General features: G+C 39.0%; 1 protein-coding gene and 1 pseudogene across 1 annotated transcript in view; both read left to right on the top strand.

Annotated features, from left to right (window-relative positions):
• Positions 1 to 30805: 30805 nt before the first annotated feature.
• Positions 30806 to 97824, top strand: LOC134375652 (rho GTPase-activating protein 20-like; annotated as a pseudogene).
• A 42008-nt stretch (positions 97825 to 139832) lies between these two features.
• Positions 139833 to 144179, top strand: part of LOC134375070 (zinc finger protein 704-like) — a 17779-nt gene continuing 13432 nt past the window's right edge. Inside the window, exons 1-2 of the mRNA XM_063093218.1 lie at positions 139833 to 139904; positions 141348 to 141448. Of these exons, the coding sequence (XP_062949288.1) occupies positions 139833 to 139904; positions 141348 to 141448 (173 nt within the window). The remainder of the gene's footprint in view (positions 139905 to 141347; positions 141449 to 144179) is intronic.

A 144179-nucleotide genomic window follows, 5' to 3' on the forward strand; every position in this document is an offset into this window, starting at 1 on the left:
TCAAAGAAGTAATTAAACAAAATCAAAAAAATCTCTTGAAACTAATGATAATAATGACACATCATACCAAAACTTATGGAACACCATAAAAGCAGTACTAAGAGGAAAGTTTATTGCAATAAATGCTTTCATCAAAAGAACAAAAAGATGTCAAATAAACTACCTAATATTACTCCTCAAAGAACTAGAAAAACAAGGATAAACTAATCCCAAAGTTACTAACAGAAAGATAATTAAAATTAGAGCAGAACTAAATGAAATAGAGGCCAAAGATATGATGGAAAAGATCAACAAAAGATGGAGAAGATAAACAAAATAGACAAACCATATGCAAGACTAAAAAAAGAAGAGAGAAAACCAAATAACAAAAATCAGAAATGAAAAAGGAGACACTAAACTGATACCACGGAAATACAAAGAAACATTAGCGACTACTATGAACAACTATATGCCAACAAATTTGAAAACCTGGAGGAAATGTATAAATTTCTGGACACATACAAACTACCAAGACAAACTGAGAAGAAATAGAAAGTCTGAACAGACTAGTAACAGTAATCAGAAGTCTTCTAATAAAGAAAAGCCCAGGACCGAATGTCTTCACCACTGAAATCTACCGAACCTTTAAAGAAGAATTAATACCAATCCTTTTCAAACTATTCCAAAAAATTGAAATAGAGGCCATCCTCCCAAAATCATTCTATGAGGCCAGCGCCACCCTGATACCAAAAACAGACAAAGATACAACAAAAAAAGAAAACTATAGGCCAATATCCTTGATGAACATAGACACAAAAATCCTCAACAAAATATTAGCAAACAGAATACAGCAGCACATCAAAACATTATACATCATAATCAAGTGGGACTCTTCCCAGGGATGCAAGGATGGTTCAACATATGCAAATCAATAAATGTGATACACCACATCAACAAAATCAGGAACAAAAATCATATGATCATCGCAATAGACACAGAAAAAGCATCTGACAAAATTCAACATCCCTTCATCATAAAGACTCTCAACAAATTAGGTATAGAAGGAAAGTATCTCAACATAATAAAAGTCATATTTGAGAAACTCACGCCAATATCATCCTAAGCTGTTACTTTAAGAATAGGAACAAGACAAGAAGACAAGGATGCCTGCTCTTACCACTCCTATCTAAAACAGTATTAGACGTACTTGCCAGAGCAACCAGACAAGAGAAAGAAAGAAAGGGCATCCAAATAGGAAAAGACAAAGTCAAATTGTCCCTGTTTGCAGATGACATGATCCTATATACAGAAAGCCTCAAAGACTCTACCAAAAACTCTTAAGAGCTGATAAATTCACTAATGTTGTGGTATACAAAATCAATACATAAAAATCAGTAGTATTTTTATATTCTAACAACAAACTAGTAGAAAAAAAAATCAAGAAAGCAAGCCCATTTAAAATAGCCACCAAAAAAATAAAATACCTAGGAACAAATTTAATCGAGGAAGTAAAAGATCTCTACGATGAGAATTGCAAAGCACTGCTGAAAGAGGACACAAAAGATGGAAAGACATTCCTTCTTCATAGACTGGAAGAATCAACATAGCAAAAATGTTCATACTACCCAAAGCCATCTACAGATTCAATGCAGTCCCCATCAAAGTACTGATGACATTCTTCACAGAAATAGAATAAATAATCCTAACAGTCACATCTAACAACAAAAGACCCTGAATAGCCAAAGCAATCCTGATCAAAAATAAAAAAAGCCGGAGGCATTACACTCCCTGACTTCAAACTATATTACAAAACTATAAACCAAAATAAAACAGTACTGGCAAGAAACAGACACATGGACCAATGGAACAGAATAGAGAACCCAGAAATAAAGGACACCCTCTTCAATAAACGGTGCTAGGCAGAAAGAGAAATACCACATGTTCTCACTTGTTTGTGGGAGCTAAAAATAAATAAATAAATACAGAAACAAACGGGAGGGGGGGAAGAAGACACAACAATCACAATTCCTTGAACTTCTTAAGACAAGCGAATAGATATATGTTGATGGGCAGGATGGGGGAGAGGGAGAGGGAAGGAAGATTCGGTAAAAGGATGTGAAAATCAACTACATTGTATATTGATAAAATAAAAATTAAATAAGTAAATAAATAAATAAAATGGTGCTGGGAAAATTGGATATCTGTATGTAGAAGAATGAAAATAGACCCATACCTCTCACCATATATCAAAATCAACTCAAAATGGATTAAATACTTAAATATATGACCTGAAACTTTAAAACTCCTGGAAGAAAACATAGAGTAAACACTCCAGGATGTAGGATTGGGCAAAGACTTTATGAATAAGACCCAAAAGCACAGATAACATAAGAAAAAATAAACAAATGGGGGTATATCAAACTAAAAAGTTTCTGCACAGCAAAAGAAACAGAGCAAAAAGACAACCTTCAGAATGGGAGAAAATGTTTACAAACTATGCATCTGACAAGGAATTAATATCCAGAATATACAAGGAACTCAACACAACAGTAAAAAAACAAATAATCCAATTTAAAAAATGGGCAAAGGAGCTGAATAGACATCTCCCAAAGGAGGACATACAAAAGTCCAACAGGTATATGAAAAAATGCTCAATATCACTAATGATCAAGGAAATGCAAATCAAAACCACTCTGAGATATCATCTCACCCCAGTTAGATTGGCTATTATCAAAAAGACAGAGAATAACAAATGCTGACAAGGATGTGGAGAAAGGGGAATGCTTCTGCACTGCTGGTGGGACTGTAAATTAGTATAGCCATTATGGAGAACAGTATGGAGGTTTCTTAACAACTACAGATAGAACTACTATACAATCCAGCAATCCCACTACTAGATATATACCCAAAGGAATGGAAATTATCATGTTGAAAGGATAATCCCGTGTTTATCACAGCTCTATTTGCAACAGCCAGGCTATGGAACCAACCTAAATGTCCATTGATGGATGACTGGATAAGGAAAATGTGGTATGTATACACAATGGAATGTATACTCAGCCATAAAAAAGAATGAAATTCTGCCATTCACAGCAACATGGATGAGCTTGGAGAAAATTACGTTGTGAAACAACCCAGGCACAGCAAGAGAAATACTGTGTGTCCTCACTCATAAGTGGGAGCTGAATAAACAAACAAATAAACAGAAAGAAAGAGAAAAAGAAAAAGAAAGAAAGAAACAACAATCAATAATACATTGAACTTTTAGAAGGAGAGAATAGAACTGTAGTTACTAGAAGTGGAAACGGGGAGGAGGGTGCATAAAGAGAAATTGGTTAATGGACACAAAGAATGATTGTGCATTGTAATGATGAAAAAGCTGACACTCCTGATTTGCACCACATGCTGTACACAACTACTGATAGTCAACTATATACCCCACAAATATGTATAATTATTTATGCTTCAATAAAAGAGAAAAAGACATAAAAAATAGCATCCTCTTGGCAAATTTTTGAGCAGTTCTTTTATTCCCTTCTAGGTTTCCAAAATGACTAAAATATAAGCCACTCTTTATCCCTTTAGAATTATCTCCAATAAAACCATTTGTCATCTCCAGTTCCCCTATTGGGTTAATAAGAAGTAATTTAGAAAATTGACAAGATGTTTCTAACAAAACTTGTTTTCATATGTGACATTTTATTGTCCTACAATTGTAGCACTCTTAACTGTTACTTCAGTTAAATAAAACATTTATTTGTACCCAACAATGCTCAAGTGCTAAGTGTGGGTAGAACAAAGATAAGTTGTCACCCCTGCCTTTGAAGAATATAAACTCTAATGAGATTGGTTAAAAAAAAAAAAAAAGTATATGAAAGTATAATATAAGGCAGAATATGGGAAATGACATTAGAGAAGTTAAGAAAAAGCCCTCCTAGGAGCTAATAGAGACCTTATAGAATTTTCACACTAGATTTATTCCATTTTACAATAGAAATGAAATTATATACTTACTACAGTTACAAGGTGTTTGCCTCACTTTCCTAAAAGTAAATGATGTTCGTATTCCCCTTTTGCTTAAAGTGAAGTCTCCAACATCACTGGTGATAATTCCACTTTTGTGACCCTCAGATGCTTGAACATTATCAAATTTTCTGGGTGTGATTCTAAAAACAATAGTCAAAATAATCTACTTAACATTGTATTAATAAAAATATTTCTTAAGAATATTAAGAGAATAGAACAAATCTAGAAGGATTTATTGCAAATATCTGTTAGATTCTCTGAATTGTTAGACATTGCAGAAAAAGGTAAGAAACAGAAGTATTTAAGGAAGTTATCTTTAGGGTAATAAGATAGAAAAATATATATACCATACAAAACCAAATATTTTGCATATACCAAGCAAAACCACAAGAAAAGTGATACAGCCATATTAATCAGACAAAGTAGACTTTAAGGCAAATAAGTATTTTTGTAAGTGGTATGAGGTAGATCAAGGTTCATTTTGTATCCACATGGATATCCAGTTGTTCCAGTATAATCTGCTGAAAAATTTCCTTTCCACATTTAATTACATAGGTGTCTGTGGCCAAAAGCAACTGACCTCATACGTGTGGATCTATTTCTGGACCCTACTCTGTCCCACTGATCTATATGTCTGTCTGTACTCCAATACTTTACTCTTTTATTACATAGCTGTGTAGTAAGTCTCAAAAACCAGGTAGAAAAAATCCCCTAACATTGCTTTTCTGTTTCAAGATTGTTTTGACTATTCTATATCTTTCATCTTTCCTTATAAATTTTGGTATCGGCTCGTCAATTTCTACAAAAATACCTTTTAGCAGTTTGATTGGAATTACATTGAAACCATAAATCAACTTGGGGACAACTGATACCTTAACATTATTACGTTTTCCATCCATGATCGTGGCATCTGTATCTCTCCATTTATTGTCATCTTTAATTTCGCTCAGCAGTTTTTCCAAAATTTCAGTGTATATGTTCTGTGCATCTTTTTAAAATTTATTCCTCAGGGCCGACCCCGTGGCTCACTCCGGAGAGTGCGGCGCTGGGAGCGCAGCAACGCTCCCACCGCGGGTTCGGATTCTATATAGGGATGGCTGGTTCGCTCACTGGCTGAGCGCCGTCACAAAAAAAAAAAAAAAAAAAAAAAAATTTATTCCTAAGACTCATCCTCTGAGGCCAAGTTTTCCACTTGAGTTACTCTAGCAAGGCTATCTCCCTATGGAAGTGGGTTTATAGTCATAGGGAATGTGTTAAGCCTGAAAGACCTAAGCAAATTATATAAAAGTATAATTTTATACTTAGGTTGTTGATACCTCTTTATTAAGAGCCAGATAAGGTTTTTTTCTAGAGGATCTAGAAAAGAGAAAAGTTGGCAATAGTACTAAGATGAGTTTGACCTGAAAATGAAAAAATACAGTGTATTTCCATTCTCAATTTTCACTTTGTCATTGCTATACTGTTTATCTCTTGGTAGAATCAGAATTCCCAAGCTGATTGCTTTTTAAACCACACCACAATTAACTAATTAATTACTAAAGAGAACTAGAAAGGAAGTATTTTACAGGTCTGGATGTTACTTTAAATATTATTATTTCATTTTCCAATAATTAATTTTTGAATATTAACCACATATGTTACTAAATTCACTTATTAGTTCTAGCACATGTTTTATAGATTCCCTGGGATTTTCTACATCCACAATAATGTCATCTACAAATAAAGAGTAGATTACTATTTCTTTTCAATCAAATCTTTATGGTTTTTCCTTTTTTTTTTTAATTTAACTTATTATACTGGCTAAGATATCCAATATAACAATAACAGAAGTGGTGAGAGCAGATATACCTGCCTTGTTCAATATCTTAGGGAAAAATGTATTCAATATTTCACCACTAAATACGATGTTAGCTGTGCATTTTTCATAGACCCCCTTTATCAGATTGAAGAAGTTCCCTTCTTGTCCTAGTTTGCTGAGTTTTTATCATGAATGGGTGCTGAATTTTGTCAAATACATTTTCTATACCAATTGAGATGATTATGTTTTTTCTCCTTTATTCTTTTAATGAGATTAATTACATTGATTGATTTTGAAATGCTAAACCAACCTTGCAATACTGGGATAAACTCCACTCAGCCACGATATATTTTCTTTTTTATATATTGCAGGACTAGACTTTCTAATATTTTGTGGAAGATTATTTAATCTCTGTTATGAGAGATATTGGTCTATAATTTTCTTTTATTGTAATGTCTTTGACATGTTTTGGTATCAAGAGTAATGCCAGGCTCATAAAACAAGTTAGGAGAATGGCTTTTTTAAAAGAGCTTGTGCTAATGGCGATTTTTCAGACATAAAAGCAAGCGATCATTGCCTGGATTTATATTATTGTTACTCTAATAGCTGACAATGATTAAAACTATGGTGTTGAACAAAGTGAGATATTTTAGAAGAATGACTGTCTTGAAACTCTTGTTAGCAAACTAATTCCTCTCTTAGAAACTAAGTAGTTCTCTATTATGGCTCTTTTAAGTCAATTACTTTATTTGCCTAAAGTTAAACCTCAGGCAAAGGTGAAGCAGATCTTAACTGCTCATGGCACTAATCTCAGATCTTTAGGAACAGGTAACCTATATGTTAAAATAATGATTTCTTTAAACATCTTTTTTCTCCCTGCACTCAAATTATAATTTAATTGGAAAAATATTCAGTGAAAAGATAAAAATATTTTTATAGATTTAAATAATAGTTGGATATAATAGAAGAGACTTTTCAAGGTAGTAAGGGACAATACAGTTTTAGGAGTTAAAATAAGGGATAAATTATTTCAAGCTAATGTAACCAAGAAAAGCTTCATAAATTATAAAAGAAGTAAAAGGTGAGCTGTATTCTAAAAACAGAGTAAAAGGAAACTTACCACATTGAGGTTGGCAAAAGCATGAAGGTTAGAAGGTACAGTATAAGTTCAGAGGAAAGGGAGCAAACAAGTTTAGCTACAACATTATAGTTAAGAGCACGGATCCTGAAGCCAGACTGGCTTCTGATCTTGGCTCTGCCACTTCCTGGCTTTGTGACTTTGTACAAGTTGCTTAACTACTTTATGTTCCAATTACCTTTAAAAATGGGAACAAAATCATGGAACAAACTTCTGACGGTGATTGTGTGATTTAATGAGTTAATATATGTAAAGCTTTTAGAATAATACCTGGCACAAAGAAAATGCAACAGAAATACTTTAAAAGGAGAGTTCACATAGTCTCATGAACTAATGCCTCTCAAGGCCAGTGAGATAACATAAACAAATGAAGTAGGTAGATTTGTTTAGAAATATATCATTTGCCATTAAACACATAGGAATAGTCTTCATTTCAAAAAAGCACAGTGTTCTCTTCCATTTTTCTGGAAACACATATTCTCCCTCAGTCTAGCTTTCAATTTCCTACTTTTAATACAGACATGGGTTTAAAAACATTCAATTTTCATTTAACTTTGTTATAAGATAAAAACAATAGTGCAAGCACAGTGATAAATGACAACTGATAGCCTTAGCTCAGGGAGCAATAGAAAGGGGTAAGAACAGTAGAGAACTGGAGAAGTAGGCCCCATCTGAAGAATGACATTGATATTCAGCCTCCATTACTGCTGGCCCAATGTTGTCAGATCTCAATTTTCAAAGAAAGCTGAAAATTCAGAGTTTTATGTAAAAACTTCTGATTTTTATATATAGGCAATTAAAAAAATAAACTGCTACCATGTGGACCGCCACTGTACCAGCCAAATAAAACATACTTGACTGTTTGCCACCTTTGATTGAGGGCATGATGGCTTAAATTTGAACTCGATCAAATTAAAGTTAGAGTGAGGTGCTTGGAATTAATATTAGAGGGCAGTGTTAACCTTTTTCAATCCATGTTCCTCTACAGTGCTTTCTAGTGCTCTTTTTTTTAGCATAGAAACCATAAAGTTTTTATCAAGTTTTATTTCCTGTAGTTTGTATATTTTTAAGTGTATTAAATATGCTTTTTCAATCTATTCTCCTTTCTACCCAAAGATTCTGATAAACATCTTAGTGGTTGGTTGATCATTTGGTAAATGATAAGAGGTGCCATTGGTTTGGCGCCTCTCTCTCTCTCTCCTGGTCTCTTTGCTTCTCTATCTCTCCCTGTTCTCAGTGTCTCTCTTTTCCTAACACACGCACGCACACACACACATACACACACACACACACACACACACACACACACACACACACACACAATCACATAAAGTCACATTACAGGCAATCTGTCAAGGGCAACCTTCAAAAATAATACTAAGGTTTGGTTATTAAGAATTTTGGTTCCAGAGCAAGGAATAAAAATAAATATTACTTATAATCCAACTTTCCAGAAGTAACTATTATTAACATTTAATAGCACAATATGCTTTCAACAAGAGAATAATGTGATCAAAATGGTGTTTTAGGAGAATTTACCTGTACCATTACCAAGAAGGGGTTAAAATATTTTCATAATATATATATAAAAAATTTCTTATTTTGCATTTGCTGCAATACCATTACTCTTAAGTTTAAACGTTAGTGATAGCAAAAATGATGAAAAAAAGAACCCACCCCCAAAAACGTGATTATTCTCAAAATTCTAAGAATATTTGAAAACAATGGATCACATCATCATTTTCATTTATTTTAAGTGCAAATATTTTAATAGCCGTGAAAAAAAAAAAAAGGTAAATTTAAGCTCCAGTGAACAAAATCTGGCCGTCTTTTCTTATGGCTCACATTTAGAACAGGTTACAAATTCATTTACATATTCATTTCCTTGAATTTTTATAAAAATGTCTCAGCTGAAATCTCCAAGCAAGACAAAGTTAATAAGTACAAAACTCCATAGTATTTCAAGCAACAATGTATTTAAATTTTAGCAGTGTAATCCTCCCTCCTCAAAAGGCTAACAATACATTCCTACCAAAAGCACATAACCCATTTCTTTAGATTTAGAATAAATAAATCAAACTGAGGAACAATCCACAACACAATTGACCTCCTCCAAAGTGTCAATGTGATGAAGGACAAAGAAAAGTTGAGAAAGTATTTCAAATTAAAGAAGACTAAACAGAGTGGACAACTAAACAAAATTCAGCATCATAGATTGAATCCTGGATCAGAGAGAGAGCTTACTATAAAGTACTATAATGTACAGCTAGCAAAATGTGAATATAAATTGCATAAGAGTATGATAAGAGTATTTTATCAATGTGAAATTTTCAGGATTTGAAGATCGCACAGTAGTTTTATAGAACAGGGGTTGGCAAACTTTTTCTGTAACAGGCCAGATGAATATTTTAGGCATTGAGGGCCACATAGTCTCTGCCAAATATTCTTCATTGTTTTGAAGAGGTTTTTTTGTTTTTTTTACAACCCTTTAAATATGTAAAAACCATTCAGCTCAAGAGCTATACAAACAGGCTGAGGGCTGAATTTGACCCATTTGCCATAGTTTGCCATCCCTTACTATAAACAATGTCATTGTTCTTAGGAAATACACAATGAAGCATGTAAGTGTAAAGGTAAAGTGTCATGTTGCCTGTAACTTACTTTCAAATGATTCAGTAAAAATAATAATGATAACATATTTGAAAAAGAAATAAAAGATGTGGTAAAATGTTCACAATTGGTAAATCTAGGTGAAAAGTGAAGGAAGTTCACTGTACTGTGCTTGCAACTTTGCTTTAAATTTGAATTTTTTTTTAAATAAAAAGGTAATGTTAAACAAACAAAAAAAGCTATAGATGCTCCTAGGAGGTTTGAACCCAGAAGCCTCAATGTATTGGCATAGGGCATGGTTCTTCAGACAGAGAAGAATAAGAGGTCTCACAAAGCAAAAGTTATCCTATCACCAAGGTCATTTTAATACATACCCATGGGTCCAAAGGTATCTAGATTCTCCTGTCATCACCAGCAAACTCCGACGAGGCAACATAACTGGCACTGTGACACCATCTGGGTGCTTAAAACCATGACAATCTTGAAGCAAAGACAAAAGCAGAATGATCAATCCAAAATCTCATGTATTCAGATAGGAATGATTCGGGCCGAGCCCGTGGCGCACTTGGTAGAGTGCTGCGCTGGCAGCGCGGCGACGCTCCCGCCGCGGGTTCGGATCCTATATAGGACTGACTGGTGCACTCACTGGCTGAGTGCCGGTCACGAAAAAAAAAAAAAAAAAAAAAAAAAAAAAAAAACAAAAAAACGACCAGATAGGAATGATTCACTGATTCTAGCTGTCTTTCCAAGCTAACAGACATTAAAACATGATAATGCTTACGGAACAGCATAGCATAGTGGTTCTCAAACTTCAGCGTACATAAGAATTAAGTGAATAACAAAAAACACACCTCATCCACAGATATTCGGACTTAGAAGGTCTGGAGTGAAGCTCAGGAACCTACATTTCTAATAATCACCCCAGGAAATTATGAAGCAGGTGGTCAGAGGATCGTATCACAGAAAACACTAAGGGTAATGGTCGAGCACAGGAACTTTGGAATGGAAACATTCATATCCCCACTCTTCCATTTACCAGCCATGTCACCAAGGACAAGCCATTTAACCCTTTTGCGCTTCAGTTTTCCCAACCCTTACAGGGTTATTACAAGAATTATATAAACCACAGTACCTGGCACATAGTAAAAACACAAGAAAATAGCTATATTGTTTCTATTATTCATAGAATGTTAATTAATAATCCAAGGAACAATAACTATTAGATGCGGATTCTCATATAATACATTCTATTTTTAAAAGTCATACAACATACTGGAATTAGAGGCTGATTTATAGGAGATAAAGAAAACAGGATGTTTTCAGCAATTATTCCTAAATTATGCTCAAATATTATTCTGAATAGCAACCCATAAAGATACAACACCCAAGAAAATGTTTTTGTCCTCAGGAACCCTTCAAACACCAAAGACTTCAGCCAAAAATAGCAGCAACTGAAAATGCAAATTTAAAAAGGCATGCCACAAGGCTGAAAAATATTTTTAAGTAGACAACCCATTTGAAAAATAAATATGACAGCAAAGTATAAGTGGGATGAACAGAATTTAGCACAGTACCTTCCTTAAAGTTAAACTGGCACAAAATAACTATCATTAAATGTTAGCTAACTACTCTTATCAATAATAATAATAGATCAAATTAGACAATGCAGATGAAAATTCTCTGTAAACACTAAAGAATTCTACAAATTTAAGCTGTCTTTTCTCTTTCTCACCTATCCTTCCAATATAAATATGGAAAATAAAGATGATAAAATTTAATTTTCCAACAGTAATCAGTTCCAAATGTTCACATATAATTTCATATAATCATACTCTAAAAGCATTTTATTTATAAACACTGCAGATTAATTCTGAAGTTTTTAGGGATGAAGTATACTGATACCTGCAACTTTCTTGAAATGTGTAAATAAAAGAAGATGGACTAATATACCAAGGGGTGGAGAGATGGACAGATATTTGATAAAGCAAGTATATTAAAATATTAATTGTAGAATCTAGGTAGGTAGTGGATATACAGATATTTACTGTACAATTCTTCCAACTCTTCTACAGGAAAATTTTCATAATAAATTGTTGGGGGAAAAGGGGAGGAAACCATTGTGGCCCATTTTTAAACCAATTTATATAGGTTTCAATTTTCTGAATAGAAGCTTAGGTCCACAAACAGAAAAGAATAATGAACATATTATTTTAGTAAAGACAACCATCTGTGGCTTAAAGGAAAACTGTCATGATGGGACAATATTCTGGAAGACTTGACTCCAATTCATTCATCAAATTAAAAGAAAAGACTACAATTCAGTCATCAAATTATTAGTCACTGTGTGAGCTATCAAAGGCTGCAATGGTGAATAAGAGATACAGATTCTCCGCCCACCTAGAGGATACAGTTTCTGGCTAATATTCAACACGTTTTACAAATGCACAATAAACATACATTTGTGAAATTCAAACACATTCCCTCCTATCAACAGAGTAATAATTTTCAAATAGGGAAATTTCAGTTTAAATAAATGATTAGAACTGACAAGAGAAGTAACATGATACTAGTTAATTTGAAACACTTGTCCTGACATATAAAAGCCATGTTTCAAAGGAGAAAAATACACAACTAAATAAGCCAAATGCTATAAAAAAGTATGTTAAAAACTGTACAGAATAGTTTATATTGATGATCTTTATTGATTGTCCTGCTGCATCTGTTCAGCACTGCTGTGGATTGATTGAACTGTGTCCCCCAGATTCATCTATTTGAAGCTTAATCCCCATCATAACTGCTGAGGGTGGGAAATCCTATTACGGTAATTGAAAGGTGGGACCTTGAAGAGGTGATTAGATTGTAGGACCATGATATAGTGAATGAATTAAAAATGGTGATGGGGCATGGTTCTCAGGGCTTTAAAAGAAGAGAGAGGACAGTGTCTCTCTCTCTGCTACGCCATTTTGCAATGTGATAAACCGTGTCACGGCTCCCACCACGAAGATATGTTCCCTGGACTTTGGACTTCCCAGTCTCTGAAACTGTAAGCAGTAAATTTTGTTTTCTTTGTAAATCACCCAGTTCTGTGTATTTTGTCATAAGCAACAGAAACAGACTAATACAAGCACCTACTTTGTAAAACATTATCCTAAGGACCAGTCACAATTAGGTCAGTTAACTGACCTCATATTTTATATGAAAATAACAAAGCTATTCACTTATATGTTCGATAAACATTGATTTTATTTGTGCCAGACATAGTGCCAGGCGTGAGAATAAAAAAAAGAACTAAAGCCTTCAAATAGACATTGTGGATATTATTTTTTTAATAATTGTTCTTGAAAACTAATAAGCAAACAAACAAAAAAAAAAAGAAAAGAAAACAATAAACACAAATCCTTCTACCCTTAAAATAAAAATAAAATTCCCAATATAAAAATAATGTGATCATAATGACATGTACAGTCAGCCCTCCCCATCCATGGGTTCCACATCCACGGACTCAACTAACTGGAAAAAAAGATGGTTGCATCTGTACTCAACAGGTACAGACTTTTTCTGGTCATTATTCCATAAACAATACAGTATAACTACTATGTACATAGCATTTACATTATACTAGGTATTATAAGTATTCTAGAGATGATTTAAAGAGTATAGGAGGATGTGCATAGGTCATATGCAAATACTACCTCATTTTATATCAAAGACTTGAGCATCCAAGGATTTTGGTATCCATGGGAGGTCCTGGAACCTATCTCCCACAAATACCAAGGCATGACTGTACTTTAAAAACACATTTTAAAATGAATGAATGAAATGCAAAAAAGTACAGAGAAAAAATAAGATATCTAACTTTCCGGAGTAACCATTACTGTTAACATTCAGATCTACTTCTTTCCAGTTTTTCTCTAGGCTTTTAAAAAATTTTTTTATGTAATGGAGCACATACTTTTTCTGAAATATGGCATCTTGCTATTTTCACTTAACATTATATAAAGGACACTACTCATGCTAAAATATCATTTTTAATGGCTGCAAAATATTCCATCATAAGCATTTACCATAATTTACTTTAATATTGTATTGTTGGGTATTTAAGATATTTATAGTTTTCATAAGTGTTTTAATGAACTTAATAAATAAAACTTGATCAGAATTTTTATCTTAGAATTAGAGTTACCAGGCCAAAGGGATGAATAATGTAAAAGTTCCTACTATAGAGAGACAAACTGCTTTGCAAAGACTATAATAATTACAATCCCACTAGTAGTATGAACTATTTGATCATATTTTCACCGGTACAGAAATATCGCTTTCTTTTAAAGTCTTAATTTCAAAAAGTTCCCTCCCTACACGTAAGGTCGCCCATTTAGAAGCTACTCTACCCTTATGGAAAAATATACGGGAATCTGACTTGCGGGAATTCGGGTCTGGACCGTCTATGCTAGAGGCCTATGGAGGCAGTGTTGAGGGTAGGGCGTAGAAGACGCCTTGAAAATATCTGTGAAAGGAAGTCCCACGTAAGTCTCCCTTTGGAATCTAGCATCACCCAGTGAACTGAAGAAGTACTATGTAGGACTGGCATACGGCCCCCAGGAGTTGGGTTTTCCAACATCCGTGGGAAATGCCACATGGAACGAACGCCCTTCGAGCAGGGCGAGTAAACATTGTTGGATATCTCTGTGAAAAAGACTCACAGGAGGTTGCCTGTGTAGAAGCTACTTTACCACTGTCGGAACATGCTACAGAATAGGCACCGGATATCTAACTTGCGGGAATTAAGGTTTGGACGTCCTAAGGGAAAGGCCTATGGGGGCAGTATTGAGGATAGGGCGGAGCACATTCCTTGAAACTCTCTGCGACAGAGAGTCCCGGAAACTTCACCCCTTAGAACCCTCCATCACTCAGTTTACTGGAGAAGTGTTGCGTACAACCGGAACACAGATAGATCCCTGGACGTTCCTTTTTCAACCTCTATGAGAAATCCCGTATGGCACGAAGGCCCTTCAAACAGGGTGAGAAAACGTTACGGAATGGGTAGGTGTAAAAGTCTGATGTGAGGTCGCCCTTTAGGAACTAGGTTAAGTTTATGAAAAAACCACCGGAATGTGCATCACACATCTAGCTTGCACTAATTAAGGTTTGGAAGTTCTATTTTTAAAGGTCTCTTTCCCTGAGTGGAATGTTTTCTGGGCTCACTCGTGCTTCCCCCCCCCCCCCATTCTTTTCTTTTTTTGCCCGCATCGGTGCTGTGGACAGTTACAGATGGTGAACGGGGCTGGCTGGTTATTGGATTGGTTACATAGAGCACAGCCTCATAACCCCGACGTCACGGATTCGGATCCCCGTACCGGCCAGCCGGGCCTACCAGACGTGACCTAAAAAGGTACGATCGCAGGCCGAGGGTTGAGTAGATGACGGCGGAAAGCAGGCCGGTGCCTGAGGAGCCACGCCCTGTTGCAGAAGGAATAAAGTTTTCAGAGAGGAAGCATTCGCCCCAGGCGGCGGCCATTGTCTGCCCTCGCTGTCCTCCCCGAGCCCCACAGCGTTCCCTCCCCTCCCCTCCCCTCCCCTTCTCTCCACGCCTCGCTGGGCCTCCCCTCGCCTCTGCTCTCAGTCAGCACACAGTCATACTGGAAATACCCATAAAGGAAGGCACTCCCACAGGTGGTCTCATGTCATCTTGTGTCCGAAACATGCCCCTCTGACCGCACCTTAACTAGGAGACCTCAGTCGGTTTGCTGAGCCTCTACCATCATTTCCTCCACTGTAAAATGCAGACAATGATAATACTTTATTTCAGGGACTCACAAACTTCTTCCTCAACCCCCCACCCCCACCCCCCTAGGTAGGTAGGAAGGAAGGGCCAGATAGTAAATATTTTATACATTTTACACTTTGTCAAGATTAAAAATCTAGTAAAATGCAAAATAAATAGGTTAACAATTAAACAGGTAAAAATTAATGCTGTTCCTGCTGCTGCTGCTGCTACTGCTACTGCTGCTACTACTACTATTACTACTGCTGCTACTTCTACTACTACTGCTGCTGCTGCTGCTACTACTGCTGCTATTACTACTAAAATTGTAAAAATACAGCAACGACAGCAACAACAACCACGACGATAACGACGACATCACAAACTTCCACAAGGTTTTAACATAAAATTCAAAATGGAATAATGCCATGAGTGTCGCTTTTGTGATGTGGGTCTAAGAATGAGAAGAATGGATGTCCTTTGGCTTCACTTCATTGGCTGGCGTTCAAAGTGACTGTTCCCTGCCGTCCACACTGATGGCAGATTTTTACCACCATTGGTTCTCACACACACGGGGAAGGATTTCTTCTTGGGTTCTACGGAGTTACTTGTCTCCACCTTGAAGATATTCTGGCCTGCTGCGGTTGTTGTTCCTTGTGGACTGTGCGTGGAGGCTGGTTCTGTACCCGCAGTCGCCCTCGTTCCCGAAAAACGACTACTGAGCCGGGTGTCGGTGACATCTGTTTTGTTGGATTCATCGAAATGAGAGCTGGGGGGAAGGATTCCGACTCATCCACCCTGCTTTTCATTTTACTTATTTATTTTAATTTTTTAAAAATTTTATCTATCGATATATGGTGTAGTTGTTTTCTGTGTCCCTTTACCGGTTCCGCTCCCCCCTCCCTCCCTCTACCCCTCCCCCATCTATGTCCTATTTGTTGGCTTGTCTTAAAGAGTTCAAGGAATTGTTGTGATTGTTTCGCGTTCTCCCCCCCCCCCCCCCACTGTTTATTACTTTGTTTGGTTGGTTGTTTTTAGCTACCACGGATAAGTGAGTGAAAACGTGTGGTGCTTCTCTTTCTGTGCCTGACTTTTGATATTGTGAATAGTCCTGCAATAAACATGGGAGCACAGTCGGACGTGATGATTTCCATTCCCCCGGCTATATTCACAGCAGTGGAATAGCCAGGTCGTATGGTAGGCCTATCAGAAATCGTTTGAGGAAACTCCGTGACGTTTTCCATAAAGGCTGCACCGCCCTGCGGTCCCGCCGACGGTCTACGAGACTTCCTGTTTCTCTGCCGCCGGCATTGAGGTCTACGAGACTTCCTGTTTCTCTGCCGCCTTGCCGGCATTGATCGTTCTCGGTTTTCTGGATATTAGCTTTGCGAACTGGAGTGAGATGTTATCTCGGAGTGGTTTTGATTTGCACTTCCCGGACGCTGAGGGGTGTGGATGTTGTGCCCTTTCTTGCGTGTGTCTGCTGGCCGTTTGTATCTCTTCCCTTGAGAGATGCCTGTTCTGCTCCTTTGCCCATTTTTTGCTTGGGCCATCTGTTTTTTTGCTGTGAGTTCCTTGTATATTCCGGATAGGAATCCTTTGTCAGATGTGTATGTTGCAAATATTTTCTCCCATTCTGTTGGTTGTGGTTTCACTCTGGTCCCTGTTTCTTTTCCTGTGCAGAAGAAGCTTTTTAGTTTGATAGAATGTTTTTCCTCTGATCGCCTGTACCTTTGGGGTCCTATTCATCCCACTCCCAACATTGGACAGATAGTCATCTAGGTGAAAAAAAATCAATAGACCGACACGAGATCTAGGTGCTACTTTAGACGGATCGGACTTGGCAGATATCTACAGAACGTTCCATCTGACAACCTCAGGATATTTGGTCCTCTCCTCTCATCAGCACATGGAACGTTCTCCAGGATAGACCACGTGTTCGGTCACAAGTCGACTCCCAGCAAATTCAAAGAAATGGGAATTATTCCATGAATTTTCTCAGATCACAGTGGGTTAAAATTAGGAATCAATAGCAAATGAAACTCTGGAAGCTATGCAAACACAAGGAAATTAAACATTCTACCTAACAACATAGGGGTCTGAGAAGAAATTAAACAGGAGATCAAAAAATTTATAGAAACTAATGAGAATACTGACACATCCTACCGAAACCTGTGGGATGGGATGCTGCAAAAGCAGCACCAAGAGGGAAATTGATCGCACGAAATGCTTACTTCAGAAGAATGGAAAGATGGCAAGTAGACCACCTAAGACTTCTCCTTAACGAAATAGAAAAACAAGAACAATCCGTACCCAAAGTTAGCAGATGGAAAGAAATAATTAAGATCAGAGCTGAAGTAAACGAAATAGAATAGAAACCCCCAAAATGATATGAAAGGTCAATGAAACAGAAAGGTTGGTTTTTTGAGGGACAGCCCGTGGCTCACTTGGGAGAGTGCGGTGCTGATAACACCAAGGCCATGGGTTCGGATCCTATATAGGGATGGCCGGTTCGCTCACTGGCTGAGTGTGGTGCACACAACACCAAGCCAAGGGTTAAGATCCCCTTACTGGTCATCTTCAAAAAAAAAAAATTGGTTTTTTGGAAAGATTAATAAAATGGACAACACCCAGCTATTTGGAGTGCAATATTGACATTGCTCTCAACATTCTTACCTCTTACAAACAGCCCATGTCATCCAAAGGCTGAAAGCCTTCCATTTCTTTTCTCTGGACATACTCCTTCACCCGTTGCCTTGGAACATGATTGAATGAAGTCACCGTCAGTAAATGGCTTTCCTTGCTTGGCTGTGACAAATAAATGAGCCACTTGGAGACTTCATTCGGCTGCAGCCTCATTTTCATTGTTTAATTTTTGTGAAGAAATTTTATCGTGTATGAGGAATAGTTCCACACACGGCTGGCTACTTGGTTCAGTTGGTTACAGCGCAGTGTTACAACACCAAGGTCCAAGGGTTTGGATCCTCTCGCTGGCCAGCCTCCAAAACAAACAGACACACAAATGAAAACAAAGCAAAGGAGTAGTTCCAGGGATGATTGCCTACTCACATAATTAGGGACATCCCGTCATCGACACATTACAAACTTTATCCTCCCTGTGCCAGCCAGCTGCTGCCGTGCCCCGACCCCCCCCTTCCAATTTTTCCTCCAGTTTTAACCTCTCAGATGAACTTTGGTTACCCTGTGGGAGACTGCTGGAGAGAGAGAAAGACAGACAGAGAGACAGAGAGAGAGAGAAAGAGAGAAAGAGAGATGCCTTCCTTTTTTGACTTTTCCTATCCAAATTCTTTTTAGTTTAGCTTTGCTTCCCATTCAGCCCTTTCAAAGGGGGACACAAAAAGGAAGGTTTGATCATGGCAGAAAACTAAGATGGTGCCTTCCTTGCCTATTTTGCTCATAAAAGCCTTAGCCGTGATGATATGACCCGACCTTCTCGTGACACATATAGGGAAATAGGTAGGCCCTTTGGAGTGACAGGCCAGGCTTGGGTGGCATGATAGTTTCGGCCCTTAAAGAGAACACTGAAAGAATTCAAACGAGGCATGAGGAAGCTTCTCAGGAGGTGTCCCATATAGGCCTGCTATGAAAGCTCTTGATTCTTTTCTGGCTTAGCATTCTGTCGTGAGCTTGTGTGCATGGAGGATTGTTCTGGCAACGATCTTGGAGTGAGCAGGACAGAAGCCATATTGGGACCTAAAACTGTAAGGGCTCTAAAGGAGTTTTTAAAGACTTTCTATTCTTTCTTGGCATGCATTCCTCTGACTTCCTCTTTCTTGGTTACAGGACGAGATGACATGACTTAGATGAATGTAAAGTTGCATTCCAGGCAGCCAGGAGTTACACACTTGCATGGACAACCCACACCCTGAGATAGGGAATGACAGTAGCATGAACCAGATGGAATCACAGCAAGGCTTTGCACCTGGGACCTTCTTTGCATGAAGCTCTAGCTACTCATGTGACCCCTCTCTCCTGCTGTATTATTTCCTCATCCCCCTCTTTAAAAGCCCCTCGTTATTTTCTTTTAAAAGACTGTGTGTGTGTGTGTGTGTGTGTGTGTGTGTGTCACTTTTTCTTTCTTTGGGAGCCAAACTTGGAAAGTCTAGGATTGGACGTTAAAAACAACCACCTATAGGAGTGAGGCAATTTAGAAATTCTAGGCACAGCACATGCCCATTCATTCATTCATTCATTCATTCATTCATTCATTTCTTGAAAGGTGTGCACAGATTTTATTTATTACCTTATATTTAGAATTCAATTTGAGGTAAAATATACACAACACGTAAAAATACCCGTATGTTTCTCTTACCGTGTAATAGAACACTCCATTGTGAATATTGCAAGAGGGGAAATGCAAACTCTATGCCACCATCACATACTCCAGCTTTTCATACAGCTGGTTATTTTACAACTCTTTTTTTTCTGTTTGTGAAATCTCAACATATGTGAGATTCTCCTAAAATGGTGTGGAACATCAGAGGGTGTATAGTCAGCTTACCGACCCCTCACTCTCCACACTGGGGCCTCAGCGTTACAAGTAGAATTAGGAAAGAACGCAGGCAAGGACAACCCCTCGAGCCTGATCCAAGCCAAAAGAATTACATCACGGGACCGGTTGGTTACGTGATGGGGGTGGGGGGGTTGCTTTAGTGTCTGTCATCTACCGCTCCCAAACACTCATACCCGATCTTCAACTTCTAGTAACCCCGTGCATTGTATTTGGACTAACAATAAAAGCGGTACAGGTTCTCTGTATTTCACCTATAATCCTCACGCTGAGATGCTGACCTCTGACTGACTGTTAGGCGACCCAGAGGATTTCCCTTTTAAATATTACGATTGAATAAACAAACAAAAAAAGAAAACAACAGCAACAAAGAAATCAAACCCAAAATATGAACCATGATAGATAGCTTAGGAAGAGGTTTAGTCAAGTATATAGATACTAATTGTTCACTCAGTCATTAAGGAGAGCCACGAGTAAAGGACCATTTACAGGATTTTTCAAGCAGAAAACCTAAAGAACTGAATCATCCCAGGAATTTGCTCCACTGAAGAAGCTGTGATGTTCCACTAGGAGATATCATCCCTTGACTGGAAAATAAACACCACAGCTGAACGCTCTGCCGAATACATAAAACACCGTATGAGATTCATCCTGTCTTTTCAGAATCTGATTTCCACAGCTGCCGTGTTCTTAGATTCAAATGTCTAATTTTCAACAACATCAAAATCACAAGGCGTATAAAGAAATACCAAATCATGTTTCTCCCGTGCATGACTTCCTATAAAATAGGGGTTTAGCTCGCCCTGTAAAACGAAAACCCTAGCCTGCCTTGGTTCCCAAATCGACTTGCCCAAGTCCAGTCGATCAGTTCAAAGGCACCTCATTCTATCGCTTCATTCAAATGCAAAATGCTCTGCTTCTGTCCGAGCTGCATGTTGTCAAGGCCTGGGGCAGGCGAAGGGGGAGCGGGGAGGGGAAGTTTTGGCCGCCTCAAAGGGAGATGCTAAACAGATTTTCTTGGCGAGTTAGAGTTATTCATAGTTCCAACACAGGATCGAAGCGATAAGGACACCCAGGCCTAGCAGGAAACGGCTTTTTTTTTTTTTTTTTTTTTTTAACACACCCGCCCTGGGCACTCTCTGCTGTTGATGCTCTGCTCTAGGTGCAGGGTTGTTTCCCTTCTGTATCTTAGTTTAAGACATGTATGTACAGTTTTACATCATCCGTCTTCAAGTTTCAGGATGTGTACTCACTCACTCTCCCATCTGGTTCCCATGAGAGATTTTCATCCCCCTTCCATTCCACACTCTCATGGCAGCAGCCTGGTCGAGTGATTGCATGTACCTTCTCCCCCTCCCCCCCAAAATGAGGTAGCTGGGCAGACGTGAAGAAGGCACCTGCGAAAGAAGAGTGGGTTGTTGGCAAAATGAGTGGGTTAAGGGGGGAATGGCTGCCAGAGCAAACGCGTCCATAAAGTGAAATGTGATTCACGTCGCTGAATTGTATGGACAAAAATGCTTCCCGTGGCAAATTTCGGGAGATGTCTCTTTTCACTCCAGTGTAGAACAAACCTAAAAACCGTCTTTGTGACAGAAGGAAGGAAGGAAGTTCCCGGTGTTCAGCAAACTTCTTCCTCTCGTTCCTCTCAAGAAGTCCAAAGGGGAAGTCAACATAATTTGTAAATGACCATAGGATCTGTCGTGACAAATGAAAGGCAGGGAGAATGTTAGCCTTTAAAATCATACCCTGCTCACTTTATTTTTTTATTTTCTTTATTATTATTATTTTTTTTTTTTTTTTTTTAAGATGACCGGCAAGGGGATTTTAAGCCCTGGCTTGGTGTTGTCAGCACCACACTGTTCCGAGTGAGCCACGAGCGGGCCCTCCCGCTCACTTTTCTTTACTTCTCTTTCTTTCTTTTCTCTCTCTCTGTCTCTCTCTCTCTGTCTCTTTCTCTCTCTTTCTTTCTTTCTTGTCTTTCGTTCTGTCTTTCTTTCTTTCCTTTTTTCCCCTTTTCTCTTAATTCTCAAAACCTCCCGCTCACTTTTCAAGGCAGGAATTAGGTGATGGATTAGGTGTTGTTTCTCGAGTCTGCTTACTTAAGTGTCTCCTCCCCCTTCACGGATGGGTGGATGGATGCGCGTACGCATGTACCTTTATCTACTCAGTCTGTTATTTAGTTATTATTATTTTTATTTTGGATTGGACACGTTGCAGAAGTAACCAAAGCTGTTGCCGATCTGTGTTGCAGATGCCTAGGTAGGCTGTGCCTGACCTCAGGGACGGACAAACTCATATTGAGAGGGCGAACAATGTACACGTGTATGTATAAGCTTTATCGTAGGAAACTGTTTTCTCCTTATGAGAAAAAAATAGCTCACCAAACCCCAAACTGGTCTGTGGCAACATATGCGGTGCTACATTTGCTTGCTTGTTTGCTTGCTTGCTTGCTTTTTTGCTTTCTGTACACGTGTATGTCTTAGCGTCTTTCTCGCATTCTCGCTTTCTCTCTCTTTCTTGTGTCCTTGTGTTCTTTCTTTCTTGCTCTCTTGCTCTCTTTCTCGCTTTCTTTCTTTCTTGCTTGCTTGCTTTCTTGTGTTCTTCCTTGCTTGCTTTCTTGCTGTCTTGCTCTCTCTCTCCCTTTCTCGCTTTTTCTTTTTGCTTTCTTTCTTTCTTGCTGTCTTGCTCTCTCGCTTTCTCGCTTTCTTTCTTTCTTTCGTGCTTTTTTCTTGCTCTCTCTCTCGCTTGCTCTATCTCTCGCTTTCTTTCTTGCTTTTTGCTCTCTCTCCCTTTCTCGCTTTTTCTTTTTGCTTTCTTTCTTGCTGTCTTGCTCTCTCGCTTTCTCGCTTTCTTTCTTTCTTTCGTGCTTTTTTCTTGCTCTCTCTCTCGCTTGCTCTATCTCTCGCTTTCTTTCTTGCTTTTTTCTTTCTTGCTCGCTTGCACTCTCTCGCTTTCTTGCTTGCTCTTGCTCTCTCTCTTTCTTGCTTTTTTGCTTTCTTTTTGCTGGCTATCTTGGTTTCTTGTGTTCTTTCTTGCTTGCTTGCTCTCTTTCTCTCAGAGTCTTTCTCTCTTTCTTTCTTGCCTGCCTGCCTTTTCTCTAGACTTTGCCTGTAAGAAGAGAATCTCCCCCCCCCCCCCCCCCGCTTTAAACAATACAGTTGCATTGAGAAGGTTCCTCACACCTTGCTGTGGTAATATGTGGCTTGCCGATATTTTCCTCCTGGTCTGAACTCTGTCGTTTCCATCCACTTGAGGTGTGATGAAAGTGACTTCTCCGTGTTTGCTGCGAGTCCTTAATGGTTTCACTTTTGCAACCCACGTCCACCCGGGCCTTCCCAGCATTTTCTGAGTTAGCGTGCCGGACGCCCTCCGCCCGAAGGGAAGGGGGCCGCGGGCGCGAGGGTGGGTGTCCGTGCCGAGAAACGCGATCCGAGGTGGACCTGGATGGATGGAGTCGAGCCGCCGACTGGGATTTGTCCCGCTGACATCCGTGCCGGTTTGTGGGGCTCCACCTGGCGGCCGTTTTTATGTGGCTCTCTAGAGCTCCAGCGAAGCAGGCGAGGGGACAGGAGGTGGCCTCGTTGCCCGAGGCAGAGTTCCGGGAAGACTGCAGGGCTAGCGTGACCGTCACCGCCCGTGCCCTGGCGCCAGCGCGCTCCCCGTTCCTCGGAGATTGGGCATGGAGATATGCAGAGGGGAGGCAGGCTGTCACCACGCTCCCGGGCTCGAGCGATGTGTGGGTGCGCCCGCCCGGGCAGGTTGAGTTGACCAGCAGGCTCCGGGGCTCCTCCGTCTGCAGGGACCGACCGGGGACAAGGCGGATGAATGGGAGAGGGTGCCCCGCGGCCGGACGCCGTCCCGTCTGTGGCCAGGTCGTCGGCCGCGGCCTTTCCACTCACCGCCGAGTTGGGCTCCGGAGGTGTGGGGACCGGTCCGGGCCACCAAAGCAGGAGGGTACGGAAAGGGTGCCGAGGGAGGGTTCGGCCTTGGGCCTGCGTGTCGTCTGAGACCCCTGCCGGGAATTTTTCAAAGTCCCCCACCAACGCCCCCGAGCGTGTTGTTGTCCAGGGACCGGGCCTGGGACCCGCGTCATCTCGGTCATCTGGGGCACCTGCTGCAATTTCTTCCAAGTCCCCTAGAGAGTCGGGGGCCGGCCCAGGAGGCCCACTGAGGGCCGGGGAGAGTGCTCCGGGCCCGCCCGGTCGTGGCCCCTGCCTCGTGCGGTCCTGTCGCCCGAGGCGCGCCTGCCGGAATTTCCCCCCCACCCCAAGTCCCGCTCTGGAGGTGGGGACCGGCCGGACCCTGAGCGCGCGGGTGGCCGCGGGGGCCATACTTGGCCGGCTCCCGCTCCCGCGTGTCCCCTGTGCCCTTCGCCACTGCGCTCCTGCGGTCGACCAGATGTCCACGCGAGCTCCAGTCGTGTCGCAGATGCCCTGGTTTTGGGGATGTGATGGCCTTTTCTGGGTTTTTGAGAGGTGGCCGTGATCATTGGATTGTTCCCGATCCTGAGCGTGGTATGTTTTTCAACCCCTAGTAGGCATTTTGTGCCAGCAGGTTAGTGGAGACACGGTGTCTCCCTGTGGCTGTCACGAGAAGAGACGATCCTTTTTCTCTCTCTCTCTCCCGGTCCTTTTCCTTTCTCCCTCCCTCCCGGTCCTTTTCCTTTCTCCCTCCCTCCCGGTCCTTTTCCTTTCTCCTCCCTCCCGGTCCCCTCCCCTCTCCCTCCCGGTCCCCTCCCCTCTCCCTCCCGGTCCCCTCCCCCTCCCTCCCTCCCTCCCGGTCCCCTCTCCCTCCCTCCCTCCCTCCCGGTCCCCTCTCCCTCCCTCCCTCCCTCCCGGTCCCCTCTCCCTCCCTCCCTCCCTCCCGGTCCCCTCTCCCTCCCTCCCTCCCTCCCGGTCCCCTCTCCCTCCCTCCCTCCCTCCCGGTCCCCTCTCCCTCCCTCCCTCCCTCCCGGTCCCCTCTCCCTCCCTCCCTCCCTCCCGGTCCCCTCTCCCTCCCTCCCTCCCTCCCGGTCCCCTCTCCCTCCCTCCCTCCCTCCCTCCCTCCCGGTCCCCTCTCCCTCCCTCCCTCCCTCCCTCCCTCCCTCCCGGTCCCCTCTCCCTCCCTCCCTCCCTCCCTCCCTCCCTCCCGGTCCCCTCTCCCTCCCGGTCCCCTCTCCCTCCCGGTCCCCTCTCCCTCCCGGTCCCCTCTCCCGGTCCCCTCTCCCTCCCTCCCTCCCTCCCTCCCTCCCTCCCTCCCTCCCTCCCTCCCTCCCTCCCTCCCTCCCTCCCGGTCCCCTCTCCCTCCCGGTCCCCTCTCCCTCCCTTCCTCCCTCCCTCCCTCCCTCCCGGTCCCCTCTCCCTCCCTCCCTCCCTCCCTCCCGGTCCCCTCTCCCTCCCTCCCTCCCTCCCTCCCGGTCCCCTCTCCCTCCCTCCCTCCCTCCCTCCCTGTCCCCTCTCCCTCCCTGTCCCCTCTCCCTCCCTCCCTGTCCCCTCTTCCTCCCTCCCTCCCTGTCCCCTCTCCCTCCCTCCCTGTCCCCTCTTCCTCCCTCCCTCCCTGTCCCCTCTCCCTCCCTCCCTGTCCCCTCTCCCTCCCTCCCTGTCCCCTCTCCCTCCCTCCCTGTCCCCTCTCCCTCCCTCCCTGTCCCCTCTCCCTCCCTCCCTGTCCCCTCTCCCTCCCTCCCTCCCGGTCCCCTCTTCTCAGAAAAAAGGCGTCCCAGACGCTTTGGGCTTTCAGTGACCCAGGCATCGGCCCGGCCCCGCGCAACCTAGCCCCAGCACGAGCAGCCCGCCCGGGCCCGTGCGCCGGCTCCCCGCGCCTATCTAAATGAGTTTTTCTGGAAAACTCATTTCTTTTTTTTGTGTTTTGTATAGCACTTGGGGGCGGGGGTGTGTTTTGTGCTTGGGCTTTTTGGTTCTCCATTGAGTGTTTCCCCGCTATCAGGCATCCTGGTGTGGTCGTGACATCCTCCACCCTACCTCGGCTTCGTTCGTGCCACTTGTCTGCCGGTGTCGCCCAGATTGAGGCCGGTGGGGTTCAAAGTGGGTTTCCGTCTGGTTGTTTACTCTCTGGGCTTTTCTGTGATCGATGAGGGTAACGTTGAGTGTTCTCCTGGGCTTTGGGCCTCTAAGCCGCACCAGATGAGCAATGGACATTCATGGTGAATGGGAATGCTCCTCTCGTGTTCTGCCTGCGGGCCTCTCGCCTTTCCCCACCCACTGGGGGGGGGAGAGTGTGTGGAAGGCAGGGGTGCGGAATCTGGCCCGACCTCGTTTCTTTGCTTTTTTCGTTTTCATGGTGTGGGCAGGGCTGTGGCCCTCTGAAGGGGGCACAGTCATGCCCGCCTCTCTGCATGTCTCTCTGGTTTATGCTTCGTTGTTGGGACAAGCCCTTCTCGTGAGCGGCTCCGTTCTGCCCAGTCATTTGTGCTTGCGCCCACAGTGCCGTAAGTCATCCGCTTAGGTGCTTGAGGCCGAGCGTTGGTGTCGTTTCCGTACGTAGTGCCCCCACCTCCGGTGGCCGCTTCAGTTCTGTGTTTTGTTGAGTTTTGGGGGGGGTTGAGGAGGTAAAAAGTCTGTACCCACCCTGCAAAGAAGAGTATACGCGCGCCAAGTATGCCCCGCTTTTTGCACGTGTGTGAGGGACTTGGCCGGCATAGCCCAGTGAGGTAGACTCAGTTGGACATGTTGTATGAGTCCCTGAGGCAGCCAGGCTCTCTGAGCTCCACCTGTGAATGCTCCAGAGTTGCCACCAGATGGTCCCCCAAGGCGTCCCCCAGTACCTTTTGCGGGCCCAGATGAAAGGTAGGGGTAGGTTGAAGGGCATGGCCCCACCCTCAGTGAAGAAAAGCTTCTCTAGCAATCCAAGAGTGCCTTTTTGGGGTAACGCATCCTTCAACTGCCCCTCCTCCTCCACGTGTAGACCACCGAGGCGACCTTTGTAGGTCTGTCCATGTACCGTGAGTAAGCAGAAGTCCCCAATCCCCTCGTGAGGGGAAGGGATCTGCTGGCCCTGGCCCCTGTGGTGCGGAAGTCCCCAATCCCCTCGTGAGGGGAAGGGATCTGCTGGCCCCTGTGGTGCGGGCCGTGTGCTGCTCTTTGCCTACCGTGACCTCTACCTCACCCTGAGTCGGGGGAGGATCCCGCCGGGTGGGCTGGCGTTCTGGTTGGTGTGGGGTCGTGGGTGCGTGAGAGTGCGCAGGCGGTACACCCACAGTGCACGTTGAGGCGGGACCTTCCCATCCCGCATTTGGTGTCGCCGGTGGTGCCCTGGCAACGTGTTCCAGTGAGGACGCAGTTAACCTAGAAAGCGAAACATGATGGAGGACGAGTGGGAAGGGCACTTTTGGTGCTGGTTGGGGGTGTTGGGACTACGTGGGGTGTCCGGCGGTGGGGTGTTTGAGGATCGAGGAGAAATTCTTGGGGTGCCCAGGGCGCCTGGCCGCTACTACCCCCAGCAGTAAGGACTGCTCTTGTTTGTACACAGGGGGGGATCCTCAGTGTTTTTCCCGCTGGTTTGGCGGTGTGGTGAGTTTGTCTCTCTGGCTCTCTCCCCGAGCTTTCTGTGCCTCTCCAAACCCCACAGCCCCGTTATCCCTCCTCACTCGGTCAATGGTGATCGCCCCAAGCAGTTCAACCCGACTGTTCACCCGGACTGTCTGGCCTTGCTGTGTGCGGGTTGCCTCCTTTGGCCTTCCGGCGCGTGGGGGCCGCACGTTGACCCGGTTGATCGTGTTTGGAGGGGAAGGTGGAGTAGATCCATCACCCCAGTTGCCGCTGGAGGGAGAGTTGAGAGTCCTGTGGGGTTGGGGATGGCTGCCCCCCAGGTGTGCAGTGGTGGGCGCCCCCCCCCCCGGTGGGGCTCCTCAGGCAGATGGGGTGATGTCGAGGCGTAGGCGGGCGGTCATCCTGGGCGCCATGGGGCTGCCTCGTGCAAGGAGGCCCGCTCGCTGGGGGTGCGTCCAGCGGCCGGCTCCGTAGGAGGCATTCCGGGCGTCCTCGTGGTTCCCCCACCTGCCTCCTCCCCTCCTTGCCCTCTCGTGAGCCTCTTGGCGTCCCCCCATTCTGCTGTGGCGGTGCGCGGGGGGGGCACCCCGTCGTCTAGCGCTTTGTGCGCTCGAGCGCTGGCCCGGTCCGACGTGTGGATCCGCCCGTCGTGACACGGCTTTCTTGGCGGGAACGCCCTGGGCCATCACGACGTGACCACGTCCCGGGGGTGCCTCCTCTGCTCCAGGCCACCGTGCCCCAGTGTCAGTGTCCATCCTGGCTCGTGGCGGGCCTGGCAGAAATGGGGGTGCCTCGCTGCGGGTGTGGTGTGGGCCATCGCGGCTCCCTCACGCAGGCGTGAATTGTTCACCCTTGGTGCCCAGCCCACCTGGGAGGGCGCACGCTCACAGGCTTTCTACCTGTGCCTTCTACCTGGTTGACCAGTAGCAGCATATTTTTCTCAAAGCTTGAGCACGAAACTGAAAATGCGCGTTATTAATTAAGTTAAGCCCCCTCTCTACTTGGGTGGTAATTTAATGTTAGAGCTAAATGCCGACTAGCGCTGACCCCCCTCGCGGGGGGCATGCGTGCATTTTATCAGATCAAAGCCACCTCGGTCAGCTTCCTCATGGCCGGGGGGGGCGGGAGCCAGCAGCTGTTGACTCTAGATAACTTCGGCCAGACCCATTGATGTCTGCCCTATCTATCATCGGTAGTGGTGACCGGGAATCAGGGTTCAATTCCGGAGAGGGAGCCTGAGAAACACCTACTACATACATCCAAGGAAGGCAGCAGGGGCGCAAACGCGACCCGAAAAATACCGGACTTATACGAGGCCCTGTAATCGGAATGAGTACACTTTAAATCCTTTAACGAGGATCCAGTGGAGGGCAAGTCTGGTACCAGCTGCGGTAATTCCAGCTCCAATACCGTATATTAAAAAGTTGCTTCAGTTAGAAAAAGCTCGTAGTGGTTCTTAGGAGCGGGTGGGCGGTCCGCCGCGAGGCGAGCCGCCTGGATACCGCAGCTAGGTAATGGAATTAGGACCACTATTCTATTATGTTGGTTTACGGAAATGAGGCCATGATTAGAAGGGACGGCCGGAGGCATTCGTATCCCGCCGCTAGAGGTGAATTCTTGGACCAGCGAAAGCATTTGCGAAGAAGTCGTAGGTTCGAAGACGAATTAGATACCGATGGCGATGTGGCGGCGTTATTCCCATGACCCACCTGGGGGAATTGGTTGCAAAGCTGAAACTTAAAGGAATTGATGGAAGGGCACGCGACCGATTGGGGCCGGTGCCGCGCCGGGCCCCGCCGGCCGCGATAGGGAGGGAAGGGTGTATGTTGCTCGTGCCCCTCCTTTCCCGCTTAGGGCGGTTCGGGGGCTTCGGGAGCCGTGTGTGGGGCAGCCTCACGCCACCCCACCACGAGCCTCTGTCGCAAGCGCCGGATGCTCCCTTGGTCGCGACTCGTCCCGGGGGGGGCGGTGGTGAGGACACTACCCCTCCACACGGCCCCGGCGGGGGTCGGTGCCGACTTGCCGTGGAGGCTGGCGGGGCGCACCCGTGCCCCCCCGTCCAGCAACCTGCGTCCCCCCACCTAAAGACCCTGGGGGCGCCGCCACTCCGCCCGGGGTTGGGCCCCCTCTCTCCTATACTCCGTCACCACCAGGCCGGGGCTGCGTCGCTGCACCGTCGGGAGCAGGTGCCCGGTGGCCGTTGGGTGTCCGCGTCGGAGCCTGGTCTCGTTTGCCTTCTTACTGGCCGGCCTGAGGCAACTGTGCCAGGGGGAGGGGGTCCTCTCCCTCCGTTAAACTTAAACCTCGTATGGATCACTTGGCTCCTGCGTTGAAAACGCTAGCTGCGAGAATTAATGTGAATTGCAGGACACATTGATCATCGACACTTCGAACGCACTTGCGGCCCCGGTTTCCTCCCGGTGCTACGCCTGTCTGAGGGTCGCTTGATGATCGATCAATCGCCCCCATGGGGTGCCTGTGGCCTCAGCGGGATGCGCGGCTGGGGGTTCACTCGCAGGGACCTCCCTGCCCTAAGTGCCCCCGTCCGCGGCCCCGCTGTCAGGGGGCGTCCCTTCGCGGCCGCCGCCGTCCGTCGCTCGCGAGAGGGCGAGGGGAAGAACCTTTGCCTCCAGGAGCAAGATCAGATTTTGAAGCGACCTCTAGATAGGTTAGATAACCTCATATTTTAAGGATTCTTGTAGACTTAAAATCCATTTTTCTATCTAAAATTTTGCCTGCAGTTTGCATGGACCACTTTAAGTCATGGTTTTGTTATCTTCTTTAGCAGTTCCAGCAAAGTGCAGCTACAGAAAAAAAAAAATCAATGAATATCAACTTTCAAGTTAAAGTGCCACTGGGATTATTCTAAAATCAAGTCACTGCTTAACTAGGACAATTTTCCAATTCTAGCCCAAAAGGAAGATGAAGATAAATGCCAAAGTGTGTGAAGAAAGACATGGCTTCCTCCACCAGCCTCAAGCTATCTCAATTGAGCACCCCCCCAGCACTCCCCTGGGGATGGGGAGGTTCCCTTCCGCAATCTGCTGAAAGCGAGGGAGGAATGACTGCAATGCCACCGCTCCCCCGACGCACGCGTTGCAGCGACGCCTTCGGTCGCTGGGAGGAAGCAGGGTGGAGGGACGGGTGCGTGTCCGGGCACTAGAGGCCCCCATGCTTGACACGGGTCAGTGAGCTCCTTTAAAGCAGGACCCAGTCGGAGTCGCGGACCGAAAAGGTCAGTCGGTCACCTGCGCCCAAATATATATAGGAAGATGCCCGGCTTACCGCAGGCCGGACGGCGGCGGGGGTCGGTCCACGGCGCTGACAGGCGGTCGCCGCTGTAATCGCGTTTAGCTGGAGGTGCCGACCGGAGGCGCGCTGCCTGCACCCGGAGCGGGGCGGCTGCGCCTCGGCCCACACGTCCTGGCCAGCCCGCAGAAGCCTCCTCCTGGAATGGGATTTCCTGAAGATTTTCTTCATGGAAGCGATGTCCCCCCAGCAGGAGACTCTAAGGGGGCAGCCGGGGCGCTCCTCTTTTCTGACAGGAGTGTCTCTCATCGCCTGATGCCCCGGCACCAAGACGGTGAGGTTGTTGAGCGGGAGCTCGCGCCCTTGGCTGCGGCCGCCGCAGCTCCCTCTCCCCCCGCACGCCCTCTGCGCCCGCCACCGTGGCGCGCGACCTGGACGCCGTCACGGGGATTTAACGCTGGAGGCTTGCGGCCTTCCGTGTTCCTTTCACGGCGTTCGTGCGTTCTGTCACCCCTGACGATGACCGCACTGCCGTCTCTTGGTTCACTCCGGTACCGGCTGCCTTATTGATCTCTGAAGTCTTAACCCACGTCTGAAGTCTTAACCCGTCTCTGAGCGACCCACAGCCTCCCTCCCCGTCTCCACCCGCCGCCGGATCGGCAGCCCGGCTCCTCCCTCAGTCTGGGCCTGGGGCCTGGGCTGGGGGGGTCACAGTCCCCCGGCCTCCCTTCCGTGCTCGGCCCCCCCCTTCCGTGCTCGGCCCGTCCAAGTCCCCCGTCCAAGTCCAAGTCCCCCGTCCAAGTCCAAGTCCCCCGAGGTCGTCTGGGCGCGCATCGCCTCTTGGGAGGGTCATCTCCGAAGTCATCAGGACCGCCGACGTCTGCGCGGGCGCAGCAACCAGCCACTTAGAAGGTAGGTGGACAGGCTCAGCCCCCTCTCCTGGCCCCGGAGGCGCGGCTGCTCCGCGGTAATTTGGGGAGGGGAGGTGTTCCCATGCCCTGCTAGACGGTCCTGGATCAACCCCAGGTCTCCGAGGTGGTGGTCAGAGTTAGAGGTGCGACTAGGGGATGCTAACAGTCAACACTCGGGTACATGGAGGTTTGGCTTGGCCTGGAGCCGGGGGCTGTGTCGGAGGGGTGGTGAGGGCCTTCGCTCTGCGCTCGTCTCCTGGCCCTCGGGACTCGGGCGTAGCTGGAGAGAGAGCTCGGTGTCTGTGTGGGCGTGGGGGCGGCGCACGTGTTCCCTGTCAAAGCTTGGAGGAGGGATGCGGGCAACTACTTGTAACGTTGCCATTCCGATCAACACGGCCGCGGCGCGGCGGGAGTATTCCGATCGACCTCGGGTTCCCTGAGCAAGTGCACGTGGGCCGCTCTTAGACATTGATTTGGATGTTTCTAGCCCTGTCTGCCACCATCCCCCCCCTAACTCCCAACACAAAACCTTACAATATTGGATATTTGGCCATTTTTGTTCCTCCTCATGGCAGTGCTCTTCCAGCATCTCTGGAAAGAAGATGCGATTGGAGGGATCATGTAGCTCTTACTGAGGAAATATCGTAAGGCTTTGCACCTATTATATACCTCTAGCTCCCCTGCTTGTACTGATCTCACTGTCTTTCATAAATCTTCCCAACAGGATCGTGGGTCGGCTGGAGGTTAGTTGAAGAGAGGCGAGATCTGTGCCCCGAGTCTAGGAGTGTATGTAAGTTCCCAAGGACCTTAATCGTGTCACAGAGCCATCCAGGGGTGTCCGTGAGCTTGATGATGTATGGGCTGTAGTGACGGTCCTTGTCGCTTTTCCGAGAGGGAGGGAGAGAGAGAGACTTACGGAATGGGAAAAAAATACTTACGGAATGGGGAAAAAATTGGCCTTTTGTTTTCCTCTTTACCTGGGTCCTAATTTACACCTAGGAGAATATCTGTATACCCCTACTCTTGAACTTCAGCTTTGACAGTAGCCATTACCAGGTGGTAGGTAATATGTCAGAATCCTGATAGACCTGGATCTTTTTTTGTTTTCATTTGATAACACTGTTTTTTACCAGCATGGTTTTTGGATTTGATCATGTACTTTTCTACTATAAGGCAAAGCTTCCCAACCATTGCAGATGTGTCTGATGCTTTCAGCTTCCTGGCCTTCAGGGAAGTGGATGGTACTAGGGTAGCCAGAATGCACCTTTGTCTATCATACTGGGTCATGGTTGTATAAATAATATCATTTTGTGTGAGCCATTATGTGAAAAATGTAATGGGTCCCTGCCAATTATTAGGCAGAGATCATTGGTGATTGACGCTGCCTACTTCCGATACTGCTGGAATCATGACCAAATGTTGAAACTGGTGGCTTTGCCAAAGAAGAAAGTCCAGCCATATTGAGGGCCCATTGTGATACTCCAGTCCTGTATGAGTGGGAGAAGTGGGAGAAGAGGGAGAGGAACAAAGAATAATGTATAAGAAAATTCCAGTATCCTCATATTTATTTATGCACAGTACTTATGCACATCTAAAGCTTACTATATATGTTGCATTATCACAGTACTTTTTATTTTGGAGGACTTTATATATAAAAAAGTGTGTGTGTGTATATATATATACACACACTTTTATTTGATTGATTGTGGTAGGCAGAGCAAGTATTATGGTCCATTTTAGAGAGAATCTAAGAAATTAAGTAATAGAACTTGGGTCCAGAATTAAGTTCTAATGTCTTCTAGCCCAGTGCCTGTTCTTCTACATTACATAAATTCTCATGTTTGTTTGTTGTACTTCAAAGTGGTAGTTGTCCCCTAGAAAGAGGAAAGTGAAATAATTCCTTTCTTAACCTCAGGAAGGAATTTATAGTCCTTAACAGTAGTTTGTACTGTGATGACATTTGTTTTAGTTAAATGCTCACACTGATTCTGGATGAGATGATTTATGAGTAAATAAATCATACTTATCGCAGACCAAAATGACAATAGTGGGAAGTTTCAGCTTACCCAGTGGTCAAAACCTTGTTGTGATAATAGGGCTCAGAGATGAGGTGCAAGGTTAAAAGTAATTCTCTTTTTCTCTTACAGAGCCAGGGTCTTTGAAGTATAATTGTTCAATGGCTTGGGTATGTATTACAGTTCCTCGTGACTTGATTTTATTGTCTCCACACATAAATGCTACACGCGTGTAGGGAAGACAAAGAGATAGTTTAATTGTTCACTAATTTGCACAGACTAGCCACAAAAGGATTAATTGTCAAATTTGAATAAGCCAATTTGTAAATTTGATTATTTTATCGTTTTTTGTTTGTTTGTTTGTTTGTTTGTTTTTCCGTGACCTGCACTCAGCCAGTGAGTGCACTGGTCATTCCTATATAGGATCCGAACCCGCGGCGGGAGCGTCGCTGCGCTCCCAGCACAGCACTCTACCGAGTGCGCCACGGGCTTGGCCCGAATTTGTTTATTTTAAATATTTTTTCCTAGCCTTAAAAACCTAGGGCTCTTTAAGAGCTTTCCTCAAAGCCCTTATTTTAATGCTATGCTTATTTGAAATGCTTGAAAGTGACTTCAGCACCATTTCACTTAAATTCAATTAAAATGCATGAATTTTTTTTCTTCATAGTGATTAGAACAAAACTAAGCAAGAAAAATTGCTGTTTGCCTCTGACAAATCTTTCATTCTGTTCCTTTCTTTTGGTCTACTTTAATTTCCTTTAATTGCTGTGAGAAAAAAGAATGACCAGATTCAGACTGATTTAGAAGTTCCAAAAATGATACTGTATCTCTTGGTTGATATGAAGTTAAAATTTCATTGTATACACAGGTTTTTTTGTAAAAATATTTTGAGTTGTTGAAAATAAAACAACTTTTTAAAAATTTAGTTACCTGTTTATAACTTCATTTTTGTACATAGGCACACTTTTTTACCACCTTAAAATCTCATGTATAGACAATGTTAATTCATTCACTTAATACACAACCACTCCCCTTCCCACCCCCATCTCCCCAAACCCTAAGTAGAGCAATAGAGGAGTAGAGGAGGAACGGTAGAAAACCACAATAGGCATATTATGCTTCCCTAATAAATGGCTGTTTGTAAAAAGACAACAATTTTTGAAATTGCACCACTCTTTATTCCCATTTATAACTTCTTCTAAGCTCCTCCTCATTTTTTCCCATTTGGGGGCAGAGAAGTAGATAGATGCTACTTTATTTTGTTTGTTTTCTAACACATAAAGTTCTTGTTTCGTTTTTGGGATTGCTTAACACTAGGTAAATGGTACTATATCAAGAAAACCATTTCCAAAAGATTAATGAAATTGTTTTTGTTTTTTGCCTAATGTATAGTTTATCGATTTAAAAAAATTAAAAATAATTCAGTTCAAAATGGCATCCACTATGTGATTTTTAAACTTACAAAGAAAATATGCACAGTTTGAAGTTTACCTTCTGTTTCCTGTAAGGCAAAGAATAATAGTTATTCCTGTCACAGAACTGTGAAATTTGTTGGTGCTAATATAAGCATAACCTCAACGTGTCCTGATAAGTTTGTACTATTATACATTTGTAAATTAATCAATAGTTTCACTCTATTTCAATGTATTGCATTTCACACAGTTGTTATAAACAAGAAGAAAATTCAAGTCTTTATTGCCTGAGAACAGATTCTTTAATAGATTAGTGAATTTGTTTTGAAGTTACTATTGGCCATTTGTTCTGCTACACTACTGAACAAAAGAAAGAGATATGTGTATTTGAATGAATTAATACCTAAATCTATTTATTAAGCTCTGATTATATTAGCTGCTCTTAAGATTTTTTTATTGCTTACAAGAAAAAATGAATCCTGTGAATCCCAAATGCATGGTGCACGTAATCTTTCTTTTCTTACATATCCAGGGTAAATCTTTGGTGGACACTTAATGTGGGAATGTCCAAAATAGAAGGACCTAAGAAACTAAGTAGTCCAAATATTCTCATTTTGTAGGTAAGGAAATGGAGGCCCAGAAAAGTGACTGAATTGCCTTGGGTTTTATATCTCATTACTGGTAGAATAAGTCTGAATACAAACAGTAGGACCTTAGATAAAAACAACATTCTGCCTGTGGTTTGACTGCATTCTCGTCAATTTGAGTTTATCTGGAGGAGGTGGATACATTCAACGTTTGGCTGCTTACACACTGACAGTTTGGGTAACTCAGAAAACACTGTGTATGTAAAAGATCTACATTAAGTTTATATGCAAAACTTCTATTTTCAAAGCACCTTTGCAGAAGAAAAATTTTCACCCTTCTTTGATTATATGTTCTCATGTTTAACAGCTATCACTTTTAGAAAAATTTCTTTATATCAGAAGGTTTCATAATTTGGAGTCCCTGAATGCCTAAGGAATTTATTTTATGGGAGTTTCTGAACCCCCTGAAGTTGTATGCAAAATTTAGTTCACAGCTTTTGTTAATTTCTTAAAGAACCACATCCAGCATCAACATGGATTCCTGCTCTACAGGTTCGCCCCATTTCTTTTTGCCTCGTCTTCCTTGGAAGATGCTTACTTTCTCCATATTATAGGTCTTTATTAATTTGGAGATTATGACTGTTTCCAGTGAAGACTCTCAGATCATTTTACCTTTTGTCACAGGCTCTTTCTTTTCTCCACATTTTAAATCACTTTATGGCTGTCTTTTGAACTCTTTCCAAATTCTTTATAAATCTGAAAAAGCCATGAGCTCAGAATTAAAAATCATGTACTAACAAAGTTTAGGATCTTGAATCTGATACGAAATCAAAAGGTAGAGGAAGCAGACATAAAGCTGCTGAGATAGATCCTGGAATGACCCCCACTAGGTTAGGCCAGACCCTCAAGGTCAAAGCAGAGGGTAAGGAGCTCAGGTAAAGCTCACAGGATTAGGCACATTTCAAATTTCAAAGGACTAAATAGGTCCTGAAAAATGGGAATCCGTGGTCAGTGCCCCCCAGATGTTCAGAATCTTGCCGAGCATTTGATGTAGATATGCACGTGTACCCAGGTGTTCCTTGGTTATTGTCTAATGTAATTGCTCATGTGCACCCAGGTGTCCTGGGTTATGGACTTAAGTGTAAAAGTCGAGTGGCTCTGATCCACAGAGCCCCTCACCCCCTGGGATGCCCCCAGGGGGTGGGGGCGGCCATGGGGAGGCTGCTACTGCTGCTGGAGGCCATTGCTGCAAGCTGTTGCTTCCAGTGTCCCCAGGATGTCCTGGGAGGCCACCACCACTGCTGCTTCTACTGCTACTGCTGAGGACAGCCAATGGCTCCCGGGATCTTTCCCAATTACCTAGCATGGACCTGTGTGTGAGGGGTCTATGACCCAGTCTGTACAATGGCTTTGAAGTGTCTGAGCCCTAGCCCTGACAATACAAGTGGAAACTTAGTATAACTAAAATAATGAAATGTTTTGGCTTTAGTTATGAATTGCCTAGCCACACAATTGGTGTTGTCACATAGCTTTACCATTGCCTATGTCGGCAGGAGTCCAACAATAACCCCAACCAGACAATTGGTGTAACAATACAGTACAGGTAGTAGGAATCAAGCCAAGGTCTGAAGGTGAAACAGAATCCTGCAAAAAATTTAGACTATACCTTGATGCATATGAACAAACTGCCACTTTTTTTTTTTAGTAAAATCAATTCAGTAATCCATTATTGAGACTCTTCACATCGGGAGGTGCTGCTATATCCTGCAATACAAATACTTGTCTTCCAGATTTCCTTTCTCCCTGCAACCTGTGCAGTTACATTAGCCTCAGGATGTTAGATTCCTGAGGGTTATGTTCCGAAGAGGTGTGACTAATAGAAGTACTGAGATGAGACTAGCAAGCTAGAATATATAAACTAGGTTATTGAAATCACTAGGGTCGGGAGAGATTAGACTCTTCTGGAAATCTGACAGCTGCGGGCTGTTTCTCTAGGAGAAAAGCACCAAATAAATACACATCATGCAAAAAATGTTACACAAGTAACCTGGCCTGAAACTGATTCATGGTTAATAACTCCTGATCAATACATTTGATATTCTCTATTTCTTAACCCATTTGTTTCTTGTCTTTGATCGGTATTTTATATAATTGTTTCAACTGCTGTCTCAGCTGTGGTAAGAAGATTTGGGTGTATAGACTCCCTATGTGAGCCAAAAGATTAATGAGGGGAACAGAAACACTAAGGCCAGAGCAGTGACGACACAATAATTTGGGAGAGATCCCTGGGGCCATGGTGAATTTGTGGGATAAGAATTGTGCCAAAGAATTTCAGTATCCCCTTCCCACTGGATGATTCTTCCTCTATTCCTATGCTAGGATGTAGGTTTTATTTTACTAGCCAAGAAACAGTTCACAGTTCCTTTATGAGTCATGTAATGAGATACTGACACTGAGCCAGCTAGTTAGTTTTATATGGTTCCTGTTAGAGCAACATCCAGTTCCCAAGCATGAGTGCCCTAGGCCCACACGCATTGGTGAGACTTCTGGTTAGGAAAGGTTGAAAGGGTATATCAGGAAGAATGGCTTTAGTGTGACACAGCCTGAATTTCACTCATGGCTATTTGTGGTTATATTCTTAATTTTACTCATCTGTCTCTAGTGGCAGCCTCTCTGGCATATCTAGAGATATTAAGATTGAATTTAGAGAGTAATTATCTGGATAATCCAAACCTCATTCACCACAAATTTTAGGTCATTGGAAACAGAGTACCTGACTTACCCAGTTTATCTTCTATTAATATACCACCTAGAAGAGAAAAAATGATTTTTTTCTTTTATAAAAAAAAAGTTATAGTAAAAAAGCCTATTTGGAGGAAGAGATTCCCAAATGTTCAAATATTTCAATGTAGAACAAAATTTAAAGGTTGATTAAATGTTTATGTAAAAATTTAGTGTCTATGCCTTCACTTTAACAGTTTTTTTCTTCTCTTTTACTGGATCTTTCCAAGTCCTGTCTTTCCTTGAAGCCCAGTTTGGGGCCTGTCCTGCCTATGAGAGAGGAATAGTAGTTCCTACCCTGATGACATTTTGGGGTATAAATGAGATAATCTATGTCCAACCTTTAACATAGGGCCTGCCTGACACATGATAAGCAATAATAATAATGGTTATGATCTTACTTTTCCCAAATACTCAGATCAACATTTAACCTGTTTATTCTCATAAGAAACACTGCCTATACCATGTTTGACACTTACTATCCCATTTTTGATGTTATAGTTTATCTCCATAATGAAATTTAGGTTCCTTACTAGGTAAAGAAAGGCAATACAAAATTTGTTGATTTGAGTTGAAAATCAACATATACTTCCCTTATAGCCATGTGATCTTCATTTCAATATTTTTTTCCTCACAGAAAATGAAAGCGGAAAGGAGGAGGAGTGCTCCATCTCATATCCTGGGTAAAGACTTACAAAAGCGGCCTAGTACCAGGTGAGTGCTAAGTTTTATATGAGGGTGCTTCAGAAAGTTCACGGAAAGATCCATATTGTTTTTTAATTCTATTCTTCCACAAAATTTTTGAAGTACTCTGATATTATTATACATTTGGTATGTGCTTGGAACATTCTATTAGATGAAGAGTGTTCAACATAACATTTTTTTTATGCGTGTGGCTTGTTTGAAAAATAAAGATTATTTCCTGCAAGTAAAACTAGATGAAAAATACTGCCCAAACTGCCACTAATGTCCAGAATTTCATGCCTAATCCATAGTCTACTTGCTTTAGGCATCAGGAAACCATTGTTCCAGGTCTGACTTTGCAATAAGTAGCTTTGTGACCTTTAGCAAATCACCTGATCAATTTATGCTTCAGTTTTCCTCTTTTGTCCAAAACATAACTCTCCGAAAGACTTAGAAGAAATGCTGACTCCTCTGTGAAGCTTTTTCTGATCTCATCTTCCTCCCTGCCCACTCCTCTGCAACTTCACCACCTAGTTGTCAGGGAGGACACTTTCTGACTCCTAAACTCCCTTAATATTGACCTGTTTTCTATGATACTTACCACCTTTAATCTTCTTTTGTATCATTTTTACATCTAATTACACTGTTTTTAATACACATTAATGGCAATGAACATGTGCCTGGTCAATTTAGAGGATTTTTATTTGTTTTGGTGATGGTGAAATGAAATGAAAGATGTTAAGATTGTAGAGGGTAAAAAGTTATCTTAAATGCCAGAACTTTGAAGTACTGTTATATCATATTTCATTTAGGTGTTTTCACCAATGGTGACAGCACCAGGTGGAAAGGATTAATAATTGTAAAATAGACAATTTCTTATACAATAGTAAATATAAAATTGTTTTTCTGTACAATTTGAGCCTTTTAGCACAAAGATTTTTGACAATGTATGTTGCATTTGTTGTATATAATTTTAAGACTTGAGTTTACTTTTGTTTGAAAATGGAAAGTATGTTAGATTTTCAATGCTACAAAGTGTAAATGTCAAGATTAGATCTTCCAATGTAGGCTTGCGTGAAGAATTTGAGATATATTAAGGCAGCCCTATCTAAGACTTTGGCATGTTTTTAGTATTTCATTGCTTTTATTCTACCTAGAGTAAGTAAGTTTCAGTACAGTAAAATAAACAACTGAGTTATCTGGAAACCTCAGTTATCTGAATTTTGGTGTACTTTTATCCAAAAGAGACATTGAATATTTTATTGCAAGTTAACATCAGAGATTTACTGATTTTACAAAGCATTTCATGTTATGATGTGGGACTTATGAGTCTATTCCTTTGTCCGGAATCATAATTCATTGTGTCTCTAACATCTACTTAATCTTCAGTTATCAAGGACTCAGATACACATGGTTCCTGACTTAAGATGGTTCGACTTATGATTTTTCAGCTCTGTGATGGTGTGAAAGTGATACACATTCAAGTAGAAATCATAATCGAGTACCCATACAACTATTCCGTTTTTCACTTTCAATAAATTACATGAGATATTCAACAACTTGTTATAAAAATAAGTGTGTTGTTAGATGATTTTGCCCAATTGTAGGCTAATGTAAGTGTTCTGAGCTATGATATTCCATAAGTTTAGGTATATTAAACCCACGATATTTTCCATTTAGAATGGGTTTTTATCAGAATGTAGCCCCATTGTAAGTTAAAAACATCTGTACATACACATATTCATATATACATATACATATATACACATATATTGTGACATACATATGTTAGATTTGGTAGACAGGAAGGCTGTTCAGTCCTAAATGTTAAAACAAAGAATCCCAGGTTTTTTGGTTGTTATTCAAGGCTTTAATATATAAGATAGTTTTAAAACATTCTTTTGGAAAACTGAAATGGACTAGCTATCAAAGAGAGTATTCTGACTTCTCCTTATCTCAACTGATTCTTAACTTCCAATAACAACTTGTGAAAAGTTGGTAGTGTTTCTTAAATGTTATTGCTGCTGAGCACAAGAAAGCATGCTTAGCATTCTCACAGGGGAGATACTTTCTTTGAATTGTGGGGAAGAATTTTCTGGAATATGTGAAAATATCTACTCTAATTATGATGTAGCTTTTAGGTTCTATTAAGTTTAGTTGTTTTAGCTGTTGTAGAGAGAGAATACTATTACAGCTTTGTAAATAGCTCTACCAAATAATGGACAATATCATTTTATTAGGGCTTCCCTGGATTACAGACATCTTTTGTATGTATCCAGTTTTATTTGTTATCTTCTTAACACATTTTTCCAGAAATCGAACATGGTTTTGAACAAGTTAGATAGTGACTTTGCAGAATCATCAATTTCCAAATATTTGAAGTTAACATAAAACCAAGCTAGAGTCATTTCTTCATGAATGCCCATCAAGTTGTTCTTGTCAGGGTCACTAGAGAACTTCATAATCTTTGGTCATATCATCTTTCTTGACCTTCCTTCAGCATTGGACACCCCAGTCTCTCCCTTCTTCCCTTGGCTTCTTGGTTCTGTTTACTGACAGCCAGCTTGTTCTGCTTTACTAATTTCTCCTTCTTTTCCCAAACTGTAAATGTCGGTATGCCCCAGGGCTCAGTACTTGAACCTGCTCTCCTTCTGTACTAACTTTCTAGATGATCTGATCTCTCCCATAGCTTTGAAATCCCCATTTTGATGTCTAATAGGTGTTTCAAGCCTAATTTGTACAAAACCAAATTTCTTATCTTCACCTCCACCCCAGTTGCTCATGGCAGAAATCACTCTATCATCAAATCCTTTTAAGTTCTACCTTTGAAATATATCCAGAATTTCTTAACATCTCCACAACTACCATCTTTTTCAAACCATCGTTATCTCTTTCCTAAGTTACTATATTGCAAAAAGCCTCCAATAAGTTTTTATTTAAATAATTTTAGTCAACTCTTTACTGTAGTTTTCTTTTAAATTTTCTTTCTTTTTGGGGGAGGCAGGGGTTGTGCAGCCGGCTGGTAAAGGGATCCAAACCCTTGACCTTGTTATAATACCGTCTTTTAAAATTTTGTTGAAGCAAGTATTTAATGCATGCTTCCATTCTTGCCTCCCTCCAGTCTATTTGCCATCTGTTCGCCACATGGATTCTGCTGCTTCTCTGTTCAAATCATCCCCTCTTCTATCTCACTTAGACTAAAATGTGAAATTCTTTGTGTGGCCCCTAGCTACTTCATTGGCTGCTATATTCCCAGTACTTTGAATAGTATTTAATGTACTGTGGGCAATCATTCGTGTGTGAGTGATGAAATAAATTATTTTTAGATGTGGAATATGATTTGGGATTTAAAAATAAAAGTTAAACCTTCATCAAACAGTTTAGCCACCTCAATATAGAAAAACAACACTCTGAATTAAAATATTCCAATACATTCATGTTTTTATTTAGCATCCACTAAAAAAATTATTTGCTTTAATTCTTCAAATGATTTAATTTGAAATAAATTTATCAAAAACAAGAATGTGCTCAAAAATTTATTTCAAAGACTCTAATGATTTTTTTTAAAGAAACTTTAACTCATTGAACCTCTTCTTTTCTTTTAAAAATGTCTTAAAACAAGTATTCATTATATGGTTCTTACTTACCTTAAAACATATTATGTAGGTATTTTGGCAGGATAGTAGTTAAAGTTTCCTGTCCAAACTATCTCTTCTATTAATTATGAATCAACTAATTGAATCAACTCATTTATGTATTAACCTGAATATTGACATTTTGGCATTAATGAGCTGGAAGTGATAGGTAACTTAAGTCAGTGCCTGAAGTATACTGGCTTAAAGACTTTGTAATTCATAGGTATAATATGATAGTTCTTAATGTCCTAGTTAGAAGTTATTAGCTGATATTATTTTAACTTTAACAGACCTAAAAATTGTAGATAAAACTACCTTTAATCAGGTATTATTCTTTTTTCTCTTTTTAGTGTACCATTATTTAATTATTACCTGAACTAAACTAGTCAAACTACTAGAATGCCTAATCTGCATACTAGTGACTTGTTTCATTGTTGAATCAGTAAATAAACATATAACCACATCACATTGTAATTACTACATATATAAATTTCCTTGAGCAGCCTGACTGTTTTCTCCATTCTTCTTTGATTCAAGATGATGACCGAAACCAACTTTACTTAGTTGATAATGAAGATAAGTAGTATTTTTAAGCCAGCAGGCCATACGAAAGTGACTGGTTTGGTGTTTTTTCCAGTCCTTAATTGGTATCTCTCTGTTTCTACTCATTCTTTCATAATCCAGTAGAGCTATTCTTCTCAAAATTTGCCATTTTTACTAGGCTATTCGAAGTTCTCAAACTCAAATTTTTCTCTGATTAATGGATTTGCATCATGGTATGTAATTTGTATATAAATTATCACCTTTTTAAGTCCTCAGAGACAATGCTTATAGGATCTTGTTCTCTCCTTTGTTTTTGTAATGTCAAGTGCTTTGCACTAATTGAATTCCTAATAGCTGTTGTTGAGCAGTTTGTGTCAAGACTGTGAGGAAGTGATATAATTAACTCCCTTCTTTGGAAATGATGTTTCTTTGTGTGTGGATCTTGCTCTATTAGTGTATTTATTAGTGTCCTTCTCTGTCCTTCACTCCCTCTTTCCATTCTTGTTATTCTGTCTTTATGAATTTAATGTTTTCCTTGATCTTTAAATATTAGCATTATTGTTGATGTAAGATTGTTGATCTCATTCTATCATATAAGCTGTCTGTTCCAATCAGCATTTTGATGATAATGTTTAAATGCTGCTTTGAATACTCCTTGCTTTTAAGCCCATGCTCACTCTGTTTATCCAACCATTCATCCATCTATCCTGCTAAGCCCTTATCGTATCTTAGTTCATTTTGATCTTGGGATTATCACTAGGCTTTGTTCTCATAATCCAAGTCAGAATTCAGACTGTATATGAGCTACATGATTCATCATTTTATCACTGAGAGTACTTGGAAGTGGAAGTATAGTACATATTGCAATCACATCATGTTATAATCACTATATGTAGTTTTCTTTGGTGATTTGAATGTGATTTTATCAAGGTAATGACAATCAAAATGTAATAGTACTTTCTTATGCTTTGTCTCATCAATAAGACAAATGGTTGTTTTAGACTCTATTTCCAGATAATATGCTTTCAATGCTGAGATGTTCAAAATAGTCATTAATATTTAATGGACAAATTTTTATTGCTGAGTAAGATACAGTTTTGATGTTGATAATGGTTTTTATAGCTTTATTTCAATAGTTATGTCTTTTTGTTCCAAATTACTTCTGGACTAATTTATTGTCTAAGACTCAACAGGATTGCCCCTTATACAGGCAATATAGGGAGTTCTAACCTGCTATATCATAACCAGGTAAGGTAAAACATGCTAGAACTTGATAGTTTATTAAGTTGGGTTTACTCTTTAGAGTACATGTTATAATGATTGGTACTTGCATCAGGAAGATTAATTTGACAGAAGTGAGAAGTGAGTAATATAGATTAGGAAAAAAGAGCATGAAAGTAGAGAGTTCAGTTAGGAGTTCATTATGAATGAAATGACTGTAGGTTATGTGAGGGCTTGGAGTCAAGAAATTTTATTGTTTAGTTAGAATGTCCTTAAAACATAGGAAATTATTATATGCGGGGAGCAAAAGAGGGAAGAATCAAAAGTCACACTAGGACCTTCATACGTTGCTGGTGGGAACGTCAGCTGATGCAGCCAATGTGGAAAACAGTTTGGCAGTTCTTCAATAGGTTAAACATAGAATTACCATATGATCCAGCAATTTTACTCCTGGATATGTATTCAAAATTATTGAAAACAGATATTCAAATACAAATGTGCACACACAAACTTTTATAACAGCACTATGCAGAATGGCCAAAAGGTGGAAATGACTCAAATGTTCATCAGCTAATGACTGGATAAATAAATTTGGTATATTCATACAATGGAATATATTATTCAGCAATCAAAAGGAATGAAGTAGTGATACATGCTACCACATCTATCAAACTTGAAAACATTATGCTAAGTGAAATAAACTGGACATAAAAGGACATATGTATTATATGATATGAAATATCCAGAATAGGCAAATCCATAGAGACAGAAAGTTGTTAGTAGTTGCCAGCCAGGAGCTAAGGGAAGTGACTGCTTAATAGGTATAGGATTTCCTTTAGGAGTGCTGAAAATATTTGGGAACCAGATGGTGTTAATGGTTGCACAACATTGTTATTGTACTAAATACCACTGAATTATACATTTTTAAATGGTCAAAATGGAAAATTTTATTTTATGTGCATTTTACCATAATTTTTACAAAGAACTCAAAATTAAGCTAGTTAAAAAGAAGCAACACTAGGACAAGAATCACAAACTGAAAGGATTTCAGGGCCCTAGGAAGTGCAGTAGACAGAGTAAAGAAGTAGCAGAGAGGGAACTTGGTGAACTAGACATTGAAAACCAAATGTTTTTGAAAATCCTCTGTGGGCCAAATAAAATAAGACTGTGGAGTGCGGTTTCCAACCTCTACTAGAAATCGAACTGTATAACTAGACTCAAGTTCCAAAACAATACAGAGTAATCTAAACTGTTTGCTTTGTATCTCCACCATTTTAGCACAATGCCTTGCCAACACATATAGATGCTCAGCAGGTATTTGATGCATGAAAAATAAATAAAAAATAAGTAAAGATTGGGCAGTAAGGCTATATTTTTTTTTAGTCAGTTTTATCTTCATCTCACCCCTCACAACTAATCAATTTACATATTTTAACAATCTGTGTTTATTTATTTTATTGTGGTAAGATACATATAACATAAGGATTGTCATTTTAGGCATTTTTAAACATACAATTGCATAGAATGAATTAACAATCTTTTTAAAAAAATCTCTTAAATATGTTTTCTTCTATCTTTCCTATCCTTTTCTCACTGCCAACTCAGGTGTGCAACATTTCTTGCCTAAGATTACTGCAGTAACTCCCTAATGTCTCCTTTCCTCTAAGATTCCCTTCTCTGTTTTCTTCAATATGTTACAAAACACAGTATACTGCTTAAAATCCTTTAATGCTTTCAGATCAAATCTAAGCCCCATAGCATGGTAGGGAAAACATTGATGATCTGGCCCCTTCCTCATTTGCTGCAACTCTTCCTCAGGTGCTTGTAACTCCAGACTTTCTGAACTTTCCACAGTTCCTGAAGCACACGGTGCAGGTACATGTTTGACATGCTCTTCTTAGAGTTCTCTTCAGACTTCATTGGTCTGTCTGTCTTAAAACTTTGGTTCTTCCAAGAAACTTTTCTAACCAATCCAATCTCAGATAGGGATTCCTGTGTTTGCTCTTCTTTGTGCCTTGGCACTTTGCATTTCTTTTATTGCGCTTACCTCACTGGTTTATCATTGTGTTTACTAGTAAGTCTGAATCCCCTATCAGACTGCTAACTCCTTAAGGCCAGGGATCAAACCTATCTTCAGTGCCTGGCACATGGCAGGTAGCCAGCAAAGGCAACTCTTATCACTATTACAAATAACTTATTATATGGTAATTGTGTGTTCAATTAATGTCAAATGAGAATATGAATGTTAGATGTCATATAGAGATGTCAAGCAAGGATTCAGTGGAGAGAAAGTTTTCATGGGATAGATGGCATTTGGAATGGGCTTTGAGATATGAGTAAATTTCTGGAAGGCAAATTCTATTCAGTTATTCAATAATTATTGAGCAGTGACTATGTGCTCATTACTGTAACAGGCTTTGAGGTTGTCCAGGTCCTATATTGCACTGGTCATCATAATCTCTTATTGATTACCACTTATAAACATAGACATTTCCAAGAAGTATTCTGAATTTTAGTTTATTTTGTGATTTACAACAAAGCACCACCTCTAAAACTGTACCAAAAAGTGGATTGACTTTTAGAATGAGCCTTAGCAATAAATTAAGAGATATTACTGTGGCCATCTTTCATGAAAGTTATTATCTAGTTTTAGCAAAAAAATGATTAAGTTCCTAAAACTCCTTCTTGCCTTCAGAAAAAGCTTCACAATCCCATTTGAAAATGAAATGTTAATATATAAGAAGCAAGCAACAGGTTAATTCTTAGACTCTGCTTGTATTTTAGATCATTTTAGAGCTCTGTTAATTATAACTTGTAAATCCTAATCAGGTTATACTAAGAGGCTAAATAGAAGGTTATAATCTTACCCCCTCCCCATTTCCATAGTCTAAGAGACTAAAATAAACACATCTACTTTGCACTCAGATTAAAAATAAACACTTCAGAATTACATAATTGAGAAATACATTTTTAAGTAGGAAACACTGTTTAAGATTTGTAGTTTTAAAAAACACAAAGGTTGTATTTTTGTTTCCTTCTATGAAAGATTTTTTTCTTTTTAAGTTTTGTGGGTGCTGAGATGATTATTTTTCTCTGAAGTACTGCATGAATGTTTTTAAACCAATGCTGAGCTTGCTAAAGTATTGAAACATCTCTTGCCATACTTATATGTCGATCTTTAACATGACAGATTATAGACATGTATGTTGATAAACCCACACAGAAAAATAAAAGTAATTTCATTGTGGATTCTCCTCAATGCCACCACCAAATGTACTTATTTGACAGTATTACCATGAAGTAGAAATGAGTTGCTATATGTATGAACATCCTTTGGAATTGCTTTAAAATAAAAACCATTTTTAAAAATAGCCTAATTAATCTTTGGCCTAGGCTAACCCCAAGCAAAAACTAACAATTTCCTAATTGCTTCAGATTAGCCTTAATTTATAAACATTTAAACATTTAGAAGTATTGTTTAAACCAGAGGTCAGCAAACCGTGGCCCAGACAGACCTCCTGTTTTCGTGCATGAAGCTTTATTGGAACACAGCCATACCTGTTCACTTATGTATTGTCTATGAGTGATGTAGCCATACAAAAGCAGAGTTGAATAGTTTCAACACAGACTGTATGGCCCACAAAGCTTAAACTATTTATTATCTGACCCTTTAAGTAATAGTTTCAGGATCCCTAGTTTAAACCATACTGCTCTCTGCTGGTTTATTACTATTACCAAAAAGCAGTTGTTTATTGGATACCTAAACCAAAATGCAAAATATGATTTTCTCTCTCTCAATGTTTTCTTGTCATTCCATGCAGAGATTAAAGCTATGTAAAATGCTATTTTAGCCATTCTTTCATCCATTTATTGCTTGCTACCCTTGTCCTTGCTCAGTTTCGGCAAGAGTAAATGAAGCTTTATTACTGTCTTGTATAAATTTGAAGATCACTACATAGTAAAAGATGTCATTATACCTTTTTTTGATCCCTCACCCTAAGAGAATTTGAGAGAGAAAAAATCTCTATGATGGAGAATGTGGGCATTTTCTTTTGTCCCTGCTTAATTCCAATCTATAATAGCAAGCATAAAAAAAAAACCTTTTCCCTTTTCTTCCAAAGGACTCTAATTGATTTACTTGCCTTGTTCTTCACCTATACATCTTTTTAACTTATACATAGTCCCCCATTATCCACAGTTTCAGTTACCAGCAGTCAACCACTGTGGTTCTCAAATGTCAATGTGTAGTAGTTACTTGAATGGCTTGTTAAAATACAGAATGTTGAACCAACCCTTCAGCGTTTCTGATTCAGTAAGTCTGAGGTGGGCCTTAAAATTTGCATGTTTAAGAAGTTCCCAGTTTTTGCTGATACTACTGGTTAGGGAACAACACACAGAGAATGACTATAATAGAGGAAGGGATGGCTGATCACTCAGGCATTATCTCAAAGTTGTCAGGATAGTGTATGGTCCTTAGACTTTTAGTATTCCTGGGAGAGATCAGACATTATAACCCATACTATTCAAACCCAAGGAACATAGATAAGCTAGAATCCCCATTTATTATAGCTGCCAGGTGAATCGGATAGTTGGGATGATAAGTCATGGCCTATTATGACCTGTACTTTAATGGAGACTCTGCCAAGTTCTTGTTCTTTGAGCTCCTTTTTAATTAGACTACTAGAGAACTATCTCTTAGTTTTTGTTATTATTATTGTTATTACTGTTGCTTGGGGTTTATTTTATTTTATTTTATTTTTTAATTGCAAAAAAAACTCTTAAAAATGTGTTAGAAAAACCTAAGCAGAAATCTGGTCAAGTAAATGAGCAGATAAGTCACACACCCCAAAGAAACACACATGTCTAATAAATACATTTTAGGATCTGGTTGCAGTTGGGGGTGTGGCTGGCCCTTGGCTCCCATCTCAGGACCTCTGAACATCTTGGCTGGCTGTGTTGCTTGCCTGGATGTGGGCAAGGGCATGGCCTAGGCCCTTGGCCCCTGCCTGCAGACCCCCAGGCATCTCGGCTGGCTTTGTTGCTTGCATGGATGTGTCACTGTTGCTTGGGTTTTATTAATCTTAATTCTACTTTTTGGGTACTTATTATTATACTTAGTACCATATACAAATTATAAGGGAAATTTAAAGATCTTATAATCCGAGTCTAACTTCCTTACTTTACAGCTGCAGAAACAGGCAACCAAATAACTTGCATGCTACTTCACAAAAAAGTTAGAATCAGCCCCCACCTCCCAAGCCATTAAGTCCTAACCGACTCAGCTAAACTACTGAGCTCAGTCACCATGGGTGGAGGATGGAGTTGAATCAATGTGAAATGCTTGTCTATTTGAGAGGCTACATAGAATTTTTAAATGCACATGTTTTGAAACCATGCTTACTGGTAAATCACCTTCACTTAATTATGGTATATTTTGACTACTGTAAATAGCTTCAAATCTGTAAAATGAGGGATAGCATGTACCTTTAGTGCTGATTGTTTCTTTCTTCTTCAAAACATCACTAAGAAAGTATACAGGCAAGCAGTAGGTAGGGAGAAAATATTTTCCAAAACACATACCTGACAAATGACTGCTATGTACGAAACATAAAGAAATTGCTACAACTCAGTAATAAAAAGATACATACATGGTTTTTGGATAAATAGGCTAAAGATTTAAGGACAGTTCCCAGTGAAGATATACAAATGGCCAGTAAGAACATGAAATAAATTAATTAGTTATCAGAGAAATGAAAATCAAAATCTTAATGAGATGCTACTATACATCCACTAGAGTAGCTAAAATTCAAAAGACGGACACCACCAAATGTTGGTAAGGTTATGGAGAAACTGGAACTCTTCTACAGTGTTGCTGAGAATGTAAAATGGTACAACCACTCTGGAAAACTAGTGTTTTTTCTAAAATTAAACATGCACTTGCTCTGTGACCCAAAAGTTCCACTCTGAGGTAGTTGCCCAAGAGAAATGAAAACATAGGTCACAAAAAAGATCAATAGAATATTTAATAGCAGTTTTATTCATAATAGCTAAAACTGGAAATGGCCCAGATGTCCATCCATAGGAGAAGAGATAAACTTTGGTATGTTTATACATTGAATACTATTCAGTAATATAAAGGAATGGATTACTCACAAATGTAACAATATGAATGAATTCCAAAAACATGCTGAGTAAAAGATATCTTACACAAAAGGGAATATACTGTGGTGCCATTTATATAAAATTCTAGAACAGGCAAAACTAATCTTCATTGAGAAATAGTGGTTGCTTTTGGGGAGATGGAATAGAGACTGACTGGTATAAGGAGTTTGAGGGATTTGGGGGTTGATCATGGAAAAAGATATGACCATTGGACAGGATTGCCTGAGAAGATAAGTCACTCATAACATGAAACTGTCCAGAGGCTTATGGCAAGGGGCCACCATCCAGAAGGGGAGGAGGACAAGGGAACCTCCTAAGGGAGAGGAAGATCAGAGAGGATATCTCTGGCGGTTACATGTCCAGGTCATGTTGCTCAGTAGCATGGTGGTGCCGTGGGGGGCTAAAAATCTGCTCATTTGGGCTGTTTTTCAAATAATTGGGTGTGTGAACTTGAATTTGGTACCAGTGAGCTTTTGAGCTAATAGGTCTCAGCATACAATGAAAAAATTAACAACCTAGGGGCCAATGCATAGAGATAATATATATAATTACTGAGAAGGGACAAGAGGGAATATTCTGGAATGATAATAATTTTCTGTATCTTGATAGGGGCTTAAATTACCCAGATGAATACATTTGTCAAAACTCAGTGAATATACACCTAAGATTTGTGCATTTGTGCATTTCATTTTTAAATTAATTTTATATCAAAATAAAAATTCTAAATAAATATTGAACTCTAATGATATGCATACCGAAATATTTTGGGGGATATGCACTGCTGTATGCAGTTTGCACTGAATGCCAGAAATAAAATGAATAAAGAGATAGAAGGATAGATAGTTGAGTAGGTATATGATAAAGCAAGTACATAAAATATTAATGTTAGAATCTACATTGGAGTATATATGTGTTTACTGTAAAACTATTTCAGCTTTGCTTTATGTTTCAAAATTTTTATAATGAAACTTTAAAGACTGTTGTGTGAAGAATAGACTGGAGACCAATAAGGACACTATGCCATTGCATTAAAAAAATTATAGAATTATATATTTCTTGACCAACTATTAGCTATACTTTTATAAAAACTTGGTTCTATACTTGATCATTTGACTAACTGATCTGTGGCATTTGATCTGTTACAGGAAAAGTCCTTCTGCTAGTGTTGACACATCTGCATTTCTGTCATCATTTATGTGCTCCAGTAGGACTCTGCTGATTGATGCCCCGGCAGAACTAAAAAGAGGCCTGCAGAGGAAGGAGCGACACCTTTTCCTATTCAACGATCTGTTTGTTGTGACTAAAATCAAGTAAGTATACTGCATACTCTCTCCCAGTAATCATTATAAGATTGCATTTCCACTAACAAAGATACCTTTTCTATACAATGTTTACCGTAAGAATGTCTGGCCTCTATTACTAAAGCTAATATCTGTAGTGAGCTTTTTGTTTTGTTTTTGCCAAAAAGAAGTCAATTGTTATTCATGCAACAAATGTCTATTTAATCTCTGTTCTGTGCTATGCCCTGAATAAATTTATTCTAAGATGCAATGAAGAATGTGATGGGTATGGTCCCTACACTTTGGGAGCTTCCATTCTTATGTGTGGGGGAGGGAATTATAGATTGTGATTAGTGCTATGAAGAAAATAGGCTGCTGGGTGAAGTAAAATGGGGGTGGGATATATGTTAGGTAGGTGAATTAGGAGCAAAAAATAACTGAAGTTCTATGAAAAGCAACCAGCTATTCAGGTATTGTGAGGATAAGCATTCTAGGTAGAAGGAATAGCAGGTCTAAAGCTGGTGGGAAAGGTTGGCCCTTGGAGGAGTTAAAAGGCCTGTGTTCCTGGAACATAACGAACAAAAGAAGAGTGACAGAAGTTAAGGTTAAAGTAGACAAGGGTTAGGTTATCAGGATCTTTGTAGGTTATATTAGTTATCTATTGCTAAATTAACCCAAAACATAACAGTTTAAACTATAAACACTTCATAGTTTCTCTGAAGACAGGAAGCTGAAAGTGTTTATCTGGGTGGTTCTGGCTCAAGGGGCCTCATGAAGTTGCAGTCATTTGTTGGCCAGGATTGCAGTCATCTCAAGGCTTGACTGAAGTTGGAGAATCCACTTCCAGGTTCACTCATGTGGATGCTGGCAGCCTCGGTTCCTCACAGGCTGTTGACCAGAGGCCTTAGTTCCTCTGCATGTGGATCTCTCTACAGGGCTACTCAACATGGTAGAGTGCTTCCTTCAGAGTGAAAAATCTGATAGAGTGTGTGTGTGTGTGTGTGTGTGTGTGTGTGTGTGTGTGTGTGTGTGTGTGTGTGTGTGTGTGTGTGAGAGAGAGAGAGAGAGAGAGAGAAGGCAATGGAGAGAGCACCCAAAATAGAAGCCATATTCTTTTATTTTGGAAGTGGTGTGCCATTATTTCTGACATACTCTATTGGCCACACAGATCAGTCTTGGCACAGTATGGAAGAGAACTTCGCAAGGGTGTGAATATCAGGAAGCAGGGTTCATTGGGTGCCATCTTGGAGGCTTGGTTCCACAAAGGTTGTGACCAGGAGTTTGGATATTATTCCAAAGGGTTTTAACTGGGGGAGTGGCATAATGTGATTCATGTTTTTAAAACATCATTCTGGCTCATGTTAGATAATGAATTGAATAATGGTAGGCAAGAGTGCAAGCAAGGAGACTAGACAGGAGGTTATTGTAGCATCCTGATGAGAGATAAGGAGGCTTCATCTGAGGAAATGACAATTAAAAGAAGGATACAGACATATTTGGAATATACTTTAGAAGTACCTAAGAGAATTCACTTTCCGTTCAACACTAAATGTTCATGTTCAATGTTAATGCATTAATACCCAGACTAGAACATGGTAGCTACTACTTGCTCCATCCCTTATTCTCATTATTTATGAAACATCATGAATGATAAGGGTATTTTAACAAATTCAGTCTCATCAAAGGGATTTTTAGTCACTAGAGAATAGTAAACACTTTTTCTAATACCTACACTCTCACACCTAAGTTGTTCAGTGTCATAAATGAGACATGGGCAGGGCTAAGTACTAATTTTGCAACATACTATATTTAATCTGAGTGGTATTAATAGCAATAAATACCAAACATTTATTGGGATCTTATTGTATGTTAGATATTATTCTACGTACGTTAACCCTTATAACTGTTCTACAGGGTGGGTATTATTTGCCTCATTTTACAAGAGAAATTGATACTGAGAGAAGTTAAGTGACTTCCCTAAGATCACAAAGTAATTAGTTGAGCCTACATGTGAACCTAGGTCCATCTTATTTCAAATTTCATTCTTTTAACCCATATGTGGTCTGCTGCCTCTATTACTCTTTGCTTTCTTTTGGATTTCATAGATTTCTCAACAATGTAGTTTTTATTACCATTAAATCAGTGTTTCCCTTTGTGATGAGTAAAAGTGTCCAACTACTCCTTTAGTAAGAAATGGAATGGAATGTTTAGTGAACTGTTCATATATTATTTTAAATGCAAAGATAAAGAAAACAGTTTCAGAATGTGTTTTGAATAGAAATAATACAATGTAATTATATGTGGATATGATGTTATGAGGAATACAGAGAAAGAAAAGTCTCTCCTTCTGTGCTTTTGCACTAGGTCCACTTGAAGCTCTAAGTAGGGAGGCTATTAACACAGGAACAAATCATTTTTTTAAAAAAATGTAATTTAGTTATGATTTTTTTGTTTAAAAATTATTAGATGGTTTCTATATGCTAGGTATTATAGTAGGAGAATCACAAATGTCTTGTTTAATTTTCCTAACAAATTAGAGGTGGGAAAGGGAGATGGGGAAGGGGAGTTAGCAAGAAATTAGTTAAGGGGCACAAAGATTGATTACATTTTGCAAACATGAGTATACTAATTATCCTGATTTGATCACCACATATTGGTGATGAATTTTAAAAAAACTGTCAAAATAAAATAAAATAGTAGGAAAAAATAATAATGATAAGTCCCCAAAACAAGAGTTGTTTTACATATTGAACACAGAGGCTCCGTGAAGTTTGTTGGGTACTAGAAAATGGCAGACCTGGGGTTTGAATGAAGGCCTTAATTCCAATGGCTGGCTCTTTCCACTTTACCGCATTGTGCTCATTATGTACATAGCTTTGTGCTCAGCCTGGAAGTAGATACACAGACAACAAAAATTTATTTTAATAACCAACTTCCTAAACTTTAGAACCTTAGTAACATGCATCTAGTTCATAGGGAGAAATGAATTTCCTTTTATCTTTAGATTTTTTTCCTTTAGCAGTTGTAGTAATATTTATCATAGAGCTCCTTTGTTTTCTTACCTGAAGTTATTTATGTTCTGTTTACTGGTAGCATCTAAGTAGTTTTTATGTAACCTATGTTTTGGTAAAAACTTTTTATATAAAGACAATTTCTTTTCCACCAGAAAATTGCTCTTTTAGATATATTGGAAAAATGTGTGCCAATCTTCTACTTCTATAGCTGACTTTTTATTTTGATTGTACCTAAAGTTACACAATTTGTTTCCACAGACTGCTTTTGAGAGAACTCTTTGTGTCCACTTCAATGATTTTATGAAGTGACAAAATTTATATGAATTGATTTAAATGTTGTTTTTTGAGAGATTCAATTCATTTTACTACTTTCTATATCCGCTGGGGATATTTAAAAGTGTGAGTGATCTAAGTTGTTTTTACTTATTTTTTTGCCATAAACCCAAGACCCTTGGGATAAAACATGGATATTTGAGGAGATAATTATATTATTATTGAATCCTGCCACATTGCAAAAATTTTGACCACCATTTTTCAGGAAATTGCTTACATGATCATTCTCGTAGCAAATATTTAAATATATTCACAGATCCTTCTTAATATGAAAGAACTTATTTTTTTTCTGAAATAAACAGCAACCGAGAAGAAATAGCCCACTGCAATACCAAACCTGTTTATTTCCTATTACTTCTCACTTTTAGATGAAGGATTGGGTAGTACTGTGAATCAATATATTTGCTGAAATTATCCAAGAGTGGCAGTTAGTCTTATACTTAGCCATGAGGAAGTAGGGGATAACTTAATTTCCATATTATATCACCTCATCTTCATGCTTCATTTGGAAACTCTTTCAATCTTTAGTTGAGCCTACAGAAATAAACTCAAGTGGGATAAATCATTGACTAGCTACTTACATATTTATTTAGTCAAACTAAATAAATTGTAGTAAGTGCAATCATATAGAGGATGTTAAATGCTTCCTTTTATTGGCTAAAGTATTACATTTGCTCCATTTTGTGCTGAATGTTGACAACGTTTGCTGAAAATTGTTTTCAGTTTATTGTCATTGTTTTCCTTACTAAGTTAGAAAAGTGTTAAAGCTAGATGGGTTATTAGAGAACACTTTTGATATTCATTAGAAAAATAAATATGAATTGTTTTTCCAAAATATGGTTTTTCATTTTTTAAGACAGGATCTGTTGTATAGACATTAAAATATTTAGAAACGTTAATATTTTTTAGTAGTCATAGAGCACCTGTATTAGTCTGTGTCTGTTGCTTATAACAGAAATATCTGAAACTGGATAATTTGTAAAGAAATAATATTTATCGCTTATAACCGGTTTTGGTAACTGGTAAGTCCAAAGTCCAGAGAACACATCTGGTGAGAGCTTCATTCTTAGTGATGACTCTAAGTGCCACAGGGTATACCATATGGTGAGAATGGCAGAAGCACGAGAGAAAGAGCTTCTCATGAGCTCTCCTTTTGAAGCCATCAGAACCACACTCATAACCACCATTACACCATCAATGGATTAATCCATTCACTAGGGCATGGTCCTCACTATCTAATCACCTCTTAAAGGCCCTACCTTTCAATTTCTGTAAAAGGATTTCTCACCCTCTTAACACTGTCACAGTGGGAGTTAAGTTTCCAACGTGAGCTTTCAGGGAACAAGCATATCTAAACTACAGCAGTACTCATATGGAATTTACAGAGAGAAAATGACTGTACTTACCTCACACCCTCTTAAGCCATCACTATTGTAATATTTTACTTCCTAAGCAGATAGTAAACAATAATGAGTTCTGTTTAAGCGAAAAAGATGAAGTTAAGCAAAGTCTGATTATTAATTCATTATCAATAGAATTGCCATCATATACTTGTGGAATACATCTTGATCTATGCTCTAGAATATATTTGATAAGATATCTTCATCTTAGAATGTGGAGAAAGCTCCCTAGAATCTTGTGTATTTCAACATTACACTTTAATTCCTTACAGTTTAAAGATTGGAGGATAGGAAAGCAAAGTATATCTGTTATCTTAATAAATTTGCAGTAAGGAACTACATTGTGGAAATATAGATTTGATTTTAGGTGTTGTTTTGTTTTGTTTTCAGCCAGTTCACATTAGATTTATATTTTTTAAAATTTTTGTAGCATAACGCTATTGGAAATTGGGAGTGACAAATCTGAAAATGTACACTGTGACCTCAGGACTGTTCATTTTAATATAAAGCTTTATTGGAATACTTCTTTTAAATATTTTCAAGCTCGCCCATCTAGCTTTATGTACGTATTAGTCCATTTTGTCTTGCTATAACAGAACACCTGAGACTGGGTAATTTATAAAGAACAGAGGTTTATTTGGCTTACAATTCTGGGACAGCAGCATCTTGCATGGGCTTCAGGCTGCTTCTGCTCGTGGCGGAAAGCGGAAGGCAGCTGGTGGGTAGTAGCAGATCACATGGTGAGAGGAAGAGATCACATGGAGAGAGACAGAGAGAGAGAAGTACTAAAGTCTTTTAAACAACCAGCTCTCGAAGGAACTAATAGAGCAAGATCTCACTCAGAACCCCCATCCCCCAGGGAGAGAATCAATCCATTCATGAGGGATCCACCCCCATGACACATCTTCCAACACTGCCACATTGGGGATCAGATTTCCACATTTGTTTTGGCAGGGATAACACATCCAAACTCTATCAGTGTTCATGAGATTTCTCCCCCAAACTCTGAAGTAAACTAACAGCCTCATCAGAAAAACCTTATAGCTCTGGAGAAACAAAAAATTAGGCCAAAGATAGAAATGCAAAAGGGAACTTTATGGAAAGATACTTCATCCAGGTGCTTTATAGGAATGGCAATATCCAGAGCTTTTTATAGATACATAGTAGTTAAGGGCATGAATAAGATCATGAATCAACACTGCCCAATTTCATATTCTAGCTTTACTACTTAAGCTGTTTGACTTTATAGATTTTGTTTGACATTACCTAAATAGTTGCCACCAAGAAGTAAGATTTTGTCTGTAATTGAGTCTATTTCATAAACAAACTCTAAAGATTTATAACAGTAGGGTGAGATATAGAAAGAAGCTATCATGCCACACAGGCACTTTTCAATTACACTTAAAATCAGTGTACCCTATGGAAAGTATAGATGAGACTTTGAATCTAGATCATCCTTCATTTATATTTCCTGAAAAACCCTTTTTCATTTTATAATAGTTTTAGCTTTAAATATTCTATAAATCAGTGGAGTTTTAGGGAAACTTCCAAATGTATCTTTTTTAAAAAATTTAACATGTCAATATACATTGTAGTTGATTTTCATGACCCTTTACCCATTCCTCTTCCCTGGTTTTTATCTCCCCTCTCCCCCCACATCATATCTATTCACTTGTCTTAAAAAGTTCAAGGAGTTGTTGTGATTGATGTGTATTTAAGTCTCAGGTCTATCGTGAGCATTAAATCTGTCAATTAGGTGAAGATGGATGGTGGTTTCCATTACAGGGGACTAAACGGTATTAGATAGAAATTGTCAAAAAGCAATTACACTGCTATCTTAAAGTAAATGACCTTCAGAGTCCCCAGAGATGAATGCTAATTTTGTCAACTCTGCTTTTTTGTTTAAGTTTAGGTTCTGTTTTTAGGCTACAGTTTCTCAGTTCTAGCTGGAATATAAGGGAAAATAGTTGAACAAAATCTTAAGAAAGGAAATTTAAAATAATCTGTGCTTCTAAAGGCTAGAAAATTTTGTAACCATTTACTTAAAAATGTACTATAAATTCCTCTAATTTCAGGTTTTTTTTAGTGCATCTCTTTTAAGATAAAAATTTTATAAACATCTTAATAAATCATGTGTAGTTTTTGTGTTCAGCCACTCCAATCTTTTTGGAAGTAAGCAAATTATAAATAATAAATTAATTTTTGTAACAGCAGTAAATTTAAAATTAGATTTTTGATCCAAATGCAGTGCTTAACATATAGAAAATTAAAACAATCCAGTATGGCTATTTGCTGCCGTAAATGCAAGGGTGACGACTAAATAAATGTTTCACTAAAGTTTCAGAGGCTTTCTTGGACCAAGGTAGCCAATCATGTTACAATTTACTGTGCTGGATCCTGAAGATTAATACAATGAATAAGACATTCTTTAGTCATGATTAGTGAAAACTGCCCTCTTATCACAAGTACAGAAGCTCCTGTAAAATTTAAGAAACAAAACAAGAGATCCTGTTTGGTTTTTATCTTTCTAGATATAACAACAACTTTAAGATAAAAAATAAAATTAAATTAACTGATATGTGGACAGCAACCTGTGTGGACGAAGTGGGAGAAGGCAACACCAATGCCATGAAATCCTTTGTCTTGGGCTGGCCCACAGTGAACTTTGTGGCAACTTTCAGGTAAGAACCTCAGCTTGTCCTGTATTTACCTGGGTTAGCTACTGTGATAATTTCTTGTCTGGAGAGAAAAATTTAATAAAATCTTGTTCCTTTAATTTTTTAAAAGAAAATGTTTTATTCTGCTTGAGTACTCACTCGATCACTCATGTTTTGACACCCCCCCCCAATGAAAATACTTGTGTGCTTTATGTTTCTCCCAAAGAGCTTTTAATTAAAATATGTGAAAATTAATGGTAAATATTGGGAACTCCTGGGATCATTTTCCATCATTATAAAATGATTATTAAATGTCCATTTAAGTTTGACTAACTAGTTTATACTGACAAAAACTTTCCAAAGAAAGTTTTTCATTATATAAATTAAATTAATGTCATGAAATACTGGGTTGCCTGAATTGTGTATGAAGTCTGATTTAGTATCTATAGAAATATAATAATCAGAAAATTTATGAGTTTAAGGAGTAAAAGTTAGTTTCCCAAGACTCCCTTGTCGGCTGAGATGGGGTTGGAGAATGTATGAATACAAAGTATTTGTCCTCTTATCCTGAACATACTTAATTGTACTTTTCAGTTAGAGTGAACAACCAAAATTCACACCTGTGAATTTTAAACAATGTGCCCCAACTCCAGTATTTATTTTACACTTAAGAGTTAGTATTTATCACATGCAAATGATGTTCTTCATTCTGCTTCTCTTCACACTACCACCAAACTCCTTAGGCACCATTCTAAAGCCACATAACTAAAATTTTCCAAGCTGTTAATTTTCCAATAAAGGACAGGCATGCCATTATATTCTGTTTTGCAATATTGGCCTACCCCAAGATTTTAACAGCTTATTTGGAAGAAACATGTATTTGTATCATTCTCTGCATGATGTATTTCTGTAGTTAAAAGGACACTTCAAAAAGTTTGTGGAAAAGTAGAATCGAAAGATAATATGAATCTTTCCATGAACCTTTTGAAGTATTCTCATATTATCATTACCTATTGCTTAATCTTCTTGGAATTGGAAGTGAAAGGAAGCAATTTCAAGTGAGGGATATGACTATACGATATTTTTAATCAAGGATTTTCCATGAAGCTTCTTTCTAAGAAGAGGGGAAAATGTGGAAACAAGTTTTACATACATTGTATTGCTCAAACTATGGTTCTTTAACCAAGTGATCAAAGTTAACATTACCAGTGATGTCATGTAGATATCATATACCCCTTGATATCATGTGAAGAGAAAAGCAATTCATCTCTGTGATATTCCTACCCCCAAAATCATAATCTCAGTCTAATCATGAGAAAAACGTACAGCAAACACAAACTAAGAACATTCAATAGGTTACCTGACCAGTACTCTTTAAAACTGTGAAGGTTAAAAAAAAAAAACGCAGACAAACAAACAAAACAGGGAAAGATGGAGAAACTGTCACAGACCAATCACTAAGGAGACAAATGTAATGTGCTATCCTCAATTGGCTCCTAGAACAGAAAATGATCATTAATTAAATAAAAAACAAAACTGGTGAAATCTGAATAAGATCAAGAGTTTAGTTAATAGTAATGTACCAATATTGGTTTCTTAGTTTTGACAAATAGGCCATGATAATGTAAGAGGATAACATTAGAGGAAACTGGCACTGGATGAGAAGTATACAGGGAATCTCTGGGTTACCTTTGTAACTTTTCTGGAAATCTAAAATTATTTCAAAATTAAGTTTATTTTTTTAAGAAAGTAAAGTGTTGATTTCTGCCTCTGGAATGCAGAGTGAGGTCTTAACAGACTGACCACCCTACAGATAACAACTGTAAACTCTGCATAATATACAAACAGCAACTACTGAGGGTTTGGGAGAGTGAACAAAAGTTGGAAGATTTGGGAGAGGCGTTGAAACTTGGAAGAAGGCACCACACTGGGTGCGTATCCTATTTTTAAGGCTTTAGCTTGAGGTCAGGCTGCAGTCACATCATGGTATGGTGCTACCAAAACTGACAAAAACCCACAGTCTTTCTGGGCTGAAGAACTAGAACACAAAGTCCAGATCAACCACAGTTATTGGAAAGCAAAAGTAGAAATCTCAAAAAGTAGTGCATAGAGAAGGGAATCTCCAAATTCTGTGTATAGATACTGCCCAAGTCTGTGGCTGATTGCTGAACCTCACATGCATGGGATAGACTCAAAGCACCTTAAACCTAAGACTAAAAGAATTGAACTGAGCTGCTGCCCACCACAGGTAAGATAGAATCTGTAGCTTCATCTAATCAGGTTAGTTGTCTGTTAAAACAAAAACATCAACACCATTTTGCAATTACAATAGAATATGGTCTCCAAAACAAAACATTCGTAATGTCCAGAATACAATCTAAAATTTCTTGACATATGAATAACAAGGAAAGAGAAAAGATAATAAAAGCCAATCCTGAGATGACCTATGTGTTGAATTACCAGAAAAGAACTTTAAAGCAGCTTTTTTAGGTATGCATGATAGATAAAAGGAAAATTGAATTGAAATTAATGAAAAGATAGGAAATCTCAGCAGAGAAAAAGAAAATATAAAAAGGACCAAATAAAAACTCTAAAACTAAAAACTGCAGTATCTCAAATAAAAAATCTCCCACATGGCCTTCCTTGCAGAATGGAAATAAAAGAGGAGTCAGTGAATTTGAAGATATATCAGTTCAAATTGTCCAATCTGAAGAACAGAGAAAACAAAGATTTTTTAAATGAGAAAATGTATCAGAGACTTGTGAAAAAATATTAAAAGATATAATATACGTTTTAATGAAATCTGAAAAAGAGGAGAGAGAGGGTTTGGAGCAGTAAAGAAATAATGGTTAAAAACCTCCCAAATTTGGTGGAAGACAAAAATGTACATATTCAGTAAGCACAGTAACTCCAAAAGGAAGAGTATGAAGAAAACTACACCTGGCCATGTTATAGACAAATTTCTGTAAATCAAGAGAAAATTCTTGAAAGCAGCCAGAGAGAAAACAACACAATACATATAGCAGAACTGCAATTTAAAATTTTGTGAGATTTTTCATTAGAAACTATGAAGGTCAGAAGACAGTGGAACAACATCTTTAAAGTGTTCAGACAGCCCAGCAACCACCACCGAGCACTGCAGGAAGCGCCATGGGCTCTGGGCCATGGGTTTCTGGGCCAACATATTTCCATCCATATGCCAAATTTCTCTTCAAACTCTTTAATCTCAATATTAAGCATACTTTCTTAAGTATGGCCCTTTTCAACTGTATAAACTTTCTAAGATAATTTATTTGTATGGCCCTTTAAGCTGCAAAAATACTCTGGGAGATAATTAACCCAGTTTTTCTGGTGTGGAAACTGAGGCTTAGAGAGGTTAAGTGACTTAGGATCACCTAGCCTGCATATAATTTGGAAACCAGGTGTTTGAAATCCAAATCAAGTTGTTCTTTCCACTGTAAGAGATACCTCCCACTGGTATAATATCATTTGTAAAAGAGCAGTAAAGGAGGACATTGGTTCTGTCTTGTATCTATCCAACAGGATTTAATAAAACCACATTTGACTACGTAGTTTTTCCTAATGGGCATTTTCACAGCAGGGTTCTCCAAAACACAGTTGTGCCGCGGTTGCAGCTTACATGTGTAACTACATCAATAACAACAGGCTGTTGATATTTTCACCTGGATTGACAATCTTAAATATGCTAGCATAGTATTTTACATAGTTTAATTTTTTTTCTCTCATTTTCTTTGATTGCAGTTCTCCGGAACAAAAGGAAAAATGGTTCTCTCTCCTTCAGAGGTACTTTTTCAGTATATGTGTTTTTAGTCTTTAACCTGTAATAAATGAATTAAAACCTTTTCTGCAGAGATGTTCCCCAAACTATTTTCCTTCTCTTTGGTAGAAATTGTTCATTTGTCCTCAGAATAAGCTGTTGTTTAGACTGTACATTAGCTACTACTTACTGTAAATAATGTTCTCTCATTACATGTATTTCATACTTTCTAGGAAGGGGAGAACATTGAGGTCTAGTTAGATGATTTTAGACAGAATTTAGGTAATAATCTCTCCCATCTCTTTCTGTTGTCTCCAACCTACCAATTGGAACTAACAGTTTCCTCAAAGTATATACTGTTTCCACAAATTCAGAGCTTTCTGCTGAGCACCTCAAAAATGAATTATTATACCTGTTATTGAAAATACAGACTAAAATGGTCAACTTAGGCACTTCTGTTAGACCCACAATTTTTTTCCCCTTTCTCCCCTCTCCTGCTTCCTAAGCAATGGGATAACCAAGATTTACCCTCTGCTGGAGAGCTAAATGAGAAGTCCAAAGCCATTGCTTTGGTTTGTCCTAGTTAAAAGTATCATATATGTTCCTGTACTTATTAGTAAGGAGCCAGACCTGTCCAGAGAAGACAGGGAAGCTTTGAAGATTAAATATCTCCCAGAGGTGCCTTGAGCTGATTGTGCTTCTCAAACCTCATCTGACATGAATGTCCCATTCTTTTTTGTGCCCATGCCTAATGTCCTGATTTTTTTAAATTTCCTTCCAAACCATAATGTAATCTGAGTTTGCTGAGTCTTTCCTTCTGCCTTTTTAAAAACGGCATATAAGTAGTATATTGAGAATATTAGCAAAATAGATTGATTTTTAAAATAAGCCATTAGCGAATTCCATCTGACTCAGTGTTGTTTTGGGTTGTTGTTGCATTTGATTAGATACATCAATCTAGAGAAAGAGAAGGACTACCCGAAGAGCATTCCACTCAAAATCTTCACCAAGGACATTGGGAATTGTGCCTGTGTAAGTGTTTCTAAGTCAGAAAATTAAATTCCAAGTCCCTGCATAAGGCAGAACACCATGAATAAAAAGAGAGACAGGCAGGCAAACAGACTGTGTGTGTGCTATAGGAGGAAGACGTTTTGAAATACGATAGGGGGAAAATGCATTTTCCTGGATATATTTATGTCTTTGTATATATGAAAAGTAAACCTAGCAAAAATAAAGCAAGAAAGATTTATATTAACTACAGTATTTAACATTTACACTTGGAAAGAATATTGCTTGTCAGATGTCTTTTTCCTCCCTCTGGCATGAATGTTTCTCTGGATCTTTTCAATAGCAGCTGCAGAGGCTTTTAGTAAATCTACTTCCACGAGGTATTTCCTATTAGTATTATGCAATTTTTTTTCCAACTTATCACTTCTTAAGTAGAGAGTGGTTTTGAAAAGTTTTTCATTCTTTAAGTTTTTAGGGATTGAATCCCTCAGGTTAATAAGTGGAAGATCTGAGAAAGATGATATTTATAAGGGAATCAGCATTTTTCTACATCACGATATTTATCATTTTGGTCAAATTAATATTAATTCTTTAACCATAGTTGTTATTTTTAATTTGATGACTGAAATTGTAGTACAAGGGCCCAGATGTTATCAGTGATGAACAAGATGGAAACTTACAAATGTTTTTATGATCTTATGGACTGTCATACTTCACAGCAGCTCTAGATTACATTAGATAGCTTTATTTGTGTGTAGAAAATGCATGCAAAACAGTTATGTCTGGGAGAAAAGCAAAAGCTATGCAAATGTTCTGACCAACTCCTGAGTGTGAGATATCGCTGCTTGAGGAAAGTACTCAGATTTTTGTGGTATGAGACTACAGAGATCTCCTGCAGCAAAGTCGGAAAACAACAACAACAACACTGTTGTTTCGGCCTGCTTTCATTCAACTGTTGTGGCAGTTGGTTACATTCAGGATTTTCATGGAAAATCCTTTAACACTTTTTTTTTCAGTATATAGAAAGTGTGTGCTTGAGAAAGGACTGATGTCCCCCATTTTGAAAGAGAAGACAGGAGGTGTGGTCAGGTTGGGTGTTCTGTTTTTATCACTAGTACCCTGGATAAGTCAAGGGTGCTGTGACACACTATGTCCTTTGCTCTCTGAAGTAGCTTTCATGGCAAGATTCTCTTTCAGGGAGCCCTGCTTCCAGAAAGAGTGATTTCCCCAAATAGGAGTGTATCTATGGGAAGTATTCTTTATCCTTGGTCTTCAGTTAGGCACAACCTGTCAGTGAGTTCTGCTAATATGGAAAGGAATTGTCACATTTTCAGTTTTGTCTGTTTGTTTTGTTGTTTGTTTACTAGCCAAAGAGCTGTATGTGCCGAAATTCATTTTTTTTTTTGTCTACCAGAAAGGCAAGCAGGAAAAAATACATTTCCTATAGCTCTACTTGGAACATATGTGCCTAGTGTTAAGAAAAACCATTACCTTAGAGACCAGGTAATTGGGAGGATAGATTCTTCACTACAAAAGACTTCATGAGATCTTTGCTTTAAATTGAATCAAATGGTTTTCAGACTTGGAAAAAAAAAAAGAAAAAGAAAAAAGCAGAAGCCTTTTTTGAAATTATATGTCAAGTTACAAAGCTCAGTATGTAATATAACTATGCCACTCTGGTAGAAAACAGGCACCGGATTGGGCGTTCCAAGCCCTTTTTGTTGTGCTCTGAGACACTTTTGCATAATCTTTGGGATAGAAGGAGGACAATTTGAAATCAGTGCACTTAAAAAATTTTTTTTACATAAAATTCTATTAACCAACAACTTTGAAAGGCAATTTGTCATGTGAAGTAATTGACTTATTGGAAAGACATAATATAAGGGAACAGCAATTGATGAATTATCAGTGGATTTCACTTAGCTTTATTTTTATATCATTTTTGCTTTTATATTATTTTTTTTCCTTTTATGCTCCTTATTTGTACCATTTAAGCCCTTCTATCAGCAGCCCTGATCACTTACTTATCTGATAATTATCATATATAAAAACTATGTGCATAGCAAAAATATTTCCTTTTTGATAACACAACACTGTCTTATATTTACATAATATATTCTGGAATGCAGTGAGCTCTATAGATAGCTCAGAATCTTCTTAATCCCTTTTCTGTTTGTAGCATGCAAATTGTCTATTTTTAAATAGCAATTCTCAATGTGGTTTAGCACGGAGCTATTACAGATACCCTATTGAATGGCAGAGTTGTTAATAGAATTGAGCTTTCTAAAATTTTCATTTTTTTCCTAGACTCATCAGTTTTAAATTCTCTGAAGATTTTCACAATAAGAATCTTAGTAGCCACAATGCCTAACACATAGAAAGTGCTCAATAAATAGCTGTGTTTTAAAATTCTAAGCTTTAAATGTCTTTCATAACCAATTCTTATTCTGATTTGACCTAAACTGACTTTGTACCATGCAAAGAAATAAAATCCTACATTGTGAAAACAGTACTAAGGAAGAGATAGAAAGAGATTCAGCTCTCTCCCTTTTTTATTACCCATTGCGCTATGGAAATACAACTATGGAAATGAGGCAGAACACCAGCCTCACTGAATTTTTTTTTATTATACTCTCTATGAAATATATTTAGTCTTCTCCTTACTTCCTTAAACTCTTATATTTTGTGAGCCACACATCCTTTATTTTGAGAGAAATAAATGTTTTATTAAAGGGCATCATATATAAGGAAATGAAAGTAAATTATAGTCAAAGGTTTATATTCTACTTAAGTCATGTGCTTTACTCTGTCCACACTTGAAATCGGGTTTGAAATTTTATTTACAACCACCTAAAGGAAATCAGGATTTGCCTTTGGATAATCATTTGACAATTGTTATTTGTTCACCTGTTTTAAAATTCTTTATTTATAGCTGTATTTCTTATTTCTTTTTTTTCTACAGTCTAAAACTATAACAGTAATGAATTCAGATACAGCGAATGAAGTTATCAACATGTCATTAACAATGCTAAGGATAGCTGTAAGTTACTCTGCTAGATATTCTTAGTTGAAAACAAACCTTGATACTTTAGATTCATGTAAATATTATCCCTTCCATCATAAGACAGCTGGTTATTAGATATACCCAAATCATATTTTATCCCCAAAGCATAGAAAATAAGGACAGTAAATATTTAATGTTAGTTTAAAATACGGGTGCTATCTTCCACTCTTATTTTAAAACTTGTATGAACCAAAAAGCATAAGATTGGACTATAATTTTAGGATATGTATTTTTATTGTATGTGCTATATACATCTACAAAAATTTTTTTTAGTGTATTTGACAGTTCTCCCTACCTAATCATCCTGTTATTATCCCAAGACACAATTAGTCTTAGGATGATGAATTCTGAAGGATTTGCTCTGTAGTAGAATTTTTACATAAAGAACACATGGCTAGAAGCCATATTGCCTGGCTGCAGGTCCTGAGGATCAGATGCCTGATACTTCTACTGAACTAGTAAATAAAAAGACAAGCTTTTAATTAGATCATGGATTTGAAGGGCTTTAGTGTATACTCCACATTTTTCATTTTGCTTTTAGCTTCTGCTCCTGTTTTCTGGGACAGAGGTTACCATTTGAAATTGTTTTAGAGGAAAATATTGAAATGTTTGAGAATGAGTTGGGGAAAGAGAATTGGAAGGCTCTCCTCATTGCCTCCCTATCAGTTATATAAACACCACCTAATGAGTACTTTTATTAAAGAGAGTGATTTTCATAAGGGTGGAAACTAAGGAAAGCACTTGAACAACACTATTCCTTGCGTGAGATTCCCCATAAATTTTAAAACACACTGATGTGACATGACACATGTTTAAGACATGCCATGTATTTCAACTTGCTAGTACACGGTGCTATAGTAAGCCTTTAAAGAGCCCTGAGCTCTTTAAAAATTTGGGATTAAAAAATCTGACTTATTAAATTTAGTAATGTATTTTAAATGTAATTAAATTTATCTGCAGTGAGTAAAGCAGGCATCTCTGCATTGATTTCTAACCTGTGTGAATATGTTTTGGAAGAAAGTGAATAGATTTAGGTGTACGAAGGGAGATTAATTAATGACAGGATTCATTTCCTTATCTGTATTTTTCTTTTGGATAAAGTGATCAATCTCCTCAGACCCAAAAATAATTCTATTAATTTAATTAGGAATTGAGGCTATTTGAGTATACCTGGTCTAAGAGATGATCACAGTGTTTTTAGACACTATATAAAAAGAAAGGATTTTTATTAGGTTGCTCATTCCATTTGAAATATAATTTTTTGGGCTGGCCCGTGGCTAACTTGGTAGAGTGCGGTGCTGATAACACCAAGGCCACGGGTTCGGATCCTATATAGGGATGGCCGGTTTGCTCACTGGCTGAGCGTGGTGCTGACAACACCAAGCCAAGGGTTGAGATCCCCTTACCGGTCATCTTTTAAAAATATATATATATATATAATTTTTTGACTAGTGATGAAGTAACAAACTATGTGTGTATGGTAGTGGGGGCAGTCTGTATGGTATTCTCCATAGCCAAGACCCTCCATTATAAGGGCAGGACTGTGATCGCTAATCAGAAGTTAAAGTCAAGAATATGAAATACTGCCAACAGACTTGACTATATCTGTTCTGGCTTCTTTTAAAATATATTTACCTTATTCCTCCTAGAGGAATATAACCCTTCCTGGGTTATAATTCTACTAGTGAACAATTTTATTGTTTTATTGTTTTCCATGACTGGGCCTATTCTCTAGATTGAATTCTCATTCTTTCTGTGCCCAGGACTGGACTTGCCCAAACTAAAGCCAATGTAGACTATGCCAACTGCCTATCTGCTCAAAGCCTCTTGGTCATTCTTCTCCTGCTCAGAAGCAGCTGAACTAAAATCAGCCTTTGATATTTTACTTCTTATACATACAGAAATGTTTGTGGCTTTCTGGATAACAAGGTTGTCTTTGCCAGGGACATGTTGAAGGTTAAGTCTGATATTCTCTGAGAAGTCCAGAGACATAGCAGAAGTCAGGACTCTAAAGAAGAGATTAGCCTTTTAGAACCAGGAAGTTTGTTCTTCCTTTGTAAAAAGATTTAGTCAAGATTTCACATTCTGTTGGCTCACTTTATATCGAGGGTCTGATTCCATTGAAGTTTGTGGATCCCTAGCCATCACTGGGGATTGGAGGGAGAGAGATGGGGTTTTCTTAAAAAATCATAATCACTCCTGTGAACCTATATAGCATTTACATTGTCCCCAGGTTTTTCCTTTGACGAAACATAAAAATGCAAAAAAAAAAAAAAGTCCTCATTGAAGTACCAAATGTTGAAGATTTGTTATGACTTTTAGCTCTTTTATCTCCAAGGGCTCTGAGAGAGATTACCAGTTGTGGGTCAATTCTGGCAAAGAAGCGGCACCATACCCACTCATTGGTAAGTTTCTGTGAAAATCTAAGAGAACTATAATTAAAATTCAGTGAATATTAAGTGGCTGAGAGAATTAGTCATATGGTCCTAACTTTAAATACTATTAAATGTTAAATCTCATATGAAGAATAAATATCTACCAAACATTTCTGTGTGTTAGACAAAATCTCTTTGCTCAAGCAGCTAATTTTATAGTTGGGAAGAAAAATGTGAATTTTCTTTTTTTTCACTTTATAAACAGAGCTAGCTTCCCAAACCTTTACTTTTTTTCTGTAACACAGCAATATGTATTGGTATTTCTTTTTCTTCATACACTTATTTTTATGTTCAGTTCTTGGGATTTTCTGTTCCCTTTCCTATCTACTATTTTGCCTCTCTGGAAGACCAGTCTATAATCCAGTCATGCATCTTAAACCATCAGTGAATGTGAAATACCTGCCCTGTGCCAGGAACTTTTCTAGGCATCAAAGAAAATGGATTAATCCATTTAAACATATAAATCTTCACTGGCTAACCTACTACCACTTCACTAACTTACTTTGCTATTTCTGTAGCTCAATTACCCAGCATTTGATTTGAGGAGTATTGGTATATAGGTTACACCTCACCTTATTTAAATCATTTTACTTAAAAATGTTTTTTGATCAGTAACTATATTCAGAGTGGTGAACAGAAACAGAGCAATTAAAATGAGGGACAATATCTGTAGCAGATTTTGAGATGATGAACACAATGATGTTGATGACGTTGATTTCTGTTAACAATTGAAAAATGCTTACTACCTGCTACACATTGTGAAAAGCATTTCACATGCATCATCTCGTGCAGTACTTTCATTTATCTGTGAGGTCACTACTGTGTAATCAGTGCTTCAAGTGATCTGAGTAATCTAAAACCAGACTTTTCTACAAAATGTGTATGCTTAGAATGTAGAAAGTGATCATGCATAAACTGAGGACAAAATTGACTTATTTCAGGGTTTTTTTCCCCCTCTATCTTAAAATTTTATTTTTATTGAAATAGTTGATTATACATATTTGTGGTGTACAGAGTGGACGATCAGTATTTGTGGACAATATATGGTGATCTAATCAGGATAATTAGTGTATTTATCATTTCAAAATGTAATAATTCTTTGTGTCCATTAACCAATTTCTCCCTAATACCCCTACCCCTTCCTACCTCTAGTAATCACAGTTCTGTTTTCTACTTCTCGAAGTTCAATGTATTGTTGTGATTGTAGTTCCTTTCTTTCTCTTTTTTAGCTCTCACTTAATGTTGCCATTTTTGTAAAGTCAATGGACAATTAAAGTTGTCAAATTTAAAAAAAATACTTAAAATATGTTTTAATAAAATACATTAATTTAATTAAAACTAGGTGGATGGTAACTTTCAAGCTGAAAACATCTCCAAGCTTCATTACTAGCTCTTACTAAAAAACCATGGAACATGACATATGATTGTCCCACGATTGAATAGCAGTTCTTATTTGTATATTTGGGGCTGGCTGGTTAGCTCAGTGGGTTAGAGTGCAGTGTTATAACACCAAGGCCAAGGGCTCAAATCCCTGTATTGGCGATATACCAAAAAATAAAAATAAAAATAATTGTATATTTTAATGTGCTTTGCAAACCTCAATTGTAGATGAGCTGCTGGCTATTTGGATAAATTGATTGTTTTATTGCTGTTATAGAAGGCTTTTTTTTTTTTTTGCTTAATTCCTTGAAGTTGCTGTATCGCTTGATATTAATCGAATATTGACATTATGTGCCTGTGCCAGGTAGAAAGGAACAGTAAGCATTTACTGAGTTACATTTAGTGATAAGTCAGCAATAGAAGGGAACTTACTCCTGTGCTTAAAAAATCTGCAACCCAGTAGTGTTTGAGCTTTACACTAAGAGGCTGCAATTACTTAGAGTATTAAATAGCAAAAGTTATGTTGTGATCAGATGTGCAGGGTTTAGCTTTTCTAGTTTGTAAATTCCGTTTTGCATCTGTTTCTGTGTTTCTAATCCCCTGCAGTCTTCCTTCTGATTATTGCCTATGAACACCAGCCTCAGAGGGCAGCAGTGGGAGGGAAGCATAAGTCAAACCAGTCTCAATACTCTTGAGAAGCTCTATTTATATAACTAATAAAAACTAATTAAAGGTTTTCAGTCAGACATCTTGTGTTAAATAATAGTAACAATAGTAATTCTTGACATATATAGTTCATTGTCCCTATTATTTAAATAATATTAACCACCAATGTTTACTTATTTGATCTTTACAATACTTGTGTGATAGGGGTAGGGTAAGTATTTTAAATCATGCATTTGAGGCTGAGAGAGGACGGGGATTTGCCGAAGGTTTATAGATCTAGTTAGTGTCAAAGGAGAAACTAGAATACCTCTAACTATTCTTATATGCAAATAGGAGAAACCAACATTATGCAACTCACAAACTGACCTGTATATTCACTCCACACTAGATATTTTTAAAAGACTTTTTTTCTTCCTTCCTTTCTTCTCATCCTTAAAACTATTTTGGTAGGACCACCTCCATTATGCAGTGGTCTCCAACTATGAGAGTGCACATGGTGATCATTCAGTCAACAAAAGGTTTCTTTATACCAAAAGTACCAGGGGTAAACTGCAGTACATTCCAGCTTGTAGCACACATGCTCACAGTATCAGCCTGTCTGAAGTCTACATTTAGATTTTTCTCTGTGTAGGGCATGAATATCCTTATGGAATTAAAATGAGCCATCTTCGAGACACTGCACTCCTGATACAGGGATCAAAGGACTCCACCACACCTCTCAACTTCCAGGAGCCCTTCCTTATGGAACAGCTGCCCAAAGAGATGCGGTGCCAGTTCATCCTGAAGCGCAGCCATCTGGCTATGGCCCAGCAACTGAGTGGTGAGTCGCTTCTCATCCTTCATAGAGCCTTCTTTCAGCAAAAGTTTTCATTCCTGGACACACATTTTGTACAAATGAAAAGACCCAAACTTCCAGCCAGATGGGGTGATTTTTCTTTTGAACTAGCTAGGAGTTTTGAAAGGAAAGATGGAGTTTTAGAAGAAGATCATTTTATAAATCAGCAATAGGCATGATTGATGTAACCAGCAACTAAGAGCAATACAGTCTATCCCTTCTTTCTTTGCCATTCTTTCCCCTTTAACCTTATGGCCACTGCAGAGTCAAAGGCACTAGGCAATGCTGCAGGTGCTTCAATACCTTCTTTGTACTGTAATACACTCCACTGTGTGTTCCCCCTAACTGGTCACAGTATAAAAAGGAGGCTGTCAGTGATGGATGTCAGAAGACTCTGATGCCCTGCCTGGATCCTGGGACTGATAACTATGTGAAGACCAGGATGATTTCTACAAAAGTCTCTCCTTAGCCTACCAATTGAGTATTAATTTCCTGTGAACAGAGCTGTCTCTTACCTCCCCATTATAAAGACTCTAGAATGATAAAAATGGTGTCCAACATAATTTACCCTAAGCCAAGTTTGAGTTTTAAGCTCTCAGTCTGAAATTAAGAGTGTATGAGAAATAGAAAATGGATACCAGAAACTATGAGTGGGATAGTAGAAAATGGATGCTAAATTTCTACAGTTGCCCTTATCAATTTGAACCAACTAGGGGGTCCAGTGAACAGTGGAATTGCCTTTGCAGATGAGCAAACTCGGGCCCAAGGAGTAATAAATTTAAAGGCATAGCATGGACCTTGAGAGATCACTGAAGCCACCTACCTGCCACATGACAGATTTTAGGCATCGTCTGAATGCCAGATGAAATTTTGAAGTACTTCATCTGTGTGTGATCCAATTGATGTAGCATTAATGAAAAAGTAGCTCATACTGTTTTTAACCTCATTGTAGAATGAACCTACTTTAAGAAAAATGTGTATGTAGCAATCTAAACTTAGAGAAAACAGACAAATAAGCACTCATTGTGAAGAATTTTACACACCAAGATCCCTTTTAAAAACATTTCAATTCATTTAAAACTGTTTAATTTATAATTTTCATATTAAAACATCTATAGATTTTTTTTAATAATTGCAATACTAGCATAAAACTTATCTTCCTATTCACTCCATTGATTCCAAATTTTGACATCTTATTGGGCAAAAAGAGTTGTAACTGCCCTCTCTTCCTCTTCAGCCAGGCTTTGTTCATTTTTTCTTCTCTGCTTTCTTGCTATTGTTAAAGAGTTGAATAACTAGGACAGAAGCTGTGGCACACAAAAGCTACAATATTTACTATCTCAACCTTCCCAAATGATTTGTCAGTTCCTCATTTACAATAACACATCTAGTCTTTGTGCATGGAAACATGGAAAAACAAAACAGTTTTTCCTCTCTGGAAGCCCAGATTCCTTCTGTCTACTTATAACCTACAACACTGTATCACTTTCTCCATCTTTTAGTCAACTCCTATTTTTACTTCTTTCCTTACCCAACTTGAATTCCATGATTATCATGATTATCTCTCTTGCAGATAACCTCAGCTTCTTTGACCCTCTTTCCTACTTTCCTATGTACCTAGTAAAAGTCCTTCTTTAGATGAACTCTAAAGAAACACTGCTAGAGGAAATAATACAGCAGCAGGGCAGTTTTATGTCACTAATGACCCCCCTCAAATGGGCAGTCTATACTGGCTAGAAAGACTTAACTTTTTCTCTAAGGCATTTTCCAACTCCTTGAGTCAACTGTTCTGTCTGAATCGCCTCCACACACATATACACACCCAATCCCGTCACTTTCTGTGGATGGTGGCCTGGCTTCCAACTCTATACTTTACTGAAGTCAACAGTAAATTAATTGATCGGTCATCAGGGGCTCCCTCATCTTGCCAACACCGGTGTACAAACTTACCGTGAATTCATACCTGTCATTTTCTCCTCTCCTATAACGGTAAATTGAACTTTTGGACTATAAAGCTGTTTGCTCACTTCCTTGGGCTGTTCTGAGGGGGTGCTATAGAGAGAGGTATCATGGTTTTCCATCCAGTAAAATGTGAGCTTCATGAAAGCAGGGATTTTGGTCTGTTTTGTTCACTTCTGTATTGCCAGAACCTGCAACAGTGCCTGGCATATGTAAATGAACATTTACTCAATGAATATTTGTTTAATGGATAATCAAATTAATTTTTAGATTTGTTATCTCATTAAAGATACAAAGAGAATCTTTATAGCTATGCTAAGGAGAATAATATTCTCCCAGTCTACCTTTTTTACCCATGTTTTCAGAACTATTTCTCTGGGTCTGTTGTCAATTTTAATTAATTTGACTGATAATCAGAGAGTAGGAATCCTAAGGGTCTTACTCAGTTTTGCCAGTGACTTTCTTTCAAAGATAAATTGTAGGCATCCTCCGCTTAGTTTCTTTCTATTGAAAGTTAGGATAATGGTAGTTCCAGTGGTAGATGATTCGTGGCAAATGGGATCAGGGATGGAGTAACTATTGCCCAATGGTGCCAAAGCCAAGCTGGATATCAGAATCACCTGTGCAACTAAAAATTGCAGGTGAACCACTTATGTGGGTTGTTTTTGTTTTTTTTTTTTTAATACAGAAGATTTTGATGAACAACTGTTTCAGAAACCACTGATTTAGATCAGGGGTCAGCAAAGTTTTTCTGTAAGGGGCTGGATAGTGAAATTTACAGGTAGGTACTTATGTAACAAAAGAAGGAAAGTTTCCATGTTTTTTTTACTGATGGAATTCAAAATATAATAATTGAGTATAATTATATATAATACAGGTCTACTAATAAGAGTTGAATTATTTGGAGGGGGATAAAATTTGACTTAATTGGGATTTAAAGTTCGTGACTTAATCATCAAAATTGATTGCAAATGTTCTGATCTGTAATGAGATTTTTATATTTCATCTTTGAAAACGTTTTCTTCACACAGATAGGTACTGCCACATATTGATATCATTCTACGAGCATACAATCCTAATTGAGCACATTTCTCTCTTAGATGGCATTTGTAGACTTGTGTTAGATTCTTCTTCATTTCATGGAAGATAATCACTTCCAATTGAAGGTTAAGTGGAAGCTCCTCAATTGAATAAATAGATTTTGAGTTATGATATTTTCTTTTGTTCTTGCGTGGAGATTGGTAAAACACTACTAGAGTTATCGTTTGAACTCGGAAAATATATGTGCTGCAGACTTGTGTGGGACTAGAGATGTGGCTTCTTGTTTTGACAGCACCAGAAGTGTATAAAGCAGCTTGACATTACTTGTGATTAAATATTGTTGAATGACTTTACTGCATTAAAAGTTTTATGTATAAGCATTGTTTTGCCTTGTAATTTTAGGTGGGATTCATTAAGAAACATCAAATCTACAGGAAAAATTAATTTATAAATCCATTCAATGTCCAGGAATAGTGATTGAAAGCAGTTCTTCTCATTCATAAAAAGTTTAATCTCAGCCCAGCATTCAAAACATCATTATAAAACTTTACCACTGCTGAGACATTGAACTGCTCTGTGATAGTACAAGAAAGGCTAATATTTGGCTTCTATTTCTGATGATTCACAAAACTGACAATGCTTAAGTCCATGAGAGTAAATGAAGGTCACTGTTGACACTACTAATCCAGTAACACTTTATAGATTGAAATATTTTCCCTGAGTACCACTGATCAATACACTGAATAAACCATACGTATTAAACATTTTAAAATTTTACAACCTTTGTAAATTTGTCGAATCACACCGTTTTTTCACTCCACACATTTGCTACATCATCAGACATAACACATTTTAGCAGATTCCACTTCAGGTGGTGCTGAATTATTTTCTCAAATTCTTTCAAAATATTCTCACCCATAGTTGTTCTATGCAGTCTGTTTAAGGCTAATTCTTCAGTCACTTCAAACGCGGCATCAACTTCTTGAATAAGCAACTGAGCAGTATTGGTAACATCTGTCAACTCATTAAGAACCAAAGTGAGTCACCTGCCTTGTTTTAGTTGACTATTGATATTATTCCTGATGTCCTCAACTATTTGATCAGCTATTCTGACTAAAAGGCTAATAATCTTAAATCTAGTTTCTCTGGGCTCATTTCTTCATCTACTACAAGCACACAGGATTTCATCAACTCACCATTAGTAAATGGCTGTCCTTTCTTGACTAACAAATGAGCCACTCAAATTTACTTTTGTTGCAGTCTGTTTTCATTTTTTGTCTTTGTGAAGAAACTCTGTGGGGATGAGATATTTTATTTTAAATATTCTAATTTTCTGATCGTTGCTTTCTTTACGTTGGGGATACTGTGATTGTTAGTGTTTAGTCTGGTAATGTCAACATATATTGACAAGTGCTTAGTCTAGTAAAGTTGACATATAGTTTTTCACCATGGCTGTTATGTCGTTGCACAGTAACCACATACTTTGCCCATTGATTCAATAACAATGTCATACACACTTCACGGTGCCCTAAAAACTCAGCACTGGAAGTCTACTTTTCTTGTTTTGACATGATGAATAAGAAAAAATAAAGTTAGATTTGCAGTATCATGGCACACCTGGAACTTGAAACATTGTCAAGATATAGTGGAGTCACCAAAATTTGTAGTGCCCTGAGCAACAGTGCAAAGCAATGAGAGCACAACATATTTTCTTGGTCACAGCTACTCAACTCTGTCATAGAGTGTGAAGTGAAAACAGTCATAGACAATACATAAATGAATGAGTGTGGTAGTGTCCCAGCAAAACTGTGACAAGACTAAAATTTGAATTTCATAAAATTTTTTATGTGTCACCAAATATTGTTCTTCTTTTGAATTTTTCAACCTTTTAAAAATGTAAAAACTATTCTTAGCTCACAGGCTATCCAAAGAGAGGTGGCAGGCCAGATTTGGCCCAGGGATCATAGTTTGCTGCCCTCTAATTTAGATTATTAGAATGCACATTCAATCAAAAACATTTCAGCTAAAGTCTCAGTATTCTACCAGACTTTATAACAGAGCTTCCCCTAAGTAACAGAACCATCTCTTTTGACTGTTCTCCGTTTCTTTGCCTGTTACATCTTTGCAGTGTTTTAATGAGAAGTAGAAAAGCCAAAAGGCATTTAGAAAGACTAAAGAACTGTACAGAACCTAGAAATTCTACAAATGGAATTTTTGGTCCCTGGATTATGACACTCTTCATAATGTTCTCAAGTAATTTCTACATAAAACTTCACAGTTTATAAAATACTTTATTTTAAGCCTCAAAACAACCATGTAAGTTTCCATTATTACCCATTTTACAAATGAGCAGACTCAGACTGTGTCCAGTATCACAAAGCATATAGCAGTAGAACTGAAATCTCAACATAGATCTTCTGTCCTTAGATCTCCACTCATCACTAGACCCAACTGCCCTATTATGTGGACATGTTAGTACTCACTCACTTCATGAAATAGAGACAGTTTTACATAGTTATTGTTTGTCTTACTGTTAACATCCTCACAGCTTTTACTAATACTCTTGTTTTTTTTTAATTTGAAGGCAACATGCCACTCTGGAAATTATTTTCAGTACTTCCATAGCCTCATTGTGATGTAGAATATATGACCCTATGATTATCAAAATTTTATGTACTTTAAAGTCCATATTTCTGTTTCCTTCTTTCTCACCTTCTGTGTCCCCAATTCATCCCTAACATAAATCAGAATTAACAAGGAGACCTCATAGGAGGAAATGAGTTTAAGGACAGGACCCTCTTCACTCTCTTTCCCTGCCTTTCTTCACATACATACCAACAATTAACCTGACTTCTAATAGGGAAAAATGAGCTAATACTTCTTTTTCAGCACATATTATATACATAAGAATTTGGCCTTATTTACCAAGTGCTACTTGTTATACTCAGAGTTCATCACACTCTGTTTGTGGCCTGTATATTTAAAATCCACAGAACTCTTAAATTCTTAAATTGCTTAGCCCCAGGAAGTAGATATTTTGCATGATCTTATGTGGAAATTTATGTTGTTTCTAAGGTTAGCAGGGAGATAAAAGAGGAAGATAATTTCTATTAAAATATTGGTGAGAACAATTAATGTTTTTAAGCCACCTGAATAAAATAAGCCACAATTAGACAAAGCTTCATATATCCATTTCTGAGAGAGGTTTTCTCTAGTTAGCTCAAAGAAAATATCCCTGTTAACCAGCATAGCTTTAGGTGAGCACAGTCATCTTCAATCTGTTTTTCAAATTTCTGCTTCATTGTGGAGAAGACCTCCTACTAAATAGTCTTACACTGGAAACAGAATAGCAATAGATCTCTCAGAACTCCACCTCTGAGACTTGAGTCACTACAACTCATCCTTGGGGTGGTTGGTCCACAGTGAGATAGCTCTAGTGTTAATTGGGGATGCAGAATATAGACATTTAAAGATCAGACCTCAAGACCCAACTCAAATGTCACTTCTAGGAAATCTTTGTTTCTTTGAATCTTTAGCTACCCCTTTCTCTGTGTCTCCAGAGCACTGTATACATATCTCTAGTGTAACATAAAAAATTACGTTGTGATTATTTGTTTACATATCTACATGTCTCTTTAGACTATGAGCTTGTCTAAAGCCTGGGAACTCATCACAGGACTTAGTTCAGTGTATAGCACAGAGCAGAAGTTAAATGAAAAATTTAATGGCTTAATCACACCTACTGGAAAAACTTGAATGAAGTGGAAGAGTTAATTAGCGGGATCTTTCTGAGTGTGGTCTGAAGCAACACTTGGGGTTCTATTGTGAATGGAACTCCCATTTCTGTGATCCCACAGCAGGCTTATTACCTTCCATATCTGCTTCAGACCCAGGACTAAACTGGAATTAATCTGAACTTTTATAGTGGATAGTAAAATATGGGACATGTTTCTTCTTTTACCTGTTTGCCCTGTCATTCCAGTGTTCTTTCATATATATTTCCCACTCTGAGAAAAAACAAAAATAAAGGTATTCTTAATTTCTGTAGCTATGTGGCCAGAATAGAATTTCTAATTAAAGCTTTTACTGTTGTGGTTATGTTCTATACGCACAAAGTTTTAAGGAGCGTAATTTTTAATATTCAGTTTTCTAATTTAAGCATGCAAAAACACTAGCCTGGATATTGCCAGGGTTATTTAGGAAAGCTAGATTTACAGGAAATTAGTTTGCTTTACATTTACATAATCTTTTATTGTAGTAGCATGTTTGTTCATCAGCTTTTGACATTTAGAAAATAAGGTCTATACATTAAAGGCTCTGCACCAAAGTAAATTTTTTTTTTTTTTTTGTCGATATACATTGTAGCTGATTAATGCTCCCCATCACCAAAACCTCCCTCCCTTCTCCCTCCCCCCCCTCCCCCCCAACAATGTCCTTTCTGTTTGCTTGTTGTATCAACTTCAAGTAATTGTGGTTGTTATATCTTCTTCCCTCCCCCCCCGATTTGTGTGTGTGTGTGTGTATGTGTGTGTGTGAATTTATATATTAATGTTTAGCTCCCTCCAATAAGTGAGAACATGTGGTATTTCTCTTTCTGTGCCTGACTTGTTTCACTTAATATAATTCTCTCAAGGTCCATCCATGTTGTTGCAAATGGCAGTATTTCATTCGTTTTTATAGCTGAGTAGTATTCCATTGTGTAGATGTACCACATTTTCCGTATCCACTCATCTGATGATGGGCATTTGGGCTGGTTCCAACTCTTGGCTATTGTAAAGAGTGCTGCAATGAACATTGGGGAACAGGTATACCTTCGACTTGATGATTTCCATTCCTCTGGGTATATTCCCAACAGTGGGATGGCTGGGTCGTATGGTAGATCTATTTGCAATTGTTTAAGGAACCTCCATACCATTTTCCATAGAGGCTGCACCATTTTGCAGTCCCACCAACAATGTATGAGAGTTCCTTTTTCTCCGCAGCCTCGCCAGCATTTATCGTTCATAGTCTTTTGGATTTTAGCCATCCTAACTGGGGTTAGATGGTATCTCAATGTGGTTTTGATTTGCATTTCCCGGATGCTGAGTGATGTTGAGCATTTTTTCATATGTCTGTTGGCCATTTGGATATCTTCCTTAGAGAAATGCCTACTTAGCTCTTTTGCCCATTTTTTAATTGGGTTGCTTGTTTTCTTCTTGTAAAGTTGTTTGAGTTCCTTATATATTCTGGATATTAATCCTTTGTCAGATGTATATTTTGCAAATATTTTCTCCCACTCTGTTGGTTGTCTTTTAACTCTTTTCATTGTTTCTTTTGCTGTGCAGAAGCTTTTTAGTTTGATATAATCCCATTTGTTTATTTTTCCTTTGGTTGCCCGTGCTTTTGGGGTCGTATTCATGAAGTCTGTGCCCAGTCCTATTTCCTGAAGTGTTTCCCCTATGTTTTCTTTAAGAAGTTTTATTGTCTCAGGGTGTATATTTAAATCCTTAATCCATTTTGAGTTGATTTTAGTATACGGTGAGAGGTATGGATCTAGTTTCATTCTCCTGCATATCGATATCCAGTTATCCCAACACCACTTGCTGAAGAGGCAGTCCCTTCCCCAGTGAATAGGCTTGGTGCCTTTGTCAAAGATCAGATGGCAGTAAGTGTGTGGGTTGATTTCTGGATTCTCTATTCTATTCCATTGGTCAGTGTGTCTGTTTTTATGCCAGTACCATACTGTTTTGGTTATTATAGCTTTGTAGTATAGCTTAAAGTCAGGTAGTGTTATGCCTCCAGCTTTATTTTTTTTGCTGAGCATTGCTTTGGCTATTCGTGGTCTTTTATTGTTCCATATAAATGTCTGAATAGTTTTTTCCATTTCTGAGAAAAATGTCTTTGGAATTTTGATGGGGATTGCATTGAATTTGTATATCACTTTGGGTAGTATGGACATTTTCACTATGTTGATTCTTCCAATCCAAGAGCATGGAATATCTTTCCATCTTCTTGTATCCTCTCTAATTTCTCTCAGCAGTGGTTTGTAGTTCTCATTATAGAGATTTTTCACCTCCTTGGTTAACTCAATTCCTAAGTATTTTATTTTTTTGGTGGCTATTGTAAATGGGCAGGCTTTCTTGATTTCTCCTTCTGCATGTTCACTATTGGAGAAAAGAAATGCTACTGATTTTTGTGTGTTGATTTTGTATCCTGCTACTGTGCTGAAATCATTTATCAATTCCAACAGTTTTTTTGTAGAGGTTTTAGGCTGTTCGATATATAGGATCATGTCATCTGCAAACAGGGACAGTTTGACTTCATCTTTTCCAATCTGGATGCCCTTTATTTCCTTCTCTTCTCTGATTGCTCTGGCTAGTACTTCCAACACTATGTTGAATAGGAGTGGTGAGAGTGGGCATCCTTGTCTAGTTCCTGTTCTTAAAGGAAAAGCTTTCAGCTTTTCCCCATTCAGGATGATATTGGCAGTGGGTTTGTCATATATGGCTTTAATTATGTTGAGATACTTTCCCTCTATACCTAACTTATAGACGGTCTTTGTCATGAATGAGTGCTGAACCAAAGTAAATTTTAATGAATTTTTTTCTCTCAGTCCCAGAGGGAACCTGGACTCTCAGATTCAATGCTGAACATTAAAAGCATGGCTACAGCTGAAAGTATTTATGATAAAGTAAAGAACTCAATTTGCACTTAAACCTCTGTCTACATTCATAGAATAACTGAGTTTATAACTTGTGATAGAGCATTCTTCTTAAGAAATGTGAAAGCTAAAAAATCAAGTAAATCTCATAGTTATAGAAATAAAAAAAACCAGGTTAAATGTGAGCAAACCAGACTGAGTACAGCTACTCAGCATATATATTATGGCACATACTAAACAAACATTTGCCCAGATTGACATTGCTAGACATACAGGAACCCCTTTCTGGATTTCAGAAAGGGTTTCATGTCTTTTTCTGCTTTCTAAAATTGTGTAGGTTGGGAATGTCAAAGCAGGAAGAAAATTCTTAATAGAGTAGTGGTATTCTTTCACGTCTACATACCTCCAGAAGGCTGTTAAACCAAATGGAGAGTAAGTACAGAGAGGAGGTCTTGTTTTTGAGGAGTAGATTGGTCTCTTGGCAGCTTTAATCAAGATTCCTTTGACCCATGCCCTGGGCAAAGTAATACTTTCCGTACATTATCTTGCATGATCCTTTCAGTAAGCCTTTGAGGGATAGGTTATCCTTTGCATTTTAAAGTTAAGGAAAGAAGTTAAGTAACTCGCCTAAATAAGTGTCTGAACCAAGAGTCTAACTCGGCTCCTGACTCCAAAGCCAAAGAGCTTTGCACACCTGACCGTGTGTGTACATTGACGACGTGCTTACTGTATCCGAAGGGAGTGAAGTGTGGATGATGGTCGTAAGGCCATCTGGTAAAATGTTGCTTATTTGCTTTCCTCTCACAACTTGGCTTTTTTAATATTTGGTTTAAGTAGGTTATTCTGAGAAAATAAAATGCTAAGGTACATTATATCCAAACTAGATAAAAGACTTCTTTAAAGTTAGTATTTGATGATGCTTAGAGAGAATGGAGTCAAACCGTGAGTGAGTGCTATCTGGTTATTGTGGCCTCTCATATTTTGGTTCTGTTAGCCTTAATTGCAAGATGTTTTGAATCTGCCCCAGGAATGCATGCTTTAGGGGTTAGCCATCAATCTGGGCAGAACTGAATGTACAATATTTGGGGCTTCCACTGTCAGGTTTTGTCCTTTCTATGATTCCCTCTCACTTTCCAGATGCTGTGGGTACCTTTATCTTTGTTCTGTTTCTCCAAGCCAGTAAGAGTTCCAGTTTCTCTCCAAATTTTAGTTACCCCGCCACCCTGGGGCCTGTCTTAATGATAAAAGCTATAAGAATGGGAAACATTCAGTGCCATGACTTTCCCTTCTTTGAAGGGTCAAACCTTTACTTTCAGTATCTACCTTCTTTTGATCACTCTTTAGTGACTACAGGTAGGTTTATTTTCATTCACTTGTGTAGACTTTATAGTTGTTGTTGTTGTTGTTGTTGTGTGTGTGTGTGTGTGTGTGTTGGGGGAAAGGAGACGGGGAGAAGGAGCCAGCCGCTTTTAGAAGTGGAACTTTTAAAAATGGAACCTTTTTATGTATCAGATCATTTGCAAACTAAGTTTAATGTTAAAATTAGACACAGATGACAAAAATTTCAGCACTGTGGTATCAAAATCATAACTCACTATTGACCCTTTTTACTTCTGCCTACTTTGTATATGTTGTTTTTTTCCACTTAAATTTCTTCTCCGTTTCCATCATTGTTCAATAACAATTGAGTACTTATTAGGTACAAGGCATTACGCTGGATGCTGTCTGTTGAAGTCTTATTCATTCAAAATCCAAATCAGGCTGGCCAGTTGGCTCAGTTCATTAGAACACGGTGTTATAAACACCAAGGTCAAGGGTTCGGATCCCAATACCTGCGAACTGCCAAAAAGACATCCAAATCAAATGCAAATGCCTCCAGGATCACTCCTCTCCCTCTTACTGGATCAATGTGCTTTACTTTCTTCTGAATACCTTTGGTCCATTGTTCCACCCTTATGATGTTTTATTTATCAATATACTTGCTTTTCCTCTCTCCCACCCCACCACCAGTCTTGTTCCCTGTTAGATGATAAATGTCACCATGGCAAGGGCAAGTCTCAGTCATGTTTGCACCCATCCATCCTGCCTTATGCATATGTCTTAAAGTCAGGAACTGAAAAGATACACGAAAGTCTTTTCAGTTGCAAAGAAAGGGAAAAAACGAAGGACATTGGCTTCCTGTATCTGTTGTCAGTAGTAGAGTGGGACATCAGGCAATAAAGCGTTCTTTTTTTCCATAGAACATCTTAATAGAGACAACAACTCTTCTCTTCTTCCTACTCTTCTTCCTCTTTCTCCTCCATCTTCCCCTTTCCCTCCTCCTTGCTTGCTTTTTCTCATGATTTAATTGTAGTATAATTCAGTCTTCAAATTTCTGGATGCCCCGTCTCATCTTTAAAATGGGAAAATGTATATGTTAGTATGAAAAACACTTTTTGATTTAAGTTGTAATAGTTCAATAGGAAGCCATTCTTTCACCTTTGAAATTTAGTGCCAAAACTCGAGTAAACATACCAGTGGTGTCTCAAAAATGGATAGACAAAGAACCAAACATTTGATTCTTCCTTAGTTGATTTTTCCTTAATTTACAGAATATTATAGTGAAATTTCATAGGTTGAATTGTCAATAACAAAGGACATCTGTAAGCATTTTTTTTCTGAGCCATAGTAACGAACATATAGTGAAATGGAAATTATAGAAATAAAGTTAAGTAAACAAAACTAGTTTTTCTAATACTCTCAATTCTGCCTTAGATTCAAATCAGAAGACATTTAAAAGGAGAAGATCTATCTTAAACTGGGCTTTTTGGCGAGGTTCTAGCACTCACCAGCACAACTTGCCCATATATCCAACATCTCCTGTGCCAGGACAGCTGTTTGGAGTTTCTCTGCCAAATATTTGTGAGAATGATAATCTGCCCAAACCTGTCTTAGTAAGTCTCATTTTGGCCTGTAAACTAATGGGAAAGGAATTTTAGGAATGGGGAAATCTGGAAAGTAAACCTGTCCCCAGATGGAAAGATTATAGACATCCCTGGCTTTAGCTAAGAACCTCTATTATCATTACTTAAAAGAATTAAAATCTGACTTAGCTATTGCAGAATCATAAGGAAGACATAAGAGATAATCTAGACTACTGGTTTCAAGAAAGAGCCATACAAGCCTGCTCAGGTAAATTAGAATTTGCTCTGTAGATAGACAATCCATATTCTATCTCTCACAAATCCTTCTTAAACTCCATATTGTTCTGAAAGTCTTTTTTTTTTTTTAACCACTTCAGCAACAGAGTACTTAATCTTATATTTTTTAAAGTTTTTAAAACTGCTTTATTTGTATTTCAAGTGTTTAAGTATAAAGATACATTCTCTGGCATTTAGTCATCTTGTGTATAGAATGGGTCAGTTGAAAGCCACAGAGTTTGTGTTGATATATTAAATAATCACTGTTAACCAACATTTTTATTGAGTATCCAGTATCCTGCAAGCACTATACTAGATGTATGGCATTTTATGCCATATTGTGCATCTATAAATGCCAGACACTAGTCTAGCCCCTTCACAGCTTATCTGTCACAGCAAATATAGGGGGTAGTTATTATTCTCATCATTCCTTCTTTACTAATTAAAAAAAAAGCCTCTGAACTTTACCCAGGGTTACACAGTAAATAAGTGGCATAACTAGATTTTAAATGCCATGGATTGCTTGTCTCCCAAACCCATTCTCTTCCTACACTGCAAGCAGAAGACATACAAACAGAAAGAAAGCAAAGTGAGTAAACACTTAAAATCTACTCTCCTAGCAATTTTCAAGAATTCAGTACATTGTTATTAACTGTCATCACCATGTTATACCATAGGTCACCTAAATTTGTTTCTTTTCTCACTGAAATTTTGTATCCTTTGACCAACATCTCCCTAACTCCCCCGCCATCATCCCCAGCCCCTGGTAACCACCATTCTGCTCTCTAAAAGATTGACTTTAATCCTTCTAGCTGTCCATCCAGCTCCGATCCTTCAGTGCTTTTAATCTGGTCTCTAGCAGCCGAAGTACATGTTCCCTTGCATGTATGTGTGAAGTGCTTTTTTGTTTTGTTTCCTTTGCTTCCTTATAGGATATGCTTTATTTTCTTAATAAAAAAGGACCCCTAACAAAAGGAATCTTCAGGCTATCAGCCAATCTGAAATCCTGCAGAGAGCTAAAAGAGAAACTGAATTCTGGAGTCGAAGTACACCTAGACTGTGAATGTATTTTTGTGATAGCATCTGTTTTAAAGGTAGGAAAAGCTCTCCCTTTATCCACCCCATGGTGTAGCTCTGGAGCAAGTTAAACATTTTATGTTTTGTTTTGTTTCATTATGAACATTATTTCTATCTGGAAAGAACCAAAGTAGATTTAGAATCTAAAAAAGTTTAAAAACATTTCAAAATGTCAATATTGGACTTTAAAAGCCACTGCTGATGATATGACATGTCAGATATACTTAAAAAAAAATTTTTTTTACCTCACACCAATCTCTTCTTCAGTTCTGCCACCCCATGCAAAAAGAAAAAATTGTAATTAAAAATTAAAATAATCAAAACATACATAGCATGTTTACCAAAATAAACATCCTGCTTATGATGATTTTCTCACTATCTCACTACCTTCCTAATGAAGGCAAAGTTTTCAAAAACAGTTACAGCTTACCATGCAATAAACAAGCATTTGCCTTGCAACTGAAGCAAAAAACTATTGAGACCACTAAAAATTGCATTCATTTACGTAATCATCATGCCCACAAATATTCCTTCCTTTGTCCCCTAATGCCTTTTACTTTGGAAGTGGAGTAAGAACGGCTACAACATCTGGGCCTTCTTTCACTTTTACTACATTTGACAGTCTCTATTGTTCTTACCCTTTACCCATTGTTACTAAGTCACATCTACCCATGGCTGACAGAGTTCTAAAATGTTTTCTTCCCTCACATTCTTGGAAATGTCATACATTTTTGGAAAACCTAGAGTCAAAACCAGCTTTAAGCAGAGCTTTTGACCCCAGTAGTAGCTTCTGCAGACCTGCAGAAGGAGGCCCCATCTCCCAAAGGGTTGGGGTATACTGGAGCCACAGGTAGAGACAAGGCCCCCAGCCTGCATCCCAAGGCCTGAAACATAAAAACCAAATGACAGAAAATATGGTGAAGAAGACTTTTGCATACCCCTACTCCAGCTGAGTGGCCAGCTGCTTACAGAATTTTACTGCATAACTTCAGGAACACTAGGTGTTTGGGGGTAAATGGGCCATGTCTGCTCTTAAACAAACCCTGCTGTGGACTTTTGCAATAAATTATCACTCAAGAGAACTGGAGAGTTTTAGCTAGGGTCATCTAATCTGTTTTGTACAGGGTTTGTGATGACTCTTCAGTCCTGAAATACAATAAGGATATCTGTGGCATGCTTGGCTAGATATATATGCCAAGGATATACGAGTATATGCATATGAGTTTTTCTTGTTCATATAATTAGGTTCTCTCCCAGCTCTCAATTTAGGAAGGTAAAACCAATGTTTTAGAAGAATTTCCTTACTGTGCTGTTCTTCACAACACCATACTTCTTAAAATTTTGTGCTACATTCTTGAGGCTATTACAAAGAAGGATGGTTCTAGAAGAGTTCATTTGTGTTTTAGATTGCAGAAATATTATTTTTCCAAAAATAAGCAATAGACAAAAAATTATCCAAATGACTGAAGAGTCTGGTTAAATAGGTTCCAAATAATTGAAGGTTTATCATTATGTAACTGTGTTTTAGTCACATTTCTTCCAAGTGCTTTCATGAAAGGAGATCAATTTTGCCAAAAGTTTTTGAACTTTTGTTTCTCATTTTTAAGACTGTTTTAAAGTGGTATAGTATACATTTAACTTCTCAAACTATAATTGGACAAAAAATGCTTGAGACACTATAGCTTTGATCTATCAGACCTTTAAGGAAAATTTCATATTTAATCTGGCAGAATTTCATCTCAAATGAATTGGAGAGTTCTGCTGATGGTCTGGCCTGTGGTTTCTGTGAGTTGGTGATTGTAATTCAGAACCAGCTCGCACATCCTTCTCAGTTGTGATGGTGGCTCTATTTTGTAACTTGTTATTCCTGCTGTGGGAGAGCTCATTGAGATATTATGAGTTATTATCTTTTAAGTGTAAGTTTATGATTTAATGATGTTTTTCTTCAAGGCAGATCATAAGTATGCTTTCCATTGAGATTTAAAAAGAGAGCTATTGTCAGCACCCCATTCAAAATAACAAATTTTGCTTCTTCTAACTGACTTTTAAAGTGGGTGCAGCAGCTAAAATTAGTTTGGAATTATGAAAATTCAATAGCTTTACCCAAAAAAGTAAGTTTTGTGACAATATATCTGAACCACAAGTATCCAGGTATATTTCTACTGCAAGATACAATAGAACAGTTGAAAACTTTGAATTAATCCATCCTTCTTCTTGTTAACCACTCTAAAAAGAATATGTTAACAGAGTGACTACAAGGATGTTCTTAAAATTATCTTAGAATCTCAGTTTCAGTTGATTAGCTTTCCCATGTCCCCCATTAGTATTTTCCCATGTGATACATAGCAGCAGTTCAGTCATGACTTCCACTATGGCTGGGGCTGTGCTTGGCATTGACAAAGAACTGAGTTTTCTCTGACTAAAGTTTGCTGACGGGTAATGAGACTGCAAGCTTGGCCAAAAGCAACAGAGAAAATTGGCCTAGAATGAACTCTTGGACCAAGAGCAAATGTATTTTATTTTTAAGCTTTTGATAAACAAAAATCCAAACAGCAAATGCCCTTGGTCCTATCCTGTTTGTGTCATCGTCTAGTTTCACCACACTTAGCCCTGCCAGTGGTCTCAGCAGAATGGGATCTCTAAGAAAGGATATTGTACCATGGACATACTATTTAGCATGGACTTGGTTTTATTCACTTCTCTGTCCCTAGCACCTCAAACAGTGCCTGATATATATGTATAAATACATATAGAGTGTTGAATAAATATATATAGAATGAGCAAATGAATGATTACCAGATTATGAATCTCACAGATATCTTAGTGTATTTCCTTGGACTAGCTATTTAAGGGGAAAGGAGGGAAAAAAGGATTTAAGATTGTTTACTGCCAGACCCTATAAAGTACCAATTTGTTTAAAATGCATAAAACAGGAGGCTTTGGCCCAAATAGGTTGTCCTTTATCTTTCTCACCATCATCCAGACTTTGGTTATCCAAATGGTTTTCATTAGAAAAAAATAAAAGCACACGTTTCCATGTGCAGAAGTCAGTGGAGAGCGGGCACAGAGCTCTGTGTAGTACGAAGGGAGGACTTCACAGAACTTTCAACAAGATGTTTTCTTTCCTATTTCTCCAATACATATTTGGCATCAGAATAATGATTTAAAATGTTTGTTTTTCCATCTATGTAAGGAATTTCTGCGAAATATTCCTGGAAGCATTTTTTCATCAGATCTGTATGATCACTGGGTCTGTGTAATGGATCAAGGAAACAATGAAGAGAAAATAAATACAATTCAAAGGTAATTATTCTAATTTGGTCATGTCTCAAAAATACTTCTAAAAAGCTTTTATAAGCTTGTCTATTAAAATAAGGACAATTATCAAAGTCATGGTCCCAGGGACCAGTTTGAAAATAGATTTATGCTGACTTCTGTCATTGTTATTGTTTCTTTCCCTCGTCTTATTAACATGGAATACTTGAACATTGTATACCTTCTGTATATCTGAATCTGGTAGCAAATGAAACACATTCGTTTACTAGTGAATATGTAGGCCCAATCTATAGTTTATGGTCTTAATTTTGGTAAATATCTAACTAACCAGATGACTCCTTATTGTCTTCAGCAACTGAAGTGATACAGAGAAAATGACCTATTTTCTCCCTTCAAGGAACTCACAGTCTGCAGTCTGATAGAGTAAAGTAGATAAATTGTGAATTACAATGCAGTATAATCTGTGCTGTAAAAGATACTAGGAGAAAACCCGAGAATCCCAATATAATTTCTTTGTGTGTGCTTGTTTAGTACAGTTTTTTCTTGAGCAACTTTCAAACATGAGTGCAGATCAATCAGTTGTCTCTCCGTCAGACAGAATTTTCAAGTCTGTAGCAAGTATTAGGTACACTGCTATCAGTTATAACGTGTGGAGTTGTAAAATAGCTCAAAGGCTCAGAGCCCCCATAGAAACAGATAACCCAGAAGCATGTGCTAGATGACTTATTTGCCATTGAATACACCCAGTAATCTTTTGGTCTGTTTCAAAGTTCTTCATAAGTTATCTAACAAAATATACTCATTGTCAGTCCATTGTACTGACGAAAGACCTCTCTGCTGTTTGTGCAACAGGAGTCAGATTACCTTATTCCCCCCAGGTTGCAGATTCTTATTGAAAAAAGCAGTAGTCATGAATATCAGCTTATCTGTTTTCCGAATGGTAGTAAAAAACATTTTTGGTGAATGATCATTTAAAAATCCCGTATCAAGTTCTGGTCAAGAGGGCAGAATAGACGATCCCCAGTATCCCTCTCTCCCACAAATCCACAAATTGACAACTGTAAAAATGTAACATCAGCCAAGCCGGGGCTGCTGGAGCTCAGGGGAAGAGAAGGAGAGACCTACAGAGTTCATGAAGGTGGAAGAAACCATGATGACAGAAAGAAAAAACTGCTCTGAACATTTCGTGCTGCGGCCACTTTAAGGCTGGAACTGCTGAGTGCTTGGAGCAGGAGCTGGCAGAAGCCGCAGCTGTGCCCTTCAGATGAAGTTACTTGTAGGCAGCAGGGAGGAAGAAGAGGGCCTTGGTGGCCCCCAGGAGAGCAAGACCACTAATAGGGTTCCCATGGAGCCACGCAGGAGGAGCCAGAACAGCTGAAAAAGGGGAGCCATTCAGAGGCTGATGAGTCATTGCAAGGGACCATCGCAGTCCTCATCCCATGGGAACTGTTTGGAGCGTGGGCAGTGGGGGAGACAGGCCCACCGAGAGAACACTGGGACACAGCAAGGACAGCAGATCTGACCCCCAGTCAGCACAGGACCACTCAGAGGAGACTGGCCTGGAATGCAGAATTGTATGGGGTGCAGTTTGATGGGAAAACTCAGGCCTAGATCAGAGTTTCTGCACCATCCAGGTGCACCAGGTCTCTGGAGAGCCGGAAGTACCTATAAGGCCAACCATTAAACCCTGAGCTGCAAAAAATGCCTTCCCTGGAGAAACAGCAACAAAGCAGCAATTTAGCTCAACCACACAGTTCAAGTACTGATTCCCACAGGAAGTGGGAAGCAAAGGACAAAAAATTAGTTCCAGCCTGGGCATACAACCAGTGCCTTGGTGTCCACCAGGGGACATGAGGCATGGAGTGGGGACTAGACCCCCCTCCCACAACCAGGCACACTGTGCCAGCACCTTGGAGCCTGCCTGGGGAACCAAGGCATGGAGAAGGGGACCAGAACCCTCACCCACAACCAGGCATACCGTCAGTGCCTTGGGGCCCACCCAGTGACCTGAAGCATGGAGCCAGGGACCAGAGCCCCCTCCCACAACCAGGTACCGCTCCAGTTCCTTGGGGCCCACCTGGGGACCCAAGGTATGGAGCCAGGGACCAGACACTCCTCACAACCAGGCACACCACCAGCGCCAAGAAGCATGCCAAAAACATCACCTCCGTGTGGGTGGTCCATCACAGCCATCACAATAACCATGTCTGCCACAAAAGCAGCTAGATGCCACAACCACCATGCAAATGGTCCACCAGCCACTAGAATGCACTGACACAGGGAGAGTCACCAGCAGAGATAAAGAAAAGAGGAGGATGTCTCTCTCCACAAAGCCCATTTCAGAGTGACAGAAGAAGCATCTGCTCTATGATAATATTGGGGGACCTGATCACACCTGTTAGCATTGGACAGATCATCTAGGCAACAAATCAACAGAGTAACCATTATTCTTGAAGAAGGAGAGAGGAAATCCAGGGTAATTAGAGGGGGATGGGGAGAGATTGGACAAAGGGTGTAAAGAATAATTGATTTGTAACAATACTTATGCTAGTAATATTGATTTGATCAACATATCTCTATGTTGAACCCCCAAAATATGTATAATCAATTTTGATTCAATAAAAATGAAAAAAAATAAATATAAAATCCCTTATCAATTACAAAATGAAAACAGTAGAAAATATACTATTGTAAGCTTGACATGTATGTGAAAGTGACACCAATGAAACAGAGATTTGGGACAAAATTGACCTTGGAAGCTGGTGTAGCAGAGCATAAGCTTTCAGAATAGACCTGAAAGTCTTAATAGCTAAGGTTTGGGTTCTCACCAAGAGACAGCATTTCTGTGTTGCTATTTGGAAATAAAGAAGCACTTTAAATTTAATCACTGTTAAACTTTATCAGAAAACTTTTTGTGGGTTTTGGTTGAGAATATTCTGAAATGTTATAGGATTTGCCTAAGCTAAAACACATTGTACTAATTTCAGGGAAATATTTCAGGCAGCACTGTTTTATGGGACATTTTTCTGCATTCTTTTACATTTTCATTGGGTTGTGAAGGCAGCGAAAAAAAAATCCCCTGTGCTTTTTAAAATTTTCTCTTTCTGTGTAGGTGGTCCTCACTCTGTATGGTACCACGTTAACTGAAATTCTTGCATATCTGAACTCTGTTCCTGATTCACCCCCTTGACTTGCACAGTTCCTTATGCAAAGTTAGGGTTGCCCATCTTTACAAGTTTTTTAATGAAATGTTTAAACAGCACATTTTTCTGTCTTTAGGCTATTAGACCAGCTTCCGAGAGCAAATGTTGTTCTCCTAAGGTATCTTTTTGGGGTACTACACAACATCGAACAACAGTCCTCATCTAACCAGATGACTGCATATAATTTAGCTGTGTGTATTGCTCCAAGCATCCTTTGGCCTCCTCTTTCCTCCAGCCTGGAAGTACAAAATGAATTTACAAAAAAGGTAAAGAAGTTTCTCATTTTTATGCCCTGGGGGACTTAGTCCCCATTTTGAAACCAAAATTCAGAGCATTAATTCTGAAAGATAGTTTCTTAATTAACTTAAGTACACCTCCTTATAAACTGAGTTCACTGATTATGAAGTGGTTTATCCTAACCTAATAGGCTATAGTTAGGTGATTGTTAAGCAGAAAAGAGATTGCACTTGGATTTCTTCTCTTTTCCCTTTAAGGAGGCTAAACTCTATGACTGACTTAAACCATAAAGTGATAATAAAGCAGTTGATATGATTATTAAAAAAACAAAAAAAAACCCAAGGACTTTGGAGTTAGACAAGCCAAGGTTTAATTCTCAGCCCCCACATTTGCCAGATGTACAGTCTTAGGCAAAGTCAGTTATACTGAGCCACTATATCTTCATCTGAAAAATGGAGGTGGTGATAATACTGTAGTTACTTGAAATCACACCCCTGTAGAGCCTGGCACTTAATAAAGGGTTTGGGGATATTAGTTTCCTTTGCTCCCAACATTCCTCCTGCCCCTTGGCCTCAGCTACTGGGGTAAGAAACTACAGAAAGGTTCCAGTACATCTCAATGGATGCACAAAACCCCCTAGTAAACTCTTACCCCCACAAGCACTTTCAGTTAGGAAGCTTATGGAAGGCAGCAGTGGATAAGCTAGTCAGACAAGTGCATGGGTAGACACTAGTCAGGAAAAACACAAATGTTCTTTCTAGCTGTCTCTGTCCTTGACAATATACCCACAGAGGAGCCCTCTTCCCAAGCTTAGGACAAGCTGTCCTTTACACAAGTACTTTTCATAAGTCTTTATCTTGTAATGATACTTTACAAATTTTAGTAACAAAATATATTTCTTCATCCCAAACACCCTATAGAGAATACTTGAAATTATCCTAACGTTACAAACAGAGCTATTGGTATAAAATGTTAGCTCTAAGCCAAGGACGCAAATAATTTTAGGCCACTGATTAAAATCAAGTTCTATGCCCAAACTTCTCTTGAAAGTATTTTTTAGGGGAAACTGTTTTGTATACTTTTAAAGCATATAAATTTCTCAGGATACTTTAGTATTTTTTGTTAAAATCAAGATTCACATAAAATGTGATTTATAAACATGTTATATGAAAAGTAGCAGTTCATTCTCCCTTTTTTACAGGTTCCCCTGCTTGTACAGTTTCTGATTGAAAATTGCTGCACGATATTTGGTGAAGAAATTACTTCCCTCTTAGGAGAGACTTCAGTGAGATGTGGCACTAGAGAGAATGCCTCAGGTATTGTGAATAATTGGGTTTGTTTTTGTGAGAAAGAGATTTTGTCTGTGAAGATGCTAGGACAGTGGATGTCCAAAAGCCCACAGCAGCTGAGGTGAAAGAGGCCTCTGACCTGGGTCAGTGGGGCCCAGGGCCTCTGTTCCTTCCTTAGAAGTCCTGCTACGTAGGTCAGGGTATATTAGCAGTGTGGTGGGGTTAAGAAATGTGTAAGATGAGGTCCCAGCCTTCAAGAAATGTTTAATGGCAGCGTGCTGTGGCATGATCGTTTGAAGCTTTTTTTTTTTTTAGTAAAACTTTATGAAGAATCCTAATATATATAATAGAATTGCTGTTGTTAAAACTAGGGTAGAAGGCCCAGAGGCAGTAGAGGCAGACCTGTTTTTTGTTCTTGTTTTCCTTTTTCTCCTTCCTCTTACTGGTCCCTGAGACACCTCAGGATTCTAGTGTGCTATGAAACAGTTTGAAAACTAGCATTATTTGGGGGGGGGGGAGTGCTGAATTCAAAGACATACAACCTTCCAGAATTCCTCTACCGCCAATTATGTCATCCTTGGCCAATTATTCTATGCCACTGAACATCAGTATCTTCATCTATAAAATGTGGATAACAATAAAATCTAACTTTATGATTATTGTAAAGATTAAATAAGGTAATGGATATTAAAGAACTTTGTAAAAGAGGAACTAAATAGGGTTAGTAAATGGTTTCCCCAAGACTAGAGTTAATTATGTATAAACACCAACAATCCATGTTAGAAGGCAGTCTTATTTGGAATCTGGATATACCTAGTATTAATTCCCTTATACTGTTGTTTTGGTTTGGGGTTCTTTTTTAACCCTTTCATGGTCTTATGACATTTTCACTGTTTTGAGAAAAACTTCAGGAACATTTTGTCAGGAACTGAGACAAATTTAGTACAGTATACCCCAACAGTTTATTTTTATTCTGCACTAACAAATGAGAAGATTGTGACAGAATCTTTCTTTCCTGAGAGTAGAGATTTGAACACTCTACATGAAAAGAGAATTAAACTAAGCACCATAGTTTGTGCTTAAGGCAGGTTGAGCTATATTTATGGTAAGTAAATATGTTAAACATGGTTTGGTTTTTTTTGACAGATATCTCTTGCTTCCAATCAAGTGACTCTTCCCATGACAGCTTGGAAAATGAAATAGGGGATGTGAACACTCCCTGTAGTGACTTGGCAAAGGAACTTGACCAGAGTAGCAGAAGCATGGACTCTATCTTAACCCTCAGTGACCATGGCCTTGACCAGCCTGTGGCCAAAGGCCCTGACCAGCCTGAGGCCGAAGGCCCTGACCAGCCTGAGGCCGAAGGCCCTGACCACCGTGATGCGGAAGGCCCTGACCAGCCTGAGGCGGAAGGCCCTGACCAGCCTGAGGCGGAAGGCCCTGACCACCCTGAGGCGGAAGGCCCTGACCAGCCTGAGGCCGAAGGCCCTGACCAGCCTGAGGCGGAAGGCCCTGACCAGCCTGAGGTGGAAGGCCTTGACCAGCCTGAGGCTGAGGGCCTTGACCAGCCTGAGTCTGAGGGCCCTGACCAGCCTGAGGCTGAAGGCCCTGACCAGCCTGAGGCGGAAGGCCTTGACCAGCCTGAGGCTGAAGGTGTAGACCAGCCTGAGGTGGAAGACCTTGAGCAGCCTGAGATGGAAGACCTTGAGCAGCCTGAGGTGGAAGGCCTTTTAACGCTGAGTGACTTTGACTTAGACCAGTCTAAAGATGAAGACATTCAAATGAAACAGCCTCTTGAATCCAAGCCGATGACGATTACAGTGATGTACAGAGAGGCCCTCCCACTGCAGGAGCATGCCATGGCCCCATCTGACATGTGCACACCCAGCTACCTGTCCTCAGATGCAACAGATGCTCCAAAAACCCTGAGGCGACACTGGCGCTGCTCGGAGCCCAGTACCGACTGTCTAGATTCTAAGCTTTCCTCTCTCAAGGAGGTTTATCAGAAAAAGCTGCGCAAGTCCAGCTATGAAGCAATTCTCTCTCAAAAAGATGAGGATTATCTGAAGCAGAATCAACCTCTCCAGGAAGGGGATAAGACATGTTTTAAACAGAGTTCAGTCACAAGCACTGATGTCAGCGAGAAAAATGCCACCAATCAAAACATTAAAAAGAAAAGCTTGTCTGGTACTGAAGGAAATCATGGGAAACTTTTCTGTAATTCCACGCGAGTGTCCATTTCTGTGGCATCATATAGTCATATGTCCTCACAATATCATTCCAGGAACCAGCCCTTTGATGAAGATACATCGGGATACTCCCTGCCACACACAACAGGTACACTCAAGAGTTCAAGGACACACCGGCGCTGCTCAGAGCCCAACATAGATAACCAGCACTGCAAACTGACCTATCTCAGGGGCATTGATTCAAAGAAACATAAAACCAGCTGTGGAGCTGGTCTCTTGCAGGGAGAGGAGGATTATCTCAAACAGCATAAGTCTTTGCAAATGGAGGGGCAAAAGCTTATTAATCAGAGTTTGGTCATGGGGATTGAGGTGGGCAAGAGTAGTGCCACAAACCAAAACACTGAGGTTTTACCCCCAAGATTAAGCCTTTGCCCAAAGACTAGCTGTTGCAGCTTCTCCTCCCCAGGCACCTCCCCATCTGGCTCATCAGTGAGCTGTCAGGACAGTCCTTTTTCTCAGACTTCTGAACATTCCGTGTTTCCACCCACTGAAACTCCCTCTCCAATAGATTGCAATTTTCAGGCTCAAAGAAAACAGGGAGAGCTCTCTTCTGACTTTAGCAGTTCCAACTTCATTTCTGGAATGCCTGGTCCATCATCAGGGCAGGGCAGCAGCCACCTCGTCAATACAGAAAAGGATAGTGTAGGGCGGCATTCACAAATGCGTTCCGTAACTCTTCACCCCAACACATGGTTGAGAAATGGTATAGCCCATTTGAGAAACTGGTCCCTCAAAAAGAAAGCAAAGGCAGCCAGGCCAGAGGAAAATAAAATAGGTTCTCTAAAAGGACTTTCAGAGCCACCTCCTCATGCTTCTGGTGTTCCAGAAGCCAACTCACTGGAAGAGAGACAGAAAGACATGCCCATGAAGGCCGTGGAAGGACTTGGTACTGTGCAGACAACCCATTCATATAATTCTTCTCCCTCCCAGGAATCAGAGAGACACAGCAGCTCTCCATTCAGCCTAGTAGACAGCGCACTCAAACTGCGTATGAAGTCCCACAAGGAAGTCAAGCCTGTAGGTCAGGGCTATTCTACACTTCTGTGTTGGGGAAGAGCCTCAGCCAGCTATCAGAGACTGGAGGATATGGCCAGCCCACACATTTAACCAAAGACATTTAACCACAATGAGGATCCAACATCTACGAGAACAAGAACTAGGCTAATAATATAAAGATGATAGTTATTATGACCCCTTTGTACAAGATATCTGGGATAGGTAGCATAAGGATAATTATTGCTAATACTTAGGGCAACAAAATAATTCTTTTTATTGAGACTACTTGACAAAAATTTTATGCTAAAAACTTTTACCACCTAAGTGTTTGGGAGATTTTTTCCTTATTAAAGCATGGGATTGGCCATGTTATATGGTTATAGAGATACTAGCAGAGGACTAGAGAAAGCATCTTCTATAAAGGAAACATGCCTTATGAACAGTCTGTGAGATTAGTGTCCTGAGAAAACCAGGATATAAATGAAATATAGGGGACTGGAGAGAGAGGGGAAGGGTACAGAGAAAACATCCACATTCGATGGAATGTTTTTAATAAGCAAGAAAAATGCCGCTACTCAAAGCAAAAGAAGAAAAGCATGTCTGATAATGATGGAAGTCATGGAAACCCTTTCCTCAAATCTAAGCCAGTGGCCATTCTGTGGTATCTTATAGTCACATGTCCTCACAGGATCATTCCAGAAACAGCCCATTGATTCAGCTAGTGTGAAGAAAACTGGAGTGATTCAAGAGCCCCGGGTACCATGATATAACTTTTGTTTGTTGTGTTAGTTGATTTGTTTTTCCATTAGTGTTGAATTGCTTTGCAAAGGCTCCAAGAAAAAGATGTGAGGAGAAAGAAGGGAATGGTTGCTCATTTCAATGCCCTTTCCTTAGGTACCTGTGCTAGAAACATTCTCCAAAAATGTAAATTTTCCTGTTTAGAAGGTGACCTCCTGACAGCATTCGCTGTCTCAGCATGGAGGAAAAGAGTGCAGCAACAGTCCCTTCTCAGTTACACAAGTGCTGTTACCAACATGTAATCAAAGCATTATAGTAAGAAGTTACGATAAAGGAAGACACACGTCCATTTTTATACTAGTTGGCAAGGCCTAATGACCTATTCCTAGGTGAGGAAATGAATTGGTGTAAGCTTTTATGGCAAAAAAGAGGAGAAAGGTCGGTGGAGGTATAAATCATGGAGGCTTAAACCAAGGAGGTATAAACCATCAAATCATGTGAAAGCTTGGCACCTCTTTGCTGAGGTGTTTCTCTGCAGCCCTTACCCTCAGATTACAGTCAGCCCCCCCCAAAAGTTACTTATAAATCATTTTTCTGATGAGATCGGGCATGTTCAGGGTGGGAGGGCCATAGACATAAATCATTTTTCTGATTTTTGTAGTTTTGTAATTGAGAGAGCAATCTAGAAGTTGGTAAATTATAAGAAGTCCCTGGATAGAATACTGAACAAAGTGGCTGCCAGGCCTTATCAGATGTTCATTGGCTTTGGGTTTTCTTACTTCCTGAAGTTTTTCCATATTTTTGTCCCAAATGATTCATGGTTTATACCTCATTTCATATCCATGGTTTATTTCATATCCATGGACCAGTTCATTTCCTCACCCAGGAATAGACCATAAGACTTGCAGACCAGAATGAAGGGATAGCACTAAAAATGGATGTGCGTCTTCCTTCATTTAAACTATTTACTATAAGAAGTTGCTTACAGTCCATGTGAACTCTTTAGTCCACCATCAAATGGTCCTTTCTCCCACAACCTAACTTATTCCAAATTGTTTTTTCTTATCAGTCACCAGAAAACTGTCATATCAATGTTTTTTCCTTGTTGTCCTAAAGGTTACATTTCCAATTATATGGAAAAAATGTTTTCTCTAAGATGGAAGTTACTTTGGTATTAGCTATAGGCGCTACCTTCCTCTTGAGGACATGGCATTCTTTGCCCTAATCATTATAATTAACTTTTAGAACTCTGTGTCCACCTCAGTCCCTGGCCACCTCAGTCACAGGTGTGAAGTAGATTTCACCTTATAACCAACCCCTCCCATGTGAAGACTCCTAAGTGTCCACACCTTTTGTGGTGTAATATATAAAGTTAGCAGGGATTTACCTCACCCTTACGGCGTACTACTGTCAGAACTGCAAGATGTGAATGAAGCTCTTCTGGCTTGGAGTGTTTTTCTGGAAAACACTGTTTCCCTTCCTATGAAAATAATAGTTCTAGCCTTTTTTCTTTCATGTTGGCAGGTAGAAAATCATCCACTCGATTAGAAGGATCAGAAGGAAATAGTTACTGAGGTTCTTTAATAACCTTTCCTATTCTTTGTGTTCACTTAGATACTCCTGTAATAATATGTTAATATTGCTATAAAATATATTGTGGGATTTGAAGACAGACTATACACCATTTTATTTTATATCAATCTGTAATATGAGACTGATGCTTTATCTAAAATGCTTTGAGTATGTGTAATATATCTTGATAAATTTTACTACCATATGTTATGTAATAAATGTGTATTTTTGTACATGCAGAAACTGCTGCTAACTTTTAAAGTTGTTTGGTTTTAAAAGCACTGATAATGAATATGTATGAAGTCCATGCTGTCTGCTAAATAAAATGTCATTCTTCAGAGTTAACAATCCCACTGCCCTTTGTAGAATTGTTTTCGATAATGCGCTCAATCTCTGCTTAACGTTGGGAATTTTATAGAGTGTTAGTAATGTGGAAATGGAATTTTGAGCTTTTAGTCCAAAGCCACGGTCAGTCTTTCTAGAAAAAGAGTTTTCTTTTATGTTTTTTAGTCTTATTTACCAAACAAGTCATGTGTTAGACACAAAGCCTTCATTTTCTTAGGCACTGTTTTCATTATACTCCTGGAATGAGATATAGTCTATATTCTTGTAAGTTTCATTGATTGTATGAGATTTTCTTATTTAAGTTTGAACCATTCAAATGAGTACCCACTTGTCCTCAGATACGTGCCAAGACATCAGTGCTTTTCAAGTCATATAAATTTATTAAATCTGAGTGGTTTCTCATGCCCTCTGCATCATTGCCTTCTCACAGTTCATTTAGGTATCCTGTGTGTAAATTTAACCACCATTTCAAAGGGGTTCAGAAAAATACTACCTTACTCTAGAAGAATTTTGTTCTAACTGAGTAGTAAAGACCACTGCTCTAGTGTCAGAAATGTCGCTATGTATGTATGTATACACTGATATTAATTTCTATCCAAGTTTTACAGAAACTCAAATATAATTTTACTTTTAAAAAACGGCCGTAGTCTACAGAAAACACAAGATTTAAGAAATTATCTCCTTTGTGTTTTTCTACTTTTTATAGCATGACATTGAATTGAATGGATCTAATGTATCCTTGAACCAATGGCATATTTTTTCTGTTGAAAAAAAGAATATTATGTGTCTTGATCAAAATTTTGATGGTAAATGTTTAACTTATATTTTCCTACCAGGTCAAGTTTTAATGACTTTGAGAGGACATCCTGGCAAACTATTTCAATACAAAGAAAAAGTTATTACCAAGATACTTGCAGTAAATAAATTTTGTTCCCTGAATAATAATGTTGGGTAAAATGTTAAGGTTCTTTAAAACCTATCTGGTATGAGGAGTTTCCTGCTGAAAGGAACAGTATTCGTGTTCTGTGCTGCCTCCCCTGAGTGTGAGTCCTACTCTGTGTCTGAGCCATCTTCATCTTGCCCTCAGTTGTGTTTAAATGCAGTGAACTTGAGTTTCACTCTGCATAAGGTCAGATGTTATGGCAGAAATGGCAGAAGGCCTTGGGGTGTCATTTGGAAAGTTTTTGTTTTGAAATCCCAAAGAAATAGTCATGGAAGATGGTATTAGATGAATATTGTTTTGTGTTCTCACTGTGCAGCAACAGAGCACATATGCATTTTTAAATAGTTCAAAGTGTTTTTTCTAACCTATTTTATTTGTTAAGGACAAATAAACTGTTTTCTGAAGTTTAATTTCACACAGCAATATAAGATGCACGTTTTAGAGACATTAATATTTAAATGTTAATCCTTTTCATCTACGTTTGAGTTCAGATTACAATAACTTGGGATTCAATTTAGAATTTCTCCTGTCATCCCTCTTGATCTGCTATGAGGAGTGAATATAGTGGCTAAAAACTTGTGAGGTAGTCCCATTAGTCTGAGGAAATAAAGTTGGTGCTATAAAGAAATATCCCCTTCAAGGGTTCAGATCCCCTTACCAGCCAACTGCCAAAAAACAAATAAAAAATGTTTTAAAATAAATATCCCTTTTCTTCCAGATCACAGGGGCTGTGATAGCTACTGCCTAAAATTTTCAGGAGGAAAAGAAATGTTTTATATCTTTGCCCAAGAATAGATGATTGAGTACCAAAGGATAATCAAGATACATAAACACAGAGAAGCTTACTGCTTGCTGGCCCAGCAAATGATTAGAGGGGAGGAAAGCTTTAGATGAGCTAATTCAAGCAAGAAACTGAATCGCAAGGAGATCAAAAGAGGGAAAGAGCACATCTAGGGGGAAATAGAAGTGTTAAAAGTGATAAGATGCTATTAAGGCCATTCAATTTTTTGCCAGATACTCTACCAGACCCTAGTGATACAAGGTGGAGAAGACAAATTGTTTGTCCTCAGGGACTTTACACAACTAAGGGAAAAGCTGGGATGTGTAGCAGAAGAGGAACAGTAACATTTATTAGATACTTATTTGCCTACATGTGCTGGCAATAAATGCATTAATTACATGTATTATTTCATTAAATGCTCACAGTAGCTCTTGTAAGTAAATGGTAAGTAAATTCATCTAGAACTTTACTCTGACCCAGGCTCTTTTTCTCCTACCCTTTTACCTTAAAATATAGATGACAACTCTTCTCCCATAGTAAACAGTCACAAATGATATATGTGAGGACCAATCCAAACTTTACCAAATGATTGTGTCTGGGCCAGGTATCTCCTGTTTAAGAAAATCATCCCATATCAGAAATAATTTAGAAAGATATGAAGAATATGGTCTAGACAAAACGACAGACTCGTGCCTCCCTTCTCCTCTCCACTAAGTACAACTGTAAATCCTGGAAATAATGCAAGAGACAACCAAAGGAGAGCCTTGAAAAGTGCTAGAAGGAAGATCAATTCTTTTGGAGCTCTAGTACTGGAGGAAGAGCTCAGCAGCAGAGGATCTTATATTTCCTCACCTGATAAAAGAAAGTGACCCAGGTCTGACCTATCCAAGCCTGTCAACAGAAGGCAGCCCAGATATGCTCATTTCTCCAGGAGATCAATCAGTGTCTCACACCCATTGGGTGAGGCAGGCACCACCAGCAAGAGGAATTGATGGGACCCTGGTTAACAATAAATGGCTAATGGAAGAGTCCTTTCCTGCTAGGCCTAAGACCCCCCTCCCTCAATGGAAGATGCTAGGTTGGCCAAGCAACAGCAAGAGGGACTCAACCACTGGCAGCTCAGCCTGGGAAGCTGCTTTGCCCCAGCAGGTCTAAGACACCTTCTCTGTCCAAAGAAACTGGGATGGCCAGATGGCATAGACAGGAGTCACCAAAAGTACCCAGCCAGGGTAGTCTCAGGCCAGAGGGACAAAGAGACTTCGCTAGCTGGAAACAGATCAAAGTAACACATCACAAAACCTCTGAAAATTAAACATCACTGGGCCCACAGCCCTCAAACATAGTCCAGGTCCTGGGTGCCAAATCTAACCAAAGTTATGGCTTTCCCTTCCCTCCATGGGGCATCAAATGCAGCTGCGCACAATGTCCAAGTAGCTGGGTGCAGCCAAAAGAGCTTGGTGCCATGTGACACCCAGGCAAATAAATGGTCTGGTGTCATGTCAATGGAACTGTTTGATGGACTCGGTTTTCACTTGTCACCCAGCTCAGGCTGGCATGAGTCTGGGTGGCACCTACAAAGCCTGTGGGCAGGCTGGGGCCCTGCACATGCTGCTGCTTGCAGGGCTGGGGCAGCTCCACCCCACCCCACCCCCGTGCTTTCGTGGCTGGAGGAACTCGGTTTGCAGCGCAGGGGCAACCGACGGTGGGTTAAGTTTGGGATGCTGAAAACTAGGCTGGTGTCTAAAGGTCAGTTCCTTAACTTGGAAAAGTCTTCCATGTTCCCCAAGTTCACCATGTTGTCTAGAGTGGGGTTTGCTGGGCTTTGATGTTCACTCCAGCCCATGCCTGTGTGTGACCCGGCCAGCATACAACAAAGTCTTTCTCGGAACCCAAGGTTAAGAAAGATGAAGGGCCAGTGCCGCCTGTCTGTCTGCAGCCGGCATATTGCATAATCAGAGCTTTTTCTGATCTTTCTCGTGTGTGTTCTTGGTTTCCCCACTTCCTTCTTTCAGCTTTCTAATATAACACCAGCCACTGGCTTCTTATCTCTGCTGCCTCCCGCCACTCCCACCTCTCCTTCTCTCTCAGATACACACAGACAACAGAGACCACTCCTGTTCTGAAGCCTTGAGGATCATGTCATCTCCCTTAATGCTCTTTGCCTGCTGGGCTCATTGCTAGCAATACTGTAGCCAGCCAGGACCTTCAGCTGCTCATTCTGCCTCCCACCACTCATCCTGCCTTCATTTCCTCCCTTCCCAATCAGAAGGTGTCATACTTGGCTGGCCGAGGCCCTCCTAGGCCCCATCTCTGGGTGGGGACAGGGCTTGGATTTGAATATTTGAGGACTAATGCACCTCAAAGACGTTCTTCTGGAAATGCAGACAGTGGCAAGAGACGGACTTGAGTTTTACAATCTTTCCTTCCCACCCGTCCCAAGAAAAATGCTTTAGAGCATCAGATGCTCAGGAGTGAGGGTTGGGGGAAGAGGAGGAATTAGGCAACATGAGGAGGATAACGGAGCACTGCAGGGCTGATGACAGTAAGAGTGGTAGTTAATACTATAATACTCATGACCACTTGTTGAGTGCCTTATAGCTTTCAGAGTTTATCCAAATGCTATATGCAAAGCCTCTTAGGATGTTGGTTGAATAAGCATAATTACCCCCATCTGATGATAAATACATTGGTCACTCAACTAATAAGTGGCTGAGGCAGGATTTGAGCCTAGGTCTCCTGATTACTCATTAACCTTGTGCTTTTCCAAAGCCCCAAACTGTTGCATATTTAAAAGGTGAAGGTTCTACAACCCCTTTCTACTCCCGATTATTCCCCATTCCTTCTGAGCTTCACAGCCTCTTATATGAAAATTAGGCCACCTAAGACTAACCACAAATGAGAAAAAGCGACAAGTTGGTATCAAAATTAAACATGTCTCCTCATCAAATGAGCAGATAGGCCACAGACTGGGAAGAAATATATATATACAGCACATATCTGAATGATCTAAACTATATAAAGAAATCCCGCAAAGTGGGAATAAAAAAAACAACCCAATTTATCAAATGGGCAAAAGACCCGAAAAAAATACTTCACCAAGGAGATATACAAATGGCCAATAAGCACCTGAGAAATGCTTAACATCACTGGTTATAAGAAAATGCCAATGAAAACCACAAGGAGATACAACTACATACCCTTAGAATATCCAACCTTTAAAAGATTGACATCACTAAAGGATGTGGACCAAATGGAACTCTCATACCTTGCCGGGGTTGGGTATAAAATGGGACATCACTTTGGAAAACCGTTTGGCAATTTCTTATAAGATTAAACATACATTCTCTCCAGTTACCGAACAGGAATGGAAAACCTATGTCCATACAAAGACTATGCCCAAAGATTGATTGCTGCTTTTATTCATAATAGCAGGAAACTTAAAACAACCCAAATATTCATTGATAAGAGAATAGATAAATAAATTATGGTATGTCCATGAAATGGATATCAATGCTTATTTAGCATTAAAAAGGAATAAACTACTGACAAGCACAACCATGTGGGAGGATCTAAAACACACGTTGAGCAAAAGGCGGCAGACAGAAAAGAATGCGTACTGTATGATTCCATTTACGTGAAGTCCAAGAACAGAAAATACTACCTGTAGTAATGGAAGTCAGAAAGTGGTCAGGAGAGTGGGGGCATAGATTGCAAAAGGGCACAAGAAAACTTTTGCAGGTGATGGAAATGTTCTGTACCTTACTTTGGGTATTGGTTTACACAGGTGTCTACAACTGTCATAACTCTAATTGAACCCTTAAGAGCTATACATTTTATTGTATGTTAATTATACCTCAATAAATTTAAAAGTGGACCCTGCTAGGTTAGCTATGTCATGGCTTTGCTCACTTGGAGGCCGGTTTCTTTTCTCTCTAACTAAAACCTGAGATCTGAGCTAATGAACTCCCCAAGTAGCCTGGCCCTTAGGGGTAATGGCAATGAAGTTTCAGCAAAACAACTTCAACCAAAAGCCCTTTCTGCACCGTGGTGCTAAAAGGCTGCTTCTTTCTGTCTCCTACTTCAGGGATAGAGTGACCTTTTATTTATTATCTTCATCTGTGAAAACTCGCAGGGAGAACACCAGAGGCACTTGCCAGTCATCTCCCAAAAAAGGAATGAGAGACAACTCGCTGCAGAGTGCAGCTGGCTTAACAGGCTCAGGGCCATCAGTCATGCCGGGCAGGGAGGGACTCATTGTTGGCACAGAAGGCAGCTCCAAGACAAATTGGCTCCTAATTTTAGAATTCACTGGGCCTCATAAAGAGGTTGACTTTACAGCTTTGGAAAGAGATGATAAAAACAGGGCCTCAGGCCATACCTCTATGTTGCTAGACCAGGATATCTGGGTTTCCTGCAGTGGCATAGTCTGATGGGATCTAAATGACCTCAGGGGGCTAGGGAGTCCCTATCCCAGACAGACCAAGACCTCAGGGGGCTTGGCAACCAGTCATAGGAGGGACAGTCACAAGAATCACATGCCTTTACTTAGGAGACACTGTGGGGAGACACTACAACCATTTAATACTCAAAAGGCTGTCTAAGGGTAGAAGAAACAGGCTTTTATTTATTCCAAACTGCAAGACTTCAACTAATGTATAGAAGTCACTAGAAGCTGGGTTTCAATGCAACATATAGAGCACAGCATTATAATACCAAGGTCACGGGTTCAGATCCCCTTACCACCCAGTGGTTAAAAGAAAGAGCTTTGTGACAACAGAAGCTGCTAACCATGCTCATAGCCCTTCATTCAGCCAATAATTTCTGAATACCTACTATGATGTGCACACACCAGGATGGATCAGCTGCAGACGTGACCCTGAACGGTGTCCAGTGCCGGACTGGAGACAAGGCGTGACTATAAATAACTCAAATACAAGGTGGCAAGAGACAAGCGCAGATGAGAGGCCAGGTCGGGAGAGGGAGAGATTATTTCATGATGCTCACAGGCATTCTGCTCCTCCTCAGTCATTCTCTCATCCACTCAATAAATATTCATTGAACCCTACTATTTGTCAGGCACTGTCCTAAATGCTGGGGGTGTGGAGTGAATGAGACAGACAACTTTTTTGCCCAGAGTTTATATCCTACTGAGAAAAAAACAGCCAAGAGGGGTACAGATACCACAGTATGTCAGGTGATGAATGTACTGGAGAGAAATAGGGTGATCCTGGATCTTTATTGCTCTCTTCAAGCAATCAAATCACTCCTCCTTTCTTGCTTCCAACTGCAATGACCTCCAACCTCACTGACAAAATAGAAGCCTCAGTCCCCCTCTCCTGGGCATCCCAACAACCATCATCTCTCCCTATCCCCACCCAGTGACTTTGCGGTTCAGAGGAAAGAAAGATTCTTCCTCCATGAAGGGCCTCTGCACTTACACTCTCCCCGCTTCAGGAGCCTTGCTCCAGCAGCTGTAGCAGCCCTCCTCCTCACCTTTTCTCTCTTCATTCTCTAGCTTGTTGTATTAGCCCATTTCTGTTGCTTATAACAAAATACATGGTACTGGGTGATTTATAAGAAAACGAAATTCATTGCTTACAGTTTCTGGGGCTGGGAAGTCCAAGATCCATCTGGTGGTGGTGACGGTGACCCAGGACATCACATTACAAGACGGTGGAAGTAGAGAGAGCAGAGAGAGAGATTTTTCATGCACCCCCTTTAAAGTCCTCCAAACCAAGCCCATGACCAACATTTTTAATCCATTCACTACGGTTTGGTCCTATAAGCTAATCACCTCTTCAAGGCTCCACCTTTCAATTACTGTCATTAGATTTTCCACCCTCTTAGCAGTCATGGTGGGGGCTAAGTTTCTAATACATAAAACATGGGGGACACAATCCAGGCCTCAGAGAGGTCTGGGGGGACATAAGTCAATCCACTACACTTGTCCTCAGTTCACAGACATTCATTTCTCACAGTCCTAATGCAACACTCCTTAGCTATCCCAAAGATGGCAAGTAGGTGTTAGTCAAGAGCTAATGTGGACTAATCCCAGGTTATGTGTGGACTCAGAAAAGATATACCTGATAGAATAGTATATGTGCGCATGGCCACAGGACGCACCAGGGCTTGGGCTCTTGATGAGCACTTCTTGATGAGTACTTGCAGATCCTGCTCTACCCCATGTCTCTCCCTCTTTGTTGCTGAACTGCTTAAGAGCTCAGCTGTACTTCTCGCTTCCACTGCTTCACCTGTCCTTCACTACTTCACCTGTCCTTCACTACTTCACCTGTCCTTCACTACTTCACCTGTCCTTCACTACTTCACCTGACCCCCTATTTCTCTATTTACTGAAACTGGTTATGCTAAGATCACCCAATGATCACCTAATTGCCAGTACAACAGCTTTCCCCGTCCTTGCGTTTGATGTCTTGGTAGTATTAAATGTTGGTGTTCCCAAGATTATGTCCTGTAGGGAAAATATAGGAAAATGGTCAGGGCCCCTCAGATGTTCAGAATCTTACCGAGCATTTGATGTAAATATCCATGTATGCCCAGGTGTTCCTTGGTTATTACCTAATGTAATTGCATATGGGCACCCAGGTGTCCTGGGTTATGACTTAAGCATAAAGGATTAATGGCTCTGATACACGATGCCACAGCCCCTTGGAATTCTCTGGGAGGTCACTAACATGGCTGCTCCTAGCTCTGAATAAAGCCTATTAATTTTTTATCCACAGCTCCCAGAATTTTTCCCTGTTACCGAGCTCGTGGACCGGCGTGTGAGGGGTTTGTGACCCAGTCTGTACAATGGGCTTGAATGGTTTGTGAACTCTAAGCCTTAGCTTGACATGTCCTTAGCCCTCTGTCCAATGTTCTGCCACTCCTTGGACAAGCTCATCCATCTCATGGATCTAAATATAACTTGTATTCTGGAAGCTTCTCTTTTCTCCTGTCCAGAATTCTCTCCTGAACCACTGGACACTTCCACTAAGCATCTCAAACTCTGGGTGTCCAAAATTGGACCCCTCCCCAAATGCCCCTTCCTCCCGAATACTCTCATGTTTATAGTATTGCTAGATTTGCTGTTACCCAAGCTGGACCAGCTGAAGGGGTTGTTGACTACTCACTCACCTTCCACGTCAAATCCATCGCCAGCTGCTTTCTGCCAGTTCCACCTCAGGAAGCTCTTGTGAATCCATTACCACTTCATCCTCGTGGCCGCTTCCTCACTTCCAGCTCTCATCCCTCTCAGGCTATTGACATGACCCTCTATTTGTCTTTTTCTCTTCTTTATGCCAACTTTCATCTGAGCCCAATTCCTCTTCTTCCTACCACTAGAATTCTCTTCTTAAGAGGTGAAATTCTGCATTCTATTCCCTTAGTTAAAAATCTTCTGGAAACTACCCTAATGTCCTTTAAATGGTGAATTATTAAACAAACTGTGGAACACTTGTACCATGGAATACTATTCCACAATAAAAAGGAATGGACCCTTGACATAGGCCACAGCTTGGATGACCCTCAAGGAAATTATGATGACTGAAAAAAAAAGCCAATCTCAAAAATATACATACTACATGATTCCATCTATGTGACAATTGTGAAATAATCTAATTAGGTGAAGTATAGATTACTGGTTCCCAAACATTAGGGATGCAGGATAGGGGTGATTATTAAAAAAGTGACATAAGGAATCTTGTGCAGTACATTTGGGTATCTTGATGATGATTACTCACAACTACACGTGCAATAAAATTGCATGGAGCTACACCCCAGATTAGTGCAGAAAAATTGGTGAAGTCTAAATAAACTCTATGGATTATACTAATGTCAGTGTCTTGGTTTTGATATTATGCTGTGATTGTACCGCATACAATGTTAACACTGGAAGAGTCTCTGTGAAGGGTGAGTGGGGCTTCACTATATCTTTATAACCTCCTGGGAACCTATCATTATTTCAAAATTAAAAGTTAAAAGTAAATATATAATTTTGAAAACTAAAAAACCCAATAAGAAAAGACATTAATGGCTCTCCATTTTTTACAGGACAAAATACACACTCCTTTGCTCAACGTTTGAGGCCCTTAACAATGAGGCTTCACACCATCTTTCCAGCCTTGTATCTCACTGCTCTTCCTTTAGGCCTTTCATTTATTCATTAATAAAGTGAGAACTCATGATGGGCTGAGACATTGAAAATACAGTGGAGAGCAAGAAAGGTTAGACCCCTGCCCCCAGAAACTTAGTCTTTGGGGGAAATCCACCATTTAGGCAATTCCAATGAAGTGCCCCAAGTGTCACGATTGGGAAATACAGGCGGCTGTCTAACCAATCTTCTTATTCCTTCACTTGTGTTGTTCTGTTTGCCCAAAATGCCCTTCCCTGCACTAATAAACTTCCACTCTCAACTCTTCTATGAAATCTTCCCATCCTTCATTCATCAACACTCACTCACTGAGCGGCTGCTCTGTGTCAAACCCCTTGTCCCGTTGAAGCATTGGGGCTGCAGGTGTGAATGTCACAGCGAGGCCTCTGCCCTCACAGATCTCTTATTAGTGGGAGAGACAGAGGACCAACAGCCAAACAGAAAAACTGCCACAAGCTGCAAGAGGGGGTTGGAGGCTGGAGGTCAGGGAAGGGCTCACCAACCAGGTGATGTTAAACTGATTATTACCTAACAGGAAAGTGCAGGGAAGAACATGATAGACAAAAAGGAGAGCTGGTTCAATGTCTTAGGAAGGGAAAGTTTGGTCTGCGTAAGCAGCAGAAAGTTTCATGTGGTGTAGCAGAGTGGCGGAGGCAGATAACAGAGTCAGGAAGGCCAGAAAGGTGGGCCGGGGCCAGCTTTGAAGGGCTTTCTAAGTCAGGATGGTGAGTTTAGATCTTCCACATGCAATGGCAGGCTATGGAGGGGCTTAGCTGGGGGAGAGACATGCCACTCAGAATCAACATTCCGACTGCCATGTGGAGAATGAATTGCAAGGTGTGGGCTGGGCAAGAGAAGACTCAGTCAAGTTAGGAGGCGAGGGATGCTGCAGGGACCTCCTCGTCCCAATGCTGAATCTCACTGTCTCCTTGATTTAGGGTTTGGTCTTCACGTGTCTGCGTTCATGACTAGGTGGTAGCTGATGGAGGACAGGGACCATGTGTCCCTTATGCCTACCAAGTTCAGTCATTTCTTAAATAAAATTGAATAGTTCTGTCCAACTGGGGGAGGAAGGAACATGGATCCAGGAAGGCTCTAGAAAGCCAGTGGCATTTGAAGTAGACTGAAGGATGAGAAAAATTTGGACATGGAGAATGGGAGGATGATAAAAGAAAAAAAGATGTGAAAACAATAAATGTGGGGAGGGAGACGCAGGGCAGGTAGTGATGCAGACGTCAGCCCTGAGGAATGGCTGGTGAGTGGAAGCAGGAGAAAATACACTGGAGAGATTAGAAAGATAGGTTGGGGTGGAATTATTGCAGGCCCTTGAAGGTCTTTAGTTTTGAGGACAAAACGGAGCTATTGAATGTTTTTAAGCAGAGGAATGGTGAAATTTGAACTCCATCTCAGAAAAATAAAAGTGGAAGCCACGGGAGTGAGTAGGAATAAGAGACAGGGAAAGGGGGAATGGAGTGCCGTTTTCAAGGTAACAGGTAATGAGAATGACCTTGACCAGCCCTGTCCTTCACCTGAAGCAGTGAGTTATCTCTGGAAGCCCTCACTCACACTATCATTTCATGGTTTTTATCAAAACAAAACATTATAAAGTCACCACAATTTAGGCATTCCTTAAGTCCATTTGTGCTGCTGTTACAGAATGCCCGAGACTGGGTAACTTACAAAGAACAGAAACTGACTTTCTCACAATTCTGGAGTCTGGGAAGTCCAAGATCAAGTCACCAACATCCTCCCATGGCAGAAGGGCAAGAGAAAATGAGCAAATCCACTCCCTCCACCCTTTTATCAGGGCCCTAATCCCATTCACCAGGGAGCAGCCCTAATTGCCTCTTACAGGCCCAACCTGTTAATACTATCACATCAGCCATTAAGCTTTAACCCCTGAATTTTGGAGGGCACACCGTCATTCAAACCATAGCATTCCTGAGATCGTGGGATAAGGTGGGTGAAGATTGTCTCAAGAGAAGTGCGAGCCATCCCATTCCATCTGGTTTCCAGACAGAACCTCAGTAAAGTTGAAGAGGTTAGTTAAGAAAGAAGGAACCTGCAAAAGGCAGACCCAGGGGCTGGAAAGCCCCCAGGGGAGAGGCAGGAGGCAGGGCAAGCCTTCTCACTCCCAGCGTGGACTTTGTTTTCTATTCTCATTTTCTTCCAGGAGCATAAATTGCTATCTTCTCTTGGTCTCCAGTTTGCACGATTGGGTCCCAGCTCATTGCATGGATGGGTTATCTGCTGCTTCAGGTTGTTTTCCCTGAATGCTTCCAGCTCTTTCCACTGTGCCTTCTGCTTATGTGCACTTTCTCAGTCATGTGGTTCTTCTTTCCCAGGACACTATTCCCAGCATCCATTATGGACACAACTCTGATTTACCATTTCATAATCCTATCCTCTCATTTATGTTTCACTAGACTCAGCAAGAAGAGGCTAATGAATATATTTATTAAGCACTTATTACAGCCCAGGCACTGTGCTAGACAATTTACCTACTTAATCTAATTTGATCCTTACAGCAAGTCTCTAAAATAGGTATAATTATTGTTCCCATTTAACAGTTGAGAAAACTGATGTCCAGGGAGATTACACAATTTACCTGTTGTACAGTTTCAAAGCCAAGATTTGATCCAGGTCTGTATGACCCCCAAAATCATGCCAGCACCAAGTGCCTTAATAGCTGTAAAGATCTATAAAAAATGTTAGTTTAAAAACATTTCCAAATATCATTACAGAATCAGCTGAGGTCCCTCACACACCATCTCTTATTTGTCCTTTCCTCCCTAAGAGATAACCACGAGTTTAAAATTGATATGTATCCTTTCCATGTGTTTTTAAACTTTTACGACACATAGAGATACCTAAAACTACCTATATTATTATTTTATTCTTTTTTTATTCACATGAATGGTTTCATGTCAGATATATTCATTTGCAACTTTTTCCATTTGATATTATATATTTAAGATTTATTTGTGGTGATAAATTTGATCTAATTAACTTATTTTAATAACAATATTTCATTTCACGAATATACTACATTGATGGATGTTTAAGTCATTTCGAATGTTTTGTTATTACAATGTACATCTTAGTACTTGGCTCTATGTACCCCGTGAAAGACTTCATTTAGGTTATATACCTAGAAATGAGATTTTTCCGTTGTAAGCTATGGGCATCTCCATCTTTAGTTTTATTTAAATTTCCTACACTCTCTCTTTGATACTCTTGACAAGATAACATATAAATGCAGCATCAGCTGTAATTTTTCTTGTCTTCTCTTAATATCCCCCTACAGAGCAACAGTGCATCGATAGCAACACAATCTGTGATACACTGAATATATCTTCACTTGATGTTTTCTTTCTACAAAGAATTATTTTCTTACCTTGTCTTTGGATTCAATGTAGATGATACCTAATATTTCTTCCTAATTGAAAGATTTAAATGAACATGTATTGCTGCTTTAATTCAGCCATCGTATGTTCCTCAGAAAATGAATGTGTATTTCTCTTCCTCCCCTGACACACACAATGTGCAAACAAAAGACTCTGTCTGATCGCCTGACCTGATGGGTCTATCCTTAAGCAATGCCACATGCTTAAGCACATTTCTGCAAAATTCAGTTTGCTAAAAACCCCATTAAGCATTCATGTATACTTTACTTTTTTCCATTCCTTGCTGATTACTAAAGCATTTCTGTGTGTCAACATCAGCGATTTCTTTTCTCAGTCAGTCTCCTCTTCCTGCTCTGTTCTTTGAGGTATGGCGCCATTCAGTAATTTAACATTGCGGTATTTTACCACTGGAGCTGTGGAGACAGCCTTCAGTGCCTCAAAGGTAGGAAAGAAAGCTCACATAGGAAAGAACAGTCTTCTCACGTTTAATTCACAGGGGAGTGAATTCATATTGTTTCCCTCATATTGACATACTCCCTGGTTTTGTAAAGCTTCTTTGTATGATGTGGGAAATGAAAGGAAGGATCCCTGCTCCCCTTCCTTTCCCTCCTCTCCTCCTTCCTTTCCCTTCCGCCTCCTCCTGTAAGGGACACAGCCAGTTCCTGTCACGAGGTTTAAAGAGTCAGGGAACTAACTTGAGAATTAACTTGAGGTTTACAACCTAGAGCTGAGTAAGGTTCAGGGACACTCATGTCTACATTAAACAGAAGATGATAATAAATACCATTTGTGTAGTGATTTACGTCATGCAACATCCTTTTACCTGCATTCATCTCATATATACCAAGCCAACAAACCCTTGAGGTGTATTTAAATACGTCTGAACTGCAGTTCAGAACAGTTAAGTAATTTGCCCACGTTTACACAGTTAAGAAGTGGAGTAAGGAAGCAAGCTTAGATCTCTGACTCCAATGGAGTTTCTTTGCTTTGTGCTAATGGTTCATAGAAGGAAAGTACAGCAGCAAATTCATAAATTTGGGTGTATTTTTAATTTCTATTTTTAAGGCTAAATAAGTTTCTAGCTTAAATAAAATCCTAGGTAGTCAAGAGTTATTGCATGTCAATTTTGTAAATGAAAATGCCAGGGATGTACAATGATTGAAAAAAAGTAATATAAATGTGCTTAAAATAAATAAATAAAAAATAAGAATATTTTTATGGACTAGCTACTTGCTCTTCCCCAGCATAAACATTACAGGTCTTCTTCTTGATCATTTTGGAATAAAACAGTTTTTATGATCTGTATTTTAAATCAACTATAAAATGTGCCTTCGAATGGCCATTTCATAAAATGCTTTTGTTAACTTAACCCAACCTACTTCTAGGTATGAAAGTAATGAAGTGAACAAATTCAAGGTTAATTGCTACCCAAAGAAGGATCTATGTGCAAAGCTATAATCCTAGACTAGTAGCCTCCATGAATCAGCCAGTCAGCATTCACTGTTCTAGGAAATCAGATCAATTTTAACATTAACCTAAATAAACTGCAATTAGCAAAGAAACTCTACTGGTATTATCAAACATAATTAACACATTCCTATTGTTTTGAGATCATGTGCAGTTTGGGAGTAATTACATGCTGGATCCATTGCCGTCCATCTAAATTTTGCTATTTTGTTTCAAAAAGAACTTTAAAAAAATAAGTCTTGTGGTTTCAAAATTTCAGGGCAGTATCTCTGATTTTTTTACGTGTATGATTCTATGATTCTTGGAAGGCATACCATTCTCTCCAAGAAACTAAAGACTAAATTCATACCATGGTGGAAGGTTTTCCCCACAGCTCATTACCTCAGAATGTGCATTTGTAATGCAGTAGGATAAAATCAGAGCATAAATTACTGCTATATTTGTCTCTTCCACAAAAATAGAACCTGCATTAATTTATTTGCTCATCCCTGAAGCAATTTGCCTGTATGTAGTATACAATTCTGTGCACATGTCAAACACTTTTATTTTCACAGAACCCATCCCAAAGCAACTGCCTCTCTGAGGTCACTTTCTATTTTCTAATTCACAAGTACAAGCTCTTGGCTATTGCTTTATAGAATCATCATTTTACAGAACACATCTCCATATTTGTCCATCATATAGTAATTTAAAACCTTTCATTCTAAAGCTTAAGGTTTGTGTGTGCAAAAAAAAAAAAAAAAAAAGGAAGTAACTGAACATGTAGAAAAACTAGAATTTATTATATTTCTTTTCTTTTCCTCAGGAAAATTTTTTTCTAGGCTGAAGAAGATGTAGAGAAATAGCGTTAAGTTATGTTTTAAGAACCTTACACTCTCTTCTCTTTTCCAATTTCTTTTCTTTCTGGAGCACAACTAGCAGCATAAGCTCTGTAGCTACAAAGTTCAGTTCTGAATGTGAATGAAAATTGCCTTAGGCATATTTACTACTTCATAAAATTGAGTTGTTAAGGAAAGTTAAAAATCAAACCAAATTAATTATTAAATCTCCATAAAAATGTATTTCTGTTTCTGCAATAGTATATATGTGATTGCACACACATACACCACATACGTGCACGCACACACATGCTATGTTAAAGGCTGGCACACCGGAAAGTCCATGGTGGTAAAATCATATAGGCCTGTATTGAATCCCAGATCTGTCATGTGTCTTGGGAAAATTATTTTACCTTTTAATACTTCAATTTTCTGGTCTATGGGGGTGGGGGTGGGGGGTGGAATCCTCTACAGTTTATGAGGATTAAATGAGAGAATGAATAAAAAGGGCTTTGAAGTCATACAGCCTGGGCTGGAATCCTGGCTAACACAACCACAACCCTGGCAAGTGATTTAATGTTGTAAAACTCCAGACTCCTCATTTTTAGAATCAAGAATAATAATAGTGCCTATTTCATAAGTTTACTGTTAAAACTAAATGAGATAATGAATAAAAGACTTAGTCCAGTGCCAAGCACATAGTAGGCTTTAATGAAATGGTCATTGCCTTTTCCCCTTTCCCTTCAGTTCCCGAATGCATCTATCTGGCAATTATTCTTATTAAACATTCTATTAATTGAATTTCTGTCAAACTTTCCACTAGTAAAATTTAGGAATCTAGGGCAAAATCCATCTTGAAATCCATCTTCATTCTCAAGAGTGGAACTTACATAATGTGCCTATTGCAAATGCTTTTGTTATTAAACAAGTTTGTGAAGATGTTTTCTTTTAACATTTCTTTACTAACACTTTTTAAAACAAACAAAAAAATATGTTAAGTACAAGAAGAAAATAAAAATAAAAGATTTCCATACCCAGAATTAATTACTGTTGGCATCTTAGCAGATTAACTTCTATTTTATCTTTCTTTATTTTAAAGAAAAATAATTCTTCTTTTTGTAAAGATGGTACATGCCAATTATAAGGGATCCAGCAATTCAGAAAACTAAAAGCTTTTAAATCACTTTAAACCTCACTACCCACAAATTACTATTATTAACACTAGAGGAAGATAATTCCAGATATTGTCTATACAACTACAGACAGATGGATGAACACATGTATACATTTATGAATGGATGAATGCATGGGGAAATTGTAAACAATTAAATTTTATGTCCCTTGAATTTTATAAAAGAAAGCAAATTAGCAAACTGAAGGAATTGTCATATTCAAATAAAATATTTTTCCACAAGAGATATTACTTACTAAAAGGGCTCTTTAAGGTTTTACATGGGGGTGAAGGAGGCAAAGAGAGACTATGAAATATTAATAAAATCTGTCATATTAAAAACTCTACATTTATCCATTTTAATCAATATCCACTGATGCTGTTTTAAACAATTCATTAACAATCTTCTTTCCCTCCCTACTTCTCTGATCTCTTGAAAAGTTTGGAATTCTTTATCATCTTTGCATTGTCAAGATTTAACCACATTTGCATCTTGTCCTGTTACCATAAAACCTTAATTACTTCATATTGGTTTTATCCTTAAATTAACTTAAAGCTCACCTGCCAATCCTTTTACTATGGTTTCTATACTTCCGGATTTTCAATTTTGATTTATCTCTTAACTGACTAGATTTATTTGTTAAAGTATTTTTTCAATAATGCTATGTTACCCAAATTACATTATGTTGGAGAAATATCTGTTTGCTGCCTTTATAGAATGCCACTTTGGCTGGGTATAATTCTGAAGTCATTTTTGCTCCCCTCACTGTGTAGACATTACCTGTTTTCTTCTGGCTGTGAAGAGGTCTGAAGTCAGCTTCAACCTTTTTCTCCTTGAAGGTAAATTGCTTTTCATGCTCAAATAAATGAAGAAATCCATCTTAATCTTTTTATTCATGCAACAAATATTTACTGGGCACCTACAATGTTCCAGACACAGTTCTACATACTGGCAACACAGCAGTGAAAAAAACAAATTCCCTGACATCATGGAGCTTGAATTATAATGGAAACTTGAATTTTAATTGTTTAATAAAGACATGTCATGATGTTAAGTATTAAATTTACCAAGAATGCAAGATGCTCTTTTTATCCTCAGATTAAATGTTTGTTTCTTATTTATTTATTTGTTCTGTAATGTCATTGCTTTGGGTCCTCATTCTATTTTCTTAGGTATGAAACCTCTATGTGTCATCTCATCTTTGAACATTTGTTTCAATGAATAATGGTTCTCATTAAGTTGTTCTATAGAAGACAACATTTACAAAAAATTACTTTTTGTTCCATTAGGTTATATTTGCATTTAGGTTGGACTCTGTCTTTTGCGTGCAATGCATGATTTTGGGTTGAGCTATAGTGTTTTTGCATAGTTGCCAAGCCATTTTGTTTCATCTTACTAATTCTCTGTTATTTCTTCTCAGATTTTCTTACACATTCTATACAAGTATTTGATACTTCTCGTTGAGTTGGAGGGTGGTACACCGTTCCAGTCAGGGAAGATCTTCAAGTTTTGGATTTTTTCTTGAATTCATGTGTAGCTCTGGAGTCCTCCTTCCCATACAAGAGAGGCAGCTTTACTGTTCATTTTTCATTTTCATCCTTTTCTCTCCAGCAGCAGTTCCTGCTAATCACTGATGATAAGGAAGAAAAAATAAGGCCATTTATTCATTTTGTTTCTTCCTAGATTTAGTGACATTAGGGAGAATTATATTTAGCCAATTTAGAAGTTCATCCTCTAGGATTTTCGGTGAGATAAAGAATACAGCCCTATTACTTTTCATTACCACTCTACAGGATATTCCCCCACTAAGAAACACTTGTAAAGTTCACAGTCCAGAGGCATAGCTCACTAAAAGACTGAGATTTAATCATAGGACTACAGAATTCTTCCCTTCCCCCAATACCTTACCACTTTACTAAAGGCCTATTTAAAGCAGTTCCTTTTATCCAGTACATCATGTGTGGCTCTCAAGAAAAAATTACAAGGTATACTAAAAGGCAAAGAACACAATTTGAAGAAACAGAGGAAGCATCAGAACCAGATGTGGCAGGGGTATTGGAATTATCAGACCAGACCAGAAATTTAAAACAACTATGATTAATATGCTAAGGGCTCTAGTGGATAAAGTAGACAGCATGCAAGAACAGATGGGCAATGCAAGCAGAGAGAGATGGAAATCCTAAGAAAGAACAAAAAAGAAATGCTAGAGATTAAAAACACTGTTAAAAGTAATAAAAAAGTCCTTTGATGGTCTTATTAGTAAACTGGACTCAGCGGAGAAAAAAATCTCTGAGCTTAAGAATATATCAGCAGAAACCTCCAAAAGTGAAAAGCAAAGAGAGCAAAGACTGAAAACAAACAAACAAACAAACAAACCAGAATATGCAAGGACTGTGGGACAACGACAAAATGTGTAACATACATGTAATAGGAACACCTGAAGAAGAAAAAAGAGAGAAAGGAACAGGGGAAACATTTGAAACAATAGCAACTAAGAATTCCCCTGAATTAATGCCAGATCTAGGAAGCTTAGAGAACACCAAGCAGGATAAATGCCAAGAACAAGTACCCCTAGGCATATTATTTCCATACTACAGAAAATCAAAGATAAATTCCTGAAAAAAGCCAGAGGAAAAAAACCAACTTACCTATAGAGAAACAAAGATAAGAATTGCGCTCAATTTCTCCTCAGAAACAATGCAAACAAGGAGAGGCCGGAGTGAAATATTTAAAGTGTTGAGAGAAAAAAAATCAACCTAGAATTCTGTACATTGTGAAATTATCCTTCAGAAATGAAGGAGAAATAAAGACTTTCTCAGACAAACAAAAAATGAGGGAATTTGTTGCCAGTAGACTTGCCTTGCAAGAAATATTAAAAGAAGTTCTTTAGAGTGAAGGAAGATAATACAGGTCAGAAACTCGAATTTTCATAAAGAAAGGAAGAATATCAAAGAAGGAATAAGTGAAGGTAAAATAAAAAATTTTGTTTTTCTTATGCTTAACTGATCTAACAAATAACAGCTTATTCAAAATAATAATATTATATATGCTTATGTCTATATTTTACAGTACATATGTAAAATGAATGACAGCAATGATCAAAGGGACAAGAAGGAGAGAAATTAGGATTATTTTATGGTACTCATGCTACCTGTAAAGCCATATAGTGTTATTTGAAAGTGGACTTGGATTAGTTGTAAATGCATATTGAAAAATTCTAGAGAGACCACTTAAAAAAGTAAAAAAACCAAAAAAGTATAACTGATATACTAAGAAAGGAGAGAAAATAGAATCACCTAAAATGCTCAACCACAGAAGGCAGAAAAAGAATGGAAGACAAAAATAGGAGCAAAGGATAAGGGCAACAGCTCGGAAACAGTAATAAATACAGTGGATATTGTTTCAACTATGTCAATAATAATTTTGAACATCAATGATCTAAATGCACCAATCATAAGACAGAGATTGTCAGAGTAAATAAGAAAACAAGACCAAACTATGTATTTTCTACAAGAAACACACTTTAAATATAAAAACACATATAAATTAAAAGTAAATAGATGGAGAAAATTATACCATGCTAACACTAATCAAAAGAAAGCAGAAGTAGGTACACTAATTTCAGACAGAGAAGACTTTAAAGGAAGGAAAGTTATGAGATAAAAAAAATAATGGGGATATGACATAATAATGAAGGGGTTAATTATCCAAGAAGACAGAGCAATTCATAACATGTATGTGACTAATAACACACAATCAAACTATATGAGGCCAAAAAAAAAATTGATAGAACTGCAAAGAGAAACAGAGGAATCTACTATCTTAGGTGGAGACTTAAACACTCCTTTATTTGAAATGGACAGATCCAGCAGGCAAAAAATCAGGAAGGACATAGTTGAACTCAACAACATCATCAATCAACTGGATATAATGAACATCTATAAACTACGTTATCCAATAACAGCAGAATACACATTCTTCTCAAGCTCACATGGAAAATTCACCAAGATAGATCACATTCTAGGCCATAAAACACACCTCAAAAAATTTATAAGAATAGAGATCATACAACGTCTGTTCTCAGACCACAGTGGAATTAAACTAAAAATAACAGAAGGATAACTGGAAAATCCCAAAATATGATTAAGCAACACATTTCTAAATAACACATGGGTCAAAGAAGAACTTGCAAGAGAGATTTTAAAATATTTTCAACTAAATTAAAATAAAAACACAACTTGTGAGGTTCAGCAAAAGCAGTGCTTAGAGGGAAATTTATAGTATTGAATGCATATATGAGAGAAAGAGAAAGATCTAAAATCAATAATCTAAGTTTCTGCCATAATAAACTAGAAAAATAAGAGCAAATTAAATCCAAGGTAAGTAGAAGAAACTAAATAATGAGAATTAGTTCAGAAATCAATGAAATTGAAAACAGGAATTCAAAAGAGAAATAGCAAATCAACGTACAATGCCAAGTGAACCCTAATGTAAACTGTGGACTTTGGGTGATGAGGTATCAATGTAAGTTCATCTGCTGTAATAAATGTACCACCCTGATGTGGATGCTGATAATGGGGGAGCCTATGGATGAGCAGGGGCAGAGATATGGGAGGAAATCTCTGTATCTTCCTCTCAGTTTTGCTGTGAACCTAAAATTTCTGTAAAAAAATTAAGTCTTTTGAAAAATTTTTAAATTAAAAAAGTTGTACAAACTTGAATGTATTGTGTGCCAAGAAAAAGACCAATGGAGAGGAATTGATTAAATGGGAACACACCCCATTCTCTTATTCCCATTCCATTAAAATTTATTGTGTAACCAGCAATGTTCATAATAGGACCATATTAACACATCAACTATATAGGGAAAGAATAAAGATTAAGCAGGGAATAAGAAAGCTTATTTTAAACTTCAGAATTTATCAAAGATTTTAACAGACACATTTTATAATGTACATTATAATTGTCACATTAATGGTATTTCCAAAACTTATTTGACTATGGAACACTTTTTAAAATTTTTCCAAGAGCATCTTAAGGGACTAGTGTTACTTGTAACATGCTTTGTAAAATATACTTTAAAGTAAAAATTTCTCAGAGAGTAAGCATCTATCTTCCTTTTATTTGAAATAAGCACTATTTAAAAAATAAAACCTGTTTAAAATTCCAGTATCATTTTCTGTTACTTTCTATTGCAAATATGCAACGGTTGATTTTCATTTATAATTTAAATAGTATTTAAGGGAAAGGATTGAGATTTCTTTCTTTCTTTTTTTTTTTTTTTTCTTGAGGGCCAGAACTGGATTGGAATGCCATTTCACGACTTATTAACTGAGAGAGTTTGCACAGCTTACTGAACCTACTCATGGGACCAAGCGCCCTAACTCTACCATATCAACACAGACAATAATCAACTTTGCAGCAGATATAACAGTGAATTAGGAGTATAGTTAAAAGGGCTTATTTCCACAAATCTCTGGAGAGGATTATAACATAAATATGTAGACAGAACTAACAAACATGCAGTCAATTGAAATGCCTAGGAAAAGCCAAAAGAAAAAAGAAAAGAAACCCAAGTGATTTGTGGGAGAGAGAAGTGTCACAAATTGTGCTTACGCTTGAAAAATGGGCAAGAGCATGCAGCACACAGTAGATAATAAATAATGATTAGTTAATTAATTTGGTCTGGTTCTCACAGCAACCTAAACTTTGATAGAAAACAGACATTTCTCCTCATTTTTGCTGTTTCTTGTTAAAATATCAAGTTGCTGTGTAAAATACATTTTTAAAATAATTAAGTTAAGCATCTGACCAGCAAGCAAGCAAGCTGACCATAAACTAAGTAGAAGTGTTCAGGGTTATATGTAGTTTTATCTCACATGAAAATGGAAGCAACACAATTTGTGATGCTCTCCAGTCAAAAAGGAGCAAAAAGAAGACAGCACCATTAGGTTTAGTGGTTAAGAACATGGGCTTTGCTGTCTTGAGTTTGATTCTGGCTCTTGCAATCAGAAGCTATATAATCTTTGACAAGTAGCTTAATATTTCTAAATACTAAGCTCTTTGTTTGTATAGTGGGCATAAAAATACAAGCTATTAGGGTCATTTTGAAGATTGTGAAAGTGAGTAAAGTGCTTAGCACAGTGCCTGACTCCCAAATCTATATCTCCCCATCTTTCACAGTTAACTCCCAATGAATGGTAGCTATTATTAATACTATAATAGTGTTGACATTGTAAGCATATGGGTTTTGGACCCAATCAGATCTGGGTTCAAATACTGGCTCTGCCACTTATTGATTGTGTGACCTCAGAAAGTCACTTAACTTCTCTGAGCTTCATCTTCATATTTAAAATAAGTGTAATAATATACCTACATCTTTGGTCACAATTAAGGTTAAATGTGATAATGTATGGAAGGTGTACCTAACACATGGCAGGCCCTCAACAGAAGCCAGTTCCTCTTTCTATCACTTTCCCTAAAGAATAATGTCTAAACATTTACCATAGAATCTAAGATCCTTCAAAATTTGACCCCAAGCTCCTCTTCCAGTCTCAGCTACAAATGTCCTCCCTCTTACACTCTCTTTCCTTCTTTTCCTCTCCTCTCCTTTCCCTAATTCCTCTCTCCACTGGCCCATAAACTTTCACTCTTGAACTGTGATTACACTCTTTTAGGAAATAGCTCCTTTTGATATTCTTAATAAGGGAAAAGAAAGAAAGCCCCACATCTGGTCTTGAGAATTAAATAAGGAGAAAAGCTCTCTTACATCAAGGCTCATAGTTATTCCAGAGAGCTGAGCCATCCAGTGTCCCCCAAATGACAACAAATCATGATACTTTTTGTATGTCACTTAGATGATTAGAGCAGCCTGCCGACCCTACACAGTTGTCATCCTTGCCCTGTCCCTCAGTTCTTTACTCTCTTCCAAAGAGTAAAGCTTTGAATGAAAGTTTAAAGCTATCTGGTCACCCAACCAAGGCTGTGTCAGGAGCCAAAAATTCAATTTTATAAAAAAACTCACTGACAAATAGGGTTTAGGTAACTTAATATACCCTGAGCGGGCAGAAGTCACAAAAATGCTTTTATAACTAATCCACATAAGGCTTCTTCAGCTCCCCGCTTTACTCTGTCCACACATCCTCTATTTCTTAGGGTTCCTAACTAACAGGTAATAATCACCAGTGCAGACATCTCCTAGGTCAAATACAGCAAACCGGGGAGAAAGCAACATAAAACAGAGCAAAAATAAAGAATGGAGAAGAAGATGGCAACCTATTTCTATTACCATATGGTTACCTCCTATCACCTTTTTAAAATCAAATACTGAAGATTATTATGTATTAGTACATTTCATAGCCCATTAACTATTGGACATTTCTTTTTTAAAATGGGCATCAGGGCTCCAAATGCCCAATTATAAGTTCCTACTGAAAAATGATTTAATATTTTGACTTATAGCTTATCCCTTCATAACATATTCTACACCAAAATGATGCATGAAAAGCTTAACAGAACAGCTGAAATCCCCCAAGAGAAAGAAAACTAATGCAGATCCAAAAATCTGTTATACGAAACCCTGGGGGTAAGATGTAGAATGTAGAGTTTTTCAGATTTCAGAAAAGTGATATCTATAACACCTTGGTGGAGACTAAGATAGCAACTTATAATCAAAACATTGATATTTTTGCAATAAAACATGAATATTCATATTTAAGGAAATGAGTAAGAAAATATAAATAGCTAGTTTTGTTGCCAAATGACTAAGAAAAGGCTTTGGGTTTTTAGAGCTTTTAAGATTTCAGAATTATGAGGTAAAAGTTTTACTTTTTTCTCATTAGAGAGGTTATTTGGAATATACTCAAGACTAGTTAAGTGGCTGAAATGAATCTAAAGTCCACGCCTCCTTTACCAAAGTTAAGTTCCATGGTTTTAAAACATATTTTAAATAGTTCATATGCTAAATTTATATGGCATAGTCAAGACAGTAGGTCTCAAATCACATGGCCTATTTTCAAATCAGTAAAAATGTTTTTTTAGGGCCAGCCCGTGGCTCACTTGGGAGAGTGTGGTGCTCATAACACCAAGGCCACGGGTTCGGATCCCTATATAGGGATGGCTGGTTAGCTCACTTGGGAGAGTGTGGTGCTGACAACACCAAGTCAAGGGTTAAAATCCCCTTACCGGTCATCTTAAAAAAAAAAAAGTTTATATATATACACACACACACATGCATATATGTATATCTACACACACACACACACACACACACACACACACACACACACACATTTTGGTGGCTGGCCAGTTAATTTTAAAAATTTGATCATTTAGAAAGCATTCAGGATTTTGCAGTGCCTGAAATAACAAACATCAAAATCACCAAAACATAGAAGGGCGGAAATGCTAGTTAGTAGATAACTCTAATTAAAGAGTTTGCTATAATTAGAATAATTCATTACTTCAAATACAGTCCTCATTAGCTATCCAGTTTAAACACTCTCTTCTCAAAACTTTTCTAAATACTAAATTATACACTTTTTAACCAAAAGCCAATTATACAAGCTTAAACCTGATTTCATCTCTGCTTGTAAGGATTACTACAAACTTACAATTGCTGTAAAACTATTTTCCTACCAGAAGTTTAGGTGAAAGGAGCTTTCAGGTTGTTCATAAGATCTCTAAAATTATATGTTTTGATAAAGTAAAATTCACCTTACAACTGAATACTTGTATAGCATTAGGGGAGAAAAAATCAATCACCTACATGGAACTATAACATATAACACAGTGTGTCAAAGATAAAAAACAATGGTATAATAATTTACTGCTGCATTTACTAGAAAACACTTGAAACTGTACGTTATATAAAACCATCATTGGGGAAATTGCTTTTAGAAGTCAGTATGAGAAAAAGTTTGTCATCCTATAGAAGGTATATTTCGTCCTTTTGTAAAAGGCTGCTTAGTATCTTAGAGCCAATTAAAAGTTTAATTAGAACTATCATATTTATACCCATGACTAGTACTCTTAACTTCTTTGCTAATTTGTTTCTTTTGTCATTTCAAAATCTGTTCAAAATGAGGTTGGCATGTATGCAACAAACACAGAGAATAAAATTATTTACAACAGGTGGAACTGGCTAGTATGACTAGCACAAATATAGAAATCTAGACTCAGAAAATCTTGTTCCTTTCATTAAGATGCTCACAGCATCAAGAGATCAAAAAATGGAAATAACAGGCCCGGCCCGTGGCTCACTTGGGAGAGTGCGGTGCTGATAACACCAAGGCCACGGGTTCAGATCCTATATAGGGATGGCCGGATCGCTCACTGGGTGAGCGTGGTGCTGACAACACCAAGTCAAGGGTTAAGATCCCCTTACCAGTCATCTTTTAAGAAAAAAAAAAAATGGAAATAACACCTGACTTGTTCTGATTAAATGGGACAAGTTATGTGGATATACTTTGTAAAACAATTTACACATTAGTTGTTTCTATTTCCACAATTTAATTTCTAGTCTTAGATTTTTATCTACTTTATTTGGCTAAAACAATGTCTTCTGGTTGCAAATCAGCAAGACAAGGATTTGAACATTTTACATCATTAGAGCAACTTATTAATGACAACTTTTTTTTCTATTACCCAGATTTTAGTTTTTGCTGACAGTTTTAATTATTCCACAACCCCAGGAAATCAGAAGTTTCTAACCTTCCTGAGTTCTACTTCAATTATTTTCAGATACCAGAAAGTGAGTCAAATAACAAATATGACAGCCTCTTCAAGAGTAAAAAAAGTACCACCCAGCTTGTCAGCTCAGTAGGTTAGAGCACAGCCCTTAAACACTAAGGTCACAGATTTGGATCCCCATGCTGGCCAGCCACAAAAAAATTAAATTAAATTAAATTAAATTTAAAAACTACCACCTGAATTAAATCCCTCACAGCTATGGGTATACCTATACCAGCTTCAACATTACGTAACAAGAAGACATTATCAGAGTTGTGGTATACAAACTGTGGGCTTAAGACCCTTGGGAAGGCAGTTCCTACAAGGAATCCATCAATCCAAATATGCCAAGCATTGGGGGCGGGGCCGCGGCCCCCTCCGCCCCCTCCCTGGCTCCTCCAAACTTCCCTCGGGCTCCGGGCACGTCGCAGCGGCTGTTGGAGAGGAGGCGCTCGGCCGCCTGCCCGCCGCGTCCTGCACTGCTCCTCCGCGCCCGGCCCTCCGTCGCGCTCGGCCCTGAGGGCATTGCGGCAGCCGCAGGGGCTGGGCTCCCGGGCTCGGCGGCGCGGGCGAGCGTGAGCCGGGCGTTCGTGGTCTGCTGGACCCCTGGCCTGGTGGTTTTGCTCCTCGACGGCCTCAACTGCACACAGTGCGGCGTGCAGCATGTGAAAAGGTGGTTCCTGCTGCTGGCACTGCTCAACTCCGTCATGAACCCCGTCATGAACCCCGTCATCTACTCATATAAGGACGAGGACATGTACAGCACCATGAAGAAGATGATTTGCTGCTTCTCTCAGGAGAAGAATCCGGAAAGGCGCCCCTCCCGCATCCCCTCCACAGTCCTCAGTAGGAGCGACACGGGCAGCCAGTACATGGAAGATAGTATTAGCCAAGGCACAGTCTGCAATAAAAGCAGTTCCTCATCTGTGGACACCTCTCCGCCCACCCAGGCCTCCTCTGGGAAGAGAGCTGTAGAGAATCGTTACCTGTCTCTAGCAAAGCCTTTGTACAGTGTTATTTGAGGTCTGAATTAATCACTGCCAGATTAAAACAAATTTTTGTTTTACATAGTTTTTATATATATATATTTTTAAAGATGACCAGTAAGGGGATCTTAACCCTTGGCTTGTTGTTGTCAACACCACGCTCAGCCAGTGAGGTAACCGGCCGTCCCTATATGGGATCCGAACCCACGGGCTTGGTGTTATCAGCACCGCACTCTCCCAAGTGAGCCACAGGCCGGCCCTTGTTTTACATAGCTTAAAAGCATGGGCAGTAAAGAGAGGACACAATGTGTTCAGAGAAAATGCATATAGAAAGGGGAGACAGCCCAGGGGACTTTTACTTGCGTCCTGGGATCTGCTCGGGGCATGTGCCAGCCCCACAGCTCATCCTGGGTCCCCCGCCATCTTGCAGCCATTCTCTTTGTGTAAAAGGATAATGTTAGAAGGCTTAGGCCAAAATAAATAATAACGTTACTTGAGCCACCTTATGTAACTGTTTGGAAAGCCTATGTAGTCCTTTCTGCATGTATTAAAAATTTTTAGAAATGCTTCGGCAGTGATTTTTTTCCTCAAAGAAACCATGGCCAGTAGCTAGGCGTTCAGTAGGAATTGAAGAATAACAAATCAGTGAAAGCTCCAGATTAAACTTGGTTTTTAACTGAAAGAACATTCTGAGAGGGGCTGGCCGGTTTGCTCAGTAGGTTAGAGTGTGGTGCTGTAACACCGATATCAAGGGTTCAGATTCCCATACCAGCGAGCCACCAAAACAAAAAAAACCCAAAAAACCATTCTGAGGAAAAGACATATTTAAAAAATAACAACGAAAAAAGTAAACATTAAAAACCTTGTTTGAGGTGAATAAGGTCTTAATGTGGTCCTCTAAGCGTACACTCATATGTATATGCATGTGTATATTTACACAATTTAACTTTGTATTTAAAGACTCCAAGGACGGGCCAACCCTGTGGCGCCCTCGGGAGAGTGCAGCGCTGGGAGCACAGCAGCGCTCCTGCCGCGGGTTCGGATCCTATATGGGGATGGACGGTGCACTCACTGGCTGAGCACGGTGCGGCCGGTCACACACACAAAAAAAGACTCCAAGGACAGTGATGCTGAAGTACATTCACTGGCCACCTAGACTTTTCAGTCTAGGACTATAGTTGTAGAAATGACCTGTTGTGCTTTAACAGAAAAAAGTGTTCATTTTAAAACAGTCATTTCTATGCAATAGAGCGAAAGGTGTATTGACAAGCAGGTTGAATCCCTTCCATACAGGATCAAATATGAACTCGACTCAAGTCCTGTTTCCAGTTACCTCCACAGCACTGGTGGCTTGTCAGATTTAGTATGTGGAATAATTTCACATTTCATATTTTGCCCAACGTTATCAATATACTTCTGGTACTTGTCTCACTTGTGGACTGAATTTTGATCTGGGTTCTATTTTGAATTTTTCTCCTTGAAAGACTTAAGTAGGCAACATGAAAGGCAAATCAGTAAGAAAGAAAAATAATGTTTCATACATGTAGGCTACTGACCAAAGTTTTCTATGTAAAGCATATAGAGTATATTCTGATTTAAAATAAGAATAACTTCAAGGCAGATATTATAGTATTTATGTAGTTTGCAAAAGAAGTTTACATTATTTTTGCTATTGTGATGTAACATTTATGTGCAAGAACTACTTGTAATAAAAGGATTTAAATCATGCTTTTAGATATAATGGCCTAAAATAGAGAGTATTATGATTTGAAGGTGTAGATTTCACAAACTCTGTGGTGAGTCTATCCGAAGCTTATATCAAAGCTACCTATAAAATAAAATAAAATAAAATAAAATAAAATAAAATGAAATGAAATAAAATAAAATAAAATAATAAAATAAAATAAAATAAATAAATAAAATAAAATAAAATAACCCAAATATGCCAAGCATTGTTTGTAGACTGAATAATTCACTATGACTTTTCAGATGTTTGCTATAGAATTTTAAATTCATTTAAAAGCATTTATTTCACTAAACATGTTTCTACTGTTCTCAATAAGGAATTAAAGCATAACCAATGAAGTAGGGGTTCATTAAAATGTTTGATAGTTAAAAGAGACTAATTTCTAAGAAGACAGGGATCTACTAGTTTAGCGGTTAATCACAAGGTTTTAATGTGAGACAGTCCTAAATGTGAAACCTGACTCTCTCTACTTTTACTAGCTGAATGACCTTGGGAAAGTCCTTAACCTTGGTAAACACAGGCCCACTGTGTTCTATATTGGTCAGAACTTGCCAGGAGAGTTAAGAGTCAATTCTGTGTATTCACAAGGTGGGAGGAACAGCACATAGCCTAGAAAAACATGACTCCAGGGGAATTTTTTAAATGCCTAACATTAGAAGGGTTATCAAGTAGATTAGAGGGATTAGGTTGGGTTCAGATTATACTGCTCAAAATGGGAGAATTAGGAAGTTAGGAAGCAACAAATTTTGGCTCAATATAAAATGACTTCCTAATAATCAGAGTCATCCTATACTGGTATATTTTGCTTAAGAAAGTAGTATTTATGCAAACAAAAAAGTCAGGCTGGGGCTGGATCATCTATCTAGCATTTGGTAGAAAGTACACAGCACTAGAAAACTAATATAGATAATATCAATAGTCCTTCCCAACCTCATGGGGAATTGAGATGACCATGGTAATGCTTGTGCCTTTATGTTCGTCATTTAATTTTCATCATAATCCTATAAAATAAGAACCATTATTTTAAAGATGAGAAAACTGAGGACAAGAGTGTAATTTAATTTTTAATTTGATCATGGTCTCACAGTGGGTAAGTTGCAGAGCTGATTTTCAAATCCATTATGTCTGACTCAATTTGGGCTCTTTCCACTATACCATAGGATCTCATCCTTGACTCATAGTAGAATCACCCATAGAACTTTTAAAAATTCCAACATCCAGACCACAATGCATACCAATTAAACTGGAATCCCTAGGGGAGAGAGCCAAGCATCACGGCCTGTAATGCTCCCAGGTGATTCCAACATGCAGCCATGATTAAGAACCACTGTTATATACCAAGGGTTGGCAATAAAGTTTTACTGTAATACACTCATATTCGTTTGTTTACATACTGCTTTCATGCTACAAATGGTAGAGTTGAGTAGTTAACTTTATGGCCTGCAAAAGCTGAAAATATTTCCTGTTTTTAGCCCTTTGCATTAAAAATTTGCCACCCCCTGGCTCTATTATCACATTACACCCTAACCATAATGCTCATAAGTCCCATTTTCTGCTGCTGAATGAAGTTGGAATTTAGAAGCACTATAGTTGGAACACAGCACATATCACTGATAAAACAAAAAGTGTGAGTTAATCAAGGCTCATCAGATACCAAAGTGGTAGCAATGACCTAAAGATAAGGTTACCTTTTATAAGATATAGGAGATAAACTGAAAACATATTAGACTACCAATAATTTCTGATAGACCTAGTCTATCGATGCAACCATGTTTAGGGGGTGCTTGCTAAATAATGGCTCATTATGTTTTTTTTGAAAGTATGCATTGTGGTTCAATATTTATGCTTTGCTTTTCTTTAAACTACTCCAATTATATGTGGTATTAATTTTAAGAAAGGGGTTAGCTCTGTTTAGTTTTGCCATCAATCACCTATCCAAAAGATCTGCTTACTCCTTAAACAAAAATTGTATGCGTGTATTTAAAAACACTACAGGCTTCCCACCATATTGTTAAAAAAGGAATAATCCATGTAGCAGAAAAAACAATGTGGCTTTGAGAATCCTATCAAGGTCTTCTATACTAAGAATTAAGTCAAAACAAAGTGCTAGGTGAGGCATCTATCTACCCTTAATAAAGTACAAGAAAAAAGATCAGCAAATAGGGCTGGTTGGTTAGCTCAGCTGGTTCCAGTGTGGTGTTGATAACACCAAGGTCCAGGGTTGCAGGCCTATTACCAGCCAGCTGCCAAAAAAAATTAGCAAATAGTATTCATTATACAGACATGCTGATTTTCTTTTAAAGTAAAATTTCTACCAGTGAAAACTAACTTAAATATAAAAAGCCAGAGGAACAATTTCACAGAATTACTATGGCATTTTGCCCTCTGGGAACTAAAAACAATGATTCTTTTTAACAGGAAAGTAGCCCATCCTCAGATGACCACCGTCATGTAAATCAGACACTGAACAGTTCCAGCGTTCTTAAAGCAAAACGAGCATTAAATCGTATATAAGTATGAGAATAGTGGGCAAGCCAGGAGTATGCATAGGAAACCTAAAACCCACTGAGTTGCTCCTTCAAGTAAAGTTAGGCACAGCCAGATTAAAGGTAAAGAAAAGTTTCAAATCTATTTACTCTTTAGTAATGGTCTTCCAACCCCACTTTAAAAAAAATCCCCACCTCCAATGTAATATGCTAAAATTCTTGTATACATTCTTTTGGGAATCTATCAAAGAGGCCTCTCAACTAATGCAAAGGAGAATGAAAATTGGAAGGTGAAAGTGGACAAATTTAAAATACTCCAGCTTCTGTAAGGTTTGTAGTGAGAACAGCAGCTCTATGTAAATTAGAATCTTAATTTGCAAAATTCTGTAAACACTTAAATATGTTTAAAAACAACCACAACAAAAAAAAAGAACGTTAACTAGGTCTCAAAAATGTCCCAAAATGACAAAGTGATTATATATTACAACTAAAGATTCTACCTTTCCCAGGACTGAGTGTAAAATACTGAGCATAGAGGCTAAAGATCAGGAGAGTCAAAGAATTGTATATGCAATGAAGTCCACATTCCTTAACAATATATGCAATGTCTGGTTATTTTTTATAGCTTTTGAGAAATACACATACACATGTCTAAAGAAAAGACAAAGAAAATATACCAAAAATGTTATGTGTCTGAGTGGTTTTACCCCCTCCTACTGTAAACATTCAAATCTAGTATTACTTGTGTACATATACTTGCATAATAAAATTTTTTCAATTAAAAAATATACTTTAAAAATATACATTAAAATATCCAACTAAAATTAGAATGAAAACTGAGATATCTTGGTATTGTACGATATTTACCTGTTTCTTCCTTGATGAGTAGCGTATTTTCTTCTGGATAGGCAACAGGTGGCTGCATCACTGAGCAATCTTCTAAATTTGTTTCATTATTAGGTGTTAATTATAAATAAATCTCTTTGTAGTTTGGTTTTTTCTCCTTGTTTTGCCAGTGTCTTGAACTCCCTGGGAGCCCATATTATTCCAAATAAACACTTTGTTTCACCTTGAGATTCATTTTCAGCCAATTCAAGAGAACCATCCTGGACCCAACTACTGTCATTCATTTGGCAGTTTTCTATTTTCAATTTTTTTTTTCAATTTTTACATTACTTGCCAAATTGGTAAGATTCCATGTTGCCCCAAAACTGGCAATTTTTTGATCCCGTGATGAAAACAGACCATCTCTATTAACTGGTTTTCTATTATTATAGAAACTACAGAATCTGGAGCTTCTGATTTAATGCTTATATTTAAGGCATCTTTAATGAAATTTCAGCAAGTTTGAACAACTTCACTCATTTGAAGATAGCTGGCCACTGTCATCACTTCAATGGCATTTTGGCTTGTGAGCACCAGGTACCAGAATACAAGAAGTCCAAGATGACTGAAAAACCTTGAACTGCAGCAATATCTAAATGAGTAGTATTGTTTTGGTTAGGGCTTTCTTTGTTTGAAAAGCAATATAAAGTCTTAAAGAAATGGCTGCCTGCAACCAGGATGTTCTTATGAGCACTCGGGCTGGCCCTTGGCTCACTCGGGAGAATGCGGTGCTGGTAACACCCAGGCCACAGGCTCAGATCCTAAAAAAAAAAAAAAGATCTTTCCACTCACCACAATGCTGACATCACAAACAATACCTTTCTCTGTTCATTTAGTTGTCGAAGAAGTTGATAGCAATAAGAGTTCTCATTTGGCCTACTATTAAAGTCACAGTACTCCTCCTCTGATGGTATTTCTGACTCCTGTAATTGGATGGAAAACATTTAGATTAAATTTTGTTTACTTTTTTTTTTTTTTTTTTTTTTTTTAAAAGATGACCGGTAAGGGGATCTCAACCCTTGGCTTGGTGTTGTCAGCACCACGCTCAGCCAGTGAGCAAACCGGCCATCCCTATATAGGATCCGAACCCGTGGCCTTGGTGTTATCAGCACCGCACTCTACCAAGTGAGCCACGGGCCGGCCCAAATTTTGTTTACTTTTTAAAACCCCAAACCAAAGAAACAAGTATCACCAAAATAAGTTTTTAAAAAGCACTAATCAAATATACTAATTTGTGAGTAATCATTATGTATTCTGAGATGAAAGTATTCATCATCCCAAATATTGAAAGGAATGAAGTGAGATGTGATACAACCCAATGCTATTGTAAGAAAAACCAAATACTCTGACTGAAGATCAGCAGGATGTTATGTAAAAAAAGAAAAAAAAAAAATTTAAGTTATTCTATTCAAATATAAGCTAAGGATATGAATTGAGAATTACTTAAAATTCAACTAAAAAGAATAATTGTTTTCATAAGAAAAGAAACTTGTTTATAGGAATCAAATTAGTTTGCTTTATCTCTGACAGAAAAGTAGCAGTCTCCTCTTTGGGTAAACTTAAAATATCCAAGTTATAATATGCTAGGCATATCACCCTAGGTAACACTATTAAAAAGGTAAATTTTAAATCTTGGCAAACAATGAAATCAAATAGTATAGAACAATGAACTTAATTAAATCTATCTAGAAATAAAGTTAAGACCCTACGGGGAAAATGTGCTTTGACTATAGGAATATCCAGTTAAACAATTTCTCAATCCACTTTTAAAATCCCTTCTCTTTTTAAGATCATAAATAGTGTAAACTCTAAGGTAACTTAAGATTCCTCAATTCGGGCCAACCCCGTGGCTCACTCGGGAGAGTGCTGCGCTCGCAGCGGCGTTCCCGCCACCGCGGGTTCGGATCCTATGTAGGGATGGCCGGTGCACTCACTGGCTTAGCGTGGTGCGGGCAACAGCAACCCAAGGGTTGCGATCCCCTTACCGGTCACAAAAAAGAAAAAAAAAAAAAGATTCCTGAATTCAAAATTCTTAATGTTTATAAATTTTGCCTCATCAATCATTCATTATAGTTCATTTAGCATCACTCAAGTTAAGGTAATTTCCTATAGGAAAATTAAGACTGCGTGATACAACTGTAAGAATAAAGAGTAGGCACACTGTTTAATGGCTATGCTAAAAAACTGAAGCAATCATTTTTTTCCCCACAAGAGAAAAACTGCTTAGACATTTCAAGTAGAAAGGATGACTGAAAATGCTGACCTTATGTGTTAAAATTTTTCCTATTTTCTTTGGCACAATATATTAACTTAAATATAGGCCATTTCTATAAAATAATACACATATGCACAAGTAAATTCGGATCTATGATTTAATGAGCATAGAGAAAAACATGGAAAGATACATACTAGAGTGTGAACATGCTGAAAGGACTGATATACCCGGAGTGAAGAAAGGAAGAGGTGTAGGGAAGACAGGACTGCAAAAGAATTCCCACAGAAACAACATTTTCTTTTGTTTGTTTGTTTTTGTTTTTGGTGGCTGGTTGGTACATGAAACAGCATTTTAAACAGTGGATTCCTAAACAATCACAAAACCCTACTTAACCCAATCAAGGGTATGGCTAAATTATAAAAATATTAGCTTTACTTCTGAGTCCTGGTCAAAGGAGGCCATACATGCAATAATCCCAATTCTCTGAAACTTATGCACAGTCCGTCTAAGAACTTCTGTGCTGCTTCCTGGTATGAGAAGTCACATGAAAGAACTAAAATATTAGAATTTCACCTTCAGTGTTTCACAGGGATAAAGGAACAATATGAATAATTCTGCAAATCTGGGGTATATGATCACTACAGAATGAAGTCACTCAGGGGTTCAGATTCCCATACTAACCAGTTGCCAAAAAAAACCCAAACAAAACAAAACAACCCCCCCAAAAAACTACTAATGGAATAGAATGAAGTCTCACTTTCCACTGACCCTTAGCAGCTTCCCCATCTCCTCCTACTGCCTAAGAAGCATAATGCCCTTATACTATAGCAACCCCCAAAATGTTCTGTGTTTTAAATGAGCTAATTTTTCCTACTACAAAAATACCCAATGCTCGGCAAAAACTGGTAATCAGGCTGGATAAAGCTATCAAAACAAATCCATTCATGAGCACCCCCAAATTTTTGCTTTTGGGGGACTAGGGAAAGGAAGTAAGGTTTAAAAAGGAGGTTGTTTTATTTAACTTAATAATAACGCTGGCCAGTTAGTCAGGTAGAGCGCAGCCTTATAATGCCATGGTCACAGGTTTGGTTCCACATAATGGCCAGCCACCAAAGAAACAAAACAAGGGGCCGGCCCATGGCTCACTTGGGAGAGCGTGGTGCTGACAACACCAAGTCAAGGGTTAAGATCCCCTTACTGGTCATCTTTTTAAAAAACCATCTTGTATATAAACCAGTATGTTGTGTAATTTCAAACCACTTAGCAAATGGGAATGAAAATATTCAAGACTTCTGTGAACATATAAAGAACTAAAATAATACTAAAATGCCTAAAATAATTGCTACAGTATAACTTTCCATAAAAGCATCTTACTATTTTAGTTGGTCTCCTTTTTGGGACTATTAGAATACATTTTTAAAATTAATTTGTCTATGTTCTCTACAGAAAATTCTGAACATGAAAGAGGAATCTTTCTTTAGTGCAGGCCTGGCACTAAGCTTTGTTATGTATGATATACCTGAGCAGCAAGCTTGTTTCGTTCAAAATTCTATCTAGTAGACACTGCAGTAAAAGTGTAAATACTTGGAAGAAGCAAAATTTTAAACACTCAATAAAATTTGGCAGCGTATCTGCAAAGTGTTTGTAGAAGCAGTCAATTAGCATTTACAAGTCAAGAAACTGCCTAAAGTTTATAAATCAAGCAGTTGAAAACATTTCAAGGAGGTGGCTATGTCTAACTGTAGCAGTCATCCTAGGCTATGGTCACTGTGTCCTGAATTTTCTAGGCCAGTCCCAAATTGTAGGATTCTCTGCCTTTATCATACATACCACATGTCCTAATTTTTAAAAATCACTCAAGACAAAAGCCTATCAACCAAAATATATGCCCCTCCTATTTTGACACAAACTATACAAATCAAACACTATCCAACCACTTTTTTCCTCATTACTATTGTATGAAAACATTAATGTCTCCTGCCTTTACAAAGAACACCAGCAATTTTTCATTACTGATTAAAGCACTATGTCACGTTTGTAGCAACTATTAAATATGCCCTTCAAAATGGTTTCCAAGTCAAGAGTTTGTGTACTTTCCAAGGAGATTATTATTTGAGGACTTGAGTAAAAGAGCTAAATAAGCACACAGCACTAAAATAAATTGCCAACATTATTTGCAGAACCAAATAAATTAAGAAATTCTTAGTACTAGAGACAAAATCTTAAAGTAGGTCCCTAGTAACTCCAGGGATCTCTTTGGTTCCTTTCTTTAATGTTCTATGTCCACTGTTAGTATATTGGTAACATTAGGTATGCACTGATAGGTAAAAAAAAATACTGGTAGGGCCGAGCCCGTGGCGCACTCGGTAGAGTGCTGCGCTGGGAGCGCAGCGACGCTCCCGCCGTGGGTTCGGATCCTATATAGGACTGGCCGGTGCACTCACTGGCTGTGTGCCGGTCACGAAAAAAGACAAAAAAAAAAAAAAAAAAAAATACTGGTGAAGTGGTTTAAGTATTTCCCTAACTGGTTTTTAGAAATGTAGGAACTTTTTCCATCACCTTTTCCAAACAGGAAAACACAGCTTAGCCCAGACATTAGTCTAAACTGGTTAAACAAGGATATTTTAAGAAAATGGACATTCACAGACTTAAATATAAAGTTTGGAATTTTTTTATTTGTGAAGATGCACATAAATAAAATCATAACTTTAATCTGGATGAGACCTTAGAATCAAATCTTCCAAAATTTAGAAAATACAGAAAAGTGTCCATTTAGTTAAAATCCTCGTGACTTATTCACATATATTTTAAAAAATAAATAAATACTTTAGGAAAAAGAGCTTGAAAAATCATAACTTTACTCTTTTACTTAATAAGCATTAATTGAATGCCTGCATTAGCCAGGGCCTACACTGGGAACCAAAATGATTTAGTTTCTAATTTTAAGTTATTGCTAGTGGGTGAGACTCTTAAGGTGCTAAAAATTATACATGAGGGTGTTATAAGAGCAGAGAAGAGGTGTATCTAATACAGTTTTTTTGGAGGGGTAAGGATGCTTTTTGGAAGGAGAACTGAGCAGAGCTTTACAAGATACAAGAGTGAAATAGGAGGATGAGCATTCTAAGCAAATGAGACTGCATGGGACTGGCCGGTTAGCTCAACTGGTTGGACTATGGTGCTGATAATACCAAAGTCAAGGGTTCGGAGGACAGGCCAGCCACCAAGAAAAAAAAAAACGTGTGCACCGAAAAAAGAACCTAAGGTGGTCTATAGAATCTTCAGAATTCCAGATTTACAGAGAACTTCAAAGTGATTTTGCCCATGGAAGGCAAATGCGCCCTTATGCACATTTTTCAGAGGTAAATGTCCATCACTTTCATCATACTTATAAAAGAGGTGCGAATCCCCCAAAAGATTAAGAACCGCTGCTATAGGAACCTTACAGAGCTTTTAAAAGCAGAGAGTGATTTGACTGGATTAGCAGACAGAAGAGATGACTGTGGCATCAATTGTGGAGGTTAATATCAGGGACTAAGACTGCAGATGCTGTGACCAGTTGGGAAGCTACTGTCAACAGTGCAACATACTTGCAAGAAACAAGAACCTTAACTTGGGAAGATAGATATTGCTAATTGGGGGTGTGGCAGGGCCTGGAACAATATTTGAAAGGTAAAATCAGAACTTGACTGATGTTGCTCAGGCCAGCCACAAAAAAAAAAAAAAAAAAAAAAAAGAACAAACGAACTTGACAGATGTAATAGATGTAAGGTGGGGGGAGGGGGGTAAAAAAAATCACAGTGTCTTCAGCATTGTACCTTGGGGAACTAGATAATGCTGCCAACTTGTAGAGAATACAAGACCATCACGCTGTCCTCCCACCCTTCTGTGGGGGAGAGGGAGAGAAACTACCTTCAGTTGAAAGTAATATAAATTTCAAACAGCTCATCTGCAGTCAATCCAGTAATGATAGGAAAATACTATTTAGCTAAAAATCAACAGGTAAATAGTATTTACTTCCCTACTCAGAATTACGGCCCGTTTCTGATAAACGGATTAGCAGAAAAGACATTTCCAACACAAACATCAAAGTGTAAACTAAAAGCATTAAAAACACCAAAATCTTTATATTACTTTTGCTATAGCAACCCACTGGAACAGAATATTGAAAGAATACATTAACTTCCACTTCCAAATCCAAATTTCAGGAAAAACAAGTTCAATTTATAGACTATGAGGACGAACAAGGCTATAGCAAATGTGATGCCAAATCAACACCTAATGGTACTGCCATAGTTGGCAGAGAAAGACAGAAAGGTCTCCTTTGCAGTCTCTGATCACCTCTGTGATATACTTGAGTGATGACACCCTCCCTTGTGGCTTAAGTACTATCACCAGAAATTCTAATTCTGTAAGAGGGGGGAGCAGGCAGGGTACACTTCAGGTGATTATAACATACAGCCAACCAGCTCTCTCAAATTCTAAACCCACATACACACTACACAGGTGCCTCTAAACAGCAACGCTACACATTTGATCATGATTCTCCCCTGCTTAAAACTGCTATTGTTGCCCATTTGTTAGAAGAATAAAATGCAATCTTTTTAGCATGACAAGAGTTCCTCCATGTGAAGTTTATCTAGCTATTCAAATTTGATTTTTCATCCTGCTCAAACTATCCATTTCTTTCAGACACATCAAGACATAGTTGTTCATATTATTCATGCTGCTTCCAACTGCAGTGCCCAGAATGCCCGTCCCTCCCTGGTCAACACCTATTTTAATTTAACACAATTAATTAAGTTCAAGAGCCAGTTCTGGGGCTGGCTGGTAGGGTAGTTGGTTAGAGCACAGCTTTATAATACTAAGGTCATGGGCTCGGGTCCCCCCACCCAAGAACCAGTTCTACGAGCCAGTTCTACAAGCTTCTTCCAACCTTTGCAGGTAGAACTGATCATTCCCTTCCTTTAGTGTCTTCGAGGTACCCTAAACACACTTTTACCATGGTATCTGTATTTTATTGTCCCATCTCTCCTTACTAGACTACAAGTTCCTTGAGGGCAGAGAAGATGTATTATTTATAAGTTTAGCCTCAGTGCCTTGTTTCTACTTAATATAGGTAAATTTAATAGGGAGAAAGAAGCCAGTCCTAGCTACACAATAAGGTGTGGTCAGACATACTACCAACATTTTGACAAACACAAGGGAAATGAACCAGCTCTTACTGAATCAAATACAATGAATGAATGAATTATAACAATTACTACACAATAGTAATTTAACAAGCCATAGGCTCATCTTTTATACCTATTTCTCCTTCTCACTGAAAGGTCTTCCAGACTTTCTCCCTAAATTGTTAAAAACAACTAACTAACCAACCTTGGGGCCTTATTTTTGCCAAAAGCAAAGAAGGGTGGTAGATCTGCCTCACCTTCTTTGTTTGCTCCAGCTGCTGACCTCAACTATTACAACTAGTAATTTCAATTAGATCATTGGTCAGAATTCACTATTTAATTTCTGGAAAGGTTAACTAAATTTACAACAATACATTCTGGTGCATGTTTTAGGCTTATTAAGCTGGAAAGAATTGACAAATACGTGATTTGGGCTACGAAAATTTCATAATTGGATCTGAATCGAGAAACAATGGTAATCACTGTTATTAAAGCAACTTTCAAGTGCTCTGGGTCAAATGGTCAAATCCTGAATGAACTAATAATATCTGAAATTGACTGAAGATATAGCCAGTTGTTACTCAAAATAAAACTATAAATTGTCCCTCACATCCTTACAAATACAGGGATTATCTCTGAAATAGAAGGCTCGGAATCAGTGCTCTCAGTCACTGTGCTGGACTGTTTTGGGAAAATACTGAGACCCTTGTTGAAGAAGGTGGAATTGTGAACTGGTTCAGAGGATGGTTTCTGGAGCCAGACTCCCTGGATTTACATTCCAGCTTTGCTGTAGCTGGTTCATTGATTGGGCATTTTTCCCTGAAGCTCTCTATGCATCTGTAAAATGGAGATTAATAATGGTGTCTATCTTTTAGGATTGAATGAGATTAACAGTTAGGACAGCATCTGGCGTGTAGTAAGTGCTCAATGCATGTTAGCCACTGTCATTACAGCCCAAATGACATTGTGACCACCTTTGTGAACGTGACCTGAAATATCCCAGCAAAGCTCAGTTCTCATGAAGGATGCAGGATAATGTCAGAGGTCACCAAGATACTCACCAGCGGGGGTGGGGAGGGAGTGGGGAGGTTTACAGTCAAGAGGATCAGAAGCAGTTATTTTTCCAGTGAAGGGGAAAATGTGTTGGGACAAGAGAAAGAAAATATTGGTGGGTTAGTTTTCATTTTAATGTAACTTTCTCTCCCATTTATAGAACTCCATGAAAGTGATGTTCAAATGCCTCTGGAAAAACTGTGGGAAGGTGCTGAGCACAGCAGCAGGTATCCAAAAACACATCCAGACCATTCGTCTTGGGTAAGGCAGCCCCCCCTTCAGCACTTGAAGTAGTCTCCGTCAGTTAGTCTAGGGCCACCTGCACTCAGAAATTGCACACCACACTGTGCCTTCAAAGTTCTGCACACTGGACTGGTTTGGTCCTCCTAATCTCTAGAGAAATGGTCACAGCAGATAATAGAGGCCAATATGGTACCACGGAAAGAACAAGGATTTAACGTCATAAAGCCTCCCTGATTTACTTACTGAGTCATGTTAGGTAAGTCACTGCTCTGAGTCCCAGTTTCTTTTGAAAATGAATAACAATGTCAAATCTACAGGGTCATATGTGTGGGACAAAGATAAAATATATGTGACAGAGATTTGCAAAATATAAAACATTAAGAAAGGGATTCCTAACCTGGGATCTGTGTTGGACTTCAAGGAGTCCTTGAATCCCCTAAAGTTGTCTATAAAATGAAATGTGCATTTATTTTTCCAGTGGAGGGTATTCATGACTTGGAGCCTCAAAGGCTTACATATATAGCCTTTAAAGGGCTTAAGAACCACCACAGCAATCAGTGCTACTGTTGCTTTTCTTCTAATGACTGATGATCTTGCTTGAATAAGCCATTTATTTGTAAAATCTTTTTGTTGCTCAAATAAGCCCTTTATTTATAAAATCTACACTTTTCCTCATGCTATGTAAAAGCCTTTCTAAGCAAAGGTAAAATGAAGCCACAGCAGTAGGGTCATACCAGGGCAGTAGTGATGACTGGGAGCCACAGTCTTTGCTTTCATCCTGAGTCTTTGTCATCCAGGGATCTGGGACTCAGAAGAGATGTTGAGAAGCTGTAAGTCATGACCAGTGTATGTACAGCAAACACAAATGCATGACAAAGCCCCCACATGCTTGGGCATAGAGGGGTCCCTTCAACAGGATGAGTGTGGAGAAACGAATGCAACCATCACTTTACCCAGCAAGAGATAAATTTAGGAAATGCATCATCCAGAAAAAGTGGTATAGGCAGAAAATCAAAATGAGTTCTAAGGTGATTTTACTAATCTGCAAGGGTGGCCCCACCAGTGACTATGGAGAGAAACAGGGATCCAGCTCCCTAACCCTTGAGCCAGAAGTCTGGGGACACACCAGAGCCTTCCAGAACATGGCACCCAGAAGGTCACTGTAGGCTGAGGGTGTGGCTCAGTAACACTGGGTTTCTGCTCCCCTAGCAAGAGGGTCCACCTTCCTGTCCAAGAAGTACGGCATTAAAATACTGTGGGTTATTAAAATACTGTGGGCAGAGCTTTCTCACTCCTATTCCTCAAGCCTTCAGGGCAGGAAATCCTGCAGTGTCTCCCCTCAAATCCCACTGTCAGAACAATCATAATGTAAACAGCTCAGTTATTTAAAGGTTTAGAAAGAACTTCCCAACACTATATCCAGTTGGTTTGTTTTAAAGTCTTTCTGCCCAGAAAATTGAATCCTATTCAGCCCCACTCAGAAGCGCATGCTATGTACATGTATTTATAGACTGCAAGTGGTATCGCATGATTTTTCTTCGTGCTCCTGGGGTGCCCTCAGTGGGTGGAATTCAAAATGCAGCCACTTCATTTGCTTCCCTGGGATCCCCTTTTTACTAATGTGCTGTCAGGATTGCCCTGACTAGTAGTGCCGCACAGCCCCGCTGGCCACCGCACAGGAACAGGCCTGGGTTAGCAGGACCCCAAGGCCCATCTACATTTATGAAGCCTGGGGCCTGAGCTCTCTCATGCACTGGGAGAGAGAGCTTGCCTTTGCATTAATCCATGAGCTCAATTACGTGACTATAGGATGATGGGGCATTTTGAACATGTTGGCTGGGGGGTGGGGGGGACAAGGGGGGGGTAGATGGGGAGGGGTGAGAGGGAAGCATATCAAAGCCCAAGGAAAACATGTCTTGCATCTGATGTAGCTGCAGTACACACCATGCCAGTATGAAAAGTACACCAGTACACTGTTGTTTTCTTAAATGTCACTCCATTCTTGTGCCCCAGGGGCTGATCCTAATTTATCCCCACATGGGATGCACAATTTCCCCAGGCCTGTGTGTCTATTTGTAACACTTGGCAGCCAGCAGCAACTCAGCCTGCCTTTGACTGGAAAGGAAGTGGGGACAGGAATAGACAGACACTCATTCTTTGTCCCACTCTAGGATCTTTAATGGTGTGCTGGTCAGAAAGCCAAGCCTGGCCAGACTTGGTGGCATACAAAGGTACAAAGACATCTCTGCAGATGCCTCAGTCTGGGAGCTCAGAGGAAATGGAACTTGGTTGGGAGAAGCCACTGATCCGGCCAAACAGAAAGGCCTGGGTGGGGGTTGGGGGCAGGGAGGGTTTTGATTTTAGGTTTTATGTAAGGCTCATTAGTGGGGGAAAGAGGTTTGTTCTGAGTCAGTGACTGCTGCTGCTGCTGGGTGCATCCCTGAAATGAGGGGATACCAGGGCCTGTGCTCAGCTGTCCCATAAAACCATCCTGCTTAATACGCACCACTCCCCTGAAACTAACAAACCAAATCAATGTTTTCTGAGGTGAGGGACAGTTATTTTACTCAAAATTTCTGTGGAAAAGCACAGTTTTCCATGTCTCAGGGAGAAGAACTTTGAAAGTGCCCAAAAAGGTACTTTTTCTGGCAATAGTGAAAATTGAGACATTCAACATAGTCCTTATTTTAACTTAATAAGCACTTGCATAGTACTAATTATGTGTCAGGTACACTTCTAAGCCTTTCAT

Source organism: Cynocephalus volans, chromosome 4 (genome assembly GCF_027409185.1).
Source record: "Cynocephalus volans isolate mCynVol1 chromosome 4, mCynVol1.pri, whole genome shotgun sequence".
Classification (NCBI taxonomy): Eukaryota; Metazoa; Chordata; class Mammalia; order Dermoptera; family Cynocephalidae; genus Cynocephalus; species Cynocephalus volans.